General features: G+C 38.0%; 2 long non-coding RNA genes across 2 annotated transcripts; one reads left to right on the top strand and one right to left on the bottom strand.

Annotated features, from left to right (window-relative positions):
• Positions 1-60656: 60656 nt before the first annotated feature.
• On the bottom strand, positions 60657-127378 carry LOC125096167 (uncharacterized). Its single transcript, XR_007126089.1, has 4 exons — positions 127138-127378; positions 73626-73905; positions 64644-64756; positions 60657-60996 (listed from the first exon to the last, which is right to left on the bottom strand). It is a non-coding gene; the product is annotated as an uncharacterized LOC125096167 (long non-coding RNA).
• Positions 127379-127552: 174 nt separating this feature from the next.
• On the top strand, positions 127553-129968 carry LOC125094685 (uncharacterized). Its single transcript, XR_007125654.1, has 3 exons — positions 127553-127634; positions 127849-128002; positions 129884-129968. It is a non-coding gene; the product is annotated as an uncharacterized LOC125094685 (long non-coding RNA).
• The last annotated feature ends 11964 nt before the right edge of the window (positions 129969-141932 follow it).

Here is a 141932-nt window from a genome sequence, read left to right as displayed (position 1 = left end):
TCTTTTCTTATTTTTAATCACCTTTTCCCTCGAGGTCATTTTTTAAAAATTCCCTGGGACAAACTAGTATTCAGCTCATGCCAGTCCAACTTCCCACATAGTTACCTCTCTGTCCCAAATGACATTTTTTTTTGCAAAATAAATCATAAATGCTTATGAACAAGGTTTGTACAGAGTAGCCAGTTCCCATTGTCACACTGGCACCAACTAGTATGAATGTATCCTAGTTGGAAATAAGAGATCCCATAGGCTTGACTTAATGGAGTATATTATTTTCCAATATCTATTATAAAGTATTGAGTGCAGCTTAAGCTAAGTGTGTATGTCTCATGTATTTTTGAAGACTAACACTTTTTTCTCGTCTGAAATATACCCTGCTGGTGAAATGCCAAGTTTATAAGAGTGAACTGCACGAAGCTCTCAGCAAGCTTTATGAGTGGGCCAAGAACATTACGGATAGTGTAAGAAGAAATAAATGAGTGAGTTTGGTGACACGGTTAAATTTATACCTTATTCTTTAAAGAGTATTTCTTGTTCTGAAATAGGAAAAGGAGCTAAACATTGTGAACAACAGTCCAAACATTTGAGAATGTCCCAAGGGTGGTAGTTCTTGCAGCACCACCACAGAGGTAAGGATTAGGCGGTAGCAAGATCAGGCAGTCTGAAACCAGAAAGGTTAACAGCGGGAGTACTAGGGTAATCAAGGAAATTATGAACAAGGCTATGCAGTCAATATAAAACAGGCAAAAGTTTTGTCCAATCATCTGGGGTAGCAGTATCATAACAATACATTGAGCACAACCAGAGGACCAAGAAATCTTGTGATCCAAAGGTTAAGATTTTAAATCATAAATGTGGCTGAAATGTGGAGAACAGTGTGGAGATTCCCCAAGAAATTAAAAATAGAGCTTCCCTATGATCCTGCAATTGCATTACTGGGTATTTACCTCAAAGATACAGATGTAGTGAAAAGAAGGGTCATCTGTACCCCAATGTTCGTAGCAGCAATGGCCACAGTTGCCAAACTGTGGAAAGAACCAAGATGCCCTTCAACGGATGAATGGATAAGGAAGATGTGGTCCATATACAGTAAGGAGTATTATGCCTCCATCAGAAAGGATGAATACCCAACTTTTGTATCAACCTGGAGGGACTGGAAGAGATTACACTGAGTGAAATAAGTCAAGCAGAGAGAGTCAATTATCATATGGTTTTACTTACTTGTGGAGAATAAGAAATAACATGGAGGATATGGGGAGATGGAGAGGAGGAGGGAGTTGAGGGAAATTGGAAGGGGAGATGAACCATGAGAAACTATGGACTCTGAACAACAATCTGAAGGTTTTGAAGAGGCAGGGGGTGAGAAGTTGGGCCAGCCTGGTTGTGGGTATTGTGGAGGGCACATCTTGCATGGAGCACTGGGTGTGGTGCATAAACAATGAATTCTAGTACACTGAAAAGTAATTAAAAAATAAAAAATTTTAAAAAATAAAATAAATGTGGCTTATACTGTTGCTTACATTATATTTTTACTGCACAGTGATAATTTAAATAATATGTAAATTGAAAAAAATTATATTTGAAATTTTAAAACATCATGTATTTGAAAATTATGAAAACTGCTTCTCATTTGTGAGATGCAGCTAAATCAGTATTTAGAGAAACTCTATGTACTTAAATGTCCATATTAGAAAAGCAGAAAGGCATAAAATTAATAATTAAGAAGCCAAATGTTGATCTCCAGGAGTTATAAAAAGAATGATAAAATAAACTCAATTAAGATAGGGAAGCAGATAATAACAAGAATGGAAAAAATTAACAAAGTAAAAAGTAATACAAAGCATATACCCCAGTGAATAAGCCCATGAACATGTCAACATAAACTTAACAGTCTGATATCTCTAAAGAAATAAATATCCTACACCATTCGGGTTGGCTCAGCTCCACTTCCTTAGATATTACTTGGTAGCAGTTATCTGAGGAACCTCCAAACTAAATACTGTGGGTAATCCAAGCAGAATGGCAAGGGCAGGAGTGTCCTGAGGCACAGGGGGCAAAAGTTCTGATAGGATCTCTCCCCCATATCATATGGTATAAAAGGAACCATCAGTATGAGAGCCAATATTTACAAGCCTGCCACAAAAAGGCATGGGCAGCTAGATTACAATCACTGTGGTCACATGAGAATCCATTGCTTTTCCAAAATTCTTCAAAACTCCTTTGCATTCCCACTTAGAAGGTAGATAGGATGATGCAAATAAGACACTGGCATTATTATATATTGGTAAGTGACCAGAATCTACTTAAAATCCTTTCCCAGTGTTGAATTTCATAAAAAGTGGAGGATGCACATGAAAAGACATGACTAGTCTACACTAGATACTCTCTATATCCCACACCTCTCATTATATCAAACTCTAAGTCCCTAGAAAATAAATTGTTCAGAACAAAATGTATCACCCAAACCTCATTTCTGGTATTGTTTTTCCTGTGACATTATCATTTCATGAATCAAGAAAATTAAAACCATCATAATTTTAAAACATTTCTATTTCAAGCATATAGATTTTTCATAATTTTTTGAAATCTGCTGTGTCTTAATGTGTTCAGTTGGAATATACAACCAGAAAAGATAGAGATTTTAAAACTTTAGCCAAATGCTAAAAAATTATACTGTTTAAGAAGTATACATTCATATACAATTATTCTAATTGGGATATATTTGGTTCAGTATGTTTAGTGTGAAAACAGCTGCAAAATTCCATCACAGCTTTTCACATGATAGGATTTTTTAAAATGTTTAGATCTACTCAGGAAATACTATACAGTGAATCATAGTGAATTAGAAATTTTAGGCAATTTAATCTAAAGAACCAATTTTAGATTTAACCAACACTAGTGATAGTCATATAAAAATATATTATTTTCAGGTTCCACAGTTTGTGGGAAATTAGGAATAAGTCTCTTTCAGCCTCCTCACAAAAAGACAAGAAAGATGCCTAGTAATTTTATGAAATTTAACTTCTGAGGTTAGTTGAATAAATATTGTTGGATCTTGGAAACAGAGAGCTAAAACTAGCTTAATGAAAATATTTCTTTAGAAAAACCTTGTCACACTGTCGGATAGATCTACTACCAAGCACTTTGTCTATGATTCAGGCCCTATCTGCTCTAACCCTCACCAGCTGGTCACCATAATGACCTACTAACTGCAGGCTTGGGCAACTCCAGCGCCTTAGTCAATTAAAATGCTTTCTGAAAGGCTATCAGGCTGTTTCTTTGATATTTGTAGTCCATTATAAAGAATCCAAATTCCACATAAACATAGAGGAAACAAACTCCTCCTAACACCCATTCTGTATGTCTTGGTCTTCTGCTTGGCCTATCCACAGAGTTTCTTGCATTTCTCATTAGAACTGGAATGTAATTTCAAATCATCAGCTTCCTTTACTTGGAATGTAAGGCCTTCAGCTAACCTCTGCCTTCTGCCTCTTTCTCCACAAATGGCATCTGCTTCTGATAGCTCCTCAGCTTCAGATCATTCCCTGATTTCATCCAGGTAGATGTCAAGGCATAATTCTAATTCCTATGCTGTCTTTAGGAACGGATCTTTCCTAGAAGCAATATATATAAATCAAGGCAAACAAGGTTATGCTACAATAATAAATAATGCCAAAATCTCAGTAGCTTAAAATAATGAAGGCTTTTATTCATCATTTCTCATGATGCTGTATGTCATTACTATGCTGGCAAGAAGGTTCTTCCTCTCTAAGAGAGCTCAAGGTGATGGACACTCCATCTTGATGTGAACTTCAACAATCAGCATGGCAGAGGGAAGAAAACATGGCAAATGATCTTCTCATTTAAAGGGTTCCACCCAGTAATGGCATGGAATTTGCATTCCACTGGCCAAAGCCAGTTAATGGTCAAAATCAAATTTAGGTAATAAGGAAGTCACTTCACCACGTGCCCAAAGAGGAATGGAATCAGAATTGTAGTGAACAGCCCTAATAATCACAACCCTTTTTTTGCCCTTGTTCTATACCTCAGAGCCATATGCCCCTCTATTCCAGTCAGCCTCACAATGTCAATATGCTAAAATCTGAGGCTCTGCAACCCATGACAAGTTCATTTGGAAGAGATTATAGATAAATATAAGATAGAACTTCCTTTTCTATGTGTTCTGTAACCAAGAGGGTTTTCGTAGTATCTTTTCCTGGGATATTCAGGGGTAGAACACAGTTCTATGCTAATCCTTTTTTGAAGGAAAATACCAGGGTTGAATATAAGCTAGGTTTGTACATTTTTCCCCTGCTGGTATATACAACTCTGCAAAGGCTGGGGACTTTGGTTGCCAGCAGAGAAGTCAGACATGACAACATGCAGAGTACATGTTCTTAACCATTCTGCTATACCAGGAAAAGACATATTCTTTTATCCTTCTAAGCATTGTAATTCCACTAACACGACAAAAAAGTGGAAGTCACAGTTTTCATTCTTTCAATAGGAATCATTTCAAGGTCTGCTTGAAAGAGCATAAGGATAGTACTATGAACTCTCAAGTAGCAAAAAATTCAAGTTTATGAGGAAAAAATAACACAGCTATCTAAACTCACTTCTATTTTAGGTGGCCAACTTCTGTATGACTCACTGTCTGCAGCCCACCTCTCCAGAATCCTGTCACATAATATTCAAACTAAACAATGTGTTCAAGGAATCAGGAAGATGGTAATCTATAAAGCTGTGGATATATGTCAATCTCTTCTGGGAAGCACTTGCTTTACATTTTCAATATGTCTTCCAATTTAAGTAATAGTGTTTTATTATTCTCACTCATGAGGTACTGCCTAAAGCCAGATAGATGTGAGGAGGGATTAGAATTGATAAGTACGTGAAGTTATTACAGAGCTTGTGCCAGTTAAGCTCTTCAACTGGCTACCCATTTCTATATCCAGCAAGAACCAATCGAACAGCCATTAATTAGTATGAATTGACCCTTTCTATATTTGTTTTTATTGGATTTGTTTTCCCAATTTTTTTTCACTCTTCTTTCTTTGTTTCATCTCTTACCACAAACTCCTTAGGCTGGATAATTGGCTGAACCCTGGTGTCCCTTCGTGATTATAATTTGCTCCTATCCTGAAGATTACCTGCTTCAAATTACACTGGGTACATATTAAACATGTATAATATAGGGTATACAAAGGGTATATAACTGTCACAGATCAGCTGACTGACATTCCTGACAGGTTTCACTTCCCCCTCTTTTTGTCAACCAATACTAAACATAAACATCTCAAAAATTATTTCTTACCCAAAGTGGAGTTCCACACCAATAGAAAGACACCGCATTATCTCTGCTAATGTCATTCAGTCTTAGGCTTTCATTTTTAATGGTGACATTTATGTTTTGTAGAATAATTCTCTTTGCAAAACTGCCAACTGAAAATGTGATCCAAACCCTAAATTTATAGAACACCAAAATATATAGCCGTGATTCCCTCATGAGAGATTTCTGGATCTCTCCTCACCTCTATTCTTCCAGTTAAAATAATTCAGCAAACAGGACCCCCAAAAGTGCCATAGAAATGTCCAGTTCTACATACAGATGCTTCCATGAATACATAGAATACAGAGAAATAAACACTGGAACTAACTCCTCATGTAAGCAAAAACAATTTCTGCTCTGCAATCTCTGACAAATGCCTTCAATAAATTCTCTCTATGGCCAAAGTCATAAATTACTGTGAAGACAGAAATGCACACATAAAATCCACTGCACTGTAGTTCCCCGGACACCTAGGAACAGACTACTTCATCCAGTTTTGCTATTAGTGACAGTAGTCCCCCAAGCTACCCTACACTATTCTGAAGTTCCAGGATCCAACTATTAGGAACTTTGACTATAGGTCCCTGGTCACCCATTCCTCCTGATCTCAGTCCTTCCTGTTCTGAGGAATATTCCAACATTTATGACCTGCATGAAATTCACATATAAGGCAGATAATTGATAAGCCCAAAAAAGCAATCACTATTACTATTTAGGGAGCTTTGGCAGGCATTCAGACCTGGATTCCACTGCATGCCCCTTACTACTCAATCAGCAGACTGAAGAACCACTGATTTCCAGAACATAGTCTCCTCTCTTTTACAATCAACAGATAGTAAACACATATCTTCAACTGCAGATAGTGCCCAACTAGGGGACTAGCTTCTATGATTGCAGCAGTAAAGAGGTACCTTTGCAGTTGTGGTTCGTAACTTTAGTATTTTGTACATTTTGTAAGAGAACAAAGCCATTTATTTGGAAATTTTCTCCTATCTCAATTAAGGTCACATATTCACTCTTTTGGAATGAAAATCCAAGAAGTCTCGAAACAAAATTTTTATCAGCTTTGGATAATGCAATTAAGGGACCCAAATTCAAATGATCTCCTCTTCCATGCTAGCCATTGTGCCATTCCAAGAAGATCCTACTATCAAAACTAAAAGGATTACTTTTGAACTTCTCCAAAAAGATTGGAAATATGCTAATTTTATTCCCTCCCTGCCATTCTCAATCACTGCACACTCTTGCATGGTTGTTTAAAACTTAAAGTTAGTTCTTGGGGTGCCTGGGTGACTCAGTTCAGCATAAGACTCTTGTAATTTGCCTCAGGTCATGATCTCAGGGATGTGAGCTCATGCCCTTTGCTGGGCTCCACACTGGGCAGGTCGCCTGCTTAAGATTCTCTCTCTCAGGTCCTCCTAGTTGGCACAGTCAGTTAAGATTCCCTCTCTCCTTCTCCATCTGCCCCTCCCTCTCTTTTTCTCTAAAATAAAAAAATAAAATAAAGTATTAGTTCTTTCATCAATTTTTCTTCTGTATTTCTCCAAATAAAGTTTTATCTTTGTCTCTTTTATGATATTAATCACATTCTGATTTTGGTAACTTAGTTTTATAATATTTCTATGTCTATTAACTTTCCCATAAGGTTTTTGGTTTTTTTTTTTTTAAGATTTTTTATTAAAAAAAAAAACTAATGCAGCAATTTTCAGAAAAAAGTCTGAGGGACTGGAATTCAGATTGCTGATTATAAGATCAGCTTGACAAAGAAGAGCTTTCCATTTTCAATTTCAATTCGACAGACAGAGATCACAAGCAGGCAGAGAGGCAGGCAGAGAGAGAGGAAGGGAAGCAGGATCTCGGTGAGCGGAGAACCCAACGTGGGGCTCGATCCCAGGACCCTGGGATCATGACCTGAGCCGAAGGCAGAGGCTTTAACCCACTGAGCCACCCAGGTGCCCCTCTCATAAGGTTTTTGAGAGATAAAATTATGGGTCAAAATTCTTCATACACCATGAAATACTTTAGTGCATACTATGTACACAGAAGATCAATCGCATATGATATGAATTATCAAATAAAGCCTATTTATCAAGTCTGGCAATAAATTAGTCACATTTATCTTTGCTCAGAGCACTTCTGGTAGAATGATAAAAGATACATAAGATTTCAGTGGGTCAAAGGGTGAACTAAATATGAGAAAATAGACACAGGAAATATAGACCACTCTTAAAGAACTTAGCTGACAAGAGAAATATGTGCTTGGAAAAGGTAACAGCACCATATAAATAAAAGTTATTATTATTAAATCATGAAGTCTATAGAAACTAAATTTTTCTTCTCTCTAAAAATATACTAAATCTCTTTATCTTCTTCTCCCAACAAATGTATCAGATATGAGTCAGCATGTGAACCAAATAGCAGATGTGCTTATTAGAAAATTTAAACAAAATACACAGAGTCTGAAATAATAGTAACAAAAGAGGTAGCAACACCGTATGTTTTATTAGGAATTGTGAAAAACCAATATTGAAGTTCTAGAGCTTTCTCACTTTTACAATATAAAAATGTTCTCATATTTAGGGAGACATCCTATTCATTATTAGTTCTAGTTCTTTTTGTGCTTCTGAGGGCTAAACAATGTGATGATTTAATATTAAAATATCCTAAAAAGATGTTTTCTTATTAAGGAATTTTTATTAAAGAACTGTTTGAACTCTAATAGTTTCCAGCTCTTATCACAGTAGTTACAGCATTCTTTGGTTGATTGTGGAAACATTTTGTGTACCTATTATATTCTAACCAACATGCTAGATATTAGCAGATCAAAAGTGAGCAACAATAATTCTCCTCACTGAGCTCACACTTAAGTATGAAGAGACAAGATCAAATGGTGGTGCCAAGTATTGATCAACCTGCTCTCAGTGCATGGGGTCAAAACAGCTTTAGAGAAGACATAAAGCACGAGCTGGGTCATCAAAGGTGAAATATAGGAGTTAACCAGGTAGAAAAGTGGAAAGAAATATGAAGAAAAAAAAAACTAATGCAGCAATTTTGAGAAAAAAAGTCTGAGGGACTGGAATTCAGATTGCTGATTATAAGATCAGCTTGACAAAGAAGAGATTTCCATTTTTAATGAGACCAGAAAGAAAGAGGCTTATATGAGGTCTGTTGCAGGACTGTCTCCACATCAAGGTCAGAATCTGAAGTCCATGAACAAATTCTATGCTAAATAAGAATGCTAACTCTTACTTATATAAACAGCTGCTTCCTGAGAAGAATTGTACACAAGCAGATCAAAATAAACAAAAAGGTGTCCTAGAGAAATAAGGGTCTTACAGCCACAGCTGTAATGCTAAAGAGAGGTTTGCAAGAACATCAGGGCCAGCTTCCTGCACTACACGGGTTAAAGATCACCAGAGTTCCACTTTCTTACTCCACTATTGCTGGTCGCCTGAAATGTCCATACCATTCACTATGGTGCTTAAGGCATTTCAGTTCTTCTTTAAAGTATAAAAAAGGGTAATGCAGAAAAAAAGCAAGTTGAATATATGCATCTAATTTTGCTCCCTTCAAAACACCCACCAGATGAGTAAAGACTTTTTTTTCTTCAAAGACATAAACTTTCAAGAATGGAAAGCACAAGAGAGGATTCAACAGCAAAAAATTTTTGGAAGACTGAAAGATGAGCATTAAGTGATCTAGCGGACTGAAAGCAGAGGAAGTCTAAATTTGTTACCATGGAAAACTGAGAAACAACTGTATTTGACATGGGAATCATCAAAATATCCCAGAAGAGACAGAAGGGGAGTTTAGATGAAGAACAAAATGAAAATTGATTTAAAGTTGTTTTTTTTTTTTTTTTTAAGAAATAATTAGATCTGTACAGCCCTTCCCCACTCTGTGCCTCAAGTGACAGTCCAACCTCAACTCCAGCAGAATTCTGGACATTTATCAGTAAACTTCTGGAAATTTCAACTCTGTGACTATAATAGAAGGTATCAGCACAAGAGAACATGAGATCCATTTGAAAAGTTGGATGCTCTTCTAAAAGCAATAGTATTAAATACCAAACTCATATGAGTATTGATGAAAGTCCTTTCTACCTTTTTTCATGTCCAGACCCGGGTAGGCATATCTGTACTTTCCAAACAAGAGATTGGCAACTCCAAGGAAAAACCCAAAGACACTGACATTAAGAGACACTAACCATCCACCCTGATCACCCTGTAAAGAAGAACAGAGTCTATGAGCTGTGATCATGTGCTCAGAGGTTTTTAAGTTCCTATTCTAAATCATGAGCAGAAAACTGAGGATTATTAGACATTTGAGAAGATTCTATACCTCAAAGATAGAGACCAAATTAAATAAAATGAAATAGAGGGGAAAAAAACTTAGAAGAAATAAATTCTATGAAGAGAGAAAAAATAAATAAAAAGAAACTATCATTAAGAATGATGAGAGAGGAGGGATTCCTGGGTGGCTAAATTGGTTGCATCTGCCTTCGGCTTCGGTCATGGTCTCAGTGTCCTGGGTTCAAGTCCCATGTTGCACTCCCTGCTCAGAGAGGGGTCTGCTTCTCCCTCTCCCTCTGTACCTCAGCCAGATCATGCTCACTCTTACTCTCACTCTCTCAAGTAAGTAAATTTTTTAAAAAAGCATGATGAGAGAGGATATTAGATCCATAAAACAAAATGGAAAAAAATGTTTAAAAAAATCAGAAGAGCATTCAAGGAAATAAACCTCTGAAAAATAAAAAATGATATTAGAATTTAAAGATTGACAGAATATAAACTTAAGGAAACTCACATAAAAGGAGCATTTTTAAAGAAATAGAAAAGAAAGAAAATAGACGACTTGTTTGCAGTGGTCTGATACATAAATTCTGGAAACTCTAGAAAGAAAGGGAACAGAAAAGAAGAAATGATCAACCAAATAATTGTTCAATTTTTCTATGAATGGAATGGTCAGATATTCATAATGACAATGCCCACTGAGGGCCCAATACAAAAACAAAACAAAACAAAACAAAAAAACTCTGAAATTTTATAACATACTGAACAAAGATGCTAAGAGATACCATGAATGAAAAATAAAAGTGTTATACACAAACGATGAGGAATCAAGGTAGCCATGAGTTTCTCAACACAAATTCTGGAAACTAATAGGCCATGTGGAACACACTTAAAGAATATTATGTCTTGGGGCGCCTGGGTGGCTCAGTGGGTTGAAGCCTCTGCCTTCGGCTCAGGTCGTGATCCCAGGGTCCTGGGATCGAGCCCCGCATCGGGCTCTCTGCTCAGCAGGGAGCTTGCTTCCTCCTCTCTCTCTGCCTGCCTCTCTGCCTACTTGTGATCTCTGTCTGTCAAATAAATAAAATCTTTAAAAAAAAAAGAATATTGTGTCTAACACAGAATTCTATAACTAGTCAAACTATTAATCAAGTAGGAAGATGAAACAAAGATATCTTCAGATATGTAAATCATAAGATTATTTCCCTCCCACATATTCTTTCTTATGTTTCTGTATGACATGGTCATCAAGACTGTTCTTGAAATTGCATAAAGCAAGACTATTAATCAAAATAAATAATTGCACAATTAAATTGTAAATTGGCTAGCTAATTTTCAATGGAATTGCCTTTTTACTTGAAAAAACAACTGACATATAAATGATGGTTATTCATACTTGAATATTTGACAGATACTTTCTCTAAAATGAGCTAAGTAACCTATGATCAGAAAGACAGTTGACACTATCTGTTACCAACACTAAAATCTGAACTATCAAACCAAAATTAGAATTTAGGAAACTCTCTGTCATGTGAGATTACCACTTTCCCAATATCTAAAGACTTTGGTAAGCTTGATGGTGATATTAACAAATCAAATATTTTTAATATTACATAATGCAATTTGTCAACATTTGTAACATCTAAGTCAATAAACCAATATTTTCCAAATGAACAATGCATAATATTAAAGAATCAGGTATAGCTAAGATTCAAAGTACAAAACAGATTAGTAATCTCTTCACAATGAAAAGTTAATTGATATGGTTTCAGATTCCATATTGCAACTAATATTTAAGAAACTACCATTAGTAGAGTTTTGGTGTGGTATCAAAGAAAAAGACCCAGCATTATCTGAAAAGTCTATTATCCTCTCTTTTTCAACCATATTACTGTATGAGCTCAACCGTCTTTACGCACTTTAGCCAAACAACAAATTGCAACAGATTGAGTGCTGACATAGGTATTAAAATCCATCTGTTTTCTTTTAAGGCAGACATTAAAGAGATTTTGTTTTGCTTTGGAAATTATAGTTACTTTTCATAAAGATATGTTACTGACATTATTACATAATGGGTATGTTATAATGATTCTTTTTTTTTAATTTTTTTTTTAAAGATTTTATTTATTTATTTGACAGAGAGAGATCACAAGCAGGCAGAGAGGCAGGTAGAGAGAGAGGAGGAAGCAGGCTCCCTGCTGAGCAGAGAGCCCAATGCGGGGCTCGATCCCAGGACCCTGAGATCATGACCTGAGCCGAAGGCAGCGGCTTAACCCACTGAACCACCCAGGTGCCCCTGTTATAATGATTCTTAAGTGAATAAATACTTTTTAAAATTTCTTAGTTTGAATTTCCAACAGAGTCAGTATCAATAGATATGACCCATATAAACAACAGCTCTTTGGGTTTCTCAATTTCTTAAAAAAAAAAAAAAAAATCGTGTTCCCTAAACGAAAATGTTTGTGAACCAGTAGTTTAAGGTAAAGAGGAAAGTGGATATGGAGAACATGACTTTTTAACAGTTTTTTTTTTAAATAACAGATATTATGGAAAGGCATAACAAACCACTTCTCCAGCCCCCTCCTTTACAGATGAGAAAAATGAGATTCAGAAATGGTAAGGCATTTGCCCAAGATGATGCCAGTCAAGGAGTCCATGTCTCTCTCCTCTCACCTCAAGCCCTTTTCTTCTGTTGCTTCTCAACTTCAGTTTTCTAACCTACGTATTGCTTTTTCTGCAGTGATACTGCGTATGTACATACATGACGTGTGCGTGTATGTGTGGAATTGTACTAGAGATGGCTATCTTTTCCTTCCAGTTTCCTTAACTCCTCAAAAAACTTGTTCTCCCAACCTCTAGTAAGGAGTTAACAAACCCCACGAGCCCATTCCTCATGGTGATAACTAAAGGGATTGACTAGAGAGTGACAAACAAACAAAAAAAACTTCTCTTTCTGCGATTTAGAATTGAAAAATAGCAAAAGAGCCAATGTCTATTGGGAACTTAAACCAGAAAAATTAAGTAGCTGGAGTTGGGGCCAAGGCAACCATATCTCGGTTACACTTGCCAATGCTAAGAAAATGTGAACAGCAGCACAGAAAAGACAACAACAAAAATATGCAGAGAAACAGAGAAGTGGGCTGGTCCTCAACTCCCTTAATTCCTGGTTCCAGGACCATGTGTGGTCCAACAGTGCTTATTTTGGTTTTCCTGTGGCTCCATTTGACTCCTTAACTTTGCCTTACCTATTTTGAAGTACTTGCAATTGAGCAACAATGTGTGAGGACAGATGTGTACATTTCCATATCCTCAATATCTGAAGGACAGCTTCAGATGGGTGGCAGGAGCAGGCAGAATAGAAAGCCCTGATACTTGCCGGACCAGAGTGGTAGCTAAGGCATAGTACACTACAGAGATCCAATATGTATGCATACAGTTGACAACTTGAGAGATCACATCAGAGATTTGTAATTTGGACCAAAACATAGTTGTCAAAATCATCAAAAAACTGGATATGGCCAAGTTATTCAGGGCTTTATAATGCCTTATAAAGTCCTCTTAATTATTAAATTAATAAATGAAAGCATAAGCCAGTTGTTGCCAACACTAGCTAAAGGCTAAAATCATCTGAGAAGCACTTATCCAAAACTTCTTTGTGGCTGGTGTCAGGTGGGGCCCATACAAAAATATTCCTTTTTAAGACTGCCTTGTCCCAACCAGATGATTTTAGTGTAAGATGGTCAAAGCTCACTAAGACCCCAAAGAAGAAACTCATAGAAATAAAAAATTGCAGAAATTTTCTGCTACCTCATTGTAATCCTGGAAAGAAAGGAATAAGCAGTATTTATACTGAAGAGGAAAGTAGAAATTTTCTTAGAAAAGTCCTACAGTATTCCTTAGGAGTCAGAAAGAATAGAGCAGTCAACTAGCAAAGAGCTAAGTGTCAAACCAATGGAAATCCAAAAAAGAATACCACTGTAAGGAATGGGGAGAAAAAGAGGTAATTAGTGACTCAGGTGATGTAAGATAGTAAAGAATTTTGATTAAGATATGGCTGAAATGTCAGTAATGATATAGTCCCCATTACATACTAATGTTTACTATTTCTGAAAGCTCTCTCTGAACCATTATGTTCAATGTGGTAGAAAATGGCAAGGGAGTAAAATGGGATTTGTCTCTCTTACTCCTGGTTGATGGGGACTCCAACCCTAGCAAATGTAAAACCCCTCTGATATGGTAGAGGCTTCTCAAACACAGGAGCCAGACACACACAAAGTACTTAAGTAGGCAGCTGTGTGGATACTGCTATGATCTAAAAGCTTTATCTTCCTCTACATGGAGGTGTGGCACTTAAGGGTCAATGATACACAGTAATTAAAATCTGTACCCAATACCTATCCAGAGGTCAGAGAGGCCATAGATTCAGGGAGAATCTCTTCACTGCCTTTGGCTTACAGGCCAAAGACTGCAGAATGATGCAGACCCTGCAGTTCAGCTTTCCTATACTTAAAGATAAGGAAGATGAACGGGGCTCCAAAGTAAATCTCCAAACACACTGATTCTTTATTTATGGGGCCTAGGAGATAGAGAACATTAAGTGAACTCAAAACGGCATGTTGCGATCAGATTTTCAGCTGTTCTGTGTCACTGGGAACTTCAAAGTAAAAAGAACAGCCCTAATATCAATAATAAATGCCTACCGGAGAACTCCAGCAAAGCTACAATGATTAAATAACACCAAGGAAGAGAGGCAAAGTCTAGAAGACACTTTCTCTCTCTCTTGCTCTCTCTCTGGCAAAATGCCCAGGCTATCGGTTTTCCTTTGCTTCTCCACTTAGGTGTCTGCCAGCCCACCCCTAACCTCATGGAAATTTGTTCCAATGACAAGGTAATTGAGATCTTAAAGGAGCTTCAGAAATTATTTCAAGTCTTTGAACTTCTCTCTGAGCAACACGAATAACTTTAAAGTTGATGAGTCCATCCTTCTTGCTGTTTTAATATCCAGATGTGGAGTCTCGTATTGATCAGGAGACAGAAGGAAATGAAATAAGCCATTATGGTGTCACCATTCTGAATCCGTCTCTCTCCCAGCACTTTTTACGTGTTACTTTTTCTCAGAGTAACCACACAAGATGTGTCAAGTAAAACTGCCCTTAGAGGACAAATCAAGAAACTGAGACTCAGAGAGATTAATTTGCCCAAGGGCTAATAAGCATCAGAGCCACTAAACACTGGAGTCAATACTGAAACCCAGGTCCTCTTGATACCAGACCTTCTCCATTACTCAAGCTCTTCCATCAGCGGATAGCAACTCAGAGTGAACTTCCTGGCACCACCTACTCCTCAACTTCTCACCATTGCCTGGTGGCTGACATTTAATAGAAAGCTAATAAATACTGACTGCCTGAATGGCTGGGCCAGTGTTCTACAGAGGCCCCTGATGTTGAGAAGTGACTCCGAACAGAGAAGCAGCAGGAGGAAGACAGTAGCAATACCACTGAGTCAAAGCTCGGAGTTTCTTGTGAATGATTTAGCTTGAACGCCAGCCCACTTGGTTGAGGCACTGAACCAGTCACCTAGGCATGTCTTCTTGAGGCAGCAGAAAACAGTGCTTTTAACTTGATACTCTGCTACCAATAATAAGTTCTGGTTGAGGAATGCTGTGGCTACTCAACCAGTATCACTGGTGGACTGCAAAGTTTTAGAACAGAGTTCATTGTGGCCAGTGTTTGCAACTCACTGGACAAGTACAGAGATGTTGCAGAGTGAGCTTGTGCTAAATGTTCCAAAGCATTTTCATCGACACAACTTCATTCCTGCACTATCTCCCAGCACAGAGAAGTCTCTGCAACCCTGACATCCATGTTAGCAATTTGTCCTGACCCCTCTTCTCAGTCTTTGGGGTTTTCTCTTAGTCTTCCTTAAGTCTTCTTATCTCTATCATCTCAGTTCATGTGCTGGAATGTTTTTCCCCTTTCAAGCAGAAAATGGTCAAAATCTTTAATAATGGTTTCAATGTTTCTTTCTCTTTTGTTTATAGCACCCACTAGGTGCTATCTCTGCTCTGCTCCTAGACCCTCTTTCCGTCCAGACAAATGTGATCACTAGAGGCAAAGCCATGGGAAACACCCTTCTATAAGGAAGCATTTTAATATAGAAAACTCATTACGGAGCCCACCGGCTGAATATCAGTCCTACCTCTTCCAAAACTGGATACAGATTACTCCTACCCAGGTAGAGTCTATTCTATTCTGTCCTTTTTCTTTTTCACTACTCCCCCTTTTTCCAAAACTGAGCTCCTTAAGAGTATATCACTTATCTATTTTCTTGTTACAAAAGTTGTAATGCCGGGGCGCCTGGGTGGCTCAGTGGGTGAAGCCACTGCCTTTGGCTCAGGTCATGATCTCGGGGTCCTGGGATCAAGCCCCACTTCAGGTTCTTTGCTCAGTGGGGAGCCTGCTTCTCTCTCTCTCTCTCTCTACCTGCCTCTCTGCCTACTTGTGATCTTCCTTTGTCAAATAAATAAATAAAATCTTAAAAAAAAAAGTTGAAATGTTTATATACCACCTGATCCCTAGAGTGAGCCAGGTTCTCAGAATGGACTGGAGTTACTGGAACTGGAGGCCAGAGGCCCAAAGGGAGTGAGGGACTTGTGTACAGGATACCCTGAGTGGATGTGTCAGAGGCTGGTCTTCATTCATCTTTGCCCTACCCCTACTAAGAATTGTCTTTTTTCAGCCATCAATAGAAACTGGCAGAGATTTTGATAGAAATAAGAAATGTGGATGCATGGGGCGCCTGGGTGGCTCAGTGGGTTAAGCCGCTGCCTTTGGCTCAGGTCATGATCTCAGGGTCCTGGGATCGAGTCCCGCATCGGGCTCTCTGCTCAGCAAGAAGCCTGCTTCCCTCTCTCTCTCTCTCTCTCTCTGCCTGCCTCTCCGTCTACTTGTGATCTCTCTCTGTCAAATAAATAAATAAAAATCTTAAAAAAAAAAAAAAAGAAATGTGGATGCACAGCGGTGAATTTAGAAGTCAGAATTTAAGAGAGTTTGTGCCAATTTCAATGCAATCTTGTGGAGGTTTTCAGACCCCAAGATTTTATGAGGATATGGTTGTGGTTTATAGAGACAACAATTAAGGAATTTAGAAGTAAACCTTTTAAGGACTATTTAGGGCATATAACTATATGCCCAGGTCTCCATCTCCAACCTCAGTACCAGCAGCAAAGTGCTAAAGCCCACATGACCAAAAGCAAACAAACAGAAGTTAAGGCACAAAATGTCTCAATGAAAACTTGAAAACCTTAAGCAACCCCAGCTTCTGGTAATGCTGGGATATAAACTTCTCTAAGTGGAAAGTTTTAGGCAAACTGTAAGTATAGTTTCACAAGCAGTCCATCTATCTACAGCAAAAAATAAAGTAACATATTAAAATAATGAAACATAATTGGATTTTCATCCATTAAAGTCTACATTTCTGAAACCATGTCCCAGCTCTGTTTCAATAACTATGCCCAATGCCTGATCCAGTGAGTACCCAAACTATCCTTTCGATCAGTTGGAGAGTTCCATTATTTAATGTCAGACTTGGATTTAAAAAGGAGGAAGGAACCTCAACTAGCCCAATCATTATCAAGTCAGCCCAGGATTGATGTAAAAAAGATTGTCATCCATGAGCTATAACTGTAAGTGACAAGAGGAACCATTCTGAGCAAAAACTCCATTCACCAGGTCCAATCCTACACACACTTCAGGTTTCATAGTATAGCAAACTACAAAAAGCAGAGTCATTCTTTGGGGATTTTCTCTCTGTTCCTTTCTTTATAAATTATAAATGTGACTGGTATAATTCATTAAAAAATACTCTATCCATCTAGTCCTTCATCTGAATATATGAGAAAGAAACAGAGAGAGAGAGAGAGTAAGAGAGAGAGAGAGAGAGATCTGAAGAAAAATATGCATCAAACATTTGTCATCATTTATTCCTAGGAAGTAGGACTTGAAGGAAGGTTAAGAATGGGGAAAGAAAGACATTCTTTTATTTTTTAAAAAAATGTATACAGGACTGGATTTGCTCATATTTTCAATGAATATGCACTACTTCTGTGATTGTGACAGGAGAAATCCAAAAAGAGAAAATTGTTTTCTAGGTTGTCGAGTGTTAGTGGTTTATCCATTAGTACACACTTTGTCTTGCCTAAGATGGGATTTTCACTTGCTGCTCCTTCCACGCTTAAGTATTATGATTTGAATCCTATTCTGAATTGAAATATTATAAACTACAAGAGCTGGAAGATCATGGAGGGCAAAATGAATACTGGAGGAAAGGAAACCAGATAATGAGTCACTTGTCTATAAGATATTCTCTCATTCATTCAGCAAACATTCTTTGAGTATCTATTTAGTCAAAAATTAGAAATGTGTTGGAGTTACAACCATTAGTTCAATGCATATCTATCCACACAGGACTAATCATCTAGTACAAATTTGTTTCGTGTCGATAACATGACTGACACAATTCTAAAGGCATTCATAATCATACCCCCATCATTTTAGATAGAAATGAGTACTCTCATTACAAAGAAATTGAGACTCAGAAAACATAAGTGGTGATACATTCAAACTCAGGTCTCCTATCTTCCAATCCAAGGGCTCTTACCACTTTTGTACTTGCTTTCTTCTCTTAGGATTTATCTCAGGAGACCAGAGACAATCAGAAGTAAAACTGTTTTTCTGGGTTTTTTTGGTAAATGATAGTTTAGTATTTTTTTCTGCCAAATCATAGTGATCTGCTTATCAATGTGACTTGTTTATGTCATTGGTTTTAAATATTACATTAAGTAGATCAGAACAATTTCCTTAATCAAGATTTGATATATACTTGGCAAACCCTTTTACTTAAGTCATCTCTCATGGAAAGGGGGAAAAAAAAGTTCATTAGAGGGAATTATTCAGTATTCTCTGATGCCTCATTAAAATAAGAATTAAAAATCATAAAACTGATTAAAGTTTATGTGGAAGAAAAGAACTTAACCTTTGGACTGCTGGTATTTATCATCCTTGGTGACCTCTCAGGCTGAATAACTCTGGCCAAAAATAGGACTCTAATGAAAAGTGTATTTAGGTTGCTTTTCATGCTTCCTCACAAATCTTTCTAAAGACCTTGAACACTCTGTGGATTGAGGATGTCATGACTTATAATAAAGGCTAGAATAAAAGATAGTTTATTGAACCTGTAATGAAAAAATACATCTTCTGTCTTAGGATTATAACTTCCTTATAATTATGTCTTATAGGGATGTTAAAGACTACACTGTATTCCCCCAAATTCATATTTTGAAGCTCCAACCCACAAATGTAACTGCATTTGGAGATTGGACCTATAAGGAGTTAATTAAAGTTAAATGAGATCATAAGGGTGGAGTCTGATACTGTAGGATTAATATCCTTATAAGATGAGACACTAGATATCTTGCTCTTTCTCTCTACATGAACAAAGAGGTCATATGAGCACACAACAAGGTAAATGCTGCTTGCAGGCCAAAAGAAAAGGACTCAGAATGAAACCTATCTTGCCAACACCTCAATCTTGGACATCTCAGCCTCCAGAGCTATAAGAAAATAAATTTCTGGTGTTTAAACTATACCAGTCTATGGCATTTTGTTATGACAGCTTAAGTGAACTAATACAAGGGAATATGAATGTTCATTTTTATGAACAGAAAATTTTAAGAACTATCTTTGAGTAGAGAAATTTAAGGATGCTATTCTGGGCATAATGTTTTGTTCCAACAGATAACGAGTTACAAGAATGATAGCATAAACTTCAACATAATGTGGCATCTGTCAGTCTTTTGCACATTACTTAGAATATGCAACTTATGGTGATATTCGAAAGACTAGTTGAATTCCTTAATTTTCAAAGAAATAAGTTTAGTTGACTGTCTACCTGGTTTTCCCTTCCGTAACATGGGAGCTTCTCCACTGAACTCACTTTTACTTAGCAAAAGCATCAGTTTACCCTGCTTAATAAACCCTGGCATTAAAGAGTTACATGGGTAAAGAGGAAAAATCAGTATAATAAATCCCATGGAAGGATTTATACTGTAGATGAATTTTATAGAAAGGGAGGATACACATTCAGCTCATAGGCAAACATTTCCCCTATTTTCCCTCATGGCAAATATCAAGGCCCACTTTTCTGCCACGCCTTAGGGCAACCTTAAAATCCCTTTCTACGTGGAAGTCTTGACAGCCCTTTCAGTTGACAAGAGTTGGCATGCACAACAGAATTTAATTGCCAGATGAGTTTAACAGCCTTCCATTTTTTTCAAAGAGCCATAGGCCCAGGTATAGTAGAAAATAGGCTGAATCTAAGATAAATTAGGTTAAAAGCAAGTAAAACCACCAGCTCTCATATTACTATATTGGGGAGAAGATAAAATTAATAATTTAGAACATACCATGTTATCTAATAATTGCTTATGTATTTATCCACAGAATGGCTGTAGGCCAACACTACAGGTTGGCTAATGCAACTTGCACTTTCAATACTCTTTTCCCTTGCCTATTGTAAGAGCCTGTTATATAGTATGTAATGTAGTCATGAAGCCTGGGGATCTGGCAGTTCCTGTGCCCATAAAGCAATATGCACAAACATAAATGCCAAATCACTAAGGATGGTAAAATAGAAACATGAGAGAAGCCTAGATCTCCAAGGTCATTACTAAACCCACCTGCCCTGGACTGTTAATGCCAAATTTCTTGTATTGTTTGGCAAATATGCCTTTAGGCTTTTCATGTTGAGCTAATTAGGTTTTCTGTATTTTGTATTTGAACAAATTCCTGATTGATATAATAATGCCTTTAAATTTAAGAAAACCACAAAAGTTTAAACCAAAGATTCCATATGATAAATATTCATGAAAACCATAAAAACCTAAGTATATAAAACCTAGCTATCATCTACAATTGAGGAACTTTTTCTCACTTCCTTCCTCTACCCTAAGAGAGGGTACCAATCTACTTACACTCATAAACAATTCGAGTAAATTCAATTCAAGTAAACACTCAAGCTAGAGGTTTTTTTAAAAAAAATTCTAATTTAAATTCTAATTAAATGTTTTTACAATTCTAATAGATTTTATTGGAGCTTCTTGTGATTTCTAGGTATACAATTACATCATATACAAATAAAGATAATTTTTAAATTTCACATGTATTACATATATATATGACATATTTTATTTTCCTAAATTACTATAGTAACTACAGCTTTTAAAACAAAATTTAATATTGTAGTGATGACAAACATGTGTTCCAAGATTCATTGTTTATGCACCACACCCAGTGCTCAATACTTAATACCCACTACCAGACTCACCTAACCCCCCAACCCCTCCCCTCCAAAACCTTCAGTTTGTTTCTCAGAGTCCACAGTCTCTCATGCTTCATCTCCCCCTCCGATTTCCCCCAATTTACTTTTCCTTTCCTTCTCCTAATGTCCTCCATGTTATTCCTTATATTCCACAAGTAAGTGAAACCATATGATAATTGACTCTCTGCTTGACTTATTTTACTCAACATAATCTCCTCCAGTCCCATCCATGTTGATACAAAAGTTGGGTATTCATCCTTTCTGATAGAGGCATAATACTCCATTGTATATATGGACCACGTCTTCTTTATCCATCCATTTGTTGAAGGGCATCTTGGCTCTTTCCACAGTTTGGCAACTGTGGCCATTGCTGTTATGAACATTGGGGTACATATGGGCCTTCTTTTCACTATATCTGTATCTTTGGGGTAAATACCCAGTAGTGCAATTGTAGGGTCATAGGGAAGCTCTATTTTTAATTTCTTAAGGAATCTCCACACTGTTTCCCAAAGTGGCTGCACCAACTTGCATTCCCACCAACAGTGTAAGAGGGTTCCCCTTTCTCCACATCCCCTCCAACATTTGTTGTTTTCTGTCTTGTTAAGTTTGTTCAACATAGTACTAGAAGTCTTAGCAACAGAAATCAGACAACGAAGAGAAATAAAAGGTGTTCAAATTGGCAAAGAAGAAGTCAGACTCTCTCTCTTCACAGATGACACGATACTTTGTATGGAAAACCCAAAATACTCCACCCCCAAACTACTAGAACTCATACAGCAATTCAGGAATGTGGAAGGATACAAAATCAATGTACAGAAATCAGTTGCTTTCAAGCTAGAGCTTTCTAATTCTACTTGATTTTATAATTCTAGCTTCTATGTCACTTGCTTGCTCACTCATTCTATTTGCTTCCTCCAATTCATTTTTATGTTCAAGTTTCTCTCTTTTCCCAGTCCTGATTGTCTGCATAAAGGAATACCATCCTATAGGCCATCAGTGTCCAAATTGTGTCCCAACCCAAGCTTGGCAATATGTAAAAAAGCCAGTACCAGCCAGTGTATAGCCTGTAGAGTTAGTCTGGTTTCTTTAAGCTGGTTAAGTTTCTCTGGGTACCTACTGAGAAGTAACCTTCTTGCCCAACCCTATTTGCACCAACATGCTGACCACTCAGACTTCTCCCTTAATGTCCCACACACAAGTCTACTTTAAGTGACCCGTGCATTGGGCCATGATAAACTCTGAAAAATGTTTCCATCTCCCATTCCCCACTTCCAAATTTAGCTTAAGAATGCAAAACAGTCTATTGCATTTGAAAGTATCCACATTGATTCACCTAACTATGGTTGGAATAAGCTATACAACACACAGGCATGTATATTTTTAGCTTTTTCTAGGGGAAGACATTTTTAAAGCAGAACTTACTACCAGATTTTTAAGCAAAAAAAAAAAAAAAGTGTTTATGTGCTAATAAAATATAAAGCAAAATCACTTATGTCATGAGTGGTGTCAACAGCTTACACACTTAGATTTTCATCATTGATAAGATATTTAGAACTGGCCCACACTTTGCATTTAGCCAGTTGGAGTCCAGCAACGTTTGATCATTTGCTGACTGCATCCTCAGAGGTGGTGACTTATTCTAGCAATCACATTTTCATCACTAAACTAAGAAATAGTTGATATGGCTCTTGATAAGCAAATCTACTGATAAGGAGGAGGTACTAAAATCATTGTTATCTCAGCACCCAGAAAGATAATAAATCTGTAATCAAAAAGAAATATTTAAGAGTAGAACATTGAAATCAGGTTGGACCAAAAAGTCATAAAGACCGTAACTTTCCTATGTGTAAATTTATCCCAGAGCCTTAGATCTACTCTCTTCTTTCACTGAACCCACCCCCCTTCTCTGAGGCTCATCAGGTTTTAAGCTTTAAGTCTTCTTACTCCCTGCCTATTGTGGGATGATTTCTCTTGATCAGCTGCTGGATTAAGAACCTGCTTCAAACTGAAGGACATCTGAAACTATATATTTCAGGTCTCCTTTGTGACTTCTATCGGGAAGATGACCATACAACTGTATAGTTATTTTGGGAGGGAATGCAGATTCCAGTCAATAAAAAAAGCATCTAAAAAAAATCAAGCGGTGAAATAAATTACTTTCAACCTCAGCACAAGTGCAGGATAATGGCACTGCTCCACAGTCAGCCTTCTTGTGTAGAAAGACTTTCAATTTGGCTTCAGCCAAGTTTCTTCCTGAGTATTTGTTCTGCATGGGGAATCACATGTGTCCTTGTCTTGCCAAACTACCAAAGTACAGGCTTTTCACTACTTTGGTCCTCTCTCCTTGCTCTGTCAGCATGGGTTCCTGGAGCTCACCTCCATCCTTCAGAATTCCTTTAAACTGCTCAGCACATATGTCAGGTTCTCCCCAAAGCTCTTTCACCACATATGATACAGTGGGATCTTTGCCGCTAAGCAAACCTCCAGCCCAGGAGCAAAATGTCAATGCCCCCTTGTTGTAGGCACTCAATCTCCACAAGTAGACTCTTTGAGCCTTCTTCTGTGGATCAGATAAGTAAGAGGAATGAAGATATTCTTAAGGGTCTCTACCCCTAGGAATTCCTTTCATTCTGCCTTTCCATGGGTGCCTTTTAACATGGGTAAAAGAGGACAGGGGAATGAGAGGTCCAGGATCAGTTTTTCTATCTTTTAATAAGTCCTACACAGGTGACTTAAGCACTGCCCTACTGTGCTCCACTTCAAGGTTTATGCTAGATTTCTTAAAGAAAATGTTCCACTTAATTTTTGTTATGTAATCAAAGAAGTTAAAAAAATTATATGCAGATTATCAGGTTTTTTTAGTCTAGGTTTGAATTTTATAGCATTAATGATTTCAATATTAAATTAAAATCCACTTAGTAAATAGTTCTAGCTGTAAAATCACTTTCCTATGGCATCAAAACAAAATGAGGTTGCCGGGGAGAGGGGGTTATGGAGAGGGTGGCTGGGGATGGATATTGGGGAGGGTATGTGCTATGGTGAGTGCTGTGAAGTGTGTAAGCTTGATGATTCACAGACCTGTTCTCCTGGGGCAAATAATACATTATATGTTAATAAAAAATAAATAAAGTTACCATTTTAACAACAACAACAACAACAACAACAAATCAGCTAACCCTTGTGACAACTACAAATTCCTGCCACTTTACCCATCAAGATCAATGTGTCCAGAAGGCTGACTGAGGTGAGCCTAGAGCCATCCAGAGTTTTCTCAGACATTTAGACAGTGATTTGGATTGCTAACTACCCCTCACCATGCCTGTGCAAGGGTTCAACACAAAGCACTGAAAATTCCTCCCAGCCCACATGCTGCTTATCCCTTCTCCATACCAGCCCATCACAAAGTCTCAGCTTGCTTTATGGTATACCCACAGCAATAGTTTACAATTAATTCCTCAAGTGAGCCAAAAGCTGCAATAGAGCAAATATAAAATACTTTGTTCCAAGAGGTCCTTCTCAAGGGGAAAAACAAAAGATCAACCACCCAGATCCAGATATGTTATTCTTTGTTTCAGGCTTTCAAATCCTTCTTCCCAGAATCTGCCCCATCAAAATAACAACACTTAAATATCTGTTTTACTATTCAGTATCTCTATAGGGGTGGGAAAAAATAGAAAAAGGACCTTGATCTCTAAACTGTACGTAATGGAGCAACATGGAAATTACAAAATGTTGTATCCTATTGTGTTTCTAAATCAGAAGTAATAATGAATGAATTTGTTTATTCAACTAGTATTTGTTGGATACATTACTATGTGTCAAGCACTATTTCTGAGGGATCCAGAGCTAAAGGAAGTCTAGAACTGTAGAGTGACATAGACATGTACATAATCATGCTAGGTTATTTATTATGATGCTGACTTCTTGCTGTTTCTCACTGTGGAGGGAAGTGGAAAGAACTTCCTCCATATTTCTACCTTTCTAACTTGAGAAAACATCATGGACTCTGGTATGTGGGATACAAGCAAAAGCAGAAGTTGCAGGGCAACTGAACATCCTTTTTAACCCAGATTTTTCTTTGGGGGTTCAGAATTACTGAGAAATATGGAAATCGGAGTTTGGAGATACAAGATAAACCTGAAGACCACAAAAGGAAACAAGGGTTTGGAATTGGGGATTTTCTGTGATTGATCCTCAATGCCCCTCTGACCAGAGGAAGAAACATTGGTGGGAAATTGTAACATACTAAACTAGGAGCACTGATGAAGAACTTATAGATCCATACTAGTCACCAAGAAAATGGAGTTCCCTTTGTGGGAATGAGATCACATGTCTTTGATAAGCTCAGAAGGGCTTGGGAAAGGAGCATGTGGGGGACTGGTTATCATGACAGAGGTCCTTCTACCTTTCTCAGGTGATCACTGGGTTCCTGTATTATTATAGGAAACATGACTGAAACTTATTTAGTTTATACTCTCTCAAGCAAGAGCTTGGATCCAGATTGATTTGACTTACAAAAATTAAGAAATTTGATGTTTTTTGTACCCGCCTTGTATAGGAAGCTCACTTCTGCTATGCAAATAAATGCAATAAGGATGTGAACCATCAAAGAAACATTGGGACCCAAAGGAAGAAACTGTTGATCTTTCTGCTGACGTAGGAAGGTACCATGGTAGAAAATAAAGTTGGCAAAATTGTGCCAACTGACCAATATGGAAAGGTAATTCTAGGCGAAGACAGAGTGGTTTATAATGCATTAAAGTGATATCCTAACAATACCAAATAAACTAACATATAACTTAGTTGGCTAAGCTAGTCACTACCTTCCCTGCTTTTTTGTATGATAATAAGTAGGTAGACAGACAGGTATAGATACACATATAGATACAGATGAGGAGACAGAGACAGTGACAGATGATAGAGAAACATGTATTTGATGAAAATCAAAAGAATAAAATGAACTACTATGAATATATACATTTAATTATATGGGTGTGCATGTTTGCTTTTGAAGATTAGAAATAAAAGGAATTCACACAAGTGTTAATTCTGATTCATTCCAGGAATGGGGATTCCATCTGCTTTTTCTTTTTGCCTTTATACTTTTCATTATATTTTCTTCAGTATTTTTCAACATATTTTAGTACTATTTTCTTCAAAACTTTAGTTCCTTATTTATGGCCTTTTTTTTGTTTGTTTTGGTTTTTCAAGTTTCTATCAACACTTTCACAACAGATATATATTATTTGATGATGAGACAAAAATAAAAGTTGTCTTTCTTTGTATCTAATTTTCAGAGCAAACAGAAAGGGAGAGGAAACTACCAGTTTGGGGGTTTATGGGCAGTGAGGACTCCAGAACTACTACTTATAGAACGAGCAGTTAAGACAAGCTATGTAGATATCAGGGGTGTGAAGATCTGTGGCCACTGCTAAGAGCTGTTCAAATGCAAGTGTGCTTCTTACCATCTAAGATGTAAGCCTGACTAAGTGTCAAGCCTTCCCCACCTCAAGACTGCACCTGCTGTTTCCTTTTCTGAGAAGTGCTCACTTGCCTCTACTTCATGTCATAGAGGGCTCAGCCAACCGCTCTAACTGCCCATGCTAAGGGAATTCCTCCAACCTCACCCAGTCAATCCTTACCATATTCCCTTACACTATTTTCTTCATAATGAACACCATAATCTTAAAAAAAACTTATTGTATTTACTTTTCTGTTATTGCCTAACTCTGCCCAACTGAAAAGGAGTCTCTAGACTGAGGTTATGTCTGACGTGCAATGCTCCCCCACCAAAGTCTGGGACAACTTCTACATGAACTTTCAAGATATTTGTGGAATGAATGACAGAAATTTTTTTTCTTTAATATCTTAATTAGGCATTTACCAGGTATCAAAACTGCTTATTTAGAAATCCCTTATTCCATGGAGCTGGTGGATAATTAACGGACAATTCTTTCTCCATTTAAGTAACAGAATACTTCTCACTCTGCTAAGTCAGAGTGTAAACACAAAAAATCCCTTTTATTTTCCTAATTAATCCACAGCCTTATAGGAGAAAAATTCAATATCCTACCCTCTGGTTGTTGAAAACAAGTAATAAAAATCACTTGGCTAGCAAAATTACTTACTAGCTAGTCATTTTATTAATTACCTAATTTTACCAAGATTTGTTACTTATACTTTTATTCTTTTACTTTGAGGTACCTATATAACCTACTATTCTCAGAAAACTTTGGGGAAATTGAAATGCTATTGATTTTATTAAATATTAACTTCAAACAGTATTTTTGGTACAATATTTTATATTTTCAAATCCTTTAAGAATACTTTCATCTAAACCTTGGATTGCTGATTGATCTCAGCTATTGGGAACAAATTAATATATCCTAACAATATTGAAAAAACTAACATGTAACCTAGTTTGGCTAACTTAGCTCTCATTTTCAAGCCATCCATGAACAAAACTATAATTTCCAATCCAAAAATATGTTAACAATCATTTAAGGAAACATTATAAAATCTACTAAAATAAATTTCAGTGACATTATAAAATATAAATAAAATTAATCTGATTGAAGTTATTTAAATCTAAGATACTTTATGTTTTTAAATAAGTAAATATGTAGATTATCAGATTTTTAATAATGTAATAAGGTGGACACCTAAATTTTAACTTACTTGGAAGGCAAAGAACATGCTAAAAGCATGGATTCCTTTAAATTATGTGTGTGTGTTGATAGACAGTTTGTTTTTTTTTTAATAATTAAATACTACGTGACATCTACAAATAAGAAATAAATTAGTCAGCTTTAAGCTTCCTAATCAAAGTTTTGGGACATAATTTGTAATAAAGCACATACTACTAAAAATTACTAAAACCTGGTAAACATATGTGTCTCTTGTTAATAGGACATAGAAAATTTAAACCAAATCAAGAATACTTAGAATTTTAAAAAACATCAATGTTGTAATTTGATTAAGAAAAAAACTTGATGTGAAAGAAATCATGTAGGGAGGATTTTATTGAATTTAACATGACATTTTTTGTAATTACCCAACACATTCCAATTCCTTTAAAAGAATCTCTAGTTCTTTGGCTGTTTGAAGGTGTTTTTCTTATGAACACATTGCAGATCATAAGAATAAGTGTTGGTAATAGCTGAAAAGAAATGCTTACTTCTAAAAACATGGGAAGAAAAGCCAGTTTTTGTGTTCAGTGCTTCTTAGTGATAGTCTCTTTTCTTTGCTCCTACAGGACTCTGCCTTAAGAGGAATGCATTCTTTGATAGTACTTAAAGCATAGAAGAGTTAAAATCACTAAGGGAATATTGTAATTAACCCCACTATCCCACTCTGTCATATATTTGAAATCAGAAATCCCAATAAAGCCCCCCAAATTTTCTGTTTAACAAGTCTATCAACCTACATTTTTAATACATGTGAAGACTGAAAGCTCTGAGGCCTTGCAGTACCTTACTTATTAAAGGAAACTTTGCCAGAGTGGTCTAGATTCTTCTAACACCCTGAGGCTGTGTACTTTTGTTTGGGATGGGTGATGAATGAGGAACACGCCTTTTTAAAAAATAAACTGAAAGAAGTTTTCTTTTAAGCGCAGGCAAATTCTTCAGGCAGATAAAAATTTTAGGAAAAACATATACTTATCTAGAAATAAGGGATCTGGAAATTGATATCCTTAACGCTCTCTGTGTCCAGTTTTAAGACTGGTATATTAGAGTAACCATCACTTGATAGACTGAGAATAACTCTACACCATCCCTCCCTGGGGTACAATTTCTTTTTGAACTCCTTTATCCAAAGGTCTTAGGACATTGCCTTTGGACAATGGAGCTACTCACTAACCCTCCCAAGGTTAATAACTGTCATCAGAGACTCCAGGAGGTCTTATCTACACTCTTTTCAGGGAAGTCATCCTTGTAACTCAGAGGTGGTTTACGTTTCTAAGGGAGGTAGCCCAAGTTATCCCAAGGTGTCTACACTTACTCTTCGGTGCTGAACGCTGGTAGAATGACATGGGCTATCTTTAGTGATGTCAATATCAGATTTATGGCCTATATGTCACTAGAAAACAGAAAAAAACATAAATTTTCTCTGGTATAGTATCCGATCTACTTTTACTAATATGAGAAAGGATACATTTGAATAAAGCAATATTGATAAATAGGAATAAGAAGTATTGCTTAAACATTTGAGTTTGAAATAGAAATGATTCTCTGAGAATCTCCTAAATATTCAGATTTTATTGTGAGGTGGGCAGAAGAGAAAACTTCCACTTGTAGCCTACTCTGGCTATTTCCATTAGTTAGCTCATTAAATTATGCAAAAGTGAGTCAGCACAGTAGAATAAGGGCTTTGGAGTTGGAATGATCTGAGTGTCCATTTCTGGTCTAGATCTTGCCAGATACGTGATGTAGGGCAATTGAGTTTTAGTGTGGCCCACTACAAAATGAAGATCAAATTATCAACTTCACAGGATTTGTGAAAATTAATTGAATTAACATCAGAAAAGCACACAAAACCATCACATGGTTGGGAGAGTAACTAAATAATAGAATGTTGGCTCTTCTTCTTTACCCATCATTTGCCTTGTGCAAGATTATTCAAAGAAAAATGAAATATAAATATTTCTCTCAGAGAATACAAAATGCAAAGAGATAGCCAGGTGTTAAAATAAAAAGTTAAAACATAGTTAATTAGAGGCTATAAAACAAGCATGTACAAAGTACTATGGAAAAGAGCAAGAAGCCAGGAAGTCAGCCTTTCATATTCCATCTGATTTAATTCAACTCAATGTAACAAATCATCAAGATCGTGTTGTCCCTTCAGCATTATTGAGTCCAATGGACCATTCAGAGTATAAACTGTGAACTCTGTCCTTTGGTAGTTTATAATTAAGTTCAGAAGACAAGACTTACAGGAAACACAATATTTAATAACTATTTATTGAATGCCTATTATGCGCCAAGAACTACACAGTGGAGGGTATGTATGGTTCCTTCCAGAGCTAACTTCTAGTGGTGTATGTTAATAAGTAAGAAATTACTAAAAAAAAAAAAAAAAAAAAAAAGAAAAAAGAAAGAAAAGAAAAGAAATTAATCAATTAAAAAATTAATGCCACCAACTGATGAGGTGCCAAGAAGTAATAGAGAGAATGAGTGCTGTGGGAAGGTCATGGAGGGAAGAGGAGAGCATACATCACTGTCAGGATGCCCTTTAAGTTCATCCTAAAGACCCAGACAACCTTTCTGATTGTGTTACATGGAAATTCAGAATCTGCCACTTTACTTTCCTGTGTGAAAGAGATTCTTTTGGGTTTTGCACATCATATAGTTGAATATCTCTGCTTTTCCCTGAAACTGTAGAAAATGATATGGCCCCAATCTACCAGAGCCAGGTATCCCACTTGTGACACACAAACCATTAATTCTTATCAGAAAACCATTAATTCTTATCAGAGATTTTATATATATATATATATGTGTGTGTGTGTGTGTGTGTGTGTGTGTGTGTGTGTATGATCTTTGTTGTAGCTGTTCTGAACTCTGCTCATGGATGCTCACTGTTTTGCTCTCTGACTGAAGGTGCCTGATGGTGTCAGATATAGAATCACATGAATTGATTAGGCATAAGGAATATTTTAAATACCAATCCCAAAGGAGAGTTTAGAACAATAGATATCAAATATTATAGCTATTAAATATGACTCAAGATACTGGAGCTGACATGAGAGTATGGATTTGATGTAATATCTTTAATTTTCCTAAACAGGAGACATTTTTTATGGTAACATGATAGAGCAAAGTACATTATGGCCAGCCATGAGAATTCCAAGAAACTGTCAACCTGAAAAGAAATCGTCCAGAGAGCATAAGGCTAAGAAATGTTCTCCAATTTCACTAGCATTATTTACTTTTGACTTCAGGATTCTTGGAAGTACCATTTTCTTTGTATGTCTGGTAATGGAATTGAGAAAGCAAGTCATCTTTCCTTTCCTGCCTATGCACCACCCTGACCACGCCTCACATTGCCCCATGTCTGCCACATCCCTAGACTCCCCATATCTAGGAGAAAGCAGTGTGGCAGGGAATAAAAAGGGGAGACACTGAAAAGAGACCCGTGCACATTGTATCTCCACTACTTGCCTATGGCCCTGAGAATTATGAACCTTTCTTAATCTCAACTTCTTGTTATCTTGAGGATAACAGTATAGCCCATGAAGGATTACTGTGAGAATGCAATTAAAGAGGAAATAATCACAAAGCACCTGGAAATCAATAAGCAAAGTTATATAATTATTTTACCAACAAGCATGTGGCAACATTTAAGTAAGGAAAAAGGCATTGAATTTTGAGGGAATAATAATTACCAATGGTCCTCACTTTTAAAGCCAACAGCTTGATATTCTAAAATACAAAATAAATCAAGTAAATATATTAAGGACCTAAGGAAAGGGAGGAAGAGGAAGGGGAGAGGAGGAGGGGAGGTGGAGGATGAAAGAGGGGAAGGAGGAGGATCCAAGATGGTAGCATATGAAGATCCTAAACCACCTCCTCCTAATTGACATACCTAATCTACAGCTACATATTGATCCTTTCCCTCTGAAAAATATATGAAAATAGATGAACTGCTCTCTATAACAAAGGAGAAAAGGTCCATATCAAGACAAGTAAGGGGCATAGACATGCAAAACAAACAACCACCTTCAGTGCAGTGACACACAATATGAAGGGATCTCACTAGAGAGCCATGTCCCCAGGAGGAGCAAGGGGTTCATTCTCCACATGGAACATCCAGCCTCCTGTGATCTACATCGTGAGAATAAGTCTTTCACAACATCTAGCTTGGAAAGCCAATGGGGCTTATATCCAGGGGTCCCAAAGAGCTATACAGGAAACTGAGATTTCCCTCCAAAAGGGTTCACATGTAGTCCTACTTGCCCTGAGACCCAGGGGTGGGGGAGTAGTTCAAAAACCACCTAGATATAAATGTGATGAAGATGCATTTACTGATCTAGGGGTCCCCACTGGAGGGGTGGGGGATTGAGATGCGTCCTGGAGAAAACCGGCCTGGCAGACACCACTGTTGTAGTCTTTACATAGCCTGCTAGCATACATGGGTGAGCTCAGCTGGCATCCTCCCACCACCTTATGGCAGCAGCACTTGCAGAGACTGGAGAGGATGGGTGATTGCACTGCTCCCCCACTCCCTGGCTTGAGTGGGTGAGTGTAAATAGTCCTGGAGTTCTCCTGTTCCTTAGCTAAAATCTGTGGGTGTAGGCAACTGCAACCTCCTCTGTCCCCTGGTTGGGGCTACCATTTGCAGCCTAAAGCAAGTGTGCACACACAAACAGGGATCTGGGCTGCTGCCTTGTTGAAGCTCACAGGTGCCCAGAGACAAGACATTTCCTGCTGTCTTTCTAAAGTCAATGAGATGCACAGTCCACTTCACCATCTATTGCCTTGCTAAAGCCAGAGGGCATGTGAAATCCACACAAGGAACACCCCTTGATGGCACAGCTGTGGTAGCCAAGAGGTCTGGAGTTTCAGAGCTCCAAGAGACTGTAACAACTGGAAAGACAGCTTGTGGCAGGCCACCGCCCCCATGGCACTACACTAAGAGAAGATTGAAACACCACTTCAGTCTTTCTGTGAAAAACACCTATTTACTTAGCCTGGAACTTCAGCCTGAGGAATAGGCTTCAGGTTTCCCACATATCCAGAGGCTAAGGAGGCACACAGGGTAAATAAGCAAAAAGACATCATCCTCACACACCACCTTGACCTCATGAGTGCTTGACCAGACTTCTCAGAAAGGAACTCATATACTCATCTAGATTCAATTTTTTTAAGGTTCTTTTAAAAAATTTGTTTATTTGACAGACAGAGATCACAAGCAGGCAGAGAGGCAGGCAGAGAGAGGGGGGGAAGCAGGCTCCCCACCAGGCAGAGAGCCCAATGTGGGCTCCATCCCAGGACTCTGAGATCATGACTTGAGCCGAAGGCAGAGGCTTAACCCACTGAGCCACCCAGGTGCCCGTAGATCCCTGATATTTTTAACTGTTGCTCAGGCAATATGTCTAAATCCCTTGGCGTAGAGGCCAACAGGGATCATGACTGCCAACCCACAGTACTGTATATATTTGCAACTTCAAAAGCATTTGCCTGAGGGTCTGTTTTCCAATCAGCCTCAAGCTAGATGCTCAATGAGATTCCTCCCCCTGGATCACTGACAGATCTTGGCACACCCTCAACAATGAGAACATAATCAAGAGTAAAGCCTGTGGTTTAGACAATCACAAAGGTTTGAGACACAACCAAGAGCTAGGGAAAGGTTGAACAAGAAGGATCATCACCCACATGAGGCCATTTCTTTAAGACTGAAAGAATTACCTGTTTTGCCTAATACATAGAAACAAAGAGACCCAAGCAAAATGGAAAAACAGAACTATGTTCCAAATGGAAGAACAAGGCAAAAACCTCAGAAAATATACCTTAATGATACAAAAGTAAGTAATCTACCTGTCAAAGAATTCAAATTAATGGCCATAAAGATGCTCACCAACTTGAAAAAGAGATAAAAACAGGGAGAACTTCAACCAGGAGATAGAAAGCATAAAGAAGTACCAAACAGAAATCACAGAGAAAAAGAATACAACAACGAAATTGAAAAATACACTAGAGGGAGTTCAACGACAGACTAGATGAAGTAGAAGTACAGATCAGTGACCTGGAAGTGAAAGTAATGGAACTCAACCAGACAGAGCAGCAAAAAGAAAAAAAGAGAGAGAGAGAGAGAGGTTTTCCTTTCTGTATTTTCATTGCTAGTGTATAAGAAAGCGACTGATTTCTGTACATTGACTTTGTATCCTGCCACATTACTGAATTGCTGTATGAGTCAATTCCATTTACTATAGCACCAAGAACCATAAGATACATGGGAATAAACCTAACCAAAGAGGTAAAGGATCTGTACTCGAGGAACTACAGAACACTCATGAAAGAAATTGAAGAAGACACAAAAAGATGGAAGACCATTCCATGCTCTTGGATTGGAAGAATAAACATTGTTAAAATGTCTATACTGCCTAGAGCAATCTATACTTTTAATGCCATTCCGATCAAAATTCCACCGGTATTTTTCAAAGAGCTGGAGCAAATAATCCTAAAATTTGTATGGAATCAGAAAAGACCCCAAATTGCTAAGGAAATGTTGAAAAACAAAAATAAAACTGGGGCATCACGTTACCTGATTTCAAGCTTTACTACAAAGCTGTGATCACCAAGACAGCATGGTACTGGCATAAAAACAGATACATAGACCAGTGGAACAGAGTAGAGAGCCCAGATATGGACCCTCAACTCTATGGTCAAATAATCTTCAACAAAACAGGAAAAAATATTCAGTGGAAACAAGACAGTCTCTACAATAAATGGTGCTGGGAAAACTGGACAGCTATATGTAGAAGAATGAAACTCGACCATTCTCTTACACCGTACACAAAGATCAACTCAAAATGGATAGAAGACCTCAATGTGAGACAGGAATCCATCAGAATTCTAGAGGAGAACATAGGCAGTAACCTCTTCGATATCAGCCACAGCGACTTCTTTCAAGATATGTCTCCAAAGGCAAAGGAAACAAAAGCAAAAATAAGCTTTTGGGACTTCATCAAAATCAAAAGCTTCTGCACAGCAAAGGAAACAGTCAAGAAAACAGAGTAGAGAAAACAAAGAAGCAACCCACGGAATGGGAGAAGATTATGCTGAGTGAAATAAGTCAAGCAGAGAGAGTCAATTATCATATGGTTTCACTTATTTGCAGAGCATAACAAATAACATGGAGGACATGGGGAGAAAGTGAGGAGAAGGGAGTTGAGGGAAATTGGAAGGGGAGGTGAACTATTAGAGACTATGGACTCTGAAAAACAACCTGAGGGTCTTAAAGGGGCGGGGGGTGGGAGGTTGGGGGAACCAGGTGGTGAGTATTAGGGAGGGCACGTACTGCGTGGAGCACTGGATGTGGTGCAAAAACAATGAATACTGTTACACTGAAAAGAAATTTAAAAATTTTTCAAAAAAAAAAAAAGAGAGAGGTTTTAAAAATGAAGGTAACTTAAAGAACATCTGTAACAACATCAAGTGGAATAAGATTTGCACTATAAGGGTCCTAGAAGGTGAAGAGAGAGAGAAAGGGGCATAAAGCTTATATGAAGAGGAGTAGCTGGGTGGCTCAGTTGGTTGAGTGTCCAGCTCTTCATATAGGCTCAGGCCATGATCTCAGGGTCCTGGGATTGAGCCCCATGTCAGGCTCTGCACTCACCAAGGAGTCTCTTGAAGGATTCTCTCCCTCTGCCCTTCCTCCCCACCTCTAAAATAAATAAATTGTGAAAAAAGAAAGGAAAGAAAGAAAGCAAGCAAGTTAATGTGAAGCTAAGAAAGTAAGCAAGCAAGCAAGCTTATGTAAAGAAATAATACTTCAAAATTTCCCTAATGTGGGAATGGAAACAGACATCGAGATGAAGGAAGCCCAAAGAGTACCACATAAAATGAACTCAAAGAGAGTCACACCAAGAAGCATTATAATTAAAATTTCAAAAGGTAAAAAGAGAATCTTAGACGCAGCAAGGAAAACCCAAATTGTTACATACAAGGGAAACTCCCTAAGACTGTCAGTGTAATTTTCAACAGAATCCTTGTAAGCCACAAAAGAATGGCATAACACATTCAAAGTGTTAAAAGAAAAAAAAACTTTCAACCAAAAATACTCCAACCAGCAAGGTTATCATATAGACTTGACAGAGAGATAAAGAGTTTTCCTGGCTAGCAAAAGCTAAAGAAATTCACCATTACCAAACCAGCTTTACAAGAAATATTAAAGGGACTTCTTTAAACTGAAAAGAAATGACACTCAGTAATAACCAGAAAGCATATGAAACTAAAAATCTCACTAGAAAAGGTGAATACATAGTAGAGCTGGCAAATTAATCACTTATAAAGCTACTAATAGGGCTAATAGGTAAAAGTAGAAAAATTACCTAAAACTGCAATAATGAGTTAAAAACAGTAAAAAGATGTAAAAGGTGATATCAAAAATAAAGTGTGTAGTGAAAATATAGATCTTTGGTTTATGTTCAAATTTAAGTTGCTATCAACTTAAAAATAGGCTGTTACATTACCTAGAATGATATATTTGAACTTCACAGTAACCACAAAGCAAAAACTTATAGTAAATACACAAAAGAAGATGAAAAAGAAATCTAAACATAACACCAAATAAAACCATCAAACCAAGAGGGAAGAGAGAAAGAGAAGAAAGGAACAAAGATAAACTTTAAAAACAGCCAAAAACAATGAACAAAATGGCAATAAATACATATCTATCAATTATTACTTAAACAGAGTACATTCTCTAATCAAAAGACCCAGAATAGCTCAGTGGATTAAAAAAACAAAAAACAAAAAACACCCATATTCTGCCTACAAGAGATTCTGTTTAGAAGTAAGAACACATGCAGACTGAAAGTAAAGGGATGGAAATAGACCCTCTATGCAAATGGAAATGAGAAGAAAACTGAAGTAGCAATACACCTAACAGACAAGATAGACTTCACAACAAAGACTGAAAAAAAAAAGAGGGTGTTAATAATGATAAAGGGGTCAATCCAGCAAGAAGATACGGCATTTGTAAATATATATGGGCACAACTAGGAGCACCAAGATATATAAAGCAAATATTAACAGAGAAAGGGAGAAATTGACAGCAATACAATAATAGTAGATGACTTTAACACCCCACTTACATCAATGAATAGATCATCCAGACAGAAAATCAACAAGGGAACATCAGCCTTAAACGACACATTAGACCTGGTGCACTTAATAGGCATAAAGAACTTTCTGCCCAAAAGCAACAGAATACACATTCTTCTCAAGGGCATGGGAATATTCTCCAGCATAGATCACATGGTAGGTCACAGAATGAGTTGCAGTAAATCAACAAGATAGAAATTATATCAACATTTCTTCTGACAACAATAAGAAGTAAGTTCATAGTAATAAAGAAACAAGGAACAAGATACCCAAGAAACAAGAAAAACATCAAACAATTTAACTTTATACCTGAAGGGACAAGAAAAAGATGAACAAATAGAGCCCAAGTTAGTATAAGAGAAAATAGTAAAGATCAGTGTGGAGATAAATGAAATAGAGACTAAAAAGAAAATGAAAAAAAAAAAAAAAAAAAAAACCACTAACAGCTGGTTCCTTGAAAAGATAAACAAAATTGACAACCTGTTAGTGAGACTCACCAAGGGGGGAAAAAAGAGGGCTCCAATAATTAAAATCAGATATGAAAAAGCAGAAATTATAACTGATTCAATAAAAATACAAAGAACCATAAGACTACTATGTGTTTAAAACCAATGAATTGCACAACCTAGAAAAATGGATAAATTCCTAAAAATTTATAATCTTCCAGGACTGAATCAAAAAGAAATGGAAAATCTGTGGGGAGCCTGGGTGGCTCAGTGAGTTAAGCATCTGCCTTCAGTTCAGATCACAATCCCAGGGTCCTGGGATTGAGCCCAAAGTCAAGCTCCCGAGCCTGCTTCTCTCTTTCCCTCAGCCTGCTTCTCCCTCTCCCTCTGCCTGCTGCTACCCCTGCTTGTGCTTTCTCTGTCAAATAAATAAAATAAAATCTTAAAAAAAGAAAAGAAGTGGAAAATCTGAATATACCATTTACTAGTAAGGAGACTGAATCAGGAATCAAATGCCTTTCAACATGCAAAAGTCTAGGAACACACAGCTGAAAAATATATATGCATCCCTATGTTTATTTAATTATTACTTATAAGAGCCAGGATATGGAAACAAGCTAAATGTCCATCCATGCACATGATGGTATGGACATGAATGACTAAAGAAGATATGGAATATATACAGATATCACACAATACACATATGACTGAATATAAACACATAATGGAATATTACAGAGCCATAAAAATGAAATCTTACCATTTGTGAGAATATGGATGGGCCTTGTGGGTATTGTAATAAATGAAATAGAGAAAGAAAAATACTATATGATTTCATGTATTTGAATCTAAAAAATAAAACAAACATAACAAGCAAAACCCAGATGGATAGATACAGAGAATAGATTTGTGGTTGCCAGGGGGGTAGGGGGGTGTTAAATGGGTGAAGGGGATTAAGAAGGACAAAATTCTAGATTTAAATAAATCCTGGGATGTAAAGTATTACAATGAAGTAACTTTGTAAGGTGACAGGTGGTAACTCTACTTATTGTGGCGACCATTTCACTATGTATACAAATATTGAATCACTATTAATATTGTATGTAAAAAAGATGACAACAGGCACCTGGATGGCTCAGTCAGTTAAGTGTCCAACTCTTGATTTTGGCTCAGGTTATGATCTCAGGGTCCTGGAATCGAGCCCAGTGTCTGGCTCTGCACTCAGAGGGGAGTCCCGCTGATGATTCTCCCCTAGATCCCTCCTCCCACTCGTGCTCTCTCCCTTCCTCTCTAAAATAAAGAAATCTTAAAAAAAGAAGATAATGACATTTCACAAACAAATCTAGTCAATTAAAAGATGATTTAAGGGGCCTAGTCTAGTTTAATAGTCAATATGGAAGTCTGCAGAGCAGTGTCTATAAAGATCTGGAAGAAAAGGTTGAGTGATCTACGAATATCCTACCCAACATTTTTTGTCTTTAAGCACGAAGGCAACATAGCAATGTTTTTAAGCATGCAAGAACTCAAGAAATTTAACTCCTAGAAGCCATTTTAATACCAAAATCCATCCAACTGTTGGATAAGTAAAAATAAAAACCAGGAGTAGAGAAAGCATTGCAAAATGACTGCTATGAACATTGAATTCAATTAAATATAAAAGTAAGATTACAGGGGCACCTGGGTGGCTCAGTGGGTTAAAGCCTCTGCCTTCAGCTCAGGTAATGATCTCAGGATCCTGGGATAGAGCCCCACATTGGGCTCTCTGCTCGGCAAGGAGCCTGCTTCCTCCTCTCTCTCCACCTGCCTCTCTGCCTACTTGTGATCTGTCTCTCAAATAAATAAATAAAATCTTAAAAAAAAAAAGTAAGATTATGTAACTGTGGAATTATGGTTACAGACTATAATTCTATACTGACTATAATGTATAGGCTAAAATAGTTATCAACTTTCAAATTATAAAATATAATAACAGTGAAAGCCAAGAAGGAAAGAAAAAAAGTGAAAAAAAATGAGTTCTAATTTCCTTATCTCTCACAGAGAGAGTTAATTGGTGTAGTATAAAATTTAAACATGGAGGGAGGAGGAGTCAAGATGGCGGAGAAGTAGCAGGCTGAGACTACTTCAGGTAGTGGGAGATCAACTAAATAGCTTATCTAAAGATTGCAAACACCTACAAATCCAACGGGAGATTGAAGAGAAGAACAGCAATTCTAGAAACAGAAAATCAACCACTATCTGAAAGGTGGGACTGGCGGAGAAGTGAATCCAAAGTGACGGGAAGATAGACCGCGGGGGGAGGGGCCAGCTCCCGGCGAGCGGCGGAGCAACGGAGCACAAAATCAGGACTTTTAAAAGTCTGTTCCGCTGAGGGACATCGCTCCAGAGGCTTAACTGGGGTGAAGCCCAGGCAGGGTCAGCGCAGCCTCAGGTCCCACAGGGTCACAGAAGGATCGGGGGTGTCTGAGTGTCGCAGAGCTTACCGGTATTAGAACAGGGAAGCCGGCTACAGAGACAGAGCCGAGAAGTAAGCTCTAAACTCGGGGTTACCTTGAACCGGTCGCAGGCTTGGTCAGCTCGGAGCTCAGCCGGAGGCCAGGGTGACGGGACTAATTGGGCGCTGTTCTCTGAGGGCGCACTGAGGAGTGGGGCCCCAGGCTCTCGGCTCCTCCGGGCTGGAGACTGGGAGGCCGCCATCTTCATTCCCGTCTTCCAGAACTCTACGGAAAGCGCTCAGGGAACAAAAGCTCCCGAAAGCAAACCCAGCAAACCCGAGCGGATTAATCAGCCAGGCCCCAGGTAAGGGAGGTGCAACTCCGCCTGGGGCAAAGATGCTTGAGAATCACTACAACAGGCCACTCCCCCAGAAGATCAATGAGAAATCCAGCCAGGACCAAGTTCACCTACCAAGGAGTGCAGTTTCAATACCAAGGAGAGTGGCGGAATTCCAGAGGAGAAGAAAGCAAAGCATGGAACTCATGGCTTTCTCCCCATGATTCTTTAGCCTTGCAGTTAATTTAATTTTTTTTTCTCTTCTTCTGCTTAATTTTTTTAACTTTTACCGTTTTCTTTTTTAACGTTTTTTAAATAGTTGATCTAATATATATATATATATTTTTTTCCTTTTTATATTTTTTATCGGCTTTCTTTTTTTAATAGTTTCTTTTTTTTTTTTTTCTTTCTGAACCCCTTTTTATCCCCTTTCTCCCCCCTCACGATTTGGGATCTCCTCTGATTTGGCTAAAGCATATTTTCCTGGGGTGGTTGCCACCCTTTTAGTATTTTACTTGCTCCTTCATATACTCTTATCTGGACAAAATGACAAGGCGGAAAAATTCACAACAAAAAAAAGAACAAGAAGCAGTACCAAACTAGGGACCTAATCAATACAGACATTGGTAATATGTCAGATCTAGAGTTCAGAATGATGATTCTCAAGGTTCTAGCCGGGCTTGAAAAAGGCATGGAAGATATTAAAGCAACCCTCTCGGAAGATATAAAAGCCCTTTCTGGAGAAATAAAAGAACTAAAATCTAACCAAGTTGAAATAAAAAAAGCTATTAATGAGGTGCAATCAAAAATGGAGGCTCTCACTGCTAGGATAAATGAGGCAGAAGAAAGAATTAGCGATATAGAAGACCAAATGACAGAAAATAAAGAAGCTGAGCAAAAGAGGGACAAACGGCTACTGGACCATGAGGGGAGAATTCGAGAGATAAGTGACACCATAAGATGACACAACATTAGAATAATTGGGATTCCAGAAGAAGAGGAAACAGAAAGGGGAGCAGAAGGTATGTTGGAGAGAATTATTGGAGAGAATTTCCCCAAATGGCAAAGGGAACAAGCATCAAAATCCAGGAGGTTCAGAGAACCCCCCTCAAAATCAATAAGAATAGGTCCACACCCCGTCACCTAATAGTAAAATTTACAAGTCTTAGTGACAAAGAAAAGATCCTGAAAGCAGCCCGGGAAAAGAAGTCTGTAACGTACAATGGTAAAAATATTAGATTGGCAGCAGACTTATCCACAGAGACCTGGCAGGCACGAAAGAGCTGGCATGATATATTCAGAGTACTAAATGAGAAAAACATGCAGCCAAGAATACTATATCCAGCTAGGCTATCATTGAAAATAGAAGGAGAGATTAAAAGCTTCCAGGACAAACAAAAACTGAAAGAATTTGCAAATACCAAACCAGCTCTACAGGAAATAATGAAAGGGGTCCTCTAAGCAAAGAGAGACCCTAAAAGTAGTAGATCAGAAAGAAACAGAGACAATATACAATAACAGTCACCTTACAGGCAATATAATGGCACTAAATTCATATCTCTCAATACTTACCCTGAATGTTAATGGGCTAAATGCCCCAATCAAGAGACACAGGGTATCAGAATGGATAAAAAAACAAAACCCATCTATATGTTGCCTACAAGAAACTCATCTTAAACCCGAAGACACCTCCAGGTTTAAAGTGAGGGGGTGGAAAAGAATTTACCATGCTAATGGACATCAAAAGAAAGCTGGAGTAGCAATCCTTATATCAGATCAATTAGATTTTAAGCCAAAGACTATAATAAGAGATGAGGAAGGACACTATATCATACTCAAAGGAACTGTCCAACAAGAAGATCTAACAATTTTAAATATCTATGCCCTAACGTGGGAGCAGCCAACTATATAAACCAATTAATAACAAAATCAAAGAAACACATCAACAAGATTACAATAATAGTAGGGGATTTTAACACTCCCCTCACTGAAATGGACAGATCATCCAAGCAAAAGATCAACAAGGAAATCAAGGCCTTAAATGACACACTGGACCAGATGGACATCACAGATATATTCAGAACATTTCATCCCAAAGCAACAGAATACACATTCTTCTCTAGTGCACATGGAACATTCTCCAGAATAGATCACATTCTTGGTCCTAAATCAAGTCTCAACCGGTATCAAAAGATTGGGATCATTCCCTGCATATTTTCAGACCACAATGCTCTAAAGCTAGAACTCAATCACAAGAGGAAATTTGGAAAGAACCCAAATACATGGAGACTAAACAGCATCCTTCTAAAGAATGAATGGGTCAACCAGGAAATTAAAGAAGAATTGAAAAAATTTATGGAAACAAATGATAATGAAAACACAATGGTTCAGAATCTGTGGGACACAACAAAGGCAGTCCTGAGAGGAAATATATAGCGTTACAAGCCTTTCTCAAGAAACAAGAAAGGTCTCAGGTACACAACCTAACCCTACACCTAAAGGAGCTGGAGAAAGAACAAGAAAGAAAGCCTAAACCCAGCAGGAGAAGAGAAATCATAAAGATCAGAGCAGAAATCAATGAAATAGAAACCAAAAAAACAATAGAACAAATCAACGAAACTAGGAGCTGGTTCTTTGAAAGAATTAATAAGATTGATAAACCCCTGGCCAGACTTATCAAAAAGAAAAGAGAAAGGACCCAAATAAATAAAATCATGAATGAAAGAGGAGAGATCACAACGAACACCAAAGAAATACAGACAATTATAAGAACATACTATGAGCAACTCTATGCCAACAAATTTGACAATCTGGAAGAAATGGATGCATTCCTAGAGACATATAAACTACCACAACTGAAACAGGAAGAAATGGAAAGCCTGAACAGACCCATAACCAGTAAGGAGATTGAAACAGTCATCAAAAATCTCCAAACAAACAAAAGCCCAGGGCCAGATGACTTCCCGGGGGAATTCTACCAAACATTTAAAGAAGAACTAATTCCTATTCTCCCGAAACTGTTCCAAAAAATAGAAATAGAAGGGAAACTTCCAAACTCATTTTATGAGGCCAGCATCACCTTGATCCCAAAACCAGACAAGGATCCCATCAAAAAAGAGAACTACAGACCAATATCCTTGATGAACACAGATGCAAAAATTCTCGCCAAAATACTAGCCAATAGGATTCAACAGTACATTAAAAGGATTATTCACCATGACCAAGTGGGATTTATTCCAGGGCTGCAAGGTTGGTTCAACATCCGCAAATCAATCAATGTGATACAACACATTAATAAAAGAAAGAACAAGAACCATATGATGCTCTCCATAGATGCTGAAAAAGCATTTGACAAAGTACAGCACCCTTCCTGATCAAAACTCTTCAAAGTGTAGGGATAGACGGCACATACCTCAATATTATCAAAGCCATCTATGAAAAACCCACCGCAAATATCATTCTCAATGGAGAAAAACTGAAAGCTTTTCCGCTAAGGTCAGGAACATGGCAGGGATGTCCGTTATCACCACTGCTATTCAACATAGTACTAGAAGTCCTAGCCTCAGCAATCAGACAACAAAAGGATATTAAAGGCATCCAAATCGGCAAAGAAGAAGTCAAACTATCACTCTTTGCAGATGATATGATACTATATGTGGAAAACCCAAAAGACTCCACTACAAAACTGCTAGAACTTGTGCAGGAATTCAGTAAAGTGTCAGGATATAAAATCAATGCACAGAAATCAGTTGCATTTCTCTACACCAACAACAAGACAGAAGAAAGAGAAATTAAAGAGTCCATCCCATTTACAATTGCACCCAAAACTATAAGATACCTAGGAATAAACCTAACCAAAGAGACTAAGAATCTATACACAGAAAACTATAAAGTACTCATGAAAGAAATTGAGGAAGACACAAAGAAATGGAAAAATGTTCCATGCTCCTGGATTGGAAGAATAAATATTGTGAAAATGTCTATGCCTCCTAAAGCAATCTACACATTTAATGCAATTCCTATCAAAGTACCATCCATTTTTTTCAAAGAAATGGAACAAATAATCCTAAAATTTATATGGAACCAGAAAAGTCCTCGAATAGCCAAAGCAATATTGAAAAAGAAAGCCAAAGTTGGTGGCATCACAATTCCGGACTTCAAGCTCTATTACAAAGCTGTCATCATCAAGACAGCATGGTACTAGCACAAAAACAGACACATAGATCAATGGAACAGAATAGAGAGCCCAGAAATAGACCCTCAACTCGATGGTCAACTCATCTTCGACAAAGCAGGAATGAATGTCCAGTGGAAAAAAGAGAGCCTCTTCAATAAATGGTGTTGGGAAAATTGGACAGCCACATGCAGAAAAATGAAATTGGATCATTTCCTTACACCACACACGAAAATAGACTCAAAATGGATGAAGGATCTCAATGTGAGAAAGGAATCCATCAAAATCCTTGAGGAGAACACAGGCAGCAACCTCTTCGACCTCAGCCGCAGCAACATCTTCCTAGGAACATCACCAAAGGCAAGGGAAGCAAGGGCAAAAATGAACTATTGGAATTTTATCAAGATCAAAAGCTTTTGCACAGCAAAGGAAACCGTTAACAAAACCAAAAGACAACTGACAGAATGGGAGAAGCTATTTACAAATGACATATCAGATAAAGGGCTAGTGTCCAAAATCCATACAGAACTTAGCAAACTCAACACCCAAAGAACAAATAATCCAATCAAGATGTGGGCAGAGGACATGAACAGACATTTCTGCAAAGAAGACATCCAGATGGCCAACAGACACATGAAAAAGTGCTCCATATCACTCGGCATCAGGGAAATACAAATCAAAACCACAATGAGATATCACCTCACACCAGTCAGAATGGCTAAAATTAACAAGTCAGGAAATGACAGATGCTGGCGAGGATGCGGAGAAAGGGGAACCCTCCTACACTGTTGGTGGGAATGCAAGCTGGTGCAACCACTCTGGAAAACAGCATGGAGGTTCCTCAAAATGTTGAAAATAGAACTACCCTATGACCCAGCAATTGCACTACTGGGTATTTACCCTAAAGATACAAACGTAGTGATCCGAAGGGGCACGTGCACCCGAACGTTTATAGCAGCAATATCTACAATAGCCAAACTATGGAAAGAACCTAGATGTCCATCCACAGACGAATGGATAAAGAAGACGTGGTATATATACACAATGGAATACTATGCACCCATCAAAAGAAATGAAATCTTGCCATTTGAAATGACGTGGATGGAACTAGAGGGTATCATGCTTAGCGAAATAAGTTAATCGGAGAAAGACAACTATCATATGATCTCCCTGATATGAGGGAGAGGAGATGCAACATGGGGGGTTAAGGGGGTTGGAGAAGAATAAATGAAACAAGATGGGATCGGGAGGGAGACAAACCATAAGTGACTCTTAATCTCACAAAACAAACTGAGGGTTTATGGGGGGAGGGGGGTTGGGAGGGTGGGGTTATGGACATTGGGGAGGGTATGTGTTATGGTGAGTGCTGTGAAGTGTGTAAACCTGGCGATTCGCAGACCTGTACCCCTGGGGATAAAAATATATGTTTATAAAAAATAAAATTTAATAAAAAAAAAAGAAAATTTAAACATGGAGTTTAAAAAAATATAATCACTGAAAATTCTTACTGTTTCACAATTCTTTTTTTTTTTTTTTTTTATAAAAAATGTGCCCCTTCAGATGACCTATGACCCAGCAATTGCACTGCTGGGTATTTACCCTAAAGATACAATTCTTTTGTTTTTACATAGAGATTTTATAATATTTAAAATAAATGTATCTCTTCAAACATAGTGATCCGAAGGGGCACGTGCACCCAAATGTTTATAGCAGCAATGTCCATAATAGCCAAACTATGGAAAGAACCTAGATATTCATCTCACAAAGGGAGACAAAGCATAAGAGACTCTCAATGTCACAAAACAAACTGAGGGTGGCCGGGGGGAGGGGTGTAGGGAGAGGGTGGTGGCGTTATGGACATTGGGGAGGGTATGTGCTATGGTGAGTGCTGTGAAATGTGGAAGCCTGAGAATTCACAGGCCTATACCCCTGGGGCTAATAATACATTATATGTTTATAAAAAAATTTTTTAAATTTTAAAAAAAGTATCTCTTGTCATTAAAAAATACTTATCTGAGTATTTATACAATTACAATTCTTTCTATTGGATTTCTTTTTCTTCTAGAGGAAAAAATGTAACTAATTTGATAAAAAAAATGTGGAGCTTATCTCATTTAATAAATTGTCTACATCTATCACTTATCCAACTATACACCTATCTCTACCTTCATACTTACAATGCTTTTTAAAAATCTATGCTTCTGATGTTAATGATGATTATTTGTCAGTGGCAGGATTTTAGATAATGTTTTAACTTTGTTATACTTTCTATTTTGTTTGACTTTTAAACAATGACAATATGTCATTTAAAAAATCATTCAAGTCATTTTGTTTTAAAATATTTAAAAAGTTATTTCTTTTGGGAGTAAAGCTCGGCTGAGAATAGTTCTTTTTCATAGAACCATTTGGTACCATTTGGTGTGTGTGTGTGTGTGTGTGTGTGTGTGTGTGTATGTGAGAGAGAGACATTTTCTGTTACACAAAAAAAGGAAGGAAGGAGGGAAGAAGAGAGGGAAGGAAGAAACAAACAGATTGTACATGATCTAGTAATAAATTAATTTCTGATTTGTCTCATGTCCAAGGACACATGACTTGAGAAGCAGGCCAAATTAAGAGACTGTATCAGACACCTGTTGTAGACAACCTTAGATTTCCCTTGTTTCATTGGTATCTGGGTTCCACTACTTCTTGTATGCACAGCCTTCAGTGCCTTGCCTCTCACCCACACGGTGCCCCTCCTATCTCCCTTTCTATGTTTCCCTATGAAAGTCATCAGGGAACCTCACTAGTGTCCACATGCCGTACAATCTAAGTGTGGGGAAATTAACTCCCTATGAAATAAGTTTATACAAGTAAAACACAGGAGCCACCAGATACATTTTGCCTTTTTTCACCCCAATGGATAATGCTAAGACTCAGTTTTTCCTGTGGAATTTGAACAATTAGTTACACTTCACAATTACTGTCTCCTAAAGCATTCTAAAAAATCCTTTCTTTGTTTCATTCTTGTGTCTCTCACACCCATCTCACAGGATTAAACTCTCTAATAAAATCATGGGCCTATACTCCCTGTATTATTTCCTGAGGCTCTGCTTTCTAGATAAACCAGGCAGGACACATTATCTACATAATAATGTTCGAATCTAACTCTACTAAAAGGAGGTGGCCCTGCAAATTACAGGACACTTAACAATTCTTTTTCTCTTTGAGTGTTTAGACAAAGAACCTTGGAAAATGAGTATCTGTGTGCACTGAGAGTGTGCACACACATTTGATAGAAAAGCTACACTTACAAATTGGGAGTCATAATGAGATCTTCTATATCACCGTCATAGGAATGCAACCAGCAACTTGGGGTGACACACCCCTCTCTACCTTCTCTACCTTGGAGGACCTAAGCTTCACTTCTGCTATTCTCCCTCTATTCCAAAGACCCAGAGTTCCAAAGGTGATCACCAACTTTCCTGCAAGAGCCTCCTTTTACCAACCCATGCCTTTATTCAACCTGTGCTAAGGATTATGTTGCTGGGAATGATTTAAATTTGGAAGTGTGTACAAGGGGAGATCACAGGAAAGTTAGGGTAAAAATGACCCCAAGGGTAAGGAATAAAGAGTCCAAAAACTGTCAAAGACAAAGGATATGACAGAAAGCTGCTTTTAGAAAAAGAAAAAGGAATAGAGGGAGAGGGGGTAGGAGAAGAAAGGGAAGAAAGTGGAAAGAAGGGGAAGGGGAGGAGGAGTAGAAGAAACCCTACAACCTAAAGAGCAAGGGAGTTAAAGTGGTATTTGGCGATCTCTTTCTCCAATGCATGTGTTATTCGAAGATGTTTATAAAGCACATTAATGTCTTAAATACTATAATATAAGCTAGTTTTACAGTTATTGAGCAGAGAAGAGCTGTATGAAGGAATGTCATGTAAAACAGTAAAGTTTTGTGGTCAAGAAGGAAAAAAGTAAGATCATGATCATTGTCCATGGGAGGAAAACCCAGTAATTTTCCCAGTTTGGAAATGTAGGAGGATAGAGGGGTTGAGATTGTTACTAAAAGGAAGGACTAGGACATTTCACGGAAAGTTGACAGTGGAGAAATTTTGTTACACCATATTTAGTAAACATGCCTAAAATCTGGTTTGGCTACAAATAGGTCACAAGTTGTGAATAATTAAATTAAGAGGTATAAACCATGTTTTCAAATAAAGTCTGTATTTTTTTCTTTGCAGAAGAATTCACATAGACCTGCCACACATATTTCTACAGGCTGCACATTGCAGGCTAGGTAACAATCTATGTGAATGGTGCCTCCAGGAATTGTATATGGTCAACTTAAAATTGATGTACTTCTAAAATTTGGAACTTTTTTTTCCTCTATTTATTTCAAAGCATTTGAGTTAGAAATGTCTTTTAGACAGTTCTCTAATGGAACTCTTCTGACAGTAACAGACACTGTTCAATGGAAGCACCTCTATCCTAAGGGTCATCTCTATAGCCTCCTGTCCTGACTCTATACCACTTCAGATTCTTGACCTCCACATTGATTTTATATGACATAGACTGTGGTTCCAGGGAGGACTTGCCATTAGACTAATAAACACAGCCTATTTTATATTCCTTATTCCTTAGAGTCCAGATATGATCCACCGTTCCATAATCTAATTGCCTGTACAGACTAATTACTCAAGAGTTATTAATTCAATGAGTGGTGAGAAGAACTAAGTCTATTATTTCTTTTGTATTTTCTCACAGCCACTGAGAAGGGATAACAGCCGAAGGCAGCATGTGAGGATCAACTAACAAATTTCCTAAATAATAGAGTTTCTTCCTTCAGAAATATTGCTTAAAGCAACTGAGGAACTAAATGAGGTTTCTGTAATGAAGCTGAAAAGAAAATCTGGCAAAAGCAGTTCCTTTTCTCCTCATCAGCAAACCATGGTCCCATGGGTTGGTGCTAACCTTCAGGCCAGTCAGTCTTCTGATTGCATGCACATGAGAGAAGCTGGGGTCTGTGGGCACAGAGGAGGTAATGAGAGACCCTCAGAGTGTCTTAGCCTGTTAGCTGGGGGATGCCTCCAGGGGTGGGACCTACTTCTAGAAAGCTGCTCTTCCTCATATGCCCCTTCTCAGAGCTGTGATAGATGTCTGTTGTTTAACTCAGGAACTCTGGAAATGTGAGGAGAAAGTAATTAAAATCAGCATGATGAAATGGAGCATTATTCCATTAGAAAGATGAGGCACAATTTTAAGAGAAGGAATACAGTCACCAGGTGGGAGCACTTCCAGGAGGTGTGGATGGCACCCCAGCTGACTAGAACTGAAATTCCCCGACTGAGCCTGTGCAGATGGTCTCTGCCATCCTGCCCTCCTCACAGGGACACATGATGCCATGGACCCTCATCTCACGACATAGCATCGTGCACTCTCAACTGATGCCCAAATGCTGGTGTCCTCAACTTCCCACATAGATAATGACACATCCTCAAAATCCTGGATAATGCTGATTTCACACATTTTGATCACTGTGGTAGGAATCACTTTGAGTGAATACATAGGAAGACATATTGGTCCACAAAAAAGACCACAAAAAAGCTACATAAAATTTATGTGTTGTTACTAATACTGAAAGGTTGTTCATGTGACAGTTTTTCTTGATAGGTCAAATATATTCAGAATCCTCATTGGAAACATAAAAAAAGGACTATTGGCAAAACCTGTAATTATTACACAGCAATTACTCTCCTTCATATATAAGTTATGCCATAATTTTCTCAATATAAAATATTTTGCATTATTTTAAATAGGGTCTTTATAAATTTAATTCATTATAAAAGTTTATATTTAAATTCCAAATATAAATCTAAATATTGATTATTTAGGGGGAGAAAAAGACTCTAGAAAACTTGATCTGAGAGCAGTCATATATGAAAAAGAAGTAACTCAGGCATCTGCTGAGGAGTTAGCAAGGGGAACATGGTGTTCACAGGTTGACCAGCAATTCCAGATGGGTCTCCAGAGACTATCCTACAAAGGATACACAACTATGGACTTAGAATCCCACTGTGCTCCATTTAGGGTGGGTTTTACATGCTGTTCCTTGCTCACCTCTCTTCTCCCTCCTTCTGGAAATTAGACTTCAAATTCTCACTTCTTATGTTTACTTTATATTTTGAATCCTGGCTCCATTTTTTTTTTCATTTTAACAATCACTTTTTGAAGGCCTGCCTACACCAGTAATTCTCTAACTTTAGCTTGTATCAGAATTATCTGGAGACCTTATTAAACCAGATTGCTGGGCCATGGAGTTTTTCTTTCAACAGGTTTGGGAGAGAATAGGAAGAAGTTAAAAAAAATAATAATGCTTTTCTAGCAAGCTCCCAGTGATCCTGATGCTACCGGTCCAGGACCCACATTTTGAGAACCACTGGCCTCCATTATGCTAGGTATGGTGTTTAGGTTAGCACTACTTGTAAGAACACTATAAGGTTAGATATTTTTATTCCCATTTTATTAATGGAGAAACAGACACTCAGAAAATTAAATAGCTTGCTGAAGGACACATAGCTGATTGGGACAAGCCAGGATTCTCACCTAGGACTCTCTCACACTGAAGTCTACGTTCTTTTAAATATATAGTTCTTATTTTCATTTTATTCACAAACTTAAGGCCAAACCTTGACTAACATTCTTAGAACTATTTATAAGAAAAGAGAGGAATCCTTAACATTTTTGTCTCCTGACTTCTTAGTCCAAGAATCTGCTTCAGTTCGTGAGTGAGAAAACTGCCAGCTGCTGCTGCTTAAAACCCATCTCCCTGGCATGATGTCCCCCTCATCAGATTAGCTGTGTGACAAGCAATTAAGGAGAGCTATGCCAATCTCTTTAAACACCTGCAATTTATTACGGAGCCAAATAGCTCAAGTCCAAGGGTTCCATTCAGAAGAATGGTATAAACAGATGATGCCTTATTTTTCAGGATCCCCAAGGCTGATATTCAACCTCCATTAGGAAAAATGAAGATTTATGCAAAAGCTATCTAATGTTCTCCATACGGCAGGCCACTGACAAAAAAATTAGCTGCATTCAGTAATAAAGTAGCCTTTGTCTTACCAGGCTATACAGCCCTTTGAGGAGAGCATGAACTAATTTTTGCATATGGAAGAACACTAATAAAAGTTGTATTGCAATAGCTTGGGCCAAAAATCTACCCCAAGTTCTAGGAAATGTTTTAAATTATTCATAACCAAATACAGTCTTTATAACCCATAGCTATATACACTACATTAATCTAGCTGACCACTTGAGTGATAGCTGTTATTAACAATGTTGGTATTGCTCGCCATCCTTAACTGGCCTCCAGCAACTGCAAGCTTCATTCTGTCCCAGCAGGAGCAAGTAACTCCCAGTGCAGATACTTAAGAAATTCCAGATCCCCATGCTGGGGTTCAGTAACACAGTATGATTGGTAGAACCTATCTAGTGAAAGAAACATCAATCCACATGTATCAATGATAAAGCATAGTGTTTAGTGTCATAAACACACTCTTTGGATAATAAAGAATGTTTGGGATGGATGTTGAGTTTGGCATGCCTACTTGTATTGAAATTGTGCAGCATGTGATTCCTCAAAGAATTATCAAACTTGTTATTACAAGAAGGGAGATGCATTCAGGAAAAATATTAGGCACCTGCTATAGATAATTTACACAAGAAGGAACTGACCATGTTCCTAGTTGTGGCTAGACCTAATCCTGTCCATGCCAGGAACCCTGGAGGAAACCTAACCAGAAAGTCTCAAATGATTCCCTTTATTTTGGTTGAGAGAGGACTGCCAGCCCTCACTTATACCTGCAGAAGCTCAACGAAAGAATCCTGACTGCCCTTATTGGAAGACTACCCTCAATGGAGAGAACCCAGTCTGCCAGCTCATTTGACACCTGCCTAATGGGAAAGAAAGTCCTTCTAAACTTAGCATCTTCCTTCAAACTTGTCATTTGCCAGACGATCTGCTAAGATGCAGGGAGGGTGGTTGCAGAAGTCACACTTACTGAAGGGTTGCTGAGTCTGGAGATATTAGATTAATGAGGAGGCAAAGAAAGATTATAAAAATTGTAAAGAAATTCCCTCTTTAAGGAAGGAAGCCAAGACAAACCATCAGAACAAATAAGCTGACCACATTAATAGGTCCGGCCAAGCTCAAACTACTGCAGCCTCTGAATGCCCCTTTGTGTGGATATGAGTTAGGAAATACTTACGTGGCTCAGATCAGCCAAGGTGAGCAGTATGGCTCATATTTCCACCTGTTTAAGAAAGATCAGTGCCAAAATATCACCCTGAACTCACAGGAAAATCACTCTTAGGTGAGCAATCATATTCGTATTTAGACTTTAAATAAAGTTCCACTCCACAGGAGGATGTGGAGAGATTTGGAAGGATCATGTGCCCTACCAGCATAGGGAATTATGTTCAGTGTTCAAAAATCACACTCAGGTATTCTGTGTTTTAAGTGCCCTAAAGCTGAAGCTTCCAGACTCATGAAAGGAGACTGAATAGAAAGAAGATGTTCAGGGACTCAGACTCTAAGATAGGGGAAAAAAAAGTCAGAGCCAACCTAGAATTCTGTAACTGGCTTGGAACCAGGGTTTAGTAGCTGAAGACATGACCAGGATCATCAAGACAGAGGTTATAGCTGATCCAGGCAAAATTACACGAGCCATCTACTCTTCTGATGACATTTCTTCCCTTCATGGCTGCTCCTAAAAATAACGCTCTGGTCCTGTTCACTAACTAAGGTACATCCTGCCTGAGTCAAGCCTTAGCTAAGGCTCCAACCAAAGTTGTCTTTACCAGGCCAATAAGTAACACATGGGTATTCCTCAGCATTAGGGACCACAGGCAAAGGTACCCAGCAAGTGTCAAATAGATACTTCTTAGATGAAATTTACTGAAATTCAGAAGTTCATGTAAAGGCACAAAGCGGATTCTCAATGACTATTTCTTGGACAAACGGGGGTATTCCACACTTAGTGGAATTTGCAGGTGGACAGTAGGTGGTGGGAATGATAAGAGTTGATGCTAAGTAGCTAGCTACTCATGGAAAGCACTTATAAAGAATTTAGACTTTATGCTTAGGATAGAGGGGAGCCATTGAATGGTATTAAAACGTAACATGAAATGATCTCACACACCGTTCAGAAAGATAACTTTGGCTACTGGCAACAAATGGGCAGGGAGGCAGGGAGAAATACTATAAAACTATTGTAGTGATCAGAGGAAAAGGAAGTAAAAGAAGGAATGGGCCTGGGGCACCTGGGTGGCTCAGAGGGTTAGGCCTCTGCCTTCGGCTCGGGTCATGATCTCGGGGTCTTGGGATCGAGCCCCGCATCGGGCTCTCTGCTCAGCAGGGGGCTGCTTCCTCCTCTCTCTCTCTCTGCCTGCCTCTCTGCCTACCTGTGATCTCTGTCAAATAAATAAATAAAATCTTTAAAAAAAAAAGAAGGAATGGGCCTTATATGATTACAGGCAAATGATTCCCACGCTGACCTTGAGTTTTTACTTAAAAGACTCCATATTCTGAAGGTTCTGTCTCTTCTTTAGCAAACACAGGACTATCTTGTCAGTAGCCTCCACCACGGTGCATGAGCCTGCATCAGGCTATGTGTCTTGCCCTACTGATCACAGATTGGTTGGAGATAAAAATGGATGTTCATCGGTGACTGTTCTGGAAGTCGGGGAAAGAAAAAATGGCAACCAAAAAATGCCAACATTTAGACTCCTAGTGGAGTCCGTGGCTAAGGACAAACTTTCCCTGACTCTGCCTTTCCCTACCTCACCACTCCCCTGTGAAATAAGGGACTCATAAAGGCTCAGTTGTTGAGCCAGAATATGCTTCATTCCCTAGCATCTCCCATAACCCCAACAGTATCGAGACTCAATCAGCCATGAAGAAGAAATAGAAAAGTAATTGCAAATGTCATTTACATCCTACAACATTGCTTCTTTAGTGAAAGCCCTGCTTCATTGGCAAATAAATTTCTCTCCCTACTCTACTCACAGTTCTATAAACAGGCCTTTCATATTTTTTCTTCTGTACCTCTTCTCCCTCTGTCCTCCCTCCTTAGACCATATCCTTGTTCTCATAATCATGTTTGTTCTTCAAGGCCCAAATGAAACCTCATTTCCTTGAAGATGCCTTCTTCCATACTACACATTCTGAGGGATGGCTCCCTCCTCTGAATTCTTGCAGCCTACTTCTTGGTACCTCCTAAGAGAGTGAGCCAATATGCAAAGCTGAAGCAGGGAAATCACCACCCTCAGCCACTCTCTAATGGAGAGACAGATGAGTAACTAGATGTGGTAAAGCTCTCCCTCACTAAACATGCCCACATTGTAACCCCCCAGAACTGATGAACATGTTATGCTACATGACAAGAGAGAATAAAGGCTGTGAGAATTGCTAATAAACCAAACTTAAAGATATTATCTTGGATTATTTAGATGGCCCAATGTAATTACAGGTATTCTTTAAAGTGGAAGAGACAGTCAGAAAAGGAAGTCAGGGTCCAAGAAAGATGTGAAGATGCTGTGCTGCTAGATTTGAAAAAGAGGCCAACGAGCTAATGAATGAAAGCAGCAACTAGAAACTGAAAAAGCCAGTCAAGGAAAGAGTCTCCCCTAGAGCCTCCAAAAAATGCCGCCCTGCTGACATCTTTGTTTTAGTCAACCGAGATCCATTTCAGATTTCCATTCTCCAAAACTATAAGAGAATAAATCTGTGTTGTTTTCAGCCACTAAGTTTGCCATAATTTGCTATAATAGCAAAAGAAAACTAATATGCCAGATATATAGCTTAATGCCTAACACCATTTAACTCAATTATTTCCCTACAATAAAAGTATATATTCTGTAAGGTATCATAAAACACTTTTTATAGTGTTATAATACCTGAGTATTACTGAATATTCTCAGCCAATGAGAATTAGGGAGACAAAACTGCCTAATCCCAGACCAATAAACATAAACAAACCATACTATCTCTGCTCTCAGTCAGAGAACTCTACTTTGCTATCTCCAGTGAGTTTGTTTTACAGCGTGCTATTCACACCACTGGGACTTTTTATCATTTACTTTTTTGTAACACACAACAGATTTAACCCATAATGGTTGACCACAGTTATACAAATAATGGCACTAAGCCAGTCACACGTAAGTGTACACACACATACACACACACACACACACACACAGAAAAATGCCCCACTGAAATGTCTTCAAAGAAGTGCTTTCTAGGAAACAGTCCAGAGAACGGACACTAAAAAGTAGCAGGCAAAGGGGTTTTGATACTAATGATACTATAAGATCCATCAAAGATCTACCCATGACTTGGAAGAACTCACTGTACATTTAGTAAGTGGAAGGAAACATGTCTAAGACACTTGAAGTAATGATTTGAGAGAATCTGAAGAGAACAAAACAACAACAGAATTTCCCTCACAAAATACTGAGAATGTAGTCCTTAGAGATTTTGCTTTATGAACCCATATAGCTGAGGTGCTGAAGTGACTCTTTCAGGAAGACATCTCATGGCTGGACAAGGGTGTATGTGAAACTACTTCCGGGAGTAAGCCCAAGGAGTGCCGTGGTAAGTGAAGAGGAATGGGGCACTACTGGGCAGAGATGGGATATTCAGTCAATGTGGACAAGTGGGTTCCCAAAGGAGGAAAGGGCCCAGTGGAATCTTGAAAAAAAAGGGGAATGGGCTAGGCCGAGACAGATGAGCAAAGCAGAGGGAAAAGCACAGGCATGGAGAGAAGACCCTTTGACACACTGAATATGATAATTTGTACTATTATTTATATTTTTTTAGCTTCATCTCAGGTCTCCCAGCTAAACTGTTGTTGCAAAATTCATGCCTTATACTTCTTTATGACCATAACACTAGCATGTAGGAGAAGAAAGTGGGAAGTTATTAGCTGATGCTCTGACTTGCTCTTTCATTGGCTGAACTGCCCTTTGCTTTGTTGGCATTTGCAGCCATTTCCCACCTCCTGCTCGGGCAATACCACATGGCACTGCTAGTTCTCTGGGAATGTCTTGTTCTTTTGTGTTTTTGTTTTCACACTTGCTCTTCCCTTCCTTGGGGGTTTTCTTTCTTCTCTCCTCTCCTTTGTCTGCAGTGAGCCACTGGCCCTCCTTCAAAATGAAGTTCACACCTTGCTGGTCATTTCCCCCACCCCACTGCAGTTTGTTTGCTTTTTTAACATGCTCTTCTATTTTTCTTGTTAACTGCAATGGAGATTATTTCATGTGTGACTCCCACCTTTGACTAGATTGGAGCTCCTGCAGCTCAAGTAAGTAAGCTTCATCATTGTATGCCGCAATACTGGTCATGATCCTTATTATTTTTTCTATTCATCATTGTGTCCCCCAATACTTTTCACAGTCCTTATTATTTATGTATGTTATTAAGTATTGTTTATATTGTAATTGGTACTTCTATTAACTATCAATTATTCCATAAGTATTGGATGCCCCACTATATCCTGGGCGCTAACCTAAGATCTTGTAAACAAGAGAGACAAGATGAGCTTAGATATTAGTAAAGAAAACCAAAACAACCAAGTAAATAGCCATTATAAAGAATAACTTCATAGAGTGATACACACTATAAAGAACAAAGGAGGGTAATAGGATGTGTGTTTGTTGAACTGTATTATTGAATTCATGAGAAATTTCAACATGTGATTTGGCACTGAATTTCAAAAAGTCAAACTCCAAATATGTATGAACAACCCTTATTCACCTCAAATCATTTAATTTCAAAGAGAAACAGAAAGGTACAACAATTTCAAGCTAGAAAGATTTACAAATCTTTCTTCTTTATCCACCTCTTCTTTATCTTACCTCTAGTAAGAAGAAAAGTGAAAAGTTAAGACAAATATGACACCAAAATATTAAATTACACAAACTAAATAGGCAATCAAGCAAAGGAAAAGCTCAGGAATTAGTGGGTGAATAGATGGTATTTATCTAGTGAGAAACTTAAATAGCTTTTAAGAAATTACCTTGAAAAAGATCTTGATTTAACAGTGTCAAGGTAAAGCCGGTCCTACTTCAAATGCTCTTCTGAGACACTCTCCTAGGTGAGTAAACACACACACACACACACACACACACACATATACACACACACACACATACACACCACTAAAGAATTAAAAGGAAACAGAGGAATTCACTGCGAGCTTGCACTTTCAATATAGTTATTTTTATCTATAGGAAACATGCAGTGAACAAGGAGATACCTCCCCCAAATCTTCCATGGTGGTCTCATAAAGGACATACTCTGCTTTTATTTCACCAAAGAAAGAGGTAGACCAGAAATCAAGAGATCCTAGTTCTTTCTAACCCTTGTAACTACCCAACTATGTGGGTTCAGGTATGTCACTGCACTTAAAACCTGTGTAAGCCCTAGTTTCAACATCTGTAAACTGCAACCAGATAATACCCTTTTTCCAATCTAAGTGTCTATGATTCCAAGGCACTAAAAACTTGATTAAAGTTAGACTGCCTTTTTTGTTTTTTTCTGTTGGTTCCGAGTAGAGTCCAATTCCGGACTCTAATTTGTTTATGTCCTCTTGATTCCTACAGGTCAAGTTCAAGGACCCAGAGGGTCAGAGGTCATAGGTCATAGGTCATAGGACCAGCCAAGAGGGTCCATGGCTTCATTGCATAGGACAGAAATCAAATGTAGGCCAGCAGGAGGTGAAGGCCGAGCTTACTGAAAGCATAAAGTGCAGGTAAAGAGAGTCTGGGAGACTCAAGGAAAGGAGAGAACTCATTTTTGTTCAGGTTCTGGCGGGGGCGGGGTGATTATTGAAGATGGTGATCTGGTGTATGTGTCTTCTCAGACATCCAGGAACCAGTGAGAGCAAAGACAAGAGTCCAGGTGTTACTCCTTAGACCAAAGGGCCTTGGAACCAAGATGTCTAGTGCCAGTGATCTGAAATATGCACATGATAGCTTCATCTGGTCATTCTCACCTAGCCCTTCCTTAGATTTTATCTGTTCAAATAGAGATCATTAATTCCTTGTCCTTTACAAGGACAATATTCTGAGTGATGTGTAAAATGTGTTTTAATGTGTAAAATAGGTGGGAGTACATGATCTGGCCAGAATAGAAGCAGAAAAAGGAACAAAAAGATTTTTTCCTGTCTTGCTCTATGCAAAGGTTTCCAGGGTACTCAAGACTACCAGTCAAATTGTCTTGAACCAATGTTCTCATTTCATTTGTGCACAGTAAAAGATCTGACTCAGTATCTCTTTTTCTTTAATGAGAATACTGGCAGTCCTCGCTTTGCATGGTAGTCCAGGACCATAAAAACAACTGGGCAAACAGATCTTCAATATTTAAGAAAATTGGAATTGTTCTGTGATCTTTAAAAATTTTTGTCATAATATAAGAAACCTACTGTCAAATATAAATGTATAAAGTGATGAAAAAATAGTAAAAACTAGTATTTATCTAGCATACTGTAATTTAAAACATTAGAGACACTGAGAATGACAGCATTTATTTCTTTTTAAAAAAACTTATGAAGAGTCCTTTGAGCAGGGCTTCCCTCTCTCACTGTGTAACTTACAATATAGAGTGAACGTCCTTTATCTTGACAAATTGTCATATTCTGAGTTAGATTGGCTTCTAACATCTTCACTCTTCAATTTCAATGCTATGAAATATCTCCGAGATTTTCTTTAATTTCCAGGTTTTTACTGGGATTACTTTGTTTAGGACACCTTCTCCTTTTCCTTGCACCACTTTACATTGGTAAGTCTGCCCTCACTCAGTTTCTTGGGCTGTATGTCAGTCTTTCACATGACTGCAGTGTCAACAGTCCCAAAGTCAGCTCTTTGTTCTATAACTCCATGTAAGTTCAATTTGAATTGCTCTTCCAGCACTATCACTTTCTCTTTGTTTACTGCACCGTCACCTTTGTGGGCTACTTTTTTCTTCTGATTATCCATTTTTGTGAAATGGCAAGTGGATTTATCACTGGAAGACAGAGACACAACATGACCACAGGCCTTGCTGTCTGTGCATAGATGAATAATAGGTGTGTGGTGACAACCACCACGGAATTTGAAAGAAACGAGTAATTGGCCACTTACCATGAGGTCCTCTGTTATTTACTTAGTAATCTGTGCACTGAACCAGCAAAGTTTGTTCTTTACACAATTACGTACAGTTAATACCTTGGGGTAATTAATACTTGAACTGTATTTTCAGGACTGGTGTTACTAAACACCAGTGTGGTAACTTTAATCCATGCATATCAGAACCACACAAAGCAAGACCTGTACAGCCAACTTAGCTTTTTTTTTTTCCCTTTTGCCAATATAGATAAAATCTCAAAAATTCCTTTTCTTACCTATTTGTTCTTACTATTTTTATAATCTCTTTAATACTTTAAAGTTACCACAGGAAAAATCTTTCTTCCAATTCTCTATCTCCTCTCCACCCCACATTCTTCCAAAGGAAACCAAAAACAAGAAATGATCTTAATCATATCTTATTTGGAAAGAAAAAAAAGTAGAAAACTATCCAAATAAAAGAAAAGAGAAGTCATATGAAAATTACTTTTAAAAAAAAAGAGGGAGCTCTAAGTTCCCTTGAGCTTAAGTCCTTCTAGAGTTTTTAAAAAGTCTCCATCTATTTCCCAGTTTGGTTTTATTTTTTTATTTTTTATAAAGATTTTTATTTATTTATTTGAGAGAGAGACAGTGAGAGAGAGCATGAGCGAGGAGAAGGTCAGAGGGAGAAGCAGACTCCCCATGGAGCTGGGAGCCCAATGTGGGACTCGATCCCAGGACTCCAGGATCATGACCTGAGCCGAAGGCAGTCGTCCAACCAACTGAGCCACCCAGGCGTCTCCCCCAGTTTGGTTTTAAATTAAATTTACTCTTCTCAAAAACCAACACTGAAGATTTTAATGTGTTGCAAGTATGCAATATTTCAACTACTCTGTGAATTCAACGGATTCATGTGGATAGGTCAGGGGACCTGTTATTTACACAACTGTTATATTCATCAAACATCAAAATCCAAGTTACAAATGAGCTCTCAGAGCACAACTCATCAGAAAGTAGAGTCTTTAAAATCACAATAGTAAGAGGGTGTTTCCCCATAGCACCAAAATACACATTTCTCTAAGATACAAAGGAGACCACATTTGTTTTTATTGGTTCTTTAAATTTTAACTTTAGTATTTTTCTCCTTAAAATATGCTCCCACTCTCAATGAGAATTAGCATAAGATGGCAACCAATTTGTTCATCCCTGCATACAGACTCTCCTCTCCCAACCTCAGAAAAATATTATCCATCCAGGAAAGAGTCATTAAAATGGCTTTCCAAACACACACAGATCATTTTAAATTTTTATTAAAGGCAAACAATCTTGGCACATGATTTCATGACAGAGGTATTCTGGGAGAATACTTCTGTCTCAGTTGCCCATTTTATGGTAGCTGAAATAAACTTAAGTGATAGTGATTTCTGAAGTCACCTCAGCCAAGACATCTGAAATGCAATTTCCAATTGGCTAATAGAGGTTAGGATTGGAGAAAACAGCCAACACGTTCCCCAAACCTTCAACTTTCTGACTCACGGAGTCCCAGCCAACCTCTTAATAATTCCAACCTGCCCAAATGATGATGGAAGAAGAGGGGAAGTCTCAAACCATCACAAATCTGGAAAAATCCAGGAGAATGAAGGTAGCCTGAGATTCTCACAGATCACTGAATTTGAGGAGAAAGACAAAAAGAAAAAAAGTCATGGTTGGTCATGGGTAGAGAGGAATAATTTCTGATTGGGGAATATATGAGTTATAATAAAGCTAAGTAGGAGGAATTTAATGAATGTTAGTGGGGTCTCTCTGGTAGGCATGATCCATTGCTAAGACAAAAAGCACACCAGTTCCAAAGCCTCGCATACAAGCAGAGACTAGAAACCGGAATGTCAAAGCACCACCAGAACAAGCAGAATTGATTTCTGATGCTGGACCTATCTGGTTATTATCTTTTCCACCTGATTGGTCAGGTTTAGACAAGTCTGGAAGCTAAGGATGCGATCCTACCAGAGGTCTCTAGGTAAATACCAGCATGACTAAAATAAAAACAGTAATCAGAAATTCCCCTATTAGTGCACAAAGGAAGAAATGTGCCTTGCACTGCTATAGGTCACTGTATCTCATCATGTACCCATTCTCCCCTCATTTTTCAGCCATGCCCAGTCTAGACTGGAACCAGCCAAACTACTCAGAAAAAATAATACTGAATTCTCAACCGACATCCAATGATCTAGCTTTAAAGTCTTGTCCAAGTCTACTTATCTCTTTTTCTAAGATTGCTAGTATGCTCAGAAAGGGTTTCAAATTTGTACTTTATTTTTTCCTGAATTATTCATCACCTTTTTCTAGTGTAGGTAGATTGTATGTAACACATTTAGAATTATATCTTGAATTTGTTCCCCTTATTTCCCATTTCCTCCAGGGAAGGGTGTTTCTCTTTAGCCTCTGAGCATACCTGTCAAAGAACAGCCTTCAGTGATAAGAATAATTGTTTAATATGCTCTTCTAGAGTCTGTAATTCCCCAGAAAATAAAATTCTACATCATAAGAAGCTATAGAGGACACAGTGAAATTAGTTTGAACCAAGGCCTAAAGCAAGAAAAAATTTTTTTTTTTAAATTGCCTTTGCTAACTTTTATCTCATTCTTTTTTTTTAAATATTCATTACCAGATGTTATTTTGGGGCACTCACTTCCCGTCTGGCAGTAAATGTGTGAAGTTATGTCATCTGAAGCACTGAGAACATCCATATTCTTCTGTCCATGGTATTTGTTTCTGCACTTGGTGACATACCTTCTAGCAAGGGCAATGGTCAGATTCATAAAATGCTAAAAAGGACCTGCAGTTCTTCCCCTCAACACCCCTCCATTTATGTATGTACAGATCACATGTTTATGTATGTGTAACACACACACTCTATGTGTCTTCCAATAGTACCCCTTGTCCCCTGCATCTGTTTAAACACCATGATATGTCTAATAAGGTACTGCATGTAATGAGGGACATATCAAAGAAGGATAAGTGGTTCTTCTCTACCCGGACTTGTAACCTAAAGGAGGAGACAAGTAATAATTAATTGTCTTTAAGAAGACATAAAAACATGCCCCCAAGTATTTATTAATGATAAATTTGTCCAAGTCTTAAGAAATACATTTGGTAGATTTGAAAGGGAGACAGAGCGTGAGATGTTGCTCTGTTTGCCCTGTCAAGGAGAAAATGTGATTGGAAGACCGATTCCCCATAAATCACTTTGTCCAAAATAGATGAATATCAAATCTTCTTTGGCTCTTGTTTCACAGGACCCTGACACTCAAAAAATTCCATTAATGTAAGGCTTTAAAACTCTAAGCTGGTCAAATATAGGGCAGTTGTCAGTTTGAAACTCCTGATTTTTTTTTTTTACATTTATAGTATATGAAGAAATGATATGAAATATTTAATTCCAAGTCCAGTCTATCAAGGTTAGGGAATTCCACTGGACTTATCATAGTATGTAGTACCTGAGGCCATAGCTGAAAGCCATGTAGAGCCCTGATGTGTCATGTGTTGGCCTCTGTCTAATTCACCTGTATGGGTCATGCTTCTACATGAACTCTCCAGAGCCCAAAGGTACTAAGGAAAATCTATGGGGCTCAAAATTTATCTTTGAGCCAACTCTCAACTCCCTAGCTGTTCTATGTTTTGAAGGTCTATTTTTAGGTCAGCAGCTTCTACCTCTCCTCCCCCCAAAAATGCATCTCTATGCTTAGTCCATGAATGCTTATGGGATTGGTATGAATACAAACCAACTTTATTATTTATTAATGCAAAGTTCAACTCGATGACAATTTTGAAGATTTAATAAAGCAATCAATAAAACACGTAAGTGACTTTTGGATAATCTGTGCTACTGCTCTGGAAAAGAAATAGAGGAAGATTTATTCTCTAATGAGTAGGAAGTGGAGGGGGCATCCTTTTATTTCAAATAGGCCAAATATTTCTTCCTTGGGAACCAGAATGATGACTAGCAGATTCTAAGACAGTAGTGCTCAACAACCACTGTCCATTAAATCATCTGAGGAGCTTCTTAAAGATAGGCACACTTTGGCTACACTACCAGCATAGATGTCTATTTATCAATATGGGGTGGGGTCCGGCTATCACCATTTATTCGAAGTTCTCCAAGTGATTTCAATGCACAGCCAAGGTCGGACAACCTCTGCTAATATAAGATGACCCCTCTAGGAGATCATCTATTTTCTCAACAGGCCCTGTGAAGACCTTTAGGGTGGCCTTGCTAAGACCCTTCCATTCCTAGAGCTAGGTAAGAGTTAATTTTACATTTAATATCCTCCAAGGGGAAAAAAAAAAATGTTTTCCACTCTAGAGTACTTTAACAATCTTTTAGATGTTAGCCCTCCTTGGCTCAAGTCTCAGAAAAGGCCTATAAGGTTTGCAACCCACTCATCACTCTCCAAGTGAAGCAACACATTTCTTATGCAACTGAGTTAACCTAATTAACAATTATTAGCCACAAATGTGACAACTACTGTAAATAATGCACTTTCTTTTATCTTGGTTTTTCAAAGAGATCTTCAGGGAAAAAAAAACTATACTCTTGATTTTGCATTACTTGGCAGCTAGCAATTTGTGGCCTGAAACTCCAAACAACAGCCTTTTGGGGTCCCTGTTAACTTTGTTCTAAACTTTACACAGCTAATTAGAAGTGTTTCAAAGGTCCTGATTTTAAACCACTTAGTTGATGAGAAATGCATGCTTAATGGGCATCAAGACAATTTAATGAATCTAGAAGGAAAGCAAAGCAAATTGATTATTATGCAATGACTTGCGAGAGCTCCTTGCAACCAGCTTGTAAATAGCAGAGCACAGAGGTAACCAGGACGTGGATGTTGGCAGCTCAGATTATTAATGAGGACACCAATTTTGCTAATGATCAAGCAGCATCTTTAAAAATTAAATCTTTGGGGGTTAGAAGAAAATATTCCAAGTTAATATCATTCAAATAGTAATTTGAAAAATCTTACTTAAGCCCCATATGCTATTTGAACAGCTTCAGAAGGGCAAGGGAGCAAGAGTTGGGAACTATCGGGTTTCTTTGGCCAAGAAGATTTGAAAGTTGTCTCATCCCTAAGAGTTCTGTGGCCTCCACATCCAAAGTGATCATACTAGTCAGTGGCGGTTGAGCTCTAACTAAATCAATGTTAACAGGCTTTTTGTTCAATTAGTCATGGTTAGCATTAGAACTGTAGGAAGAAAGTAACAGAGTAGGTACCATCTTGATTTAAGGAAGACAATCCATTATACTATTTTACCAACCTTGGGATTGGTGGGCTAGGATTCCTACTATATCCTCTTCCACCCTTCATGGAATTAGAAGGGAAGTCAATGTCACTTATACCTTTAAGACACCTAGTGGTTGCCACTTACACCTACAAGAGACAAATCAACTTTTCTCAGCCCATACCTTCCTCTGTCCCCTTTCATACTTCTCATTTCTGTACCCTCTTACATTAGGAAGTCTTATTAAAATACATTTCTAGTTCCCTTCCCCTAGTTTCTGACTCAATAGATGTGGAAAAAGGTCCAATAATTTGCATTTCTAATATGTTTCCAGGTGATGCTGATGCTGCTGGTCCAGAGACCACACTTGGAAAACTACTATCCTAAATGTTTGTTTATTCCTGCCAAACAGGGAAAATTGCCACTGCACTCCAAACATACCCTGTGCCTGTCAACTGCAGGTCACCCCTGTCCATAAACCCAGAATTAATAAGAAAAGTCTCCTAACATGACACTTCTTTCAGAGGCTCCATCTGAAAACATTCCCTTCAAATCATCTCAATGTTCCCTTTCTAAACATATTTTAATTTGCTACGTCATGGTACTTGGCACTGACATAGTTCCCAGGTCTAAGCTCTGGGCTTCTGTCCCTCACGAACACCTCTGATGACACGGCTTGCGCTGCCTGTGGGCAATCCCCTACCTGGCCCATTCGAGGCCCTGGTGCCGTCTGTATTGGCACAGGGTTGTTTATATGTATATGTAAAATCACACGCCCTTTTATAGAACACCCTAGAAAGCAGAAGACTAGAATATCAGCACGGAGAAAGATACTGAATTATAAAGACACTGTTGCGAATGATAAAGATGCACAGCTAATACACGTGCCCACCAGGTTTTTAATTTTCTGAAACGGGAATTTTAAAAAGTAGGTTTTTTCTTTTCTATGGACTTTAAAACGTCCCTACTTCCCCTCTCCTGAGAACAGTCTGGCTGCGGAGGACTTCTGGCCTGATCTTAGGCTGGCCCTTATGCTCTTCTCACCTCCTGTGGATTCCCTTCACTCCTTTGGGCGAGATGAAAGGTGAAAGCAAGGTAATGTTCCTACCACTGGTGTCTTCAAGAAGAAATTTCATTCTTTTCACTAAAAGGCACCTGCTCCTCTTCCTGGGGCTACCACACCAGTCCAGGAAGTCAGGATTCTGTCTTTGGATGGTCTCAGTGTGTTTTCCAACACTTACTAATTACCCTCTACTTGTGCCTTTACAGATTTTAACTGCCCAATCCAGCTTTGGGTGGTCTGAGAATAAAGTAACAAGACTTATAACACCTGAACACATTTATTCTCACTCACTTTGTTTGGGTCACTTTTTTTTTAAATAATTTTTTTAAAAAAATTTTATGAACATATAATGTATTATTAGCCCCAGGGGTACAGGTCTGTGAATCGCCAGGTTTACACACTTCACAGCACTCACCATAGTACATACCTTCCCCAATGTCCATAACCCAAACACCCTCTCCCTACCCCTCTCCCCTCCAGCCACCCTGTTTGTTTTGTGAGATTAAGAGTCTCTTATGGTTTGTCTCCCTCCCAATCCCATCTTATTTCATTTATTGTTTTCCTACCTCCCAAACCCTTTGGGTCACTTTTATTCTGCAGTAATGAAAGACTACCATTCAAAATAGTCCCAGTACAGGCATGTGATGCAATTATGCTCTAAATTGTTGTGTCCATAGACAAGAAGACTCCCTGTAGAAGGTGGTCTTCTACACTGAAGGAGAGGTGTCAATTGTCACTACACCCCACTGGGTGCCATTATGAGTGGGCACAAGAATTTGGGAAGAAAAAGTAAGATATCCAAATAAAAGAAGGAATTTAGAAAAAAAAATATATACTCCTTTTCTTTCTTTCTTTTTGTGACTTATTTATACTCTTTTAGGCTAAATACCACAGCTATTTTCTTTGGTAACCTAGAACTTTCCAGAGCCCCACAAGAGCACATTCTCCTCATTTCTCCATAGTGGGTCAGGCTCCTGTCATCTTTCCTCTGGACTCTTATATTTGCCTTCTAATGAACATCCCTGACCTTGGTATTCTCCTGACTCCAGCTCCTTCATGCTATCCCCAGGGTGATCATTCTAAAATAAGAGTGCTCTGCCTGGGAGCATAATGCTTATCAAGACTTTTGGACAAAATCTAAGTCCATTGGCATTTTACACACAGCCCCTCACAGCCCAGCAGAATCCTTGCCTGATAGCCCCATATTCTTCCATTGTCACTCTTCCATGAACACCTCCATCAGTCACAACAGTCTTCCCTTCTGTCTGTACTAGCCCTATTATCCTTTAGATGCCCCCAATGCAAAATGGCACTCTCGACTAGGGCTTCATATGGGTTGTGCATGTGGTTTCACCTGCCTGAAATGGCCTTCTCCAACTTCTCACCTAGTTGACACCTGACTCCTACTCATCTTTCAATTATATCTCAATTATCACTGTTCAGGGAAGTTTTGTATAAGCACAGATATAGAGGGGAGAAAACAAAATGAATATATGTGAATTATAAATCCAGTTTTGGCTAGAGGTCCTCAACCTTTTCCCTTCATTAGCACAAAAGCTTCTACTGAATTAAAACAAGCTTTTTAGTTATGTGCATTTCCCTTACTGCTAGTTGTAAATCTATTCTCCCAGACTTTAACTCCTGATTCAATAAAGTGTATAGATGGTCTTACAAGCAATAATTATTAGAGTATTAAATCTGATGCATCTCCTTTGGGAGGAACCTCCTTGAGACTTAGGAATCATGGTTAAAGATGGGAAAAGTGCATCAAATTTGCTTATGAGGGTTGGGCGGTCTCCAAAGTCAGATAAAGGATTTTGGACTGGAGTACAAATTTTGGTAAATATAAGTGGAATAAAAGTAGGTAGCTATTTTTAAAGAATTCATAAGTACAAATCTACAATAATTCCATCCAGGACAATAAAAACACAGGAAACTGATCATAAAATAAAAGTCAGTAATCTTTGAGAACTGAGGGAATCATGAGAAATGAGATCAGCCCATAGGTTGGTAAGTGTGGTCATGGTTTTTATGGTTGAGAAAAAGTATTTGGGGGTCAGTTTCTTACAGTGACTGATAATGCCTGCCAGATTTCTGCCCTCTCCCACCAAAAAAAACCCAGTCATCAATCGGCCCAAATAACAAACTATGCTGAACTAACCTAATTTACCTTTTAGAAAAGGTCAGTATATCAGGGGAAATACCATGTATCTGACACAAATGGGTTGTAGATTAATACTATTCGCTTGCTTCTGATATCCTCAGGCATGTATTAATAAAGCCGTTTTCCCCTAAACTCTAATACAGCCTTCAGTAATTAACATTGGTATTCTTAAAAGCTCAATAATAATTCACCCCTTATAAATATATGCTATATTAACTCATTATCACTTAATAATTTATACAATTACTTTATAATTACTTGTAAGTCATTATAAGCATCTATTTACAAAATGAATTCATTGACATGGGGCATGCTTTCTTGCATTTGGGTTTTAAATGCATTGGGATTCTTCCACCTAAAACTACATTTTTATGTGCATAAAATATTCCAACAAGCTATTGGCGGGGGGGGGGGGGGAGTATGGAAATAACTATATATCTTGAAGATATTGCAAAATTAAGATTGTAAATATGTTCTTAGGAAGAAAGGTCCTCATCAAATCTGGATATTGGTGATGTTTGTCTTCTGTTATGGCTATGTCCTTCCCTTGCACAATTTTTCTCACTCCTTTCATTCCCACCATCCACCAATCACATACTCTCAAATGTCCTCATGATTTCTCCATCCTCTCCTAAACTTTACAGCTATCTAAATCAGCCTATAGCAAAAACTTTGAAATTGATTATTTATACCCAATGAACCTGGAGTTTTGCCAGGTTTTTTTGAGTATAGTTTCTTCCTGCAAAGACTTTGCAGTCTAGTGTAGAATTATCACATTTCAACAATTTCACATTTTTTCACATAACAATATCTGTAACATCTACATGCATTTTATAATAGATAATAAATCATAATAAATGTAAGTAAGCAATGTGGACAAACTACAAAGAGAGGATTGACTAATTTTGTCTGGAAGCCGTACAGGGGAAATGGTGGACTGACAAATGGGGAAAAAGGAGAGAGCAAAGAAACATTTCTGGGAAGACTATAATATTTAAGCCTTATCTTTACTTTGGGGACTGATAGGGGTTGGGAGTTCTTTGCCCTTGAGAAAGTATTTCAAACTCCAAGATAGGATTTGACAATGGATGAGATTTTTCCATGATTCCTGAAATCTATTCACACAAAATCACATGAGGAGCAATATATTAACCTAAGTATAAACAGGGTAGAGTAGCTTGTTTACAGACCTACCTGGGCTGATGACTTTTAAAGCAGCCAAAGCTGCTAGCATGTGAGGCAGAAGTCATCAACGATGATAAATATAGAGGCAAAAAAGAGTTACAAGCTAATTTGCATATTCCTTTACATAACTGTGCACATTTACTGTCACCATCAATTAGCATTAATATGAAGGCCTACTATGTACTATTTTATGTACACTGTTTTAATACAATCTAGTAGGTATTTTTATCCCCATCTTAAAGATAAGAAAACATACCCAGAAAGGTTAAGTCTTTTACCCAGTATCACAGAGCTATGAAGGAGAGAATCTAGAATTCAAATTGCTTTATTCTAAAGACTGCTTGTTTTGTTAGACCATGATGCCTATTTCCCTACCCTGACTTAAAATATTTTTTGAGGTCCTTCTGTTGGAAGTTCAGTAAGGTGCTCTGCCCTTAAAGGAAAACTCTCAAGGATACTGTTCTGTCTCTGTAGGCCCATGGTAACTCTAAGTACCTTCATCATAACCGAAGTAATGGCCATCTACGATCATTACTCCGTGGAGTGTAATATGGCCACTTTCAACAAAGTAGTTCTTTTTGTTCTGGGCTATTTTTTCCAACTCATTAGTTTCAGTGGAATATGCCTGTTGATTCACAAATTCACCTTCCTTGCACTTTAGAAATTTGATGAGATCTAGGACAACTAAATGACCAGGTTTCTCCTTCTCAGTATCACCTACACAAGATCACTTCCAGAAGCCAAACTCCTGGGTCAATCTTACACACCAGCAATACGAAGTGCTGTTTAGAGGACCCTTATTCAAAAGCATCTTTCTGTTCCATATCACCAGTCCCCAGGAATTATCAATGACGCTTCATGATGGAGCTCGTGCCTCACGTGCTGCCCTTCTATCTTTGCTTAACTTTTTCCCGTGAAGGTTACCTCTGGGAGTACAGATATGGAGGATGATTTATCTTTGCAATCCCAAAGCCTAGCATAATGTCTGACCCACAATCAATACTCATTCAACATGTGTGGAATGAAAGAATGAGTGAGTGGATGAGTGAATTCATTCAGGCATTCAGTCTTTAATGAGCTCCCCCAACAGTCTGCCCAACTGCTCGGACAATGGAGGAAAATGAGGAATATGGCAATTTAAACTCCTACCCTGTTAGGGCTTACATTTTAGTGGAGTCAATAGATAATTAGCAAATGAGTAAACAAATCATATACATTTGGATAATAATATGGCTTATCTTAACAGACCACTCACTATGTTCCAACTAAAAACTACATTCCGGGGTCCCTGGGTGGCTCAGTCATTGAGCGTCTGCCTTCAGCTTAGGTCATGATCCCAGGTCCTGGGGTCAAGCCCCATATCAGGCTCCCTGCTCAGCAGGAGACCTGCTTCTCCCTGTCTCACTCCTCCTACCTGTGTTCTCTCTCACTGTCTCTCTCTCTCCCTCTCTCTCTGTGTCAAATAAGTAAACAAATATTAAATAAATAAATAAATAAATAGCTATGTTCCAACTAAAATTTGAGGCAAAACCTAGCTAATGGGAATTCCAAAGAAGGATGGAATTTAGTCAGAAGAAATATAATCACAGATGGAAAGCCTGAAGTACTAGGAGTGAAGAGCAAAGAAGTGATAAAAATGTAAATAAATCTAAATGAATGTTGACATAAATCAATAATGATAAAATTCTGTGGTACTCAAAGTCAAATTAAAAATAAAATATACAACTAATGACCAAAAATAATTAAATGTCTCTGGAAAACAGCACATTAAGTCCTACTCACTAGATCCCTTTTCCCAGTATGAGTAAGTAGGATATCAAGAAAGTTCTAGAGGTTGAAAGAACTGAAAAAATAGGGAAATCAAAACAACAACAACAACAACAAAAACTGAGAAGTGTAACAAAAGTCACCCTAAAAATCATCTAGTCTAACACCTTCATTTTACGTGATACGGAAATGAGGGCCAAGGAAGAAGAAATAGAAAAGCATGTTCACTTCCGTGAAGTGGGTTAGCCCGAGGGGACAGAGTGTAGTCTACCTTCTATCTCCTCACCTTTACAATACCTTTGACCTAGCATCCAAGACGCCACAGTTAATTTAACAACATCACTTCAATCAAACTCATCATTTACCGCTAAAACGCAGGAGCAGTGCTTTCACTTAATCTCCTCTGTTCTGGGAGCTTTCAGCTCTCATTTGTACAAGCAATAGGTGTAAATTCCTGATAAAGCTGTGGCTTACAGCATGCTTATTTTAACTCCTTTTTTCTCATCTCCTGAGTGCTGAACAAGATATTCAGCCCCCCTAGAAACAGAGCCACAAGAGAAATGACTTTTCAAGCACCTCCCACCTTCCCCCTCTTCCCCTAAAATTTGCTTCAAATAACACTGAATATGCGCCAGCAGCCGCTCTCTTCATATTATACTTTGTGCAAACACTAAACCTGTTCCTTTACTGATCCCAGCTTTCTAATCATTTTTAAAGAGTAGTAAACGTTAAACAGCCATATCTGAGGAAGCAACTCTTCTAACACCAGAAGAAGAAATACACTGAACATTTTCTTAACCTTTAAAACATGTCAAGGGCATAAATCAAAATACACCAAATTGCCTCCCGGTAAAAAGCACACTTCTTTAACACAAATGCCTTGGCAATACTGTAGGCAAGAGGTCATTTTCTTCAAGAAATGTTCAGAATGGGTATATTTCCTTTAAAGTGTCTTATGGAAAAAAACTTACATTTCATGCTGGGTGGCTGACAAGTCAAGGTCTGAGAAAAACAAAATTAAAAAGAAAGCAGGAAAAGGTCATTTTAGAGGTTCCCAACAAGGGTTGCTGAACTGTTACAGAATAAGAGTAGCAATGTACTGCTGGCAGCATTTGGACATTAAACATTGCTCTGCTCTTAGAAAGTAGTTAAATTTTCTTTTTCATCTCCTCAACTTTTAGGCACTTTTGACAGCAACACTGTTGATACACACGAAGACCATGTGTGTCTTCAAACATGCACTGCATAAGACCCTGTTTAGACCAAATAGCTCCTCTTCCTAAAGTGATTCCTTTAGAATTGTAGGTCACAAATGAAAATCGAGATAACTGTACCCTGGTCTAATGGCTTCAATTTGTAGATAAGGGAATTGAAGGGTGAAAATATTTGTCCCTGGTCATGTTCACAGCCAGTCAAGAACCCCAAAGAAGAACCTGGGCCTCTGAGACTCAGTGCAGTAGACTTTTTACCATTATCATTTGGGCCACAATTTTTAAAATACGATACTCAAGCACCAGGGCAAACTCCTTCTGCTGCTGAGGCACAATCTACCTACCTACCTTCCTTCCTTCCCTTCTTCCTTTCTTTTATACACCCCCCTACCCCCCACCTTTTTCTTTTTTCCTGCTCATTTAGAAAGTGATTCATAAAATCTCTCCTCTCTTGACATCCAGGGATTCTTGAATAGATTTTGTTACAATTTAAAACATGAAAGACAAAGAAAAATAAAATTACCTTTGAGCAACAACAACAACAACAACAACAAAAACCATTTAAACTAAGAGGAGAAGGGATAAGAATGATGGAAAATAAAGTGAATATATTCAGCTACTTTTGCGGCGTTAAAACATTCTATGAGTCAAGCGGCAGCCTGTCCACAGCAGGTTTATTATAAAGACATAGTATCATCCAAAAGAGTTTTCAGATTAAGCTATGGAGCAGAGACCTTCTGCCTTAATAAAGGACAATTGAAGCTGAATATATTTAAGCAGCAGTTACCTAAGAACACAGAAAGTGGTACATTAGACTCATTAGCTCATAGCGGGGGAAAAAGTGGCTAAGGCAATTCTATAAAACAAGACAATCCAAATGTGAGATAAAAGTGATTAAATGATACTTCCAAGATAGACACTAAAATATGATAGTGCTGTGGTTATTACTTTTAGCAGTTGGCAGTGATGTATGATAATTCAAGACTGTTCCATGCAATAATTTTTTGTGGCTTTGGACCCTTGTGCAAAGATTTCTAGTTAATTTAGTCAGGATTTTATTGGACCCAGTTCTCAAGTGGGAAAAGAGGCCATTTTTATCTAGTGTTCCATTCCAAGAGTTACCATACTTCAAACTGGCTTTAGTAGAAATCTGAAAATTTTACCACTGCATCTATACCTAAGCCCAAAACCCAAGAGAATTTTAAAAAATGAGTGATTTTTAAATATCTTTACCTTTAAATACATAGATAACTGAACCCAGGGACACCAGAACTTAAATTAGTTATGCAATTGCCTCCATTTTCTACTTAAGTTGGCTGAGTAGATGTGTCCTAAGCGTAGTTTGATGGACTGGGCAAGTATCTTAATGCTCTAATACTCATGTGTGTTCGAACAGTATTTTATAAATTGTGACCATCTTTGAAACTTTCAAAAAATACTCTTAACTCATGGAAAGAGTTGAGATGCCATGAAGAGAGCCTTCTAAGTGGGCATCAACAGACGTTGTTCTGCTTTTGGCTCTGTTCTAGATAGTTCTGTCATGCTTTTAACCTGTTTTTACTACATTATGCTTCAGGAAATTACAACCTCCAAATCCCAATGGCTTACAACAAACATGTATTTCTCACTTGTGTTTCATATCAGATGAGGTAGATGGCACCTCTCTTCTCACTCTTCATTCTGAGACCCATGCTTAATGTGCAGTCCCCATTTGGGCATGTCGTTCTGTTGCAGCAGGGAGAAAAATCAAGTCATACGACAAAGCCTGACTTGAAAAAAGCAGGAAGTATAATTCTCCCACAGTAGAGCAGCAAATAATTGAGAAAAATATACATCTGCCACAAATTGTCCTCTTGTTCAAATGTTAAACTTCCTTCTTTTATGGACGCCAAAATACATTCATCCTCCCTTGGAAAACGTCATAAATGTCTCATATAATTAGAATGTAAGACCACTATCCTGAGACTTCTTTAAAGTACCTCCAGTCCAGATCAAGAAACCTATGAACTAAAAACACTAGTTATAAGCCCCCTTACATCCAGCAAACAATGGTCAAAGAGGGGTAATCAAACACACAATTCTATCCAGAAAGGAGAATTGTAGGCTCAAAGAATCATCAGACTATAGCAATTCTAAAATCCTGCTGGGGCAGGTGTTACAACAGCCCACTTCTCTAGGACTAGGGAATGAACTCTGATTAGATTCCAATTGTAGTTCTTGGTTCTGCCCTCTAGAACCCCTAAATTTCCCATTATCCTTCTTGACCCCATATAAAAACAATATTCAATCTCCCTTACAAGGTTGAAATCTTTCTCAGTCTACTATTTGAAGAAGTTTGAAGCCCTAAAGATCATGTTAAGTCTTGAATATTCAAGATTACTTTAATCCAAGTTGAGGATTCTTTGTACCCTATAACCTTCTCAAAATTCAAGTGGGCTTTTTATCCATTTGATTCCCTTCAGCTCCAGTGCAAAGAGTGGCACTCATGATTTTTCAGACTAGCTTCTATCTTTTTCAAGACTTAATTTCAGACATGGGCTTATCCAGCTTCTATGAGAGAGTATATCCTAAGACTCTTTTCCATAAGCTCTTTTGGCCAAATGAAAATATTTACTAGGCATTACATTGATAAGCAGAGACCAATGCCCTCATCCTTGACTTGTTCTTTGCCTCTGGTCTGGGTATTAAATGGCTCTGGGAATTAAATGTGCTCAAAACATTTCTCAATGTTATCCTCTACTGGTTGGTGATGGGAAATAATCCCACCTTTCGACATTGATAATAAACCCCCCAAAATTAGGAGCATTCTCTAAATGTAATGGTTATCTTGTAATCTTATAATTTATAAAACATATAATTATATCATAAAATTCTATTATGAATCAAATGAATAATATATACTTCATTCACCACCATGAAATCACACATACATGTGCAAGATATAATCTATCCCTTCTGCAGAATATGCTTGATGGACTCAAGAACATATTTCATTAACTCCATAGACTCACAGAGGCCAAGGTACACATTTTGGGAACCACAAATCAGTTAATATTTTCTCCATATGCAAGAGCAAACTCTACCCAAGGAGAGGTAATTGACCCATTATTACACTATTTAATGGCAGAGCTTACTACTGGATCTGGCTCACAGTTTGTTCTTCTTTCCACCCCACAGGACCACACTGCACCATGGTTATAACCAAGAATCATAATTACTACCAGGTAGTACTTTGAAACATAGGGAATTGCCTATACTTGACCATTTTTTACTTTCGAAAACCTCAATTGAATATAGTTTAACCTAATATTGCAGTCATTTTTCCCATGTGTTTTGGAGTTTAGAACTCTTTTCCACGGAGTCAATGCTTTCCAACATGCAAAGCATACTGTTCATGATTTGGATGATTCATGTTATTATTTCTACAGTACTCACAAATAAGGCTAAATAACATTGAATTATGTCAGTATGTTAGAATACATCTCTGAAATTCAGAGTGTTAATTAAGAGTTTTGGTGTGATATATGTCATTTATACCAACTGCCCTGTGGAGGGTAATCCTGATTATAATTTCTTACCTAAAATCAACACAGAATCAACATATTTCTTCTTATTATTATTTCTTCTTCTTCTTTCTTATTTCTTCTTCTTCTTCTTCTTCTTCTTTCTTCTATTTATTTCTTCTTATTCTTATTTATCTTTTTTAAAAAAGATTTATTTTAGAGAGAGAGAAAGAGAGAATGTGTGGGGGAAGGGGCTGCAAAGGGAGAGGGAAAGAAATCCTCAAGCAGACTCCCCTGCTGAGCACAGAGCCTGCTGTGAGGTTTGATTCCAGTACACTGAGATCATGACCTGAGCTGAAATCAAGAGCTGCCGCCCAACTGATTGAGCTACTCAGTTGCCCCTCCTATCATTTTTTGAAGTGTTGCATTGGTAGACGTAGCTGGGCTTAAATCATTCACCTACCTAACATTTGTTCACGGCTAACCAGGTAAAATGTAATACCTAACCCTTTCCTTACATATTAAATCTCAGGTCCGTTCAATCTTTAGAAAATCAAACTATTTTCTGCAAAACTGTGAGGAGTATAAATAAGTCTATTCATCGAAGGAGACACCAATGTGTATTTCCTCTTTTTTTATTGTCATGAGAGACTCAGGGAAAGAAGCAAGATGGTTGACTGTGTATGAAGGTCTACTAGCTCACAGCCCATGTAACAATTGGTAACAAAGAGTATTGGGGGGGGGAATTATTACAATTATTTTTCAAACTTTCTGATTATGCTACTGTGTCTCAATTTGATGCTCTTCTGCTTTTCACATCAGTCTAGTATGAGTAACACCAATCAAAAGAAAGCAAGCTTTATCCTGAAGTTCTGTGGGCAATTCTGGGTTAGAATATGATAGCATCATTTCACTTGTATAATTACCTTCTATCTGTGCCAAATAAGACTGATTTTTCTACTTACATAAATAATAGAACATTTCTCTTAAAATACATTTATTTAAATTATAATAGTAAGTCAAGAGAATAATTTTAAGAAATAATTTAGGTGGTATGGAAATTACTGAGAAACCTTGTTTAGAATACATCTCAAACCCAGTATGGCTCTCAGCAGATATGTCTTCCAAGAGACCATCTGAAATTCTGCATGAATATTTTAATATAATACTACAGCAGTTTGGTTGACAGGAACCAAGATTGCTAGAAGCTCTAAGATACACATGATATTTCCACCCCAAAATGTTCCACTAGACATTTATATAGGTGAACCATCTATTTTGTCTTTGTAAAATTTTTAAATAAAATTCATGTACTTCAATTATGTAGCCTAATACAATTTTACAAAGGAACATACTTGTGTAACCACTACCTAGAACAATATATAGAACATGGCTACTCTCCCAGAAATTTCCTTCATGTTCTCCCACGCCCTCTCCACCACCTTCCCAAAGTTAACTATTCTGCCCACAGATTAGTTTTTTGCCTCTTTGAGCTTCATATAAATAAAATAATTCATTACACACTCTCCCATGATTAGCTTCTTTTGTTTAATTTTATGTTTGTGAGATTCATCCATGTTACCATGTAAAGCACTGGTGTGCTCACTTTTATTGCAATAGCACAGTCTATTGTATAAATATATGTAAATTACCTTCTACCAGCATGGACATATGGCTTGTTTTCATTTAGGGCTGCTATGAACACTCTTGCACTTGTATTTTCTGAATATACATGTTGTTTTCTGTTGACTATATATACCTGGGGGTAGTACTGTTGGGTCATATAGTAGGAGCATGCTCAGCTTGAGTAACCCTTCCTACACAATTTCCAAAATGATTTGACAAGTTTAGGATCCCATCAGCATTTTATGAAAGTTCCATTGCTCTATATTCTCATTTGGTATTGTCAGACTTGGGTCTTTATGTATTTATTTATTTATAGATTTTTATTTATTTATTTATTTGACAGAGATCACAAGCACGCAGAGAGGGCAGGCAGAGAGATGAGGAAGGGAAGCAGGGCTCCCTGCTGAGCAGAGAGCCCGAGGTGGGGCTTGATCCCAGGACCCTGAGATCATGACCTGAGCTGAAGGCAGAGGCTTTACCCTGAGCCACCCAGGCACCCCAACTTGGGTCTTTTAATTAAACCGTTTTATGAGTGGTTATATCTAGTTCAGACATCTGAGCCTAGATGCTATTTGCTTATAAACAGTAGTGTATTTGCAAGGTTTTAATAATAATTGATTTTTTTTCTGAAATTCAACTATTACATGCATGTAGGGAAGACTTTATCCTATTTTGTTTTAAACTTTACCAAAAGATGTTCATTCTATCATAAAACCTATCATCAATGGCAATATGACTTGGTGGTCCTTGAGTAGAATAAGAAAAACCAACAGAGGTGCATTCCTTTGCATTTCTAGGTGCCACATTCACAATGCTTCCATGTAGAAAAAAAAAAAAAAAAGGAGTAGAGAAGTGACTATTGTGTGTGTGTGTGCCAGTGTTTATCACCTCTATATTGAAATACATATATTGAAATACATATTATATTGAGCATTTCTATATTGAAATACATATTATTTAATCAAATTATTTTCCTCATTGTTCTTTATATTATAATAAGTACATTATAATGATACTTTTAATTTGTGTGTGGTTAGGTTATTAAATGGACACTTTATATTTCACAATAATAAAGATGACTTCATAAAATATTTCTTATTAAAACAATGTACTGGTTTGACAGGGTTGAGAACAACTGCTCTAACCAATAAAACTGTGCCTTAGAATTATAAATCGTTTGGGGGTAAAGAAATGGAGGGAAAAACTAAGGCATCCAAGGAAATCCTGTGTATCAGTGTTTTCTGGAGGGGAAAAAAAAAATCTAGTCTAAGTCCCTACACCCAGCTCCTTCATCCATTTTCAGGCCCCAGGGTTCTCTGCCATACTTGCCATCCTTTCTGTCCATTCTAGAACACATAACTTGTATGATATGAGCTTTACTTCAGTAGCTCCTCTATAATAGGGAGTAATGGTCATCCTTACCTACTTGGCAATATGACTTGAAACAACTATTTTTAACATCTTCTCTCATGCTGAAAAAAAAAAAGGTATCTAAGGTATCTTTTGTAAAATCTGAAACTTGCTCTTTTATAATTTCAGGACTTGTCCCAAGAGATCAAAGATAGAGGTGATATATGGCCTTTAAATCTTCCACATCACTCTCCACAAGCAACAAATTTGCCGAAACACTTTCACTTTCTTAAAAGTGCACGGTAGGTCATCTTAACTCACTTTAAATAGTTATGCCCAAGGAAAGTCTGCTTGATGTAACATAAACAATAAAGGCTACAGGTAAATCCATTAGTTCTAGAAAAAATGACCAATGAGCATAGCCTTGATAAAAACTTCATTAATTGAGTTACTAGTGCTGGATGATATTCATACTGGTATATATCTATTTCTAATAGAGGAAAGATGAACACCCAGCTTGGGAATTCGCAACAAGAGGGAGAGAAAGAGATCAAGAGGCATCAGTGTAAGCAAAACTGATGTTAGAGCTATAGAAGTGAATTTACCAGCTGGGGTCATGTTACTTTCTTAAGAGATAGAACCTCAGTTGTACAGGATGAAATTAACACGACAACCTCCAATCCATCAGGAACTTTTCTATGTTTGAGTTTAGAGAAGAAGAGCTGGATATCTCACAAAATATAAAAAACAAAGGAAAACTCAGCAGAGATTGTCTGCCAGTAACAAGAATAAGGAAATCGGAAGGTATGTTTATGAAATTAATGTATATTCCAAAGCTAGGAACAAAAGCTAAAATTGTATTTAACAGAACTGGGATCCAAAGCGGCTCTGACAAGCTGAAACTCTGCACCAGTGGTTCTCAACTCTGGCTGCTTTCAGCAGCAGCTGGGGAGCTTTCAAAACAAGCCAGGCCTGAGATCTATGCACAGAGACTCTAATTTAATTAGCGTGGGTCAAGGCCCAGGCATCAATAGTTTTTAAATGCTCCCCCGGCGATTCTAAAACATAGTCAGGGTCGAGACCACTATCTTAGATCACGCCAAAGTTCACTCTAATAAAGGTCAGATGCCATGACTATCAGCAGTGGTAGGCAGGTGATTGAGAGAAAAATGATACAATGCAGACCTAGCGGATGTCTTAGAATGGAAGAAAGGAAGATTCAGAGAGAACATAGTTAAAATTCACAAGGAATAGTAACGGAGAGCATCATCAAGTATTTTCTGCATTTCAGACATTGAGCTGAGGTGCAGAAAATGATAGTAAGTTCATTGTGTATAGAAAGATGGACACAATGAGGCATAAATGCATAAACATGCATGGAAAATTTGGTCAAAGATGCCCAAAAAAGTAGTTGATAGTTACCTTTGGGATATGGGATTAAAGATAAACTTATTTTTATCATGTAATTGTACACTCAGTTGGACTTTTCTTTCATTTTCACTAAGTGAATATTAACATGATTTTTAAAATATTACTTAAATGATAGCAATTTCTGATCTTAGCAAGGATCATTTTTTAATTTCCTACCATGCCTCCCCAACTCAAGCCATTTGTTGCTTCTGTCACTGATAAAAATAATCAGGATTATTTGGGGATAATCCCCTTTTCTCACTCTTCATTCATTACACATACCTAAAAGAAGCTCTACTAATTAGCAATAGACCCCAGTACTTTCACCTGACACCAGGATCTGACCTTGCAAGGTCAGACGTGTCCAAATGGGTTAATTCTGTGCCATGGAAAACTGCCATTTAGAGCACACTGCCGGGGGTAGAGTAATAGAAACGCTCAGGTCTTTACAGTTCTCCTGCATGTGTGTGGGGTTCACGGAGGGGCTAGAAAGAATTCTGTGACTGCTGTGAGGGAAGATGATAGGAATAAAATAAATTTGCATTAGTTTTCAAACCCTTCTTTATGTAGCTCCCTCTGGTTGCCAAAGCTCTACAGAGCTTTAAGCTCTCCCTTCTATTGATCAGGTTCACCTTTGATGTTCTCTTTAAACATACATCCCCAGAGCAGAAATGTGGGGGTTATTAAGGATAAGAAAAGAGGAAATTGCCTAGTCTCCCTTCCCACCTCCTACACACTTACTCCTCCACTCAGAAGCATCCCTTGTTCCAACCACCTGCCAGCAAGAAAGCACTTTCATTTCATATGGAGGAAAGAGCACCAACCCAGGCAGTAAGAACACCTGGGATCTACTGCTATATTTAATGCATAGCCGTCCACTCCATCTGTGAAAGGAGGAAGACCAAAAGGATAAATTCCAACTTTTTAGCTATGTTTGACATCTCTGGATAGTGCTTCTATTTAGCAAAATATTAATCTTTATGATACTAATGTACTCTCAAGTTCAACTTACTTAAAAACAGTGGCTTTATAAAATCCAGACCCAAAAGGTGGAAATGACATAGATTGCCATGCCATGCCAACACCAAATATCATCACAAAATGGCATTCCCATTCTCAACCCTCCACTTGGCCTGGAGAGTTGGAGACCCAGATCATTCCAGTGTCCTCATTGTCACAATAAACTTCGATACGTATTCCACATACTGAATGTTCCTGTTACATGTGACTAGAGGGTTTTAAACTTGCATGCTCAGATGTATCTGAGTGTAGGAAATATAACAAATAATACTGTGTAAATATGGAAGCCACCTTAGGACCCTAATGGAAGCTATATTCTACTAGTAAAGGATAAAGGAGATATCAGGTTCTTGCTTTCAAAACAATTTTAATCTATTTGAAGTTTTCTTTCTAAAATGACAGTTTATAATTTAGATTTAAAAGTGTCTGAGATGGAATCATTTTAATGACTTGACCAGAAAAGTGACAGTTTATTGAAGAGGTGATTAATATGGGAAAATCAATTTTATTCTTGAGAAAACAAGTATCAATGAATCTCTGTTCATGCATTTTAACAAAAAATTGTATGTTAAGCTTTTCTACAAGAGAGATCATTATCAATCAAGTTGATTTTCATTTCCAAAATTTTGTCAGAAGTTACCACCATTCTTTATCCATACTCTGACCCAAAGGAGAAAGAGAAAGCTAAAATGGGATCAAAGGAATAAAATTACATCTTGATTTACAACTCATATTTTCTTACAAATCCAGCTCAAGTGTTTAATCAATACAGAGCACTTAAAAATGATGTCAGTTATAGAATGCTTTCACCTGGAAGTAGTGCTTAAGCTAACTTTTTATTTAAGAAAAATTTTTTAAAAACTTGTTTCTCTTTATCACTTATTTCTCTAAATTAAATCTAAGGCCCAAGACATTACATCAAATGTAACCTACATTTCTAGCTTTTATTGAAGAGGTTTCATAAAATACAAGGATAAATATTCAAAAATAGTACCTAAGTATTAACAGGCAGATTTGTGGGATTGTGTATGGACTGGTCCAGGACATCTGGCCTTGCACTGAGAAGCCCATATTTCACTTAGACTTATCGGATATAACCAACAGTTGCTGGGAACACCTCAGTCAGTTTCCAGGTAGAAGGCACTGAATCAGAAGCATCCAGTTTCCTCCAGGCTGATGTTTGGAAATTAGTGTCTTTAGTTCAGAAACAGAACAATGAGGAAGTATTTGGCCTGAGTCAATAAGACCATTAAGGGCACAAATGAAGTAAAAATGAGCCATGTCATTCAACCTTGAACTATCAGCTATAAGGTCAACCCCTTGAAGCTGAATAATGTCAGTTAGGATGGCCAAAAGGAAACACAGTTTTGAAGAGTCAATAGCAAGTATACCAAGCTGGTGGATCTTAATAAGAAAATAATTATAAATAATTTCTACAAGCATGTCAATTAATTTATGGGCGATTAGCCATAAGTAGTTTTCAAGGAGTTAGTGACATTATTTTAGAAAAACAGCAGGTTGTGCTGGGTGCTTGACATGTGAGTTTTTCACTTAATTTTCACAAAACCTCTGTGAGCAGGTATTCTTATCTTTAATTTACAACTTATGAGAAGCTCAAAAGATTAAGTAAATTGCACTAAGTCACACCAGAAGTGATGGAGCTAGGATTTGAACCCAATGTGATCCGATTCCAGAGCCCATGAGCTTTAAGCTAGGCTGTCTCTGAGAGATAAAAGACATCTCTGACATAAAAAAATACTTCCTAAGGTTACTGTCAGATGCATAATTATCCATTGCCACTTCAGTGCTGCAATCACCAAAATGTTAATACCTTGTTAGCATAAAATAATAAAGTTATTGTTGTCTACTAATCTATGATCAGCTGAGAAGCTCTGATGATCTTGGTACAGTTTGGCCAACTAAACCTAGTATTGCTTATATGTCTTGTGGTGAGTTAGTGGGTCAGCTGAGGATTGCTAATCTGGAAAGTTCTCTGCTGACATGATTTGTCTCTCTTCCACGTTCATCTTCCAATAAGCTAGCCTGGGCTTGCTCCCATCACAAAAACAGTTCTAAGAAAGAAGAATGGAAGCAAGAAGGGCCTCTGGAGACCTAGGTCCAGAGCTATCATACTGACACTTCCACAAAATTTTGTTAACCAAGTCAAGTCAAAAAGTCAATTCAGATTCAACAGATGAAGAAACAGATTCCACCTCTTGATAGGAAAAGCAGGAAAGTCACATTGCAAAGAGCATGTAAGGAGGTGTGAAGAGTTAGAACAATGTTTGCAATGAATCTGCCACAACGATGCAGAGATGAAAAGAACAGGGTAGACAAGGAGTGATTACTCACCATTTATTTGTTCATTCAACAAATATCACCTGGTCCCTCCCATAGTTTAGGGGGAAAATAGATCCCAGGGTGCAAGTTTCCAAGAGTTCTCTCCCTGTGAAAACATACATGGCAGGCTTAATTTCTCCAGCAACAAGTAGTAGCAACACAAGCAAAATGTTGTGTTTGAAGAAAGCTCTTTAGCGACTTAGTGACCAACATTGGTACTAAACGCTGTTGATGTACATACACATCTTCTGCCTAGCATTCACCCAAATCCCAGACTTCCAGAAGAAATGCCCGTTTTCAACATAAACCTCATTGTCTGCACATTTTGGACATAGGGAACCACTCTTATCAGTTAACTATTGGCTAGAAAGACTGCAAGGGTCAAGTTCCCAGATGTCAGCCAATGGCCAACCTCATAAACACTTCTCTAAGGACATCAGTCTTTGCCTTGTTGTGTTAATTCCATTGTCAGACCTCTTTAGTGCCCAATACCCTTTAGATTTCTTCGTGTAGATGTCAGGTAGGAAGAGGTCTATATAGGTCTTGTGTTCAGAGAAAAATTCTGACCTGAAGATACAAATTTGGGAATCATCAACATAAAGATGGTATTTAAAGTAATGAGACTAGACAAGGTCCCTTAGGGAGCAAAACAACAAAGATCCTGTACTGAGTTCTGGGGTTTCTAACATTTGGAGATCAGAGAGACAAGAAGATACAAGTGGGAAAAAGGCAAGGGGCGGGGGCATAGAAAAACAAAGCAAACAAGCAAAAAACTGACAAGTAGTGGGACGCCTGGGTGGCTCAGTTGGTTAAGCAGCTGCCTTCGGCTCAGGTCATGATCCCAGCGTCCTGGGATCGAGTCCCACATCGGGCTCCTCGTTTGGCGGGGAGCCTGCTTCTCCCTCTGCCTGCCATTCTGTCTGCCTGTGCTCGCTCGCTCTCCTCTCTCTCTGACAAATAAATAAAATCTTTAAAAAAAAAAAAAAACTGACAAGTAGTAAGTAAAAATAGAAAGATAAAAGAAGCAGGAAACTAAGTCATCCTGGAAGCGACATGAATAGATTATTTAATAAAGTACAACACAAGATGAGGAGTGAGAAATGATGACTGGGTTATGTTTTAATGTTTATAGATAATCCACACCACTTATTCTGAAATAATTCTGAAATAATTCAGACATACTTAACCCATATCCTTGGCTTTTTACTTCCCTATAGGGCCTCATACAAGCCTGGAAGGTGATCGATTGCCCATGAATACAAATAAAGCAAGCACAATCTGGTACCACTCACTGTGTCCCCATCATCCAGCCTTCCCTGAGCACTTAGCAAAGACAGCTGTAGAGCAGCAAGTCCTGGAAGCATGCAGGACCAGATGGGAGGAGAACTATCTGCATGGGAGGGAAGAAAATTCCAGCCAGAGGAGAAGAATCAAGATACAGCTATTAAATGACCTAATGTATGTAAATCACTTAGTCTGATGCTGTAAATGCTACTCCATTTATCATCCTTGTCATCAACAACAAAAACATTAGCGTTATCCAGGACTGATCTAGTTATAGCAACTCTTACAAAAAGAGAAATGAACCACAATATGACAGAGATTTTCAAAATTCCCAAGTACCAGATAAGGCCTTCTTACTCTGAACCAAATCCCAGTATGATATTCTGTCTCTAAATACCCTACACTTATTCTGATACCTCTGATATTATTTATGCTGTACCCCCTTTACAGAAATAGAATTGCATTTTTTCACTCTGATTTTTGCTTAAAGTCTCAGCTCTATTGATATGTTAGACTGATTAGGACAGGTTCTTTGAACAATCTAAAATAAGAAAAGCGTTGGGGCACCTGGGTAGCTCAGTCAGTTAAGTGTCCATTTCTTGATTTTGGCTCAGGTCATGATCTCAGGGTCATGAGATTAAGCCCCATGTGGTCTCCATGCTGGGCACGGAGCCTGCTTGAGATGCTCTCCACCCCCCAACCCACGCTGCTCCCCTCTCTCAAGGAATTTTTTTTTTAATTTAAAAAATTTAAAAGCCGGGGAGCCTGGGTGGCTTGGTCAGTTAAGCATCTGCTTCCGGCCTAGGTCATGTTCCTGGGGTCCTGGGGTCACCCCCCCTTGGGCTCTCTGCTCAGTGGGGAGCCTGCTTCTCCCTCTCCCTCTTCCTGCCACTCTGCCTATTTGTACACTCTTCCTCTGTCAAAATAAATAAAATATTTAAATAAAATTTAAAAATATAATACAATAAAATGAGTGTTTCCTTCAATATCACACCCTAGGTTCCTCACTGAATCTTCTCTAATTCCAGACTCATTTGGGACTCAATGCTCAGTCAGTGTTCAAGTAATAGTAGGTATTAGGATAATAAATGAAAAAACTAACAAAGAATTAGGGCCATCCATTGGATTTGTTTTTCCATCTGCCTCTTTTCCCATCTCTCACTTACCTCTTTTTTTTCCTTTTTTTAATTTTTTCCTCCCTTGGTCATTGTTGTTGTAAAGATTTTTACAGCATTGACCTTGAGTAGTCATATTGACCAAGAATCACTACAATCACAGATATATTTTAGACCAATTATTTTGAGACCATGGGTTATAACTCATTAGTGGATTGTAACATCTTTTTCATGATTTATTAATATAACAAAATGAACAGTTTACACTTGGCTAGTCTAGAAAAAAAATAAAATACCATAGCGCATTTTAAACAGTAAAAATAAAAATAATTTCTTGAAGTTCTAGTTGTGTGTGTGTGTGTGTCCATGCACACTAGGTAGGAAGGAAAAATTAATTTCAGACTTGGTGATGGTCCAAACAATCCAGAAACACACTCTCGAGAAATTGCAATAAATGATCATTTTGTAATGCAGAAGATCATGGTCTTTATAATCGGTCTCAACAGAAGTCACAAAGACATAGTAAATATACAAAATAAATTCACCTTCTGTGATTTCCACACCATCTCCAAAAGCTGCAGAATACCCCACTATACGAGGTCCATCCAGCTGATGCTACAATGTATTGCTGTGCAGGCATTTTTCTAAATGCCTAATTGTTTCATTTTATTATCTGGATGGGAGGTAGTGAATACTTCTAATCCATAAAAACAGGCTTAGCATTTTTATTCAAACGTCACTGGATTCTTGCAATTTTTAGCAGCATTTGGGGACATCTTGGGAATGATTATTATATTGTCTGGCTGGAAACACAATTTGAGGTTTGGAAGGAGACATATGCCAAATCAAATTCCCTAACAGGAGGCTCACTGGACATAAATTTTGCTAATCTCACTTGGTACAGTACTGAGCACAACAGAGCTCTTGGGGAGTCAGATGCTGGTTATAGTGCCTGGGAAAGATCACAGAATCCCAGACCAAATGCCCATGTATTCCTCCAAAGACTTGCTTCCTGGAAGTGCCCGACATTCATCTAGCTTCAAAGTTTACAGACTGAAGTCTAGATCCAAGTGAGGGCTGCAGTCATGTTTCAGGTAGCTGTTTTATAAATGATAGACATATTTAAAAATCGGGCGATTTCACATAGAATCCATATACCTAGCTTCTTTTGAAAAAGTCAGAATGTATGGCAACTGGGCTGACATTCCATTTTAGCAAGAAGTAGCTGGGTTTCGTAGCAGCTGCCTTCTTCGAAAAGGCAAACCTCCAGCTGCTCAATGCCAGCATATGTACCTCCACCTGCTTCAGTCATTTGTTCTACCTGCCTGGTCCCATGAACATTTAAATTTGCTCTCTGTAATCTAGCAACGTGTATCTAATTACAATAGAACATTTGGAAACAGAGATGGGTACTGTCATAGAAGTGAAGCCTGGGAGCTAATTTAGTCAACGGGTTTTACATTTTCACTGTCTCTTGTCCTAAGCACATCCTTTCCTGCCTATCATAGTTTCTCAGCAAATGACCGTTGATGACTGTTTCACAGAGAAACACACTGGGTAGTGCACAGGAAAGAAAATCAGAAAGCCACATGTTTTGGCATAAAGGAGCCTTGGGAAATATCATAATAATTTTATAAATATCAAATATTATAAACTCTTTCCAAAACAAATACTCCCATTATCTAGGAACTGAAATTTCCATGCCACTTCTCGGGAAGTTAAAAAAAATCCAGTTGTGTAATATTTTTAGATGCTGCAGTTCAGAGATACTCAAGGACCCCAAGTTACAATGATGGAAAAATAATGCCTTCATCTCAAAGACCCCAGGTGTCTCATTGGTCCTTCTGAACTAGAAGCTCTGATTCATTCTCTGCAGCCTAGAAGTCATTTTCTTTATCCCCACAGTCAGTTCAAATTCTACATCATCCACATCGCTTTCCCGTTCTAAACCATCTGTCTTCTTTTCTCTGGATTATGATAGCTCTTCCTACCTTTTCCACTCTTTGGTGGGGAAAGGGCAACTACTATAAACTTTTTCTTGATTGTTCTGTCTACACTGATTAATCAAATAAACAATTTGATATTTGTAAGACAGTTATTTTTGAGCCACGATTATTGGGCCCCACTCCTTACCCCCAGAGTTTTTAATTTGATATTTCCAGGGTGGGACTTCAAAACTGCATTAAAACAAGTTCCCAGGTGAAGCTGATGCGGTGGTGGAAGGACCACACTTGATACCCAGTTTTCTATAATATAATGCTTCCCTAGGCAGCTATCTTTTGGAGCACCAAAAGAAAAAGTCAGAACCTATCAGCAAAAATTACCAAAATAGATTGCAGTTGAATATAACTACAAGATTTCTTAGAATTTAACTAGTCCTATAATAGAAAGGTCTAGCTTTCCCAGGGTGGGAATCTCACAGCACCTGAAAGCAAGATGGCCATGACCTAGAAGTCCTAAAAATGGAAAGTAAAATTAAAAGACCTCTAAAGTTTTTGCATCTTTAAGCTGCTACAATATTTTGAATAAATGAATGAATGATAATCAGAAAAAGTATATTTTATGTGCTTTGTGCAGCAAGTCTATACTCTAGCCCATACTTCCCCTTAATTAACTGAAGTCTGATCTTTTTTGCAGTTGTTATTTTTAATGTACTTCAAAAATTGCTCCTCTATGTACTTCACGTTCACAGATTTAAAATGATGAGAGAGCAAGAGAACTATGTTAGGAAGAAGTTTGCTTTTATCCATCCGTCGCATACTTCAAATAAGCAGGGAGTTTAAAAAGGTCTTCACTCCCTCTAGTCTGTATCCTGACCAACAGAGAATAAAAAATTTAAATGAGAGAAAATCAATTATTGATCGGCATTCTTTCTTCACAGACACTTTTGTGCAATTACACTATGCTAGCATTTGCTTCGGTTTCAACAGCATACATCATACTAATTGATTTTGCTTTATTGAAGTAAAATTGTAAGGTTACGTGATCTACTTTAACCCTTTATCTTCCAGGAAATATTGTCTATGCCAAGATAAGTGCCAGGTGTTATTACAATGCAGGGCTTTTTTTTAATGTTTATGTCTGGAGGGAAAAAAAGCCTTTTCAAGAAAGCTTTCTACAAGATGGCTCTAGCAAGAAATAACTTGGGCAGATTTTTAAATACCTATATTATAGATTCAATAAACTTGTACTGAGGGCCACATATCTGTTTGAAGCATTCATTGATTTTTTTTTTTACTAGTTTGTTTACCAAATATTCATTGTCACACCCCATTTGTATCTGAAGGGAGGACAGAAGCAGAAGGTAAAGGTGCATGGATGCATTACTAGTTTTCATGTGAACGGATCAGTTTCCCTGTTGCCTCCTTTTCCTTATTTCCTTCTTTCTCTCTCTCTCTCCTTCTTTCTTCCAGCTGGCTATAAGGAGACAAGGTAGTCAAAAGGACTAGGTGAGGCTCCAAACATGGGTTGGACAATAGGGTATGCAGTTGATGTTCCCCTTTAATGCACTGAAAAAAGTAACTGAAACCAGTAGTGGGAGACAAACCAATGACATGTAAATGAAAAACTGAAGGAGACTGGGGTGTGATGAAGGCATGAAATAAGCCCGTGATAAGATAAAGCAGAGGGATAAAAGCTCCCTCTGAGCCTACAACTTGAGACTTCATACATTATAGGTATAAACATATATATGTATGATTACATAAATTCATATGCATATATTATATACTGTCAAAACATTTCCAAAAAATTTACATATATTACTACATTTTACCCTTAAGTAGATCAACATCGTTCTCCCAAAACTAATAGTTCCCTAACTATAATTTTATTACCACACCTAACAATAATTACCAAATATCATCTAATAACCTTTCCAACAGTCAAGATTTAGAAATTTTAATGGTGGAAACCCTATCAATAAGTAATATAAAGCATATTTCCTTCAAGTTTATTTTATAAATGTAGTTAAAAAGCAGTTGATAATAATTGGGTACAACTAAGAAATGTTGCAGTCTATCCTGAGACTTTTAACTCTCCAATTCTAAATTATATTTTAAAATAAATTTATTTTTTTAAAAAAAGGTGTTCGGGGGCACCTGAGTGACTCAGTCAGCTAAGCATCTGACTCTTGGTTTTAGCTCAGATCATGATCTCAGGGTGGTGACACAGAACCCTGCACTGGGCTCCATGCTCAGCAGAGGAGTCTGCTTGAGATTCTCTCTCTCTCTCTTCCTCTGTCCTGCTCTCTCTCTCTCAAGTAAATAAATCCATCTTAAAAAAAAAAAAAGGTGGTCACTGGGTAATTTTTGCCTATCAATTACATTGTTTTTTCATAAGTGTTAGATCTTCATAACTATAAAGATCTAGATTACTTTTCATATTTTGTTAATGATAATATGGTATTACAAAGCCTTTATTTAAACAGTACAATGAGAGTTCCTCAGAGGCCCTGAAAATCAACAATCTTAGCAACAGCCTCTCATCTTGGAAGAACATACCCACAAACACATAACTTGGCAGAGGAATAAATAAAGAAGGAAAGGTTGAAGACAGAAAACAGAGAGATAAAGACAACAACAGGGAATATATGTAGTGAAAGTGAGAATATAATGAAATCAACCTCACCTCCACTAAAAATTTTGAGGATGTAGGTAAGTAATGAGTAAAAATTGGAACACCTCAGTGGCACAGCTGGTTCAGCATCCAACTCTTGATTTCTGCTCAGGTCGTGATCTCAGGGTGGTGGGATCAAACCCACTTTGGGGCTCTCTGTCCCTCCCTGTCTCACACTCTCACTCTCAAATAAATAAATAAATCTTTTAAAAAATGAGTAAAAATTTAAAGGGCAGCCAACTCAAAAAGATATATACATACTATACTTATAGGCTATTATTTTAAATAATTTAGCTAGATAATCAGGAACAAAGAAATTGTGGTAACTAGTGACATACAGCATACTAACAATCTATTCTTTATTTTCTCTATACTATAAACAAAATATCATTGTCAATTATCTGTTCATGTTTTTTATACACAAGATTAGAGACCATCTTAAATATCACTGTACCTCACACAAAACGTAGCAACCTAATGCCTTTCACATAGCAGGGACTCAAATATTTGTTGCATTTCCAGTTGATAAGGATAAAAACCCAATTTCTTTTAATTCTTTGGATACCAAATTGAAGTTATAAATAAAATATCCCAGGAGTCCTTGAAACCATTAACTTTTCTTTTTGAGAATATCTGGGCTGTAAAAACAAATGAGCTTCTTATCTTTAAAGGATAGGAAATAGATGGTAAATGAATGCTTACTGTAGCCCAAGATTGCAGTGGAGTGTCCCCAGCTCTAAACAATGACAAAAAGTACATTAACCACAAGATCAAGATGCCTAATCAATTTGCAAGCACATGGAGAGGCTCAGAATGATGGGTAATAACCAGCATGACTTTGTGACCAACAAATCATGTTAGACCAATTCAATTGCCTCCTCTGACAGAGTAGCAGACCTTGTATGCAGGGAGGAAGGGACAGACATAATATATTTTGACTTCAGGGAGGCTTCTGACTCTGTTCCACATGACATGCTCATCAACAAGGTAGGAAAATATGGCTTGCTGTCAAAGATAGATTAAATTGATTAGAGAAGTAGCTAATTGGGAAGAGAGGAAAAGTCACAGACTGCATGAAAACACAAGTGCAAAACCAAATATGCTGCTGGTTTGGGTATGGATTCATTCAAGGACAAATGAATATAGCAGGGAAAGCAGAATATTAGTTAGACGGCAGAATCCTTGTCCATAAACAGAACAGCTCATGTCTTTTAATGACATTTGTTCCCAATCTTTGGACATTAGCATGGATATAAATTAATGGACACTATTTTATCATACTCACAGGAAAGTTATCAGTTTAAAGGTTTATGTCTCCAAAATATCAAAATGCAAAAAAAAAAAAAAGCTAGACATAATTACATAACCATTTTTGATTAAGCTATTAAGAGTAATTCTTCATCATGGATCTATTTGACAGATCTCCTCTGATAGGACAAATGGAATGAGAACAGAAAAATAAGATGACTGATTTTGAAATAGGGGAGAAAGTTTGGAGTATGTTAGATAGTTAAAGATCGAAGTAATAGGGGCTTCTAATCATTCTGACTATGATCAAATTTCACCAGAAATTAATTCATTTTACTTGGCATTTTGGTTAAGATGGGACCCTAAATTCAGTATTCAGGGTAGTATTCAATATTCAGTATTCAATCAATATTTTAAATTAATGAGATCAACTGGAAGAACTACCATAGAAATTTGTTCAGGAATGGAGAAATCATTTATTATTTAAAAAAAAAAACAGCTACAATTAAGTCCTTACTAAACACCAATTATGAGTTCATATCTGCTAGACAGAGCCTCTGCCCTCTAGGGGCACAAAAGGAAAAGATAACAACTGTGAAAGAGAAAGCATGCATATTCTGACCTCTCCTCTCTAAAACCTTTATCTATCTTTCTTTCTTTTTTTCTTTTTTTCCTTCTTTTTTTCTTCTTTCAACTTCAGCTTTTCTTCCTTTAAATGTATCCTAGCCCACTTTCTCTAAAATCTTTCACTTGATTTTATCATGGGTGATAATTTTAAAAGATGTTTAAAAATTCTTAGAAATTCTCATGAAAAGGTGGAGCCTAACTCCTTTCCCATTAATCATGGGTAGTACACAGAGATGCTTCCATCAATATTACAAAAATACCAATGCGTCCTTTCAGAGAACAGGCCATAAAAATAAAAAAAAATATTATATATAAAGAAATATATCAATGTACTTAAAAATAAAATTATGAGTTTCTATTAATCAGAACATACATTCACAATGTGAGAAAAAAAGGCACAGAATGGGAGAATACAATTTTAATCATATCACCATCAAAGGACTTCTATACAGGATATACAAGGAACTACAAATAGATAAGAATGTGTTAAACAAGTCAATAAAAACAGTAAGCTGAAGACTTAACTGGATATTTTACGAAAGAAAAAAATCCAAATGACCAATAAAAAATAAGACAGACTTCTTTAATAATCAGGGAAATGCAAATGAAAACTATAAGCAAACCATAACTATATACCAATCAAACTGGCTAAAATAAAAATCTGAGAAGCTAGGCCAGGGCCATCTCTACCCACCAGTGAACCTGAAGCTATGATAGCCCCATTACAACAGGAGCTTACATGCAGCCACAAGGGACATACCTGGGACACCTGCCTCTGGTGGCCAGGGAGAACTGCCCTCCTGAGTACCACAGGATCAGCTCCTACAAGATGCTATTTCTTCATGACCAGAAGACATAGCTTAATTACCTAATACACTGAAACAAACACAGAGAATGAGGAAATGAGTATTAAGAGAATATGTTACAAATAAATGAACAAGACAAATCTTCAGAAAAAAAAGCTACATGGAATAGAGATAAGCAATCAGACTGAAAATAAGTTAAAAATCATGATAATAAAGATGCTTGCCATAGTTGAGAAAACAATGGATGAGCATAGTGAGATTTTCAACAAGGAGAGAAAATATGAGAAAACACCAATCAGAGCTGAAGAATACAAAAGGGAAAGGAAAAATACACTAGAGGGAATAAAGAGCAGATTAGGTGATACAGAAGAGTGGGTCAGAGATCTGAAAGACAGGGTAATGGAATTCATCCAAACAGAACACCAAAAAGAAAAAAAGGAATTTTTAAAATGAGAACAGTTCAAGGGACCTCTGACACAACATCAAGAATAAAAACATTCACATTACAGGGATCTTAGAAGAGAGAGACAGAAAGAGATCTGAGAATCGATCTGAGGAACAGGTATCTAGATCCAGGAAGCACAGAAAGCCCTTAACAAGATGAGCCCAAAGAGATCCACACCAAAACACGTTATAATTTAAATGGCAAAAATTAAAGATAAACAGAGAACCTTAAAAGCAGCAAGGGGAAAACAGTTACATATAGGGGAATCCTCATAAAACTCATAAAACTCTCAACTGAATTTCCAACAGAAACTTTGCAGGTCAGAAGAACATAGTACAAGATATTTAAAGCACTGAAAGGAAAAACAAAACTTACAACCAAGAATTCTCTGCTCGGCAAGATTCTCCTTCAGAATTGAAGGGGAAGTAAAGAGTTCCCCCGAGAAGCAAAAGCCATCACCACTAAACCAGCTTTAAAAAAACAATATTCAAGAAACTTCTTTAAATGGAAAAGAAGGCCATAACTACAAATAAGAATATATATATGAAAGAAAAATAATCTCCTGGTAAAGGCAAACATATAGCAAAGGTAGTCTGTCAACCACTTATAAAGGTAGCATGAAGATTAAAAAACAAAAATAGTAAAATTAGCTATATCTAGAATAATTAGGGGATACACAAAATAAAAATGTAAAATATGACATCAAAAACATAAAACATGGGGGTAAGAAGGTCAAAAATAGAACTTTTAGAATGTGTTCACACTTAAGTGACAATGAACTTAAAATAGACTGCTACATATATTACATGGCAGTTATATATGAACTTCATGGTAACCAGAAACTTGTAATTAATAAACAAAAAAGAAAAAAATCCAAATATAACACTAAAGAAGGTCAGCAAATCACAAGGGAAGAAAGCAAAAGACAAAGAAATGAACAGAGAATTACAAAATAATAAAAAAAAACCAGAAAGTAACAAAATAAGTAATAACAGAAATAAGTAATAACAGAAAATAAGAAAATTTACAACAAGTAAATACCTATAATTACTTTAAATGTAAATGGAATGAATGTTCCTAAATGCTCCAATCAAAAGACACTGAGTGACTGAATGAATAAAAAAACAAAACTCATTTATATGCAGCCTACAAGAGACTCACCTCAGATCTGAAGACATAAAGGAACCAAAAAGTGGAGGGACAGAAAGATATTCCATGCAAATAGAAATGGGAAGAAAATAAACTTTAAGACTTTTAAAACCATAAAACTTCAAAACAAAAGACAAATGTATGACAAAAAAGGGAATTACATAATGAAAAAGGGTTCAATCCAATAAGAAGATATAACACTTGTAAATATTTATACACTCAACATAGAACACCAAAATAGATGAAGCAAATATTAACAGACACAAAGGGGGAAACTGACAGTGACAGCAGGGGAACTTTACATCTCATTTTACACAAATGGATAGATCATCCAGACAGAAAATAAAGACACACTGGCCTTCAATAGTACATTAGATGAGATGTATTTAAGAGATACATAGAGAACATTCCATTCAAAACCAGCAAAATACACACTCTTCTCAAGTGCTCATGGATGATTCTCCAGGAGACATCACATGTTAGGCCACAAAAATGTCTTAATAAATTTAAGAAGATTGAAATCATATCAAGCATCTTTTAAATTAGTAAAAAACACAAACACGTGGAGACTAAACATGACACTAAACAGCCAATGGGTAAATGAAGAAATAAAAAAAGAAGCAAAGAGACAAATAAAAGCAAAAACACAGCATTCCAAAATCATGGGACAGAAATAGCAGTCCTAAGAGGGAAGTTTATAGTGTTGCAAAGCCATCTCAAGAACAAGAAAAATCTTAATTAAACAATCTAGCCTACACTCAAAGGAACTAAACAAACAAACAAACAAAACCCCTCAGAGTTAGTAAAAGGAAATAATAAAGATCAGAGTGGAAATAAATGAAAGAGAAAACTAAAAAAGGAAGGGCCCAAATAAATATAATCAGAAATGAAAGAGAAATTATAACCGATACCTTAGAAACACAAAGAATCATAACAGACTACTATTAACGACTACAAGACAACAAACTGGACAACATGGAAGAATGAATAAATTTCTAGGATTATACAATCTCCCAAGAGTAAATCAGGAAGAAATAACAAATCTGAATAGACTGATTATTAGTAATGAAATTAAATCAGTAACCAAAAGCTCCTGATAAACAAAAGGCCAGGATCAGATGGTCTCATAAGTAAATTCTACCAAACATTTAAAGAATAGTTAATACTGACCTTTCTCAAACTATTTCATAGAATTAATAGAGAAGGAATACTTCTAAACTCACTCTACAAAGCCAGTATTACCCTAAAGCTTGAACTAAAGACAAAGACACTACAAAAAAGAAAATTACAGGGACGCCTGGGTGGCTCAGTTGGTTAAGCCGCTGCCTTCGGCTCAGGTCATGATCCCAGTGTCCTGGGATCGAGTCCCACATCAGGCTCCTTGTTCTGTGGGGAGCCTGCTTCTCCCTCTGCCTCTGCCTGCCACTCTGTCTGCCTGTGCTCGTGCTCTCTCTCTCTCTCTCTCTGACAAATAAATAAATAAAAAAAATCTTAAAAAAAAAAAAAAGAAAATTACAGGATAATATCTCTGATGAATACTGATGCAAAAATATCAACAAATATTAGCAAATCAAATTTAGTAATGCATTAACAAGATCATACACATGACCAAGGGGCAGTTATCCTACAGATGCAAAAATGGTTCAATATCCACAAAATCAATCAACATGATCCATCACATTAACTAAATGCAAGACAAAGATCATATAATTATCTGGATGCAGAAAAGGCATTTCACAAAGTTCGACATCCATTTATGATAAAAACACTCAGCAAAGGGGCGCCTGGGTGGCTCAGTTGGTTAAGTGTCTACCTTCAGGTCAGGTCATAATCCCAGGGTCCTGGGATTGAGTCCTGTATGTGGCTCTCTATTCATCAGGGAGTCTTCTTCTCCCTCTTCCTGCCATTCCCCCTGCTTGTTTTCTCTCTCTCTCTCTCTCTGGTAAATAAAATCTCAAAACAAAATTTTTAAAAAGTTAAGTTTAAAAAGAAACAAAACACTCAACAAAGTGGGTTAGAGGGAATGTACCTCACTCAACATAATAAAAGCTAAAAGCCAAATATAACCAACGCACAGCTAACATCATACTCGGTGAAAAGTTGAAAGCTTTTCCTCTAAGATGAGAGTAAGACAAGGATGCTCACTATCCCAACTTTTATATTATATTATATAGTAAAGAAAAGCCACACAAATTGGTAAAAAAGAAATAAAATTCTATTTGCAGATAACATGATACAATGCTTAAAAAATCCCAAAGCCTCCACCAGAACATTGTTAGAATAAATGAATTCAGGAAATTTGCAGTATGCAAAATAAATCTGCAGGTATCTGTTGTGTTTCTATACATTAATAATGGACTAGGAGAAAAAGAAAACCATTCCATCTACAGTTTCACCAAAAAAAGAATAAAATAATTAGCAACAAATCTAACCAAAGAGGTGAAAGGCCTGTACTCTGACAACTAGAAGACACTGATGAAAGAAATGGAAGACAACTCAAAAAATGGAAAGATATCTAGTGTCCATGAATTGGAGGAATATTTTTTAAATGTCCATACTACCCAAAATGAAATCCCTATCAAAATACCAATGGCATTTTTCACAGAACTAGGACAAATAATCCTAAAGTTTGTAAAACCAGAGGACCCCAAATGGACAAGACAAACTTGAAAACAACAACAACAACAAAGCTGCAGTATCACACTTCTGATTTCAAACTATACTACAAGGCTGTAGTAATCAAAACAATATAGTTCTAGCACAAAAATAGAACATAGATCAAAGGAATGGAATAGAAAGCCCAGAAAGAACACAGGCTTAAATGGTCAATTAACCCACAACAAAGGAGGCAAGAAAATACAATGGGGAAAAGATGCTCTCTTCAATAAACAGTGTTGAGAAAGCTAGACAGTTACATGCAAAAGAATGAAATTAGATCAGTTTCTTAAAAATTAAAATAGATTAAAATTTGAATGTAAGACTTGAAACCACAAAAACCTTAGAAGAAAACATAATCAGTAAGCCTTTGACATGGATATTAGTAATTTTTTTTTGATGTGTCTCATCATCATGAGGCAAGGATAATAAAAACAAAACTAAACTAATGGGACTACATGAAATTTAAAAGGTTTTACACAGCAAAAGATACTACCAACAAAACAAAAAGGCAATTTATTGAATGTAAAAATATATTCACAAATGATATATCCAATAAGGGGTTAACATCCAAAGTATTTAAATAACTTCTACAATTCAATAGGACGCCTGGGTGGCTCAGTTGGTTGGACGACTGCCTTCCGCTCAGGTCATGATCCAGGAGTCTCAGGATCGAGTCCCGAGTCCCGAGTCCCGCGTCCCGCGTCCCGCGTCCGGTTCCTGGCTCCGCGGGGAGTCTGCTTCTCTCTCTGACCTTCTCCTCGCTCATGCTCTCTCTCACTGTCTCTCTCTCAAATAAATAAATAAAAAATCTTAAAAAAAAAAAATGGGGACAGGATGGGAGTAGATGTTTTTCCAACGATGACATACAAAAGGCCAACAAGCACATCAAAAAAAAATCTCAGCATTACTATGCATCAGGAAAATACTAATCAAAACCATGAGAAATCACCTTTTATTTGTCAAAATGGCTATTATTAAAATGAAATAACAAGTGTTGACAAGGACGTGAAGCAAAAGGAACCCTCACACACTATTGGTGGGAATGTAAACTGTGTTGTAGCCAATGGGGAAAACAGCATGGAGGTTCCTCAAAAAATTAAAAATAGAACTACCATAGAATCTATCAATTCCACTTAAAGGTATTTATCTGAAGAAGACAAAAACATGAATTTGAAAGATGTATGCACCCCTACGTTCACCATACATTACCTACAATAATTTACAATAGCCAAGATATGAAAGCAACTAAAATGTCCACTGATAGATAATGGATAAAGAAGTAGCATATGTGTGTGTGTGTGTGTGTGTGTGTGTGTGTGTGTGTGTGTGTATACACACATACATATTATGGAATATTATTCAGCCATAAGAATGAAATTTTGCCATTTATGACAACATAAATGTTGTAAATGTCAAATAAATGTCAAATGTTGGACACAGAGGGCATTATACTAAGTACACTAAGAGAAAAAAAATCCTATATGATTTCATTTATATGTGGAACCTAAAAATAAATGAACAAACAAAACAGGATAGAACAGATTCATAAATACACAGAATTGATGGTTGACAGAGGAGGGGGTGGGTGGGTAGATGAAACAGGTGAAGGAGATTAGAGGTACAGTCTTCCAATTATAAAATAAGTAAGACATGTCCAGCATAGAGAATATGTTCAATAATATTGTAATAACTTTATATGGAGACAAATGGCAACCAGACTTAATAATGCATATAAATATCAAGTAACAGGGTGCCTGGGTGGCTCAGTGGGTTAAAGCCTCTGCCTTTGGCTCAGGTCATGATCTCAGGGTCCTGGGATCAAACCCCACATTGAGCTCTCTGCTCAGTGGTGAGCCTGCTTCCTTCTCTCTCTCTGCCTGCCTCTCTGCCTACTTGTGATCTCTGTCTGTCAAATAAATAAATAAAATCTTTAAAAAAAATTATCAAGTCACTATATTGTATACCTGAAACTAATACGTGTCAATTATTCTTCAGTATAAAACAAAAACAAACAAAACAAAACAAAACAAAACAACAACAAAAAATGATGGTAAATACATCTCTAAGAACTGTACTTGAAAGCTGCATGAAGATTTGTGGTGGGGGGGCAATAAATCTGAGAAGACCTAGGACTGGTGACAATGTAAAGCATTAGCTATTAAAGTTAAAAAATAGACATATACTATGGTTCAGCAATTTAACTCTTAGGTAAATATACCATAGAAACCATAGATACACAGGCACCAAGATACATGTACAATAGTTAAATAGCAGCATAGATTTTATAGCCAAAAATCTAGGGAATATTTCAGTAGCAGAATATGTTACACTTATAAAACAGTAATGAAAATAAACTAAAGCAAGGTGCATCAACTTGGATGAATCATATAAACATAATATTGAGTGAAAAGAAGCACAGCACAATGGAATATAAATATAGACATATACACATATGCTATAGTATACTGCTTATATTCTGTTCACAAAACACAAACAAAAAGCAATGTCAATGGACACATATATTGAAGCTAAATTCAAAAAGCAAAGCAAAGAAATGATCACCATAAAATTTCAGCCACTAGCAAGTAAAGATAGGTGGGAGTAGTGCAGAATGAATACACAAGAGCTTCAGGAAAATGGCAATGCTTTATTTCTTGACCTGCATGGTAGTTTATGGGTTTTACTTTATAAATCATCCCATTACACAGTTTTAGGTTTATACACTTTTCCTGTGTGTTACATTTAAAAATAAAAGATTATGTTATGTGAAATAAGTCACACTGAGAAAGATAATACCATATGAATTTTTCTTAAATGTGGAATCCAGAAAACAAAACAAATGAATAAACACACAAGAAGTAGAATCAGACCTGTGAATACAGAGAATATACTCATGGTTGATAAAGGGAAGGGGGTGAGGAAATGGGCAAAATGGGTAAAAGGGAGTGGGGGGTACAGGCTTCCAGTTATGGAATGAATTAAGTCACAGTAAAGGGTAGAGCATAGAGAACACAGCCAGTGGTATTGTAATAGTGTTGTAAGGTGACAGATGGTAGCTATACTTGTGTGACAACTGTAACCTAATGTATGGAAATATTGAATCAATGTGCAGTCATACCTGAAACTAATGTAACATTGTGTGCCAAATTATACTCAAAAAATAATTAAGATTTACAGAACCAAATTTTATACCACAGTCCACACCCTACGTTCAATCCCCACAAATCTATATAATTGCCCACAGTCACACAAAATGGTTGGAAAGACATGGAAAGACTTTGCTTTTCACACCACATTCAATTCCAAGTATTCAGTAAACAAACATTAGCTGAGAACCTACTTTATGACAGACATAGTGCTAGGAATCTGGAATTCGATCAGTGAAGCAAAAAAAAAAAAAAAAATGGCTGCACCTATTTAAGGAGTTTAGAGTCTAGTTTATGTTTGAAATGAGGAATCTTTTCAGAAGTTGTAAGAATAAAGGGAACCGTGCCTCAGGAAAGAGCGCATCCAGGGACAGCATCACAATTCGCAGTCTCCTCCTCTTTATCTTTCACTTGGCTTAAAAGTTGTAGTTTAGTTTTTTGTTTTTTTTTTGTTTGTTTGTTTTTCCCCAGACCATTCCGTAAGTTAGAGGACATAAGCACAATTAACTTGTCAGTCACAATCTTTCAGTTTTTACTTCAAGGAGAAAGTAGACCATCTGTTTTCACAATATCTTTAAAAAAAAAAAAAAAAAAGTCCTAAGAAAGAGCTCTGATTGGCTACTTCTGATTGGCTACTGACTGGCCAAGCCTTGACCTTCTACCCAATCCTGTAATCAAAGAAACCTGGTACTGTAATAGGGGACCCCCCCCCCCGGAATGGCATGGAGAAGGTGACAATTTCCAAATGAAAATAGTGCTGAAATCAGAATTGGATTAAGTAGTGCTGGGTGGACTGAAACCAGACATAAAACAGGTCACACACTGATTAAGGGCGTCATAAAAAAAACAAGAACAAAGTACTGTGGGTTCACAGAAAAAAGGAATAGTTATTTCTAACAGAAGAACCAAGGGAAGTTTCATGTACTCGCACCTACCCTCCCTGACACCACAGAGCCAGATCTCAATTCTATCCCTGAAAGAATCCAGCTGGTCATTTTGTTCAGAATGAAAGAAACTCGTACCTGAGAGGGACATTAAGGTCATTCCGGCTGTCCTAACACTTTCTGAACAGAACGAGTGACGGCAAAATCCATAAGGTTGGCAGGAGGTTCCAGGAAGAAACCCCATCATCTGTCTCAGCAAGCCGACCCGGAGTTTAATAGTCCTTATCTTTTCTGCCAGGTTTAAAGACTGCTTTCCTTAACCAAGCTGAGGTAACCTGAGTTTATAAAACAGTCAATAAAGGACAATGATGCAACCAGAAAGATGAGACTGGAGAGCAGAGAAGTGCTCTGAGTGTAAGCTCTCTGTCCCCAATCAACGTTTCAGAATGCCCTTCCTTGCAGCTCAGAGGGACTTGAATGTATGTCCAACAATGAGGTCCTGTTCTCTCCTCTGACCCGTTACTCTGAAAGTGGGGGCCTAGCTTACTGGAATCTTGATTCATTGTTTTAAGCAACCATTACAAAATATGGCTGTCTTCTTCAGACCCTGTGTTTGAACTTTTCATTCATTCAGCATAGTCTAGTATCAATATTCCAGTTACCAAAAGTTTAAAATAGGCCCCTCTATTACTCCTCCTCTCCTCACACTCTGATAGGATTCTTTATGATCAGCTGCCCAGCTGTGACAGAAAATGTCCACATCCTGGCATGAGCCCCCTCCTTGGACACCCTGAAAGGTGGCTAACTCCACAGCCATCCCCTCATCTTCATGACTTTGCTCTGTCTTTACACCTCTCTCTCCCCCCAACTCCACTGCTAAATTAAAGTCCCTTTGTGTAAGAGACTGCTTCCCTTATCTTTTATTTCTTAAACTTATAAACTTATATTCATCATACTTTATTAAAAGCAGACATTTGATAAGTGATTAACTGTTAATTTTCAAAACGTTACCTTAAAGAATAAGTGATTCTGCCATCACTTAGCTTTCCAATATCCAAATCTTGGCAGGCTTTTTCAGCTCTTTGCCTCTCTGTTCCTTATTTACAAGGTGGGAATAATGCTGTTCTCTCAGAGTCATTATGGGGATTAAGTGAAATAAAGTATATAAAAATAATAAACTTGCATAGAGATAAGACTTTAATAAACAGTGATATATGTGTGTGGAATTGTATTTTAAACTCTTTGTCATGCTGGGTGATGGAAGCCTAATCTCAGCTAGTGTGGGGTCTCTAACTTAGGAAATCATTTATGGAGTTTCAAGGTACAGAGTTGGATAGAGGTATCTGTTTCACGGGTATGCACTGAAATAGCAGGACCTTTGCCAACAGGTCATAGCTGACAGTCTCCTGGTTCCAATCTTCTCAACTCCCTAATTCTCTCAGCTCTCTGCTAACTCTGTGCCCTACTGGGAAAGAAATCTGGGTGACACTATCTATGGTCCTGTCAGCCATTCCCTTTCTGGAATATTTTTGCCTGAAGAAAATACATAACATCTTCAATAGATTGAGTTTTGTCTCTCCCCAAGTTCCTGTCAGAGGAACAGTAAGTACACTGTGTCCTCTTGTGACCCACCAAACTCTGCTCTCAGGATTTCTCCTACCCCCACCCTCTCCCCAACCTGTGGGATTTTTCTCTGTATATTGGAACAGTCCTATTCTTCACAAAGTCAGGTCTCCCAAGTAACTGCCTTTACCTCAAGTCCTCTAGAATCCTTAAGGGCCCTGGACATTGACAACTAAAGCCAGGAAAACCCCCCTTTTTTCTTCTATTTCATGCTTTCCTCCTGCAGTTTTGGAGCTGGAGGACAGAAGCAAGGATACAGGTCAAATGAAAGCAAAGGGAAAACACTAGGAAGAGAAGCCTCCCAGCAAGGGGCATTATTACTAGTTCAATAGCAGATGGAAACGGACAAAGTACTTCTGATACTTTAATCCTTTAGCTATTTTCTGAATACTTTCTCCATATTCCTTAGGGAAGAGGGTTCCAAATAGGAAACCCTATTTTTTTAAAAAAGATTTTATTTCTTTATTTGACAGACAGAAATCACAAGTAGGCAGAGAGGCAGGCAGAGGGGGGTGGGTGGGAGACAGACTCCCCACTGAACAGAGAGCCCAATGCAGGGCTCAATCCCAGGACCCTGGGATCATGACCTGATCTGAAGGCAGAGGTAACCCACTGAGCCACCCAGGCGCCCCAGGAAACCCTATTTTTATAAGATCACTGCCAAGTAAAAGTCACAACTGTTACAGAGTTGGAGAACATGGAATTTTCTGGTAAGAAGGAAGAAATTGACTGTAAGCAGACTTTGCCTTTTCAGCACACCTGTCTCTCCCCCGGAGGTCCCACTTTGTATTCTTTTTCATATCCTGGAAACTTCTTTCTTCTTTGATTCAGGCATTTGCTTTTTCAGTCTCCACAGACATTTATACACAATATATACACATTTTCCCTTCTGAGGCTGTACCACATGTCAGTGCTACTTCCTTTAGCACAAATTCCATCACCTCAGTAATTAGCTCATTCTCATATCCAAACCATGACTCAACACTCCAAAGGATGGTTCCATTTTAAAGGATACTGAGGGAAGGAATCCACTAGTTGCTAGTATCAACTAGCAGATAGCCATGCTTTTTGATAACTGGAGACTCTTATAGTCTCCCAAATTTAAAGCACATAACAACTATAGAATAAACGTTCTTTTTAAGGGTGTCATTTGCCAAAATGACCAATATTGGGTCATAAAGCAAGCAAGAAATTTTAATGGAATGAAATCATACAGATTGTACTTACAACCATGCTGAAATTAGATAGCAACAAAAAATATAGCTAGCAACACACAAATTTTGTAATTAAGGAAATATATCTAGTTATATCAATATGTCAAAGAAGAAATCATACTGAAAAATTTAAAACATGTTTGTACTGAATAGTAGCAAAAAAAAATACATTGCAAAATATGTGGGATACAGATGAAGCAGAAATTCAAGAAAAATTTCCAGATTTGATGCATGTATTAGAAAATAATGTGTGAAAATCAACAGATGTCCCTCTGATCCAGATCCTTCTTCACAGAAAGACTTGCTGCCCAGCTGTAGACAGTACAGTCAGTAGACAACCTTCATCATCAACTCCATCATGATCTGCCTCAGCCACAGAGAGCTGCCTACCCTAAAGCCATGCCCACATCTAATAACTACATGAAGAAGGGGTTTAACAGTCCAGTCCAATGCTGAAAACCAAGTGAGGACTGCATTCTTCTGAACAGTATTTTCTCCAGAGTTCCCCACCAAGTTGGCTCAGGCTTATGCAGTCTTCATCACAGCTTAGCTTCTCCTTGTCTTTCAATTCTGAGAAATTAAGGAAATAATCCCATTTACCCTTGTACCAAAAGGAATACAATACCTAGAGGGAGCTGAAAGAGCTGTGCAATATAAATTACAAGATACTGATGAAAGAAATGGAAGATACAAACAAATGGAAAGGCATTCTGTGCTGAGAATATCTCAAAGAATTAAAATTGTTAATCTAGGGGCGCCTGGGTGGCTCAGTGGGTTAAGCCGCTGCCTTCGGCTCAGGTCATGATCCCAGGTCCTGGGTTCAAGCCCCACATTGGGCTTTCTGCTCAGCGGGGAGCCTGCTTCCTCCTCTCTCTCTGCCTGCCTCTCTGCCTACTTGTGATTTCTCTCTGTCAAATAAATAAATAAAAATCTTTAAAAAAAAATTTTAAATTGTTAATCTATAGATTCAGTGCAGTTACTATCAAAATACCAAAGGCATTTTTCACAGGAATAAAAAATAATTCTAAAATTTGCATGAAACCACAAAAAACACAGGCTAAGCCTGTGTTAGATAAAGCAATCTTGAGAGAGAACTAAGCTGGAGGTATCATACTCCCTGATTTCAAAACATACTACAAGCTATGGTAGTTAATATAGTATGGTACTGGCACAGAAACCGATACATAGGTCAATAAAACAGAATAGAGAGCCCAGAAATAAACCTACACATTTATGGTCAATTAATTTGCAACAAAGGAGCCAAGAATATACCGTGGGGAAGGGATACTCTCTTCAACAAATGGTGCTGGGAAAGCTCAACCGCCAAATGCAAAGAATTAACTGGGACTCATGTCTTATACCATAAGTAAAAATTAACTCGAATTGAATTAAAGACTTAAACTTAAGACCTGATGCTACTAAACTCCTAGGAAAAAACATAGGTGGTAAGCTCCTTGAAACAGTCTTTGGGATTGATTTTATTTTGGATACAACATGAAAAGCAAAGGCAACAAAGGAGAAAATAAACAAATGGGACTACATCAAACTAAAAAGCTTTTGCAGAGGAAAAAAAAATCATTAACAAAATGAAAAAGCAACCTACTCAGTAGGAGAAAATATTTGCAAATCATATATCTGATAAGAGGTTAATATCCAAAATATATAAAGAAGTCCTACAATAGCAAAGCAAAACCAATCCAATTATAACAAGGCAGAGTATCTGAATAGACAATTTTCCTAAGACAATTCAGCTGACCAACAGACCCTTGAAAAGATGCCCAACATCACTGGTCAGAGAAATGCAAATCAAAACAACAATCAGATTATCACCTCACGACTGTCAGAATGGCTAGTATCAAAGAGACAAGAAGCAACAAGTGTTGGCAAGGATGTGGAGAAAAGGGAATGATTGTGTACTGTTTGTGGGAATGTAAGCTGGTATAGCTACAATGGAAAATAGTACAGTTTCCTAAAAAAATTAAAAATAGGTATGATCCAGCAGTTTCACTTCTGGGTATTTATCCAACAAAACAAAAAATGCTAACTTGAGAAGATATATGTACCTTCCGTGTTCACTGAAGCTTTATTTACAATAGCTAAGGTGTGGAGACAACCTAAATTCTAAATTTTCATCAGTGGATGAATGGGTAAAGAAAATGTGACATACACACACATACATACACACACTAGGATACTATTCAGTCATAAAGAATGAAATCTTGCCATTTGTAACAACATGGATGGACCTTGAGAACATTACGCTAAGTGAAATAAGTCAGACAGAAAGACAAATACCATATGATCTCACTTATATGTGGTATCTAAAAAAAAAAATTAAAAATCAACTGCATAGATGTAGAGAACAGATGGTGATTGTCAGAGGGAGGCTCGAGTCAATGAAACAGGTGAACTTCCACTTATAAAATAAGTCATGGGGATATAATATACAGTATAGTGGTTATATTTAATAATACAGTGCTGCATATTTGAAGGCTTCGAAGAGTAGACCTTAAAATTTCTCATATCAAGAAAAATTCTGTAACTGTATGGTGAGGGATAATAAGACTAATTATGAGGACCATTTTACAATATATACAAACATTTAATCATTATGTTATATACCTGAAATTAATATGATGTAGTATGTCAGTTAAAAAAAATAATAAAGTATTTTGAAATGCAAAGGGACCAAGGACAACCAAGACACATAAATAAGAAAATGGGCTGGGAAGGTTTCCTCTACCATATCTTAAGTTTATTTTTAAACTTGGTAATAAAATATGTATGGGCACATAGAGCAAGGTAACAAAGAGCAGAGAAACAGATTTATCCATAATGGATATCTGATATATAACAGAGATGGCATTTCAGGTAAGTAGGAAGATAACAGACATTATAATGAATAATTCTTAGACAAGTAGATAGTCATACAAAAAGAAACGAAATCGAAGGCTTTCCTCATTTCATACATAACTAGCAGGTTCAGGTAAAGATCTAAATGCAAAAGGTGAAATAATAAAGATTTTATAAGTTAAAAAACATAGTTTCTTAGACAAGATGCAGAAGTACTATCCATTAAGAAAAATACTGATACTTTCAATTTCATTAATATTAAATACTTTTGTTCATCAGACAATAAAAAAAAAGTTCAGATATGCAGAAGCCATTTGCAGCAAAAACAACTGGAAGAATATCCAGGATGTATAAAAAATTTCTATGGATTAGTAAGAACTACACTATCCAACTTCTAATGAACAAATAATTTGTACACTCACTTGTATCAAAGAAGACTATAGTATAAATGAAAAGTAGAGTTTCATGTAAAATCGGGGGAATATGAAAACTATAATTAAATACCACTGCACACTCACTAGCTTGGCAAAGGGTTAAAAGTTTGACGCTATCAGATGTTGGCAAGGATGCTGAGAAAATTAACACACCAAATGTGGTTGAAAGAATGGAAAATGTTTGGCATTATCTTGTAAGTGAAAAATATATAACCTATGACTCAGCCATTCCATTTCCAGGAATATACTCTACAGAAACTCTTACATATGTGTACCATGGTACTTGTACAGATATGTTAATAGAAACATAATTTGTAGTAATTCTAAACTGGAAAAGTCCACTTAGAGAAGGATAGATAAGTGGATTGCAGTATATGCCTACAACATTATACCATAACAGCAGTGAAGGTGAACTACACTGACATTCAACATTATAGATGGATCTCATAAACAAAATGTCAAGTAAAAGACCTTAACATATATATTTGATTCTACTTTTATAAAAGTGAAAAAATGAAAAACTAAAGTATATTAATTAGTGATACATATATAATTGATTATGTGATTTTTCTGTATTGATATATTTTGCAGCACTTAAAATCAGTAACAATAAAAGTAACGATTGCAACAACTTTTAATGGGAAAAATGTATCAAATCATTATGCTGTGCACATTAAGCTTACACAATATTATGTATCAGTTATACTTCAATAGAGCTAAAAGAAACCCACTATAAGTAACAAAAGGCTAAGAACGTTCATATGCCCACTTCAAAATAATAATGCAATTAATTTTTTAAAAAAGGAAGAGAAAGACTAACTAGTGTGGAAGATGGAGTCAAAGGAACCATTTTTTTAAGAAAATATGTGACTATATTTATATGTGTTATCAGAAGGTGCAGTAAGGGGATAATCATGTGATTCTTCAGAAAGCAAAAAGTGATAGAATCAGAATGTAGACATAAGAGAAGGAAAGAATGGATGCAGATGAAAGCAATTTTGTAAATGACAGGCCACTCATCTGATGGCTCCATTTTCTCTGTGAGGTAGGAAATGAGATGGTGCTCCAAAAACTAGCCTTCTTGGCAAAAAGAAAGCTGACTGTACTTTTCCTCTTCCCTGCTCCAGCTTGCTGGGTTGAAGCCTCTCATCACTGCAAAGCCAAGAGCAGCAGCTATGCAAATGATACCCAGTGTAGATGCCAATGTGTCCACCAATGCCAAATGTCATGGGCATCCAAGCTCTTGCCAAGAACTCTGGAGCTGTCTCCTGTAGGTCAAAGCCTCATGCACCAAACCTGCTAGAGACTGCTGAATTCAAATCCCACACTGATTTTAACTTCCCCCATTGTTTTATTGAGCCCATCATATCCAATCCAGGAAAAGAAAGCTGGAGACTCCAAAGTTTTGACAATACTCAGTCATTTCTTTCTTCAGGATGCCTTTGTTATAGAAATCTCCAAGGGGTGTTTTTGTCAAAATCTAATGGGTAGCTTCTGATCCAGTAGAACGTGAGGAGAAATGTGATTCTCCACTATTAACAATCTCCCAGATGACCTCGATGCTGGTCCCCAAACCACACCATGACGAACAAAGTCCTAGGAATTTCATGTTAAGAGGCATTGGAGGCTCAACATTATCTATCCACATAACATTTCAAACCATGCCTGAATTATAGGTAATACAGCTGAAGTTCACACTGGGATACTCTTCAAAACTATACCCATCTAAGTGAATGATTAGCATATCTGTCAGTCAAAACTAATTGAGCACCCTCTATGTGTCCAACTATGTGGGCTGCAGACAATTAGTAGGTATTGTCTCTGCCTTTCTTGAATTTATTTTTGACTCAAAGAGAGGCAGCAAGATACTGCAAGTATCAAGAACACCAGGGACACTCAGGCTAAAAATAGAGTATGCAACTACACACAGCCCTGTGGAACTGTACTTGAGTTCTGGGTTTCCACTTGGTGACATGTTATCAAATTTTCTGGCATACCTTGATCAAATTTCCTGGACTAGAATCACAGTCATCCTGTATGTATTTGTTTCCCCTATGGGTCATTAGCTAAAGGAAAAGTTATCCAGTTAATAAGGCATGGGAACATAAAGTGGCCATGCCCTCTTTCTCTTAAGAGTAAAAACAAGGCCCTTCTAGGCTGAGAAGATGAACAGCTGGTGGTAATTCAATTTGAGATTTGTTCTACCTCATTTTAGCAAAGCAAAAGGTGTTCACCAAGAATATGGAAAATTTAATGAAAATAGAGTTACTTAGAAAAGTTTTAAGATCTAGATCTCTACAGATCTAGAGAAAGAATCCTACAGGGATGTGATGTGATAAGCACTGGGTGTTGTATGCAACAATGAATTATCAAACTCTACATCTGAAACTAATGATGTACTATATGCTGACTAATTAAATTTAAGTAATAAAAAGAATCCTATAGATATTCAAGGATCAACAGAAAGACCATGACAGAAGCAAATTTTAGCTAAATTCAGACTTCCCTTTCACAACATGAAACAAAACAGTGTAGAATTTTAGGTAAAAAGCTGTTACCTAAAATATCTGTATTTATTTGAGTTGTCATTTGTGTGGAAATACTAAAAATTTTTATTTTCAGATATATAAGGAATCAAAAATTCTAATACCTAAGTATCCTTTCTGAGAAATTACTGAAAGACATACACCAGCTGGCAGAAACATTATTCAAAATTGACATTCAAGAATAAAGAAGTTGTGTTTTTTATTGTGATTTTAAAAGGATGAACTATGAGCACTAAAATGAGTTAACTGCTGAATTTATAAGGTTAAAAAGAAACCACCAGAATGAAAATACAAATAATCCAGATCTAAATTCCAAATTATTTAAACAAAGCTAAGAAATACATGATGAGGACAGAAAAAGTTTAAAAATGTTAACATCATTCATTCAATAAATACATTTTGAACATCTACTAAATGCCAGATATGTTGTTAGATGCTCCTCTTACAAACCATGGTTTATCTTTAAGCTTCAAATATTAGAGAAATGTAAATGGCAGTATGTTTTTTTTTTTTTTTTCGGTAGACTGTTGTTTATAAGTCTGTCCTGCAAATTAAATTTTTAGTCAGTTTTTATCCAAAATAAGGTCTCTCTTTTTTTTAATTCAAACAGCACAGAGAGATTTTAATCAAAAATATCTCATCACCTCAACTCACCCTCATTTCAGTACCGAGAAGCACTTCATTTTAATGATTTCAGTTTTGTTTTCCTAAATTTTAGTTACATATTTTCTATGTAAATGTCAATGTCTTTGATTAAATGTTTTAATGTTTCATTTTTCAATATTTGATAGCATTTGTTTATGCTGTAGACGAGAAAAATATAGCTTGTTCACAGGATTTTCTAAAATCTGTCTGTCCCCTTTTTTCTTTCAGGCTTTAAGCTTTCTTCAGTTACCTTCCATCTTTGGGATCTGCGCTCACAGGGGAGGAGGTGAGTGGACTGGCATCCAGCACTTGGCTGTGGGTCACCAGAAAGTCTCACAGTGAGATGGTGGGAAGTGGGTCGTTTGGTCACTGGAGAAGGATGTCCTGGGGAAGTGCCAGGGTCGCCTCCACACTCTAAAAATCAGGTATGAATGAAGGATGCCAATTTTTAAATTATGTATATTGACCTTTGAGCCCCACGTTGTCAAACCACTTGACAACACTCACTTCTCTCTACCTCCAGAGTCTCAGACCTCGTCCTTTCTTGGAAATCTGCCAGGAAAACAGACACTTTCCTCTGAGGCAAACTCCTACATGTATTCCATCTGCATCTTTCTCCACTTCATCAGCAGAGAACACTTTTTCTGTCTTCCAGCAATTATATTAAGTTCTCGCATAAGCAGATGGACCTCTTTGATCTTCTGGCTCTATGCCTTTTATTATTTACTATAATTCTAATGGGAGTGGCAGAAATAAGTGAAGAAAAGTATGTGCTTTTAATACACTATCTTAAACCAGAAGCCTGTTTTTTAAATAAAAAACTTACAAATATAAATTAAGATGATTTTTTTAAAGATTTTTATTTATTTATTTGACAGAGAGAGACACACAGTGAGAGAGGGAACAAGCAGGGTAGAGTAGGAGAAGGAGAAGCAGACTCCCCGCTGAGCAGGAAGCCTGATGTAGGGCTCTATCCCAGGACCCTCAAATTATGACCTGAGTCAAAGGCAGATGCTTAATGATTGAGCCAACCAGGTGCCCCTAAATTAAGATATTTTTTTAAAAGACTTTATTTATCTATATGTCAGAGAGAGAGAGAGTGCACAAGCAGGAGGAGCAGCAGGTGTGGGGCGGGGGGGAGAAGCAGACTCCCCACTGAGCAGGGAGCCCAATGTGGGGCTGGATACCAGGACCCTGGGATCATGACCTGAGCTGAAGGCAGATCTTAACCTACTGAGCCGCCCAGGCACCCAAGATGATTTTTTTTTTTTTAATATTTAGAGGAAAAGAAAGCACAGAAATATTGTCCATACAGGAAAAAAAAAAAAAATCGACCACAGAAGGACTGCTTTTTCTTACCACTTTGCAGGTGTACATACATAGAAAGGGAAGATTTATCAGACTGGGGTAGCCTGATTTCTTTCAGTATTTAAAACGTATAACTCAAATACGATTTTCTGACTCTAGGCTCACAAAACAATCTATTCATGTACTACCTCCCCTTAGACAAACTAGGAGACAATATTCTGGTTAGAGCACATAAATGTCCAGACCTCTCTATGTCTCTATTTGGAAATCAGTCAACTGGTATTCTGATTTTATACTTCAGGTTTCTAGGAACACTTCATTTAAATTTATTCCTAAGATACAGTCCCATTCCAAGTGTGTCCACAAAACCAGTGCCTATAATTTTAAGGCTGAGAACTAGACTCATTGTCCATAGAACCCCCATAGTGACATTTGCCTTCTCACACAAATTTTTTTTTTTCTGTCTGTGGAGCAAATGAGTGAAATTATCAAAGGTTTTTGTTGCGTGTGCTTTTTGTACTTTTTACAGTTTTCATACTCTACACAATGAACACAGGCATGTCTTTAATTTTAAGAGAAAGAATAAGTATTATTTTTAAATTGCAGGAATTGAAATAGAATGAAAACACACAAAAGTACATGCTGCTTATACAATGTTTTTATGTAAGTAATGCTTTGCATAATTGTTGCTATTCTACTGAAAAAAAAAAAACTCAACAAAAATAAGTTTTAAAAAAGTCCCATGGTTACCTGACTTATACTTTTTATCCCTTTCTGGTATGTTTCTAATACTGTGACCACTTTCAGGTTTGATAATCGGATTGGGAGATTAATTTTTAGAAAACTACAATATTAGCAGCAGTACAGATAACATTTATGTAAGATACATTAAAGAAAACAGAAAAGCATTTTCTAAAAATTCAGAAAGGCTGGCAAGAAAAACTGTGAAAACAGAAGAAAGGAGAGAAAATTGGTAGTAATTTAAAAAAAAAAGCTGAACAAGCAAACCAATGGCCAGTTTCCCCAACTTCTGTTATCCAAATAAACCCATTTTTTAAAATATGACTCACAAAGTCAAGCTACATTCTGATCATTTGCTCTAGCTTTTGTTGTTTATCTTCGGACTCTAAAAACTTCTTTATGGATCCTACCTTTAGCATCATGGTTCATTCATAAAATAAAATGCTTGTGAGGTCCCCAGGGATCTGACAAAAAGAGAATCCCATTGAAATGAGGAAGATAAGAGAACAAAGGGAGGAGAAATACAAGTTAATGTTTTAATAAATGATCCTGGCACACTTTTATTTAGCTCAATCTATGTTATAGACACTTCATAAAAATTATCATACAAAATTTGCATTTCCAGGAAGATGGAATAGGCATACTTTTACCTAGTCTACCCACTAAATATAAGTATAACCCTGGATATTTTTTTTTTGTAACCCTGGATATTTTATATAAAACAAACAGAAGACATTGAGAGAATAAGGCAGACCACTTGAGGATTTTGAGATCTACAGAACATCACACTGCTGAGATCTCTAGGTTTTCCTCCAGTATCCTCTAGCCCACATGAGGTCAGCAACCCAGAAATACCAACATACTCAGATGACAAAAGCACCAACAAACAAAAGTCCCTTGCCAAGTCACAAGTGAAAGGGTGGCCAAGCAAGACAGTCAAACTTCAAGCAATAGCTACTCTCTTCCAGCCAAATCCTAAAGAGAAAACCATGGTGTCACCCACATGTACCAACAATGACTGAATGGGGAGACTAGACTTCCACCCTCATTAGGTAGTAACACAACACTCCAGTACCCACAAGGGTGATGGCAGGAAGGCCATCAGGAGTCTGAACTTTTATCTCCACCAGCTTGTATTAAGTCACCCCCACTAGGATATCAGTACAGACCTTATAAGGGGCCTAAACTTCATCTCCACCTGGCAGTAATGAGGTAGTTTCATCAGAGGCCTACTGGAAATCAGGGTTCCTCACCACACCAGTAGTAACAAGGCCACCACACTGACAACAGAGCAGAGACTATGGAGAGACCCAGAACTTCTAGTCTCAACTAGTGGTGGGAAGGAGTTCACCCCATCAAGTGTAAACAGAAACAAATAGGGAAGCTGGACTTCTTCCTGACCTGGCACTAACCAGGCAGCACCACTCCCTTTTCCTTACAGTGTAGATAAAGAAAGCCTGCTTAACCCAAAGGCTCAAATAAAACCCAGTCTTAAAACAAAATATGAAAATGTTCAAATTGCAATAAAAAATCACTCATCACACCACTAACTAGGTAGCTCTCAAAAGGAATGACCAAAGGAAATAGATAATATTGAGATGACAGAGATCTTAAGACAAAACTCTCAAACCAGCCATGATAAAAAATGCTTCAATGAACTATTATATACATGCTTCAAACAAACAAACAAAAGATGCAAAACCTCAGCAAAGATATAGAAAGTCACCACAAAGAAAGGATATAAAGATGACCTACACAGAAATTCTGCATTTGAAAAAAAAAAACACACAGTAACTGGGGAGAAAACCTGGATGATCTTGGATATGGTGATAACTTTTTAGATACAAAGCCAAAGCTATATCCTGTGAAAGAAATAATTGATAAGCTCGATTTCATTAAAATTAAAAACTTAGACTCTGTGAAAGGCAATGTCAAGAGAATCAAAAGACAAGTCATAGAGTATGAGAAATATTTGCAAAAACATACCTAATAGAGGGCTATCATTCCCAAAAATACAAAGATCTCTTAAAACTCAGTAAGAAAATGAGCTCTATCAAAAAATGAGCTATCTAGCCCAGAAAAGACATGGAAGAAACTTAAATTCAAATTACCAAGTGAAAAGCCAAACTGAAAAGGCTACATCCTGTATGACTTCAGTTATAGGACATTCTGTAAAGGGCAAAACTATAAAAAAGTGTGGTTTAGCCAAAGGTTGGGAGGAAACAATGAACAGGCAGAGCATAGAGGATTTTGTAGGGCCATGAACTTTTCAGTACAAACTGTAATATGGATACTTTTCATAATACATGTGTCCATACCATAGAATGTACAACACCAAGGGTCATCTTAAGGTAAACTATGTATACTGGTGCTAAAAATGTGTTAATGTAGGTCCATCCACTTTCACAAATGTACCAGTCTGTTGTGAGATGCTCATAGTAGGGAGGTTGTGCATGTGTGAGGACACAGGATCTATATTCTCCACTCAATTTTTCTGTGAACCTTCAACTGCTCTAGAAATCAAAGTTTACTAATAAATAAAAATAAATCTGTATTTATACATAAACACACAGGTATAAACAGCTTATGTTTACAGACCTTATGTAACTCTTTAAATTGCAAAATTAAACAAAATTTTAATAAAAAAATAACAAGGGTGCAAAAACTTTTTATTCCTCCTTCAAATGTTTATTTAAATTTTGGCTAGTTAATATATAACATAGTACTTGTTTCAGGAGTAGAATTTGGTGATTCATCACTTATATATATAACCCCCAGTGCTCATCATAAGTGTCCTCCTTAATACTCACCACCCATCTAGCCCATCCCCCATCCATTCCTCAGTTTGTTCTCTATTGTTAAGAGTCTCTTATGATTTGCTTCCTTCTTTTTTTTTTTCCCTTCCCATATGTTCATCTGTTTTGTTGCTTAAATTGCACGTATGGGTGAAATCATATGGCATTTGTCTTTCTCTGACTGACTTATTTGGCTTAGCATAATACACTCCAGCCCCATCCACATCATTGCCAATGGCAAGATTTTATTCTTTTTCATGGCTAGTAATGTTCCATTGTATATATGTGCCACATCTTCTTTATCCATTCATTAACTGATGAATGTAGTTATAAAATAGCAACAGGAGATCCCTGTGGTGATGAAAATGTTCTCTATTTCGACTGTATCCATGTCAACATCCGGGTGGGTAACACTGTACTGTTAGCTGACAAACAGTAAAGCTGGTATGGCATCCAGATATAGTGGTTCTCAGGGATCAGATTGTTTCTCCCAATTTATTTTGCTTCCTTAAAGGTAAAAGCATTTGACATGGGCTTTAAAGTTTGGGTAGTGCTTAGCTTAGAAAAGCCAAGTGGAAGGAGCCTCCCCAAAAGAGAAAAGAGCATCAGTACAGCAGACCTAGTTGAGGAATAAGTAGACTAATTTCGTGAGAGCCGAGTTAGGGAAAGCTGGGTCGGAAATACCTCAGGCACAGGGAGACATCGCTGTGAGGAGTCTGCAGATGTTGGGCTAATGAGTTAGCCTTCTATGAGGAATCAGGAACTTAAAGTTTTGGGGCAAGAAATGACTTGATAATTGCCCTCTCCAACCTCTCATAATGCTGCCAAAGTAATTTCTCTAAAATACAAATGTGACTCCATTGCTCCCCTATGTAGGTACCACATAAACTATAAAACAAAATCCAGACTCTTTATCAGAGCTCATGAGGCCATGGGTAATCTAGTACCTCTGGGCCCTGTTGCCACTGTTCCGGAACACATACTCTTGTCTCCTGCTCTTCATTTGGATAGGACTGGCCTCCACCTGTAGTATTCCACTTAGCCCGGGAGCGTGACAAAATCTAAAAGGCAGAGAGAAGATTGATGAAGGTAAAGTCTCATTTTTCTTTACCTCCTATTCTCTGAAGAGGAAGCTTTGCTATTCTTGACAGCTTTCCGCACGAAAGGTAAGTTGCTGCCCTCTGTCGAAGGGTTAGAATGTCTTTTCTCTTTCCTGTGTTCCCTCTCTGTATCTCTCATGTGTCCATCTCCTTCCCTCTCTTTCTCCTTGCCCTGCACTCTGTCCTTCTTTGTTCCTCTCTCTCTCATCATCAGGCTTATTTCCCCTTTTCCTTAGTAAATGCCCTTTTTCCCTTAGCCTACTATAATTTGGTCAATATTTTCCATGTTATGCCTTTCTCTCCCCAGCTTCCCACCACATTCTGAAAGCTTAGAAGACCACCCAGTCCGCCTGCCAAGGTATTAAACACAAAATAAAAGGACCAATCCAATTTCCTAAGTGTGGATTCATCAACACCTATAAACCAATGTTCTCTACTCTTTATTCTTTCCTTTGAAGTGATTTTTTCTGTGCATATAAACTAAGATTTGACCATGTTTTCCTTCATTTGCTGGTATGGCACCTGGTCATAAATGTTTACATTATAATTATTTGCACTTGTTTCAAATGGATCCTTTTCCTACCTGTATATTTACACCCACATTCAGGCTTCCTCTCTTGAAGAGATTTTATGGTTTTGTACTCAAGTATACATCCATAAGTTTAGTGACTGTCAAACCTGTCCTCCACCAGCTTGATTACCAATGCTTATTGATATACAAACTACATAAAATTACTGTACTCCTAGTTTCAGCAAGAAAAATACTGCCATTCAGCATACAGTTTTGAGCCCTCATACAACTATTTCTAGTGAACTCTAAGCTACTAGCATGCATTGGGGGACACTGAGAAACTTGCCACTTTTTGAAAACGTTGACAATGATAAAATGTTGGTAATGACAGCATCGAAGTCAGTGCCTCTTCTCAGGAGTCATGAGTTGCAGGTCACTGGGAACTCAGAACCAGAAAGAGCTGCTTTTTCTTGACTGTGTTCAGTTTTCATTTTAATGGGCACCATAATTTTTGCAACAGATTGTGTTTCCCCTTTGTTGTGGATGCTGGTTAATTTACAGCCAAATTTGAAGCTCATCTCCAGCAGCTGAATAGTGTCTTATGATATCCATTATGTGTTATCAAACCTTCTCTCTCTATATCCTATTTTTTCCGATTTCATTGTCCCTTTGCTGTCATTTCCTCACCTTTATTTTTTTTTTAATCTATCCCGTTATATTCATGCAGATAGAAGGATAGAGATGAGCCGTTTCCAATCACTTTCTTAAAATGGTATGGAGGCATAAATAAATCAATAATGTTTTTCATAACATAACTAACACTCCAATAATACGCTTTCTCTCATGCTAGCCTTAGGGCTTTTAATTGAGGCTCTGAAAAATCACTCAGATCTCCATCCACTTCATCTTCAGGTTGTTCCAGGTAAAATACAGCCTTTGGGGGTGCCTGAGTGGTTCAATGGGTTAAGCCTCTGCCTTCAGCTCAGGTCCTGGGATCCAGCCCCCACATCAGGCTCTCTGCTCAGCAGGGAGCCTGCTTCCCTTCCTTTCTCTCTGGCCTCTCTGCCTACTTGTGATGTCAGCCAAATAAATAAATAAATAAAGTCTTTAAAAATAAATAAATAAAATAAAGTAAAGTAAAATACAGCCTTTGCCTCCAAAGCCCTTATACCCCAACTTAGAAGTGGCAGGGATGGGGAGAGGTTTGCAGTCATTAAGGACCTAGAAACGAGCTTAAGGCTACACAATAATTTAAGTCACATATTAACAGTACAATGGTAGGATCTATGGCTGGTAGAGAAGATAGCATCAGTGTGTAAAGCTAGAACAAGAGTTTCATGGAGATGAAACAAAATGAATTTTGTAGAATGGCTGGAATTTACATCCCACAATTCTTTTCCTATTATCTGCTTTATTTTGTTTTTGATTGAACTCCACTTCTAACCCAAAACCCTTCAAGTTTGGGGGTAGGGGAGTTACAAGAGATAAGAAATTCTGTACCAGGCAGCAGAGCCTCACCAAACCACCATGCAAATCATCAGAAAAAGAAATCAGTCTAGACCAGAAACAATAAGGCTTTGAGCACTTCCCTTACGTACAAAGCCTTATTCCAGAGTCATCTCAGAATTAAGGACAGAAATTGACTTCTTAGATAAAAATCTCCTCTTACTGGCTCCCTATAGTTGCTTCTCAGCCCTTGCTGGCTGAGATGAAGAGGACTCTGTCTTGGGAAAGGTTATTGTCCACAAAGTAATGTTGTGCCAGGAGGAATGAGGGTGACTGTGGGGATGAAGTCTGTGGGAAAGGGAGGAATCAGAGGGCGTTGAGACTTGAGTCTGAAACGCTGGCTGGGAGAAGAGCTTGGGTAAGCTTGGATGGAATAGGAATGTCAGAAGCAGCAAAGGTCTACCACCATGTGCTGTCGATGCTAATAATTGCAAGTGACATCAAGTCTGGGAAAAACTGTGCAGGGTTTCTAAGGTCAGCCCTTTGCTCACTCTCCCTGCATGGATGACAGAGGCTCTCGGTGCACTTGACAGCCACTTCAGCCAGGAATTCTCCCACAATGCAATCCGTCACTGGCATATTAAGACCACCTGCCCCTCCTGGAAAAGTACTATTCTGGGGAACAGAGACATCTGACCCCATGTCAGCCATTAGTTAACAAGGGAGCCTGCCTGCCTAGAGGTGCTGCTGTCTGCTTTCCCCCTCTGGGCCACCTGCATTCCTTCCACGCTGACAGCAGGCAGTTGTTCTGGGTTAGAATGCCTGAAAGCAGCATCAAGCGAGCTGCAACTCCAGATACAGAGCCTCTGGGACAAGAGTCTGGGCCGCAGGCTTAACCCAGGCTAGAGCAAACTCAAGGCCTCCAGCATTAAAATTCAGCAGCTACAGAAAAGAAAAAAAAAGAAGAAGAAGAAGAAAAGAAAGATACATCCATATAAATAACCATGCTCAGGCTATTAAACATGATCTTTAGATTAATGCTGCCCAAATTAATGCTAACCAAATCAGAACAGCATCATGTGGCTCCACAGGAAAGCATCCTACTGCAAAGAAATCACACTGAAACAACAGAACAGCCTGGCAGAGGACCAACCTCTGTTCAGTCCAGGGGTCTGTTCTTCTGTTCTCCTGTGACTGGGGGAGGGTGGCAGTTGCCATCCCCGCTGAGGCAAAAGGTGGTCCCCTGCTGCTGTGGCTCCCCTTCCTCCCACCCCTTGTCCTTCCTTGACCAGGGGAGAGACATGTTCAGCCATTCAGGGTAGCCGGGGTTAAATCCCCTTACACAGGAAGCTGAGCCAATTGCTAACATAGCTTCTAGAGATAATGTGGGGCTGGAGCTTGCTGGGAGAGCCAAATGCAACCGTGGCCAGCCTGAAACCAGGTACCCTGGGCAGATTTAGCATTAATTAGTCCGTCAAGCCACTATTATTTAAATATTTATCTAACATGTATTTAGTGAAAGGGGTGGGGGTGGGGCTTCTATTATACAAATTACATCACTAATTTAAATTCAGAATATAAATTAGATTCTACCCAGAGAATTTTTCAGAACACGAGAAACAAACAAACAAAAAGTCCTCCTTTATTTCATTTCTACCTAAAAACATTTGGCAAAACCTTTCCTGCTTGTCTGTAGATTTTCTTTTAAAATCTCCCAATAATGAAAGTACTCATGGCTGGAAATTACAAAGTAAATCACCTAGCCCTAGTTAATGAGGGCAACTACATTTAACAGACTCTAACCACAAGAAGACTGTAGGCAACAGGCTACAGATTACTTGCACTTCAGAATTTGAACAACACAACAGCACATCAAGACCAAATGCCATTGAGGGTGGGTGATTAAAGCAAATATTCATGTAGAGTCAGGGCTGCGGTCAGAAGCACGCAAACCAAGTTACTTGCAAGTTAAGTTAATTTGGAAAATGAAAAAGGTGATCTTGAGAACATTGTTCTGTAGACCAAAAAATGAAGAAAATGAAGCAGATATACAGAGAAAGCCTCAGATGGGAGCTCCCAGAAGCCCAGGAAAGATGGGAGAAGGAGGTGTACTTCCACACCAGGCATTTCCTATACCTCTCCAGCTTCTTCTTCTTCTTTTTTTTTTTTTAAAGATTTTATTTATTTATTTGACAGAGAGATCACAAGCAGGCAGAGAGGCAGGAAGAGAGAGAGGAGGAAGCAGGCTCCCTGCTGAGCAGAGAGCCCGATGCGGGGCTCTATCCCAGGACCCTGAGATCATGACCTGAGCCGAAGGCAGCGGCTTAACCCACTGAGCCACCCAGGCACCCCTCTCCAGCTTCTTCTAATCTGAAAACAATCACATCCTTCCCCACGGACTAGTTTAAGCAGCCTTCAATTACTTATACCTAGTGGAGAGCCTTAAAACCAGTTAGGTGAGGGGTGGAGTTCTCAGGGCGGGGGATGACGGATCAGTTCAAGGAAAAAGATAGTCAAATGGGTCTCTTAGGTCTTTGGAATAAAGCCAGGTGTTAACACAGAGACAAATACATTTGAACACCCTATAAGCATTGGTTGGTTGCACACAATGTGGGCAATGATGCCAAAGGACTGGTATTCTACGTAACAGCAATCAGTAACAGGAGAAAGAAAATCTGAGGATCGATGGGAAGACTTGGGACATGGGTCTACAGGAATATACCATCACTACAGGAGAAGCCCCACTGGATGGTATGCCAAGGCTAAACACAATTTATGAGGTTCCAGAAGAGTGCCCTCAGAAGATGGATGGGGAAGGCAGTTCAATTTTGGCAGCGTGCTCACTCTTTCTTGACTGGCTGTTACATTCAGGTATTAAGGGAAAGATGGGAAAATTACTTAGAAACTATTACGTCCCAAGCTACTGTCCTGTATCAAAACCCCGTAATGTCAGCCCTAAATCCTCTTTCTTCTGGGGCACTAATTACACTGTCTTCAGGGCATTAATGTCAAAGTCTATAAGGAAACAGGACAACCACAGTCATTGGTAAATACATAAATTAAATACATTCAGTGTGATCCGAGGGGAAAGTGCTCTCAGTGGAAAGTCAACAGAGGCATGTTGAAGTCATAACCAGGGTTCAGAAATTCTTGCTGGGAGAGGTGGGACAGCTTTATATTCCCTCCTGAGTTCAACAAGCCTCAGTATTTGGTCAAAAGAGCAAAGCATATATAAAAGTATACATAGAGACTCACTTAGACATTAGAAATAGGTTCACTGATATTTTGTCATGCTAAGCCTCTTACCCAAAACACAAAACTTTGGTAGTTGTTCAACATGAGAAATATAGTTGTGGTGTGTTATCAAATCCTGTGAGAGACCGAAACTTCAGATGAATCAATAATACAAGATGACTTCTGTCTTAGTGAATTAGGCCCAAGAGCTAGAAATCTTTCTGAAAGTCAAGAGAAAGATTCCACTGCACCAAGACTGAGGGAGTTTTTACCAAATCTGGCCCTATTAAGAAAAAAGCCCTAGTGATGGAAAAAGTGTTTTCCTCTTGATCCAACTAAATAATTCTTGGGGCAGGCAGAAGGGTAGGGAACAAGATTGTTAAGCCCTGCACATAAAAGCTATACCTTCAGAAACCTAAAACTTCATTTTCAGTGGAGTACTTTGTAAACTAAATAGCCCCCAACTCCAACCTTTATCAAGCAGTCTGCCTTTAATATTCAGAAACCAAAATTACTTTCTACTTCAATCGATGAAAAGCAAGCTTTCACATATAAATGGATTTTTTCCAGAATTCTTTATAAACCACTGAAAATGGATGTGTATAATGGAAGTCCACTTGGTTCTCCATAAAGCTAATTCTGGCTGGCTAATTCCCTTCAGGCAACAGCAAGCATTGTTCTCCTCAGCTCCTGTATAATTAATACCAAGATACAAATATATTCCTATCTATTTCAGGGGGAGTAGAAGTGAGAAAAAGAGAAGGGGAGAAGATACTGGTGTCAAATGAATTCTTTAATACATTTCCCCACTAGAGGGAAAGATAAATTAAATGTGCAATAAAAATTTAATTGCAAACAGTGATTGCACTATAGGAACCCTGATAGAAATAAGCATAATGGCATAATAAATTTTCTTGTGTGAGAAATGATTATTTGGAGCTTTAAGCTTTGACAATTCTGGTAAATCTTATCCATTAGTTAGCAATTAATAATATTAAATTGCTTCACATCCCCCTAGATAAACATCAGCAATCTTTCAAATCATTGTTGGAGAAATGCGTATAATGTAGTGCACACAGCTATAAGATTGTCTTATCTTATAAGACACCGCTATGAGATGTTTAATAGCACTGTTCCAAGGAGAAATAAGAGCGATTTAATCTTTACTGCTGATATAAATACATCAACAAATATTTGTTAAACCCCACTTTGCACTTAGCAGAGACAGCTAGCTGCCCATCAAAATCCATTTTTGCCTCGTCTTGACAAGAGTTCCGGATTGTCTGGGAAGTGGCTGGTCAGGAAAGGACTACATCCCCTGGTCCCCTAGGAGGCTGATGTGGCCACGTGACTCATCTCTCCAATAACACTGGCTGGAAATTATGTTTGGGTGCCAGGTGTTAAGAATGGGATGTGGCTCCTCTAAACTCTTGTAGCTTCTGCAAGCTCGATGCAGGAAGCAATCAAACCTCAGGGAAGGGAGGAATAAAACGTTGAAAGTTCTGGCACTGAATTCACTTGTTCATGAACAACCACACTGGGCTTAGTTAAATGGATAAGATACAAGACATAAGATGCAGTATGTTTAAGCCATTATAGATCTGTGGGTCTGTTTGTTACAGCATTTTGACCCAACCTGACTAATACAACAACATTCTTGAAGACTTTGTGAGACCCATAAAGATGTGAAAAAACTTGTGCTTCTTAAAAAAGGTAACATTCCTCTGCTTAAGGAGACAAAACATACAAAGTAAAATTATACAATGATATATAACCATATAATATTTTAAGAGTGGCTAGAGGACAGTATAATAGTAAACTAACAAATAATTGGCATTGGCAATAAATGTCAAGCATTCAAAGGAGAAAACAATATTTATTTAAAATGTGTATTTAAAGTATATCCATGCAGTAATAATAGGTTCTGCTGGTAAGAGTTACATATCTCATGCTGGTAATAAAATCATTTATAATAGAGTTTATTCCTTTGGAAAATTCCTCATTCGGACATATAAACCTAAAGTTCCAAATATCTGCAACCCTTTTTTGATATGTTGTAGTTCTTTTTCCCTGGTTCTAGGATCTCTGATTCACCTGCAGTTTTAAGCTTAATTTTTCTTGCAATGACTATCTTTGACCTGGGCTAGTCCACTTACACTCTTAAGTCGTCTCCTTAAAACAACACATTATCATCAATCTTTTCCCATAATGTAAAAGTTATCCTAGCATTACTCAGGCAATCTATCAATTCTAGCTGAAAGTGATGCAGACCGAATGCCAGCCCAACTAGAAGAGTTTCAGAAATAAGATGTATTCATATTATATTTTGACTATATATTGTATCGCTATTTGTTAAACACCGGGATATAAAAATGAGCAAAACAATACAGCACATTCTCTTTGGCACATATATTCTAATGAAGCTCCCTCTAAGGGATGAGGACATCACATGATATACAGAAAGAACTGGATATATTAAGCCTGTAAGCCTAGAGATGACTTGATGGTAAAAAGATAAGTCTTCAAAGACTTAAAGGCTTTTCCTATGGAATATGGAATAGACTTAGCTAATGGCTTATGGCTTCCGTCCACTGATATATACCAAGCAATTAGAACTAACTCCTGGCACATGTAGGAATTCAAAAGGTATATTTTGAGTGAATGAACGAATGTCAGTCTGGGAACTTAGTTACAGTCCTGCTCATTTGCAGCACAGAGCAATGGTGGTTAACTATGTCATTTATTTGCTGGGAGCCTTTGGGGGGGGAATCAGTTAGCCTCTCTGAGAACCAAGTCTGCTTGGGGAGAGCTCTAGGAAGCTTGATATATTGGGGCCCAATTTAAGGAAGCATTGCTGAAGATCAGTCAACACAAATGGTCTCACTTTCCAAAGGCAATCATTTACTGGAGGTTCTCATGCACAGTAGACTTGGACGATGGACATTTTCTTTGGGAAACATTCAGACATTGGAGACTGGGACACTGGGAAGGGCTCAAGCTATTATCAGCTTTTCAGAGGAAACCTGGGGTGGAAACGGGCAGAATAGCCCTAGGACAATTAGGAGAGGAAATAGGAAAAAGAGCTAGATGGGGAACCAGTACTCCATCAATAGTCCACAGGGTGGAATTAAAGCACTAGATAAGGCTAACGAACTTAATTTAATGGGTGGGATCCCACCAAAGCTTTGTCCTGTGGAGTGGGCCACCCAGGAAAGCCAGAAGCTTGGGACACACATATACAAGGACTCGTCCCTGAGCATCCAGGTATGTTTGCCCATGAAAACCCAGTTTGTTTGTTTCAACCACTCGACCCTGAGCCTGGGGTTTGACGGACTTCTGTGCCTTCTTAGACAAAGGTAGTAAGGAGTGAAGGGTGTTCTCACATGCTTATTAACTCTGTGACTCTGGGAAGCCTACTCTGACCTTCAGCTCATCAGTAAATGAAAATCACAACATGAAGCTGGTAAGGTGGTGGGGAGAATTAACCGCAAGGGTTGGTTCTGAGCACAGAGTTTACTTCCTGACCTATGCTAGGTGCCTGTCTCATCAATGTGTTTCCCCCCTTTTTTCTTCCAGTCCTGAAATTATATAATTCTGTCCCCCAGACAAACTTCAGAATCTTTTCCTTTTCATTTCCTGTTGGGAAACTATAATTGATCCTCTGAGAAAAATCAAATGGCATTTATAGTTCCACAGAACTGGAATGTGTCATTAGCTCAAATGCGTCTCCTTAAACTATAATAAAGGCAACATTTCCTTCAGTATCACAGTCCTCCGTTTGGGCAATTTTGAAATCCATCTATTTTTTCTTCCTTCCTTCCTGCTGGTGATATCCTGAATTAAATTAAGAATGTAATTCTTGGGGCGCCTGGGTGGCTCAGTGGGTTAAGCCTCTGCCTTCGACTCCGGTCTGATCTCCGGGTCCTGGAATCGAGCCCCGCATCAGGCTCTCTGCTCGGTGGGGGGGCCTACTTCCTCCTCTCTCTCTGCCTGCCTCTCTGCCTAGTTGTGATCTCTGTCAAATAAATAAACAAAATCTTTAAAAAAAAAAGAATGTAATTCTTAAATTAATATATAAATTAAGGTGTAATGCATTCTGGAAATTCCCTGACACTTGGAGGCTCTTCTCTAAACTGCATTTAAACCCCCAGAGTCAGTATAGCATCCTAGAAAGGAGATTTTTACATCCATTTCAAGATATGGCAGAAAACCCAAGGCTGCCAAATATTTCCCCTTTCATCTAGAAAAATCTCTCATTACTGAAGCACATTTGCCTCCTGATTAGTAGGAGTCACTAGGCTTGCATCAAATAAAAGTATGTTGGCATTACAATAATCAAAGCAGAATCAACTCTGCTCTTCAGTTTTCAAGCTCCTTTCAAACCAAACAAAAAATGGGCCCAAATATGTATGTCCCAAACAATACACTCCCATGGGAATGGGAGTAAAAGACCCTATTCCATTTACAAAGCAACTTTCCCTATATTTAGATCACTCAATTTATAGGATTCCAAAAACTCAAGACGATCTGATAGCTCTGCTCCCTAGCACAATTTGGTTTTTCAAAGAAATTTCTTCTTAAAAATTCTAACCCAACTCTCAGAAATAAGCGCTTTAGTTGGGATATTTCCAGCCACATTAATGTTTCTTTCTTTTTATACTTGCAAACTGTCTGATCCACTTTGTGTGTGGTTTTTCTTTTCAAGGGGTGTGTCTAGGCTGCATGCAACAAAACAAAACAAAAGAATCAAGCAATCACACTGTTGTCCAATATTCAAAAAATGGTCATTAATGCTTAGAATAATCTTTTCAGGACACTTAAAATTCAAAATTATGCCAAAATCCTTCTAGGACTATTAGATCTTATTTTATGTTAATCTATATGGTCTGACTTGATTTCACAACAAACCTCTGATATGTAGGTAAGTCATTTGTCCTCAATACACTTCAATATGATTTTTTTTCCTTTTAGGGAGCCAGCCACATAAGGTGAGGGCAGGATCAGGGTGAGAAAATACGAAGTCTTGTAAAATATTCTGAAATAAATACAGAGCATCAGAGGGAGAAATGGGACTTAAGAGCAAGGTTAAGGTAAAGAGATTAGCAGTAACAAAAGAAAAAAGAAAAAGTTATTTCTTTACATTAGTGCCTAGAAGTAACTCAAGTGCTAAGCACCACAGAACTTTACTGTGTTTGTTTGTTTTCAAGTGGATAACCCTTATTTCCGAATTTAAGTTTGGGTTGTAATGAGTGGTAAGTGGTTAGTTTAGGCCTTCAGGCAATTTCCCCCATGAAAATGAGAGTCATTTCTAAGGTCCCACCAAAATGCAGTCCTTCATTTCCTAATAATTAACTTGACAGAAATCTAACATATGAAAATTTGAAAAGGCAGATTTTTTGCATGGAGTCTTCTCAATTTCAATTCAAGGAGCAACTCTTTTTTCTTTCTGGTTGCAACTGTACCTCAAAACTCTTCATGCTGTGTCGAAGTCTTGGTAGAAAGAGAATGTGAAGATCTCAGGGCACACTGGGGTGCTTCCTGGCGGGGCCTTGAAGCACAATTAACCAAGGAAGCAGGGAAGGGAGGCACCAGCTTGAACAATTAAGTCCTGTTGAGCTCTGTCGCTGAGAGCAGGCAGTGGCAGAGGGGCGTGCCACACTTCCAGTCGTGACAGATGGAGAAATGGAAGCTCAGAGATTTGAGGACGACAGAGTTTAAACATAACGAAGGCAAGAGTTGAACCCAGGTCATCTTGATTCAAAATGTCAAGCTTCTTTCCTGACGTCACAATATCTCTGTATTTTGTAACTCTGATTGCCTGGTATAGAGCATTGTGAAGGTCACCTAAAGTATTCACACCACATTAAAAGAAAAGAGCTTCCCGGCTAGGCTTAGAATCCCAAACAACAGATGTCCACAAAATATAGACTAACAGACCAAATGCTGATCAAGAAAGTGAGTATCAAGAGGATAAAAGAGAAATAGAGAGTAAACAGATTTGGGGGCTGAAGGCCCAGAAAAGGCTGCTACTGCGCACCAGTAGACATCCTAAGACCCTGACTTAATTTTTTAGAGACTTGCAGAAGTAGGTAGATATGACTTGACCAAATAACTACCATTATTGTTAACTTTACTCCCTCCCACCCTGCCTGGTCTGACCAGAGGTGTAGGAGTACATGATTGATGGAAAGACACCAACAGGCACAGTTAAAGGATACAAAAATAGGTTATGAACTCATCCATGACAACTGACAGAGATAGCTACATTGACAGAGGACTATACGGCATGCTCCCAGACAGAAGGGGGAAGCTCTGCAAATCTCCCGTGTAAGCGCAGGTACAGCCCCCCATACAATGTCAACATTGTACCAAGTATAAGAAGTTCACATTTTCCACTCCCATAGCATTGGTGTAGGGAGTGATGGGGAGAGGGAGATTTTGTATACTCCCCCATCCAACTCCCATATCCCTCTTTCCATATTCCTCATCTGGAGAGTCTTGCTCAATCTGCCTATTCACCACATGCATGGAATTGCTACTAAACCATCCCAGTAGGTCTTTGGGTGAATCCTCCAAAGTCTTTATCAACACACAGCTTGTCTTAAGAGGTCCAAGAATCAGGCTTGTTTTAGGTCCATTCTTTTTTTTTTTTTTTTAAAGATTTTATTTACTTACTTGACAGAGAGACACAGAGAGAGGGGGAACACAAGCACAGGGCGTGGGAGAGGGAGAAGCAGGCTTCCTACAGAGCAGGAATTCCGATGTGAGGCTCAATCCCAGGACCTCAGGATCATGACCTGAGCCAAAGGCAGACAGTTAATGACTGAGCCACCTGGGCCCCCTTAGGTCCATTCTTGCAGAGGATGTAATGTATGCGTATATGTTAAAAAGCTGAAGTTGAGGTTTCCAATCCTGGCTAGTCTGGAAATGGTGACTTCTGGGAAACATTCTGTTTGAAGATATCATTAGAAGTCTCATCCAATCTTCACCATGATTGCTTTCAGGCCTTAGCTGATTTCTAATGTCCCCAGCTGATCTAAGTTAAGCTGGTAAGTAAAGGCCTAATTACAGCATCTACTTTTGACCATTATAAATGATGCAGCAGCTGCCAGAGATAATAGGACCCTAGACCATGGCTCCTACTCTGCTCAGGTTATGAGGAACCTTATTTAACACTTAAACTCTGTAGGCTGATGAAGGAAAACACGATTCTGAATTCAGTCATGCTTTCAAATATGCTTTTTGAGCTAAAAAGCATTCATGTACCTAGTAATATTGTATGTTCATACATATGTTTATTACATCTATGTTTATTAAATCTACAGTAAAGCTATACACACGTGTGTGTGTGTGTGTGTGTGTGTGTATTTCTGGGGTCTGTGGCTAAAGCTTAGGAATCATTATACCTCATTATGATAAAAGGGAGCATGGGTGGCTCAGTCCGTTAAATATTGTCTGACCCTTAATTCTGGCTAAGGTCATGATCTCAGGATTCTGAGATCAAGCCCCACATTGAGCTCCCTGCTGGGTGTGAAGCCAGCTTAAGATTGTCTTTCTCCCTTTCCTTCTGTCCCTTCCCTCCTCAGCTCCCCACCCCAGCTCATGCATGCTATTAAAAAAAATAATAGGGGCGCCTGGGTGGCTCAGAGGGTTAAAGCCTCTGCCTTCGGCTCGGGTCATGATCCCAGGGTCCTGGGATCGAGCCCCACATCGGGCTCTCTGCTCAGCGGGGAGCCTGCTTCCTCCTCTCTCTCTCTGCCTGCTTCTCTGCCTACTTGTGATCTCTGTCAAATAAATAAATAAAATCTTAAAAAAAAAAGGACTCAATAAACACCCATATTCACAAATCAGAGGTTAGAGGTCCTTTTTAAAAAAAAAATAATAATAATAATAGTAAGTATGAAGACCCAGGTTCTAATTCCTACACCAATACTACTAGTAGAGAAGTAAACTTACATCTCCAGGGTGACTTACCGGTTCATCTACAAATAAAATAAGGTAGTTAGACTACGTTAATGTTTATCCAAGCTTTATCCTGAAGTTTCTAACTGGCCCCACCTGGGGTGCTTATTGAAAAGCAGAACTTTCTGGATGCAACCCAGACTTCAGTTTGGAATCTTTGGGGAAGAGAACCAGAATACTTCACCTATAGCAGATTTCCCCGGGGGACACTGAAGCATAGTAATATTTGAGAACCACTTGTTTCAGGTAGTTGGCAATCCCTTCTATCTTGGACATCATACAAAAACAAGGACAGAGCAACCAATCTCCATGCATCTCAACTGACTGTACAAACAAGGTAAATTCAACAATTTGGCCAGAATGGGTTAGGTCACCTCCATCGTATTTGGTATCAAGTAATTGGGTTATAAAACAGACAAAAGAGTACATACCATATGATTACATTTACATGAAGTTCTAAAGCAGGCAGAACTCATCTATGGTAAAAAAAAAAAAAAAGAGAGAGAACACTGTTGAGGGGGAGGAGGAAATTGAAGGGGCAGAGGGGAACTTTCTGGGTGATAATACTTTATATTTTGATAGGGGGCTGCATTATACAGATACATGCATTTCAGAAACTCATTGAATAATGCTGTTAACATAAATGCCTTTCAGTTTGTGTAAATTTTCCCTCAAAGAATAAATAGTAAATTTGTGTCACCAAAAAAAAAAAAAAAAAAGAGAGAGAGAGAGATAAGATGACATTGGTGAAGGCACTCAACATTTTTAGTCCAGAAGACTGGAATTAAAATCCTGCCTCAGTTATGTTCCAACTTTCTTCTTTCCTCAAACCCTGAGCTTCCATTTCTCTACCTCTCAAGTAGGTATGACCATAGCAATGCCTATTATCTTAAGCAGTAGGATTACAAACATTTCTATAAAGAGATCAGAGGTAAGGGGATCTGGTAGGAGATGCAAGGTCAGGGAGCAGAAAGGGGATTGATCTGGAAACTTCATTTGCCTGGCAAAGTCCATCTGAGGTGGCTTTGACAAAAATGGGGGGAAGGAACAGATGGAGATTACTACAGCTTCTCATATGATTATTATGAAGATTAATAATAAAATATGGATTTTACATAGCAGAGTGCCTGACATAAAAAAAAAATCAATGCACAACTGTTCTCATTATTAAGTTGAATAATATGAAATTGCTGCTATTCTCTTTTTGACTTTCAAAAATGGCAATTCCATTCAGTTCCAATGTGATGTAATTTAATATTGAAATCCCAGTATGACACAATCAGTCCATTTCTCCCAAATTATTCAAATCCTTTTTTAGTAAGAAAAAGTGAAAGCGATATTACTGACAATATAATGATTTTTTTCCTTTCATACCTATTTTTTTCTTTTAATGAAAATTCAAAAGGCTTCACCTCAAGTCACACTACAATCATTTTTCTGAGTAATGATATGATAAAAAGTGAGGCAGCAGGTGGGAGTTTTGATAGAAAACACCCAGGAGGAAGTCAGATGAGGGATTTTTATGCCTTGTTCTAACTATTATTATAACAGGCTGTCCTTCTTGTAGAGCACACCCTGTTTCAGTGACTTTAATTATGACCCAAAACTCTCCTGATCAGATGTTAATGTGGCTCATAGACTCCACTCGGTGCTTAAAAAGTCACAGAATCTCTGCCTGGTGGTAATGGATGGCTCTGTATTTCCTTCCCTTAGAGGCCATCTTATAAACAAGAACTAGTCATATGGGGAGTAAAAATAATTAATAGACTTTACTGAGCTATTAATACTATGTTACTAACCAGATGAGATATCAATCTATTTTAATTTGCTAATTTTACATTCATGTTTTACCTAAGAGCTGAAATGATGAGTAAATCATTTTGACTCTCATATGTTTATATTTTACATTTTTAAACCTTGTAGGTGTGTATGTCTTGATTGAAATTTATTTTTTCTCTGAGTTCTCATAGAATATCTGGAAAGCTTTCTAAATGGAATATAAAGGTAACATTTCCCTAAGTGATTACCACTGAAGTCCAACGTCTCCCCCAGCAAATATAACATGTGTGTCTACCTGAGCCCACATCGTCGGGCTATCACAGAAGAACAGAACCAATGCAGAGAACTAGAAGGCTAAATGCTCTATCGGAACCCCAGAACCCAGGTTTGGCTAAATGCATCCACAACAATTACCACTGGTCGATAATTAAGTCAAGAATTCTATCTCTTGGGTGACAGACGAAAGCACTGAAGTATTCTTTCAAAAGTAGAAAGAAAAGAAAAGTATTCTTTTAAAAGTGGATGTAGTGAGGTTTTTCTTGTGTCTTTCATGACCATTTGGTTGTTTCTGTTTAGTTGGAAGATGAGGGAGGAGAGAGTTGATTTTGCCTTTTTTTTTTTTTTAACCTGCATTTTTCTGGACCTCTATCCCTGACTTGATCTGGGGTTGGACCTGGGGAACCCCTCTGAGATTCTATTTCCAGGTCTCGGTGAATAATGTTAAGTCAGGAAAGAATGTTGAGCTTAGAACTAAGAAAATGGACTGCAGCTCTTCAATTTCCTTTGATCTGATTCAGCTCAAATATGTAAGCAACAGCATGAGGGGAACATGAACAAAACATGAACAAAAACATGAACAAAAAAACACCTCCGTTCAGGTTCTGTTTCTGCTTCTGGCAGGAGAAAGACCATCGGCAACGCGCAGTCCCCCCAGGTTCAACACCCAGCAGCAACCGTACAGACACTGATGTGGAAATCCTGGCACCCTGGGAGATCGCGGTCTCCTAGAGAGCACTGGGCTGGGGTTCATCATTAATAAAACAGGAGGATGCCAGAAGCTAGAGCGCAAGTAAACCACACCCATAGGGCCAATTTCAGCCACACACGCATTTAGATTGTTGGGGGTTTTTGTTGTTTCAGCTCTCCTGAAGTGTTATTGAACAATAAAATCTTATTTCAAGTGTGCCATGTCATGATTTGATGTACGTATACATTGCAAAAGAATTCCCACCTTCGGGTTAATCAACACATCCACCACCAATCACATGTACAAAACGGTTTTGTAGGAGAACGCTTGGTTTTACTCTATTAGCAGACTTCAATTATACAATACAGTATCATCAACTATAGTCACCATGTTATGCATTATATCCTCAGACCTCAGTTACAACGAAAAGTTTGTAGCTATTTACCAGCCTCTCCTTATTTCCCCCATCCCCCACCCCAGCCCCTGGCAATCACCTCTACTATCCACTTCTATGTGTTTGATATATTTTTTAGATTCCACTGTTAGTTTGCAACTTCCTTTGGGGCTCCGCTGTTGTAGCTGCCCTCCCCCGTCCCAAGTGGAAGGCAGGGAGAGACCAAAGAAAGAACCAGGCTATTTCAAATTGGTGGGCAGCAGCTTTATGAAGCTGGTACTTACGAGGTTTGTGTTGCGCAGAGGCAAAAACATGACCTTCACCCCGCCTGCTAAATTTTAAAGTTTATACAGAGGCCTTATCTGGGTTCAGTCCTGTATCAGTCCACAGAGCCTCAACACCACATCGGGGTCTCAAGGCCACGTCCTCCGAACAGCCTCTGGGCGTGGAGAAGGTAAGCAGAGCCCACATTCTCTGAACAGAGGAAGGGGGGAGGAACTCCCAATTTCTCGAATCTCAGCTCTGGAGTCAAGGGGCGGTGCTCAACCTCTCCAGGATCTTACTCCACACTCCACTGGTCTTGACCTCCTCTTACAATCTCATGCCCCGCCCCCTCCCCGTTTGCCACGAGGGGCCCGCAAGGGGTTTTACTAGACTGGAGTTGGCTCCTTTGGCCCTACCTGGCCGCACAGGACACAGATGCAAGAGAAAACACAGGTTAAAACAATGATATCCAAAATCAGTGACAGTATTTTCCACCAGGAGTTCTCCAAAATAAAATGGCCTTGGACGTTATCAGGACCTTGCAAGGAGTCACCTGTGCCATTATCCAAACAGAGCCTTGCATATTCATACCTGATGAGTCTACAGATGTATCAACTTTACTAAGTTACAGTATCAATTCTTTAAATGTTTCGCTTGTGTCCTCAAGTGATATAAGTGTTTAGTGGAATCCATCACTGAATTCACCTGGCTCTGAGATTTTTCTTTGTTGGAAGGTTTTTGATTACTGATTGAATCTTTCTGTAAGTAATTGGTCAGTTCAGGTTTTCTAAGTCTGGATGATTCCACCTTGATGGATTGTGTGTTTCTAGGAATGTATCCATTTCTTTTAGGCTATCTAATTGGTTATAATTGTTCCTAGAAATTTCTTATGATCCTTAGTACATCTGTTATCAGTTCTAATGACTCCTTATTCATTTCTGATTTATGTGAGTCTTCCTTTTTTCTTAGTCTAGCTAAAGGTTTGTCAATTTTGTTTATCTTTTCAAAAAAGCCAGCTCTTGGGAGCGCCTGGGTGGCTCAGTTGGTTAAGGTCTGACTCTTAATTTCGGCTCAGGTCATGATCTCAGGGTTCTGAGGTTGAGCTGGGCATGGACCCTGCTGAAAATTCTCTTTCTCCCTCTCCCTTTTCCCCACTTGTGCAGGAACGCTTGTACACATTCTCTCTCTCTCTCTCTCTCTCTAAAAACAAAACAAATCCAGACAAAGAAAAAAACAGCTCTTAGTGTTACTGATTTCTTTCCCATTGTCCTTTTAGTCTCTATATCATTTATTTCCACTCTGCTCTTTTTTATTTCCATTCTGCTGCTAACTTGGGGCTTGGTTTATTCTTTTTCTAACTCCTTGATGCATATATAAAGTTAGGTTGTTTATTTGAGGATTTTTTTTTATCTTATAAAGTATGCATTCAAACTGCTTTTACAGAAAGATTGGACAATGGACATTTTGGTCTGCTCTCTCGGTCCATTCTGAGGCTATCTCCAGTGCCCATTAAAAACTGCTTCACTTACTATAGCTTGTGGGTCTCGAACCTGAAATCTACCTTGGCTTTGAGAGCAAACTATTTTGGGTGTCCATCCCTCAGGTGGCAATCTTGAAGTTAGGGCACAACATGTAGAGTCCAAATCCTTCCCTTCATTCCTTGGGGAGAACTGGGAATTAGGTGTTTCCTCCTGAATATATAGTGCTGTTTTAGGGGTAAGGCTTATGATGAGTGCGTTCTCATCCTTCCCCTACACGTGTTGAGGTGGGTATCTTCTCATTTGCCAGAGGTGTAGGAATCACTCCTCTATTTCTGGATTTCTTTCTGAGGGAATCACTGCATGGATAGGTATACATTCACTGCCTCCATGAAAAGAAGGAAGTTCAGGGTCCTCTATGTCATCTTCTTGGTACCCCCCCCACACACACACTCATTTGTTTCCATGCCATCTATGGCTGCTTGCTTGCAACCACAGTAGAATTGAATAAAGGAGTTGCAACATATGGCCCACAAAGCTGAAAATATTTGTTATCTGCCCTTTGACAGAAAAAGTCTACTGATCTCTGGACTACAGTCATTCATGAGGAAGGGAAGAATATCACAACAAAAGCAGGAAATTATGAATGATCATAATACATGAGAGGGCAGAGAGAAGACAATCTACTCTCAGCAAGACAGAGTGGGGGAAGGAGAGTGTCAGTTTAGAAAGTCCACGTTCTAATTATGGTTTCTTGATTATCAGATCCAGGAATTTTCACTTCTTTCTATAGGTAGGAAAAAGAAAGGCACTGGAAGGGTCTTTTACTAGCACAATGAACTAAACTGGAAATCTCCAGGAAAATTACCTTCAGGATGCATCAAAGAGAAAACTGTAAATGAACCAGCTCAAGTAAAACCTAAGATTCCCTTATACCCTATTCTAGTCCAAAGATTACTGCTTCTCCATAAAAATGAACCATTTTGATCTTCTTCATCCAAGCATTTTTCCTTTCACACCTTCTTTTTTCTACTTTTTTCCTTCTTAGCTTATTGATCCAGTTGGGATCAATTCCTAAAGCCTGAGAAGGAGACATCTGTTGCTGAAGCGGGATTCACTGCTCCGCAAGCAGCCTGTAAGTTAATAATGGGACCCTATCACTGAATAATAACTGCTACTTTCCTCCTAATGTCCCTAAAGCATTATTAACTGTGGCACTTACAGCCCCTTATATGCAATTTACCTCTGTAAAAGGTCATCTGCAAGTACAGCACTTAAAAATATGCCACAAGGAGCTGTGATATTACATGTTGAACCATTCATTACCCATCACCAGACCTACATCAGACAAGTCCCATTTTTAAATGTAGACACTTTCTCTTAACAACAGCAATGGAACCTTCTTTGGTAAGTATTCACTCCCAGCAGAAAACATCCCATCTCTCTCAGTTTTCTGAATGTTCAGAGCATTGCCTGGTTGAAGGAGGAATACCATCAGATTAAATGTTGAAGCAGGTGAGGTTTGCCTTCAGTGAGTCCCACAGCTCTTTTCTGGAACCTGAAGGATACCAGGGGTCACCATGCCTTCTTCAGGCTATCCAGAACTCCCTACTCTAACCACACTCTAGCTTTCTGCTCTCAACAGCATCTTAGCTTCTGGACCTTACCCAATTTTTTCTCTTTCCCAAAACTGACATGTCAAGGAAGTTCCAGGTTAAGACAGTGGATTAAAAACACAAACCTGGGGTGCCTGGGTGGCTCAGTGGGTTAGGCCTCTACCTTCGGCTCGGGTCATGGTCTTGGGGTCCTGGGATCGAGCCCCGCATTGGGCTCTCTGCTTGGCAGGGGTACTGCTTCCCTACCCTGACTCTCTGCCTACTTGTGATCTCTGTCAAACGAATAAATAAAATCTTAGAAAACACACACACACACACACACACACACACACACACACACACCTAATATACCCTCTGTATTAGTCAGGTTAGGCTATCATAAACTGTGATGAATATCATAGACTACATGAAACTATAGACTGGTTTCACAGCAGAGTTATTTCTCATAGTTCTAGAGTCTGGGAAGTCCAAGATCAAGGTTCTGGTAGATTCAGTTCTCAGTGAGGGTATTCTTTCTGGCTGCAGTCAGCAGCCTTTTCACTGTACCCTCACAAGGTGGAGAAAAAGGAAGGCTCTGGTGTTCCTTCTTTGAGTAAAGACACTAATTCGCTCATAAGGCACTAACCTGATACTCCCCTCTAAACCCAGTTATTTCCCAAAGGCCTCATCTTCAACCATCATAGTGAGAATTAGAACGTCAACATATTAATTTAAGGGTAACACAAACATATGGCTTATAACATGCCATACAAATGCTTCTACATTTTTCAGTATTTCATATTTCATATTTCAGTCCTTGGCCCCCCAAATTCATGTCCTCCCATGTAAAATGCAGTCATTCCATCCCATCAGCCCAACTTCTTCACACCAATTCTAAAGACTAAGTCGTCTCTAATCTAAACTAAATACAAGTGACACTCAAGGTCTAATTCATTCAGAAACAAAATTCCTCCACCTGTGAATCTGTGAAGCCAGACAAGTTATGAACATCTGAAATACAATGGCGGGACAGGCACAGGATAGACATTATCATTTTAAAAGGAAGAAACTGGGAGGCAGAAGGGGATAACAGCTACCAAGCAAGTCTAAAACCTAGCAAGAAAATTACCATTAGATTTTAAGGGCTGAGAATAATCCTGTCTGGTTCGATAATCTACCTTTTGGAACTAATGGGGCCATGGCTCCACTTCTGTGGCTCTGCTGAATGGGAATTGCACCCCCAAGGCTCCAGAAGACCACTGCCTGGCTTGTTGAAACCAAAGTGATGGTCTTCCCCTTTGAAACCAAGGAAGTATTTCTGATGATTTCTGAATTGCTTTTGGGTTCATTTTTCCCTTATCTTGAAGAACTTCATAATTCATAGCCAGATAGCTCTGTGCTCTAGTCCTATACGCTCTCTGAAATCTGAAAGCCTTTCCTCATTGGGTCCCATCTCCATCCCCTTCAGCCCAAACCAGCAGTGTTTCCGCTGCTGTGGCTGATTAGATCCATGGGTTCACACTAATAACAATCACAAATGGTTGCTCAGCCACACCCTTGGTGTTCTCTTTAGAGCAAGCTTCTCAAGTGTTGAAATATGGAGAAGCTGAGAATTTCCTAAATCTCTAAGTCCTGAATTCTTTTCATTTAACAAGTCCTTCTTCAGTTCATTTCTTTCTTCTTGAATTTCACTATGCAGTCAGGAGGAGGAAAGGCACTCCTTCAACATTTTGTTTAGATCTCAAGGTTCAATTGCATCACTCATTATGTTCCACAGAACACTAGAATACAGTTCAGACAAGCTATTTGCCACTTTTTGACACAAATCTCTTTTTCTTCATTTTCCAACAGCATGTTCCTTCCTCACCTCTGAGTCTCCAGCAGAATCACCCTTCACATTTCTATTTCTAGTGGGTACCTCAAGTTCCTCCAGCCTCTACCCATTACTTAGTTCTAAAGCTGCTTCTACATTTTTCAGTATTTATTATAGCAGCACCCCACTTCTCAGTACCAAAGTCCATTTGGCCTGTTATAACAAAATACCATAGACAGAGTGGCTTAAACAAAAGAAATAAATTAATTTCTCATGGTTCCAGAGGCTGAGATGGCCAAGATCAAGGTTTTGACAGGTTTGGTCCCAGATGAGAACCCTCCTTCTGGTTTTCTGTGTCCTCACATAGAAAAGAAGGAGAGCCCAGAATTTATAGCCCAGAATCCCCTTTCCTGCTGCCTAGTCTGCTTTCTCAGTCCTTTGGTGTGGGAACTATTAGTTTCTCCTCATCTTTTTCAGTTGTGAAATCTACATTTTGTCTCTGACAGTCTTAGTTTTTATCTGTCCACCTTCAATGCTTGCTGTCCTATGACTGAGTCTACACTCCGTGTTTGTTGCCTTCACAGTAGCCAACAGCATGGTGTGTGGGAGATAGAGTAAGAAAGAGATAGAAGGCAGCATTCTAACATTTACTGAGCCTTAACCATATACCGGCAGCTAAATAAAATTATTTTTTTAATTCCTAAAATAATTTTGAAAGGAAGGTAATATTATTTTCCCCATTTTACAGATGAGGAAACAAGTCCTAGTTTATTTGTTTGTTTGTTTTTTAATACGTGTGTGTGTGTTTACTTATGTGTTGAGAACACCAAAGAGGACTCTGAGCAAAGGTAATACTTCTTAGTCAGCATTTCAAGAGATACCACTTAAAAACTGGAACAACACTCTTGTGGTTAGTTTTGATCTATATAACCTGACCCCCATCCTCATTCTTCTTAACTCCATAGCCTTTCCTCTTACTGCTCTTCCCACCCTAGATTCACCCAGCATCCCTGGCCATCCTGGTTTCCTCACACATTCTAGATATGCTCTTTCTCAGGACCTTTGCACTTACTGCTTCCCCTACTTGGAATGTCTTTCTCCTACTAGCTGGTTCCCTCACCTCCTTCAGGTATTTTGCTTAACCATCTCCTCAATGATAACCACTCAACTTAAAACTGCAACTCCCCATCATTTTCCTCCCTACCTCTCTTGCCTCTACTCTTCTCCATTGTACTTACCATGATTTGATAGGCTAACTGTTTTGTTTATTTCTGTCTCTCTCTTCCCACTAGAATGGGAATTCCACAGGACAGGGGCTCTTTCTGGTTGTTTACTCCCTGTGCCTAGACCATTTCCTGGCCATAGTCGATGTTCAATTCATATTTACCAAATAAAATGAAGTAAATGAATACAGTTTAGGAAAAGTTGAGTTAGACAAAGTTAACCAGATTTTTTAGCTGCAAGGGAAAGAGCTTTTAGTATTCCGATGTGTATTTTCTTTTACCAAGAACAGAATCTAGCATGCAGTTTCCCAAACTTCTGTGAACATAGAACCCTTCTTTCATGGAACAGGTTGCAGAGAATTGTGCTTAAATAGAAATGGAGTTGGAAGAGTAGGTTTTGATGAGAAAGAAAAAGGGAAGGACACCAAAATCCAATGTGTCTTAGGTGAAATGGGAGGGAGCAATTTCACTCACTCACTAATTCATTCATTCATTCCTTTGTTTGTTTGGAAAATATTTATCAAGTGCATCCAATGGGCCACAAACTTTTCTAGACCCAGGACAAGGCAGAGAGACCAAAGAGGTGGAGGCCCCAGTCTCAGAAAGTTCACATCTTCTACTGATTTTTCTGGTTTTGCTGAATGCTTTTAATCCTATAAAATGCAAAGAAAAAAAGTGTTCCAAGCCTGTGTCACTGTTATTTTATAACACTTCTTTCTGATTAGAAAGATACTGAAATATAATTAATTAATCCCCAGATGAAGAATCCACAACTAAATCTGGGAAGGAACACAAGCTGTGGGTTTCACCTGCTCCAGTTTCATCCCTTCAGAACCTGTGCTATAATCAATACCCGCCATCTAGAAGGTATGACTGAGGAATCCCAGATGACCACCACCACAGAACCGCACTCTTTCATCATATCCTCTACTGCAGCAAGGGAGATGATCATAATGCAGAAGAGAAGGGGCTGGCAAGAATACTAATTGGCAGGAGTTTGCTTTATCATCTCTAGGAGCCAATAAAAAGAAAGAAAGAAAGAAAGAATTTTATCTTTAAAATGCTCCTGTCCTCCTGATAAACAGAACAGGACAACAACATACTGCTCAATGAGTTATTGTGGCTACAATCTTACTCTGAAAATTACTTGTCATGGCAACAGGCAAGCATCATCCCCAAAGCCAGCAGCCTGAAGCAGATAGATTGTTTCAATTATCTAATTTTCACAATGAATGAACCCTGCTTATAGGAAATCCATAGGTGGCTGGCAGTGGCAAATGGCGGCTGTGACATGTTGGGAGCTGGTAGATTTACATTCTCTCTCAAAATACAGAATAGGACTGTAATTTTCTGTAAATACAGAAGTAAAAGAGGAAGAGGAAGAGTAGAAGGAACTTACAAAAATTCCCATTTTGTCTTAGCTCTGGGATGTGGATGTTCTTTTCAAATTGTCCTCTCTTCTCTTAGGTCAGACAATACCACACAGAGGCATGGGGTGGTGTCCCCTCTAATTGCACTTCCCTCTTCCCACTGTGCCTCTTACAGGGATTTGGAGGTGTTATACATATGGCCAGCAGATGTCCCCAAGAACTCCTTGGCCTCAATGGAAAGTGCTATCATGCAATGTAGATTTCTCATTAAATGTATGGCAAAATTTTGTATAAAGCTCGCTGCTAAACAAGAAATTCAATTATGCTACATTTGAATTATCTCTCCTGTCTGTGTCTGCTCCCAGCATTTTCAGGCCAGTTTTCCAGAGCATTTCTAAGGAAGCCGAAGAGATAATATTAATTTCCTGCCTTACCCAGATAAGTGTCCTTGGTTTTATAAAACCAAGAAGGATATAGGCCTTGTGATTGGTGTATCCCCATCTTCTATCTCTCCCCTCAGAAGCATGGGCCTCACCATCATGGTCCTTCTTCACGCCTTCCCACCTCTACTATGGCTCCAGTTTTACCTCCCCTTTTCCCACCTCAGTTCCCATCTCCTACTCTCACCAACCCTACATAATTGTTTGTGACTTTCTAGGAAGGACTACAGCAAAAAATTTGTCATTCCCTGCAGCGATTTTTTTCTCCTAATAATCAAATCTTTATTCATTCAGATTGAAGGAAAAAGAAGAAGGAGGAGGAGGAAGGAGGGGAGGGGGAGAAGAAGGAGGAGAAGGAGGAAGAGGAGGGGAAGGACAAGGAACGGGAGGAGGGGGAGAAGGAAGAGGAGGGAGAAGAGGAAGAAGAGGGAGAGGGGAGGAGGAGGGAGAGGAGGGGGAGATGGAGGAGGAGGAGAAGGAGGGGACAGAGGGGAAGGAGAAAGAGAATTTGATTTTATTATATTCTCTTTTTTTTTTGGTGGTGCTGACATTCATTGAGTTGATTTGTTTTCTAAGTAATGCCTGCCAAATCCCTAAAATGAACAGGGACTTAGGCATTCAGTTATACTTCAGTTTCATACACCTATTTGGCAAAGTTCAGTTTACAAAGCAAAATCAGAAATGATTTTCTTTTTACTAAAACAAAATAAGAAAAAGGTTTTCCAAAATCTGCTGGACGGTGTACACTGTATGCCTCTTCCAAAAATCTAGAGCCATATTTTTCCCCAAAAGACTCTGGTGACAAGTAAGAGAAGTTATAGTCATCAGTGTTTTAAGTTCTGGCCTTGGGAGAATTTCTGATCACTCTTCTCTTTTCAATCTTTGTGCGAAGAATGCCTGTCTTCAGTTCAATAGTTGAGACTCTAATGGCCAAATCAGTAAATGTTTATTTTGTAAATTGGTAAAAGGTGA

The sequence above is a fragment of the Lutra lutra genome, chromosome 3 (genome assembly GCF_902655055.1).
Source record: "Lutra lutra chromosome 3, mLutLut1.2, whole genome shotgun sequence".
Classification (NCBI taxonomy): Eukaryota; Metazoa; Chordata; class Mammalia; order Carnivora; family Mustelidae; genus Lutra; species Lutra lutra.
Note: the sequence above shows the minus strand (reverse complement) of the source record. Positions and strands in the feature narration are given on the sequence as shown.